The 144179-nt window shown below is 44.8% G+C and overlaps 5 protein-coding genes and 2 long non-coding RNA genes across 31 annotated transcripts; 4 read left to right on the forward strand and 3 right to left on the reverse strand.

Moving 5' to 3' along the window:
- Window positions 1-22724: 22724 nt before the first annotated feature.
- LOC120651171 lies at window positions 22725-51992 on the reverse strand. 24 transcript variants are annotated; one of them, XM_039928569.1, is made up of 26 exons: window positions 51341-51992; window positions 47760-47818; window positions 46797-47429; window positions 46531-46677; window positions 45343-46090; window positions 44798-44916; window positions 44643-44727; window positions 43994-44534; window positions 43670-43850; window positions 43488-43580; window positions 43002-43378; window positions 42791-42863; window positions 39736-39816; window positions 38933-38971; window positions 38664-38800; window positions 38132-38214; window positions 37740-37982; window positions 36726-36825; window positions 35462-35854; window positions 33292-33438; window positions 31779-33140; window positions 31277-31475; window positions 31083-31163; window positions 30705-30966; window positions 23522-23594; window positions 22725-22774 (listed from the first exon to the last, which is right to left on the reverse strand). In XM_039928569.1, the coding sequence occupies exons 2-13, from the start codon at window positions 47769-47771 to the stop codon at window positions 39742-39744; spliced, it is 3084 nt and encodes a 1027-aa protein (XP_039784503.1). In that variant the 5' UTR covers window positions 47772-47818; window positions 51341-51992; the 3' UTR covers window positions 22725-22774; window positions 23522-23594; window positions 30705-30966; window positions 31083-31163; window positions 31277-31475; window positions 31779-33140; window positions 33292-33438; window positions 35462-35854; window positions 36726-36825; window positions 37740-37982; window positions 38132-38214; window positions 38664-38800; window positions 38933-38971; window positions 39736-39741. The 24 variants fall into 24 exon arrangements, with proteins under 24 accessions (XP_039784503.1, XP_039784506.1, XP_039784509.1 ...); XM_039928572.1 differs by lacking the exon at window positions 38933-38971 and having other exon boundaries at window positions 39736-42487; window positions 45343-45883; window positions 45968-46090; window positions 51341-51991; XM_039928575.1 differs by lacking the exon at window positions 38933-38971 and having other exon boundaries at window positions 39736-42487; window positions 43002-43108; window positions 43253-43378; window positions 51341-51991.
- LOC120651174 lies at window positions 38137-42214 on the forward strand. 2 transcript variants are annotated; one of them, XM_039928588.1, is made up of 5 exons: window positions 38137-38279; window positions 38895-39020; window positions 39143-39301; window positions 39433-39612; window positions 39739-42214. In XM_039928588.1, the coding sequence occupies exons 2-5, from the start codon at window positions 38934-38936 to the stop codon at window positions 39772-39774; spliced, it is 462 nt and encodes a 153-aa protein (XP_039784522.1). In that variant the 5' UTR covers window positions 38137-38279; window positions 38895-38933; the 3' UTR covers window positions 39775-42214. The 2 variants fall into 2 exon arrangements, with proteins under 2 accessions (XP_039784522.1, XP_039784521.1); XM_039928587.1 differs by lacking the exon at window positions 38137-38279 and having other exon boundaries at window positions 38800-39020.
- Window positions 51993-57418: 5426 nt separating the features above from the next.
- LOC120651175 lies at window positions 57419-59736 on the reverse strand. The gene is made up of 4 exons (XR_005665975.1): window positions 59616-59736; window positions 58404-59513; window positions 57948-58294; window positions 57419-57862 (listed from the first exon to the last, which is right to left on the reverse strand). It is a non-coding gene; the product is annotated as an uncharacterized LOC120651175 (long non-coding RNA).
- Window positions 59737-59848: 112 nt separating this feature from the next.
- LOC120651176 lies at window positions 59849-60239 on the reverse strand. Its single transcript, XR_005665976.1, has 2 exons — window positions 60079-60239; window positions 59849-59922 (listed from the first exon to the last, which is right to left on the reverse strand). It is a non-coding gene; the product is annotated as an uncharacterized LOC120651176 (long non-coding RNA).
- A 25597-nt stretch (window positions 60240-85836) lies between these two features.
- LOC120651178 (pumilio homolog 23-like) lies at window positions 85837-92019 on the forward strand. Its single transcript, XM_039928589.1, has 10 exons — window positions 85837-86615; window positions 86734-87097; window positions 87163-87468; window positions 87543-87707; window positions 87899-88042; window positions 88554-88673; window positions 88761-88940; window positions 89363-89511; window positions 90777-90959; window positions 91083-92019. Exons 1-10 carry the CDS (start codon window positions 86281-86283, stop codon window positions 91651-91653), a joined length of 2517 nt encoding a protein of 838 aa, XP_039784523.1. The 5' UTR covers window positions 85837-86280; the 3' UTR covers window positions 91654-92019.
- A 540-nt stretch (window positions 92020-92559) lies between these two features.
- On the forward strand, window positions 92560-93772 carry LOC120651179. Its single transcript, XM_039928590.1, has 2 exons — window positions 92560-92936; window positions 93119-93772. The coding sequence occupies exons 1-2, from the start codon at window positions 92583-92585 to the stop codon at window positions 93503-93505; spliced, it is 741 nt and encodes a 246-aa protein (XP_039784524.1). The 5' UTR covers window positions 92560-92582; the 3' UTR covers window positions 93506-93772.
- Window positions 93773-103112: 9340 nt separating this feature from the next.
- LOC120651180 (nodulin-related protein 1-like) lies at window positions 103113-104498 on the forward strand. The gene is made up of 2 exons (XM_039928591.1): window positions 103113-103499; window positions 103760-104498. Exon 2 carries the CDS (start codon window positions 103783-103785, stop codon window positions 104269-104271), a length of 489 nt encoding a protein of 162 aa, XP_039784525.1. The 5' UTR covers window positions 103113-103499; window positions 103760-103782; the 3' UTR covers window positions 104272-104498.
- The last annotated feature ends 39681 nt before the right edge of the window (window positions 104499-144179 follow it).

Genomic DNA, 144179 nt, shown 5'->3' on the forward strand with positions numbered 1-144179 from the left:
CGCTGGGGAGAGATTAATCTGGTTTTAAAACCGATCTAATCTACTCCCTGAAAAAGATGGGCTCTTCAGAAATCAACAAGGAGAACATCATCACGGCTACCATGGAGGAGCTCACCGAGGAGGAACGCGAGGCCTACCTTCTTGTGGAGGAACACGTCAAGGCACAATTCTTGAAGGGCTTCAAGAAGGATCGTGGTGGCCTCGTCAAAAGGGTGGAGGAGTTCGTGCTGCCATCTCTCAAGCTTAACCAGGATAAGATTGAAGAGATCCCCAATGCAAGCCTTTCTCCATCTGATATGTTTAATAGGATGTCATCTTTAATGGATCAGAAGATTATTGCTGCACAAGCTGCTACAGGTGACATTTTAGTTAAATTGAGTAGTGATGTTGATGCGCTTAAAGGTAAACAACCTATGTCAGATCCTAACTCATCAGATCCGAGTTCGGCTACCCCTGAGTTCACATCTGAACCAATTTATGGTATGCCGCCGAACTCGTTTCTAGGCCAAACCCCACCACCGTCGACCGTGCACACAGCACCGGTCAGACCGGTCCCACAGATCGGTCAGACTGGTTACTCAGTGCCGGCGCCAACGCCTCTCGAGACAATTCCAGGTTCGGCTGCCCCTAGACGAACTAATGAATTGTCACTTTATACACCGCCCCGCACTACTGCTGTAGCGGGAGGATCACAGGGATCTGGACCTAATCAAGAACCGATCCCAACTTCGTTACAGACGATGGCGCATGGAAATCCTAATGCACATCGGTTTTCTGAGTTCTATACCAACCAGCACTATCAAGCCGATCTTATTAAGTTCAAGGAGGATCTGGCGAATGCGATTAAGAGTAAGCTTGGGGTGGATATGGGTACTACACATTTATATCAAAAACCTTATCCCGCTGAGTTTGATTTCACTCCTTTTCCTGCTGGTTGGCGTATTCCCGAGTTTACTAAATTTAATGGTGATGATTCTCGTACAACTTGGGAACACGTTAGTCAATATGTATTGCAGTTAGGGGAAGCTGGCTTTAATAATGCTTTACGTGTGCGTTTATTTTCTTTATTTTTGACTAGAACGGCTTTCTCTTGGTTCTCTTCACTTGCTCCTAACTCTATTCACAATTGGGCTCAATTGGAGCGTAAATTTCATGATCACTTCTTTAGTGGGGAAACCGAAGCGAAATTGTTGGATTTAACATCGATTAGGTAAGGACGTGATGAATCTTCTTCGGATTATTTCAAAAGATTTAAAGAAATTAAAAATCGGTGTTTTAGTTTGACGTTTTCCGAAAAAGATTTGGCGGATTTGGCATTTAATGGTTTACGTTTTTATTTGAAAGAGAAACTTGGGGGCTTTGAATATCATACCGTGAATTTTTTGCAAGTCAAAGTCATGGGTTTAGAATTTAAACTTAAAAATGCCAAAGAAACTTTCAAGCCTCATCGGTCCAACACACACATGCTTGATCATGATTCAGATGGTTCGGACGATGATAGTTAGGAAGTATATGCCGCTGAATTTGTTTGGCCATCAAAGGCCAAACCCGGTTCGGTTCCGTCTCTCAAGCCGATTCAAATGAATCGGCAGGAGGAGCCGAAGTTTACTTTTGATGTTTCTAAATGTGATCGGATTTTTGATGAATTGCTTAAGAATGGTAACATCCGATTATCGCATGCTATTCCATCTCCCGACGAGCTTAGACGACATGCATATTGTAAGTGGCATAACTCTACATCTCATGCTACTAATGATTGTAATGTTTTTCGTCGACAGGTACAATCGGCCATTAATGAAGGACGATTAGTACTTTCTGAGATGCAGATTGACAAAGCTCCTTTCCCTGTTCATATGCTAGAATTGAACAATCCAAAGGTGCTCATTCGGCCGGAACAAGCCGAAGGAGCCAAGGGGAAGCATGTTGTCATCGGTGATCCAAGACCGATGAACACAAGTGACAAGATCCTTGCCCGAGAAGTTATCAAAGAGAAAACTAATGATGGCAAGAGTACTCTGAAGATCATTGTCAAGAATCCCAGACTCGGGGGCAAGGAAGCTCTCCACCAGAAAATCGGTCTGCTAATCAGGCACGACCAATCAGACCGGTGTTTCCGACCGGTCAGACCGGTCCGAACGGTCAGACCGGTTCTTCAAATCGGTCAGACCGCCCAGGTGACCGTCCCCGGACTTTCAAGCCAAAATGTCCGGAAGTGGGTACTTGGAAGACCAATGAGGTGAAGGTGCAAGGAAGAGCTACTAATCAGAAGCCCACATTCAACCAGTTGTTGAACAAGTACACAAAGGCCGTTCAAAACGATCTGCCACTTAAAAAGAGACCGTGATCACCATTGCGCCAAGATCGTTCAGCATCCCCGAGGAGGGAGTTCAGCAGGCGCAGAGGTGATGTTGTCACATTATATCCTCCTCAGAAGATGTATGCTACCATGCCATGGATGCCACCGGCGTCAAATGCAACAAATCCGGTGTGGGAGCATGAAGGGATTTGGATGCAGTGTTTTCCGATGCCTTATCCTCCACATTATCAGGGGGAAAGCTCCAGAGTACCAGTACATGACCGATTGGGACCACGCCAATCTGGTCCAGTGCACCAGTCAGACCGGTCACCTCCGATCGGTCAGACCGGTCTCATCAGAGGCCGGGCCAAGCTCCTGTTCCAAGGTTCGAGTATCGCGTCAAGGAGAAGAAAGGGGAGCAGAAGCCTATGGCTGACCCAGAGAAGCTTAAAGCCGATTTTGTGGTTCAAATCGGTGAGATCGAAGTGCCCATAAGAGATACGGGCAAGAGACCGATGGATGTAGATACATCGGTTGATGTTGCTTCACAAAAGCCGGTCATGGCCGATGATCATGAGGCCTGTAGCAGCAGGGGTGCAGCGGATAAGTACCATCAACCTAGATGGTGCCCTTCGGGATTAACTCATACACAAAAAAGGAAATTGCAGCGCCTCCGCAACAAAGAAAAGAAGGAACATGAGAAGGAGAAGATGAGGGATGACGAGTTCAACAGATACAGGCCTATGTTCCCTCAAGGCAAGGTGTGGAAGGCTAAGACAGCTGACCAGCCAGACAGACTGGTCGAACCGCCGCAACCGACTGGTCAGACAGACCGGTCAGACCGCTCTGACCAATCGGTCAGACAGGTCGAGCCTAGTACAGAGGGAACAGCCGAATCAGCGCCGCCTGTTTCGGTTTCTTCTGTTGATGAAGCCCCAGCAGTTCCTCCGACATCAGAAGACGAAGAGTTGGTAGACTACGAAGCGTCTCCAGAGCGCACCAATATGGAGATCAATGTGGTGCACTTATCTTCGGATTACTTCGTGGTTCCGGAGGAGGATTTGGCTCATCTTCAGTTCGGGCCCCGTGAAGCTGTGTTCCAGAAACCAAGCGAGAAAGACAATCATCTGAAGGCTCTTTATGTGAGGGGACACATCAACGGAAAGCCGGTAACTCGCATGCTTATAGATGGTGGGGCCATTGTAAATCTTATGCCCTACTCGCTGTACAAGAAGCTCGGTGGCCAAGATGAAGATTTGATCAAGACGAACATGACCATCAGTGGTGTTGGAGGGAGCGAGCCCCTTAGCGCCAAAGGAGTTGCTTCCATGGAGCTCACCATTGGAAGTAAGACACTTGCTACAGCTTTCTTCGTCGCGGAAGTGCAAGGTAACTACAATTTGATTCTTGGGAGGGATTGGATTCATGCAAATCAGTGTGTTCTTTCTACCTTGCATCAGTTTCTTGTTCAGTGGATCAGCGATGAGGTTGAGATTGTCCATGGGGACACTTCATCCTTTGTTGCTTTAGCCGATTCGGATTCCATTAGTGCACACGACAACGTCAAGTGTTTGTCGGGCGTGGACCTATCCGATTTTGATTTGATTAGTTGCACTGAGGATGGTTTTGTTTCTGCTGTACTAAAGCCGATGGATAATCGGCTAAATCATTTAATGTAAATCAGATGAGTATAACAGACACTCCAGAGGAGACCGGTCAGACCGCCAGTGCCGACTGGTCAGACCGGTCCTGTCCCGTTCGGCGCACAGGGCCTACCGGTCAAACCGGACACCCCGACCGGTCAGACCGGTTCAACGCAGAATGGCTGCAGCAGAGGCTAGATCAATATCGGGCGCGTACAAACGATATGTGTGAAGCCATTGAAGATTCTGGTGATCTAGATAAGTTGGGCCAAGGGTTTACATCGGCTGATCCTTTAGAAAAGGTAGATATTGGTGATGGAACTATTCCTAGGCCGACTTTTGTAAACAAAAATTTATCGGCTGAATATAAAGCTGATTTGGTTAATTTATTGAAGGAATATGTTGATTGTTTTGCTTGGGAATATCATGAAATGCCTGGATTGAGTCGTGATCTTATTGAGCATCGTTTACCAATTAAAGCTGGTTTTAGACCTTATAAACAACCGGTTAGGCGTTTCAATCCCATTATTTATGACCGAATTAAAACTGAAATTAATCATTTACTTGATGCTGTATTTATTCGGTCTTGTCGTTACGCTGATTGGATCTCTAATATTGTGCCTGTTGAGAAAAAGGATTCGGGGAAAATTAGAGTGTGCGTTGATTTTAGAGATCTTAATAAAGCTACTCCCAAAGATGAATATCCTATGCCTATAGCCGATATGTTGATTAATGGGGCTTCCGTACATCGTGTCATTAGTTTTCTTGATGGTAACGCCGGTTACAATCAAATATTCATGGCCGAAGAAGATATATCTAAAACGGCCTTTAGAAGTCCGGGATTTGTCGGCTTATTTGAGTGGGTGGTTATGACTTTTGGTTTGAAAAATGTGGGTGCTACTTATCAAAGAGCTATGAATTTAATCTTTCATGATTTGATTGGTGCCATCTTGGAAGTGTACATTGATGATATTGTCATTAAATCGGCCGGTTTAGATCATCATTTAACCGATTTGAGACTTGCTCTTGAGAGGATGCGCCGGTATGGTTTAAAGATGAATCCGCTCAAATGTGCTTTTGGTGTATCGGCTGGAAAGTTTCTTGGCTTCATTATTCATGAGAAAGGAATAGAGATTGATCCTAAGAGAGTTGAAGCCATGAAGAAGGTTGAAGCCCCTACATGCAAGAAGGATTTACAGAAGTTCTTGGGCAAGGTAAATTTCTTGAGAAGATTTATATCTAACTTATCCGGGAAGATCGATGCTTTTACTCCTATTCTTCGGTTAAAAGATGGAACCAAATTTACTTGGGGGGCAAAACAGCAAGAAGCATTTGAGAAGATCAAGATTTATTTGTCTTCACCACCCGTACTCAAAGCACCTAGGAGAGGAGTACCTTTCAGACTTTATGTGGCTGCTGAAGACAAGGTTATTGGGGCTGTTTTGACTCAAGAGACCGAAGGGAAGGAATATATTATTACATATTTAAGCCGGCGACTTATTGATGCGGAGACGAGGTATACATTTATTGAGAAGTTATGTTTGTCTCTTTATTATGGTTGTACCAAGTTGAGACATTATCTACTATCTAGTACTTGCATAGTAGTATGTCAAACCGATGTGATCAAACATATGTTACAGAAACCGATTTTGAGTGGTAGAATCGGTAAGTGGGCTTATGCTTTGGTTGAGTATGATTTGGCTTGTGAACCTTTAAAATCTATGAGAGGCCAAATTGTAGTGGATTTTATTGTTGAGCATCGGATTAATGACAAGCATGATTTAGTAGTCGGCTATATTACTTGCACACCATGGAAGTTGTACTTTGATGGATCGGTTTGTGATGATGGTCAAGGGATTGGTGTTGTTCTTATTTCTCCGAATGGTGCTGTTTTTGAATTTTCAAACCGATTGGAAGAAGAGTGCACAAATAACCAAGTTGAATATGAGGCTCTTCTATTTGGCTTGGAATTCTTGCAATCCATGGGCGTGAAACATGTTGAAGCCTTTGGAGATTCTCTTCTGTTGGTGCAGCAAGTATCTAAGGTATGCCAGTGTTATAATGGTTCTCTAAATGCATATCTTGATAAATGCCTCGATATTATTTTCTCTTTCGATGAATTTATTATCAAGCATATTCTGAGGGAGGAGAATGGAAAGGCAAATACTCTGGCGCAACAAGCATCTGGCTATAATGTTACGAAAAAATATTTCAACATTCGCAAGCCGATGAAAACGAAAGCTGAGTGCCTGGTTCTGGACGTACCGGTCCGACCGGTCAGCGCAACCGGTCTGACCGCCCAGACCGGTCAAACCGGTCCAGAGACCGGTCTGACCGGTGATGCAGCTGTTAGTTTTGATTCGGCCAAAAAAGATGATTCAATCGTCTCGGCCGAAGCCCAGGATTGGAGGGATCCTCTTATGTTGTATTTGAGAGATCCTGGTCGTGGCGCAGAGAGAAATATTCGGCGTTTGGCTTTCAAGTATGTTTTAATTGACGATGAACTTTATCGTCGAACTGCCGAAGATTTGCTCCTCAAATGTTTAGGCTCGGATCAGGCCTGGGTTGCTATGGGTGAGGTTCATGAAGGTATTTGTGGTACTCATCAATCGGCTCCTAAGATGAAGTGGTTACTTAGAAGAGCTGGTTTTTATTGGCCCACCATGCTATCCGATTGTTTCAAGTATTATAAAGGATGTGAAGAATGTCAGTGGTTTGGTGATTTGCAATTGGTGCCTGCTGCGTTGATGCATCCTATTATTAAACCATGGCCGTTCCGAGGTTGGGGTTGGATTTCATTGGACAAATTAATCCTCCATCTTCAAAGGGGCATCGCTTCGTGTTGGTTGCTACGGATTATTTCACTAAATGGACCGAAGCGGTTCCTTTGAAGAATATGACGCATAAAGAGGTAATTGAGTTTATTACTGATCATATTATTCATAGATTCGGCATTCCACAAACTTTGACAACAGATCAAGGTACTTCATTTATATCAAAAGAGGTGCGTGCCTTTGCCGAATCTTACAAGATTAAATTGCTCAATTCATCTCCATACTATGCTCAGGCCAATGGGCAGGCCGAGTCTAGTAATAAGATTTTGATCAAACTTGTCAAGAAGAAGATAGAAAAAAAATCCTAGGAGGTGGCATGAAGTGTTATCCGAAGCATTATGGGCTCATCGTATATCTAGACATGGTGCTACTAAGGTTACTCCTTTTGAGCTTGTGTATGGTCAAGAGGCCGTTTTACCCGTTGAGGTGAATCTGGACGCATATAGATTAGCAAAACAAAATGACCTCTCCGTTGTTGATTATCATGATATGATGATGGATAATATTGATGAGGTGACCGACAAGCGTTTGAAGGCTTTGAAGGAAATTGAGAAGGACAAGCTTCGGGTGGCTAGAGCCTACAACAAGAAGGTAAAACTTAAGTCTTTTCAGGTTGGAGATCTAGTTTGGAAGACAATTTTGCCTCTTGGGATGAAAACCAACAAGTTTGGCAAATGGTCGCCAAGTTGGGAGGGTCCATACAAGATCATCAAGGTTATCTCCAGTAATTCATATATGATGGAGACGGTGCAAGGTGAGTGTCTACCTAGAGCTATCAACGGGAGATACTTGAAGAAATTTTATCCTAGCATATGGCAAAGTGCATGAAGACAAAGATGACCGGTATTATATATCGCCCTTAGTTTTGTTTTTAAACTTGTATGCTCTGTGTAAAACATGTACATCAGGATAGTTCTTGCTTTTTGGCTTGTGAAACTCACCAAAAAGCAGGGGGGGCATATGTTGACAGCCAAATTTGGCATCTGCTGAGGCCGATCGGTCTGACCGGTCGGGCAAGACGGTTAGACCGGTCGGGTCTGTACAGTCCGAGTAGAATTAGGTTTCTTGTAAGAGTCCTCATGTAATCCTACTCGTGAAGGGGTACGTCTTCCCCGGCCTATAAATATAAAGGCTAAGGCCGATTGAGGTTATTTCCAATCGAATCAATACAAAAATCGCATTACTTTTATCTCTCAAACCCTAACCTTTTCCAACCATATATTGCTTTCTTCCTTCGTCCCGGCGGCGTTTGAAGACGTTCTGAGTGGCCTGCCAACCTCAGAGCAACCGTACGATCACGAGCTCCGACGGGGTCCCTCCCGAGCTCGCTGTTCTAGGTCTTCGCGAGTTCCCTGCCTGCACCGGTTAGACCGATCGGTGAAACCGGTCAGACCGGTCCGCCCAGGGTTTTCGCTGTGTTGATCATTTTGACGATCGTCGCGCATTCTAGCGCATTCGAGTGTGTTGGCGCGATTCTGTGTCAACAGTAAGGACACATGCTCTCAGCATATCTTCCATAATCTGATTCACTCTTTCCATTTGGTCATCCGTTTGTGGGTGATAAGCGGAGCTAAAATCCAATTTGGTGCCCATGGCTTTATGCAAACTTTTCCAAAACCTAGAGGTGAATTGGGTCTCTCTATCTGAAACAATTTTGCTAGGCACACCATGTAACTTTACTATATTTTCCACATAAAGCTTGGCTAGCTTTTCTTCACCGTAATTTGTCCGTACGGGTATGAAATGAGCCGCTTTAGTGAGTCGGTCCACTATTACCCATATGGAGTCATGTCCTTTCTGTGTTCTTCGCAATCCTACCACAAAGTCCATTCCTATCTCATCCCATTTCCAAACCGGGATGGGTAGGAGTTGCAACAATCCTGATGGCTTCTGGTGTTCGGCCTTGATCCTCTGACACGTATCACAGTGGGCGACAAATCGTGCAATATCCGCCTTTATTCCTTTCCACCAATATTTTTGTTTTAAGTCCATATACATCTTGGTAGATCCTGGATGGATGGAGTAGGCCGAGTTATGGGCTTCATCCATGATTATTTGTCGGATGTCTCCTTTCCGGGGCACACAAATTCTATCTTTATACCATAAGGTTCCCTCATTATCCACTCTAAAATCTGGCGCCTTATTTTCTCCAATTTGTGTTCGGATTCCCATCAAGTCCTTGTCCGAACTTTGAGCCTTTCTGATTCTATCTTATAGTGTGGATTGGACATTCAGCACGTGGCTGGAGCCTCGAGGGACAATGTGCACATTCAATCGTGCCATTTCCTCTCGCAGATGATCATCCTTGGGTCCATAGGATTTCTGGCTTAAGGCATCGGCCACTACGTTCGCCTTGCCGGGGTGGTAATGGATTTCCAAATTATAATCCTTAACCAATTCCAACCATCTTCATTGCCTTAAGTTCAAATCCGGCTGGGTGAAGATATACTTCAAACTCTTATGGTCGGTGTAAATCTCACACTTATTTCCAATCAAATAATGTCTCCAAATCTTAAGGGCATGCACTACGGCTGCAAATTCCAAATCATGGGTTGGATAATTCTGCTCATGAGGCTTGAGTTGGCAGGACGCATATGCAACAACTTTTCCGTCTTGCATGAGGACACATCCTAACCCTTGTCGGGATGCATCACAATAAATAACAAAATCCCGATGAATATCTGGTAGGGTCGGTACAGGGGCCGTTGTCAATTTTCTCTTCAATTCTTGAAAACTTCTTTCACATGACTCTGTCCAGTTGAATTTCTTATCCTTCTTGAGCAGCTCTGTCATGGGCCGGGCTATCTTGGAAAATCCTTCAATGAATCTCCGATAATACCCAGCTAATCCAAGAAAGCTTCTGATTTCACTAACATTGGTCGGTTGCTGCCAGTTGGAAACTTCTTCGACCTTCTCGGGGTCCATTGCTACTCCTTCTGCGGTTAGAATATGTCCAAGAAAAGCCACTTTCTCAAGCCAGAATTCGCACTTGCTGAATTTGGCGTATAGCCTGTGTACTCTCAGCTTTTCCAATACTACCCGCAGATGTTGCTCGTGTTCCTGAACACTCTTGGAGTAAATAAGTATGTCGTCGATAAAGACTACGACAAACTTATCTAACTCGTCCATAAACACTTTGTTCATGAGATTCATGAAATATGCAGGTGCATTGGTGAGTCCAAAAGACATTACGGTAAACTCAAACTACCCGTAACGGGTGACAAAAGCTGTCTTAGGAATGTCGCTTTCTCTAATATTGAGCTGAAAATATCCCGACCTCAGATCAATCTTAGAGAAGTACTTGGCTCCTTTTAGCTGATCAAAAAGGTCATCAATCCTGGGGAGGGGGTACTTATTCTTGATGGTAACTTCGTTCAGCGCCCGATAATCCACACACAACCTCATACTCCCATCCTTCTTCTTGACAAATAGAACTGGGGCTCCCCAAGGCGACGAGCTTGGCCTGATGAAGCCAATTCATTGTAATTCCTCCAGTTGCTTCTTTAATTCGGCCAATTCAGAAGCTGCCATCCTATAGGGTCTCTTGGCTATAGTGGAGGTTCCAGGGACAAGGTCGATGACAAATTCTATATCCCTATCTGGTGGCATTCCAGGAAGTTCTTCAGGGAAAACATCCGGGTATTCGTTTACTACCGGAACTTCTTCCAAGGACTTGGCTTCCATGCTAAACACCATTGGGTTAGATCTACTTTCCTGGGTATGGCAGGTTACTCGTACTCCTTCTGAGTTCGTTAGGTGTACCACTTTGTCAGTACAACCTATGAGACCATTGTGTCGGCTTAACCAGTCTATTCCAAGGATCACGTCTATTCCCTTAGACTTAAGTACTACTAGGTCTGCTAGAAATTCTACCCCACTTAAATTGATCCTTACCCGTAGACAACCTAGTTGACACTTGATGTCGCCTCCAGGTGTCCGGGTTAATAGGGGCGTTTTTAGTAGTATTGTAGGTATATTGTGTTTTTCCACAAAACTCGAGGATATGAACGAGTGTGATGCTCCAGAATCAAATAGTACTGTTGCAAGAGCTGAGCTGACTAGGTACTCACCGAGCACTACGCCCTGAGCTCCTTGAGCCTCCTGCGCATTGATGTGGTTGACGCGGGCTCGTCCAAATGACTACTGGGGCTGCCTCATCTGCTGACTGTTGTTGTTGGTGTTGCTGTTGTTGCGGATGGGCACTCGGTTGGCACCTGACAGAACTGGTCTTGGTCCATTCACCGTGTTGGAGAAGGCTGATGTAGCAGGCTTGTTCTTGGCATATGGGCAGTTAGCAATGAAATGCCCTGTCTCTCGGCAGTTGAAACAGACCCCAGCATTGATGTTGTTGGTGGTGACCTGGCTTGCATTACTCTGCGGGGCCTTCATGGTGTTCTGGCTCCTAAACTGTGTATTAGGGGCCTGTGGGCCTGTCACCTGGGACTGAGTCCTATACTGCATTGGGGACTGAGATCTTGGTGCAGTGTAGCTGAAGCTTCTTGGTTTCTGAAAGCGATCCTGCTGGCGGGCCTTGCTTTCCGGAAACTTACGCTTGTTATCCTTCCTTTCTTCAGTTTTGGCCCTTTCTGTAAGAATGGCCTTTTTCATCAGGGTGTTGAAGTCTGGGTAGATCAGAGGGGTAAGCAGGGTCCAGAGTTCTGGGTTCAATCCCTTCTTGAACATGTCCTGCTTCTTTTCATCATCGTTCACTTCTTCTGGTGCATATCGAGCCAGCTCCATGAACTGATGGGTGTACTTTTCCACTGACATGCTCCCTTGCTGCAGTGCTCGGAACTCATCCGCCTTGCGCTTCATGGTGGCCGAGGGGATATGATAGCGGCGGAACTCCTTCACGAATTCCTTCCAAGTGATGGTGGAAGCATCTTCGGTAGCGGCGCAGTAATTCTCCCACCAGGCCAAGGCAGTCCCGGTGAGTTGGTGGGCTGCCAGGAGAACCTTGTCTCGATCCTGGCATTCGAATGGCTAGAGCTTCCTTTGGATCACACACAGCCAGTCATCTGCATCCAAGGGGTTGCTGGATCCAGCAAAGGTGGGCGGCTTGGTCCTCAGAAAAGCTGTCAGCTTGTTGTTCATGGTCTGCTCCCGTGGCCGCTTGTTTATTAGAGCATTGGCCAGAGCTTCTAGTATGAGGGTTTGGTTGTGTATTATCTGGGCCAGGTCTCCGAGGGGTAGTGGTGGTGGCAGTGGCACTTCTGTATTTTCCCCTCTGTTCTGGCTCACTTCCTGTTCTTCCTGAGGAGGGTTCTGCCCATTAGGTTGTACTCCCGCATCAGTAGCTGCAGGGGTCCGGTTGCGGGAGGCCCTTGTACCGCTTCGGGAAGCCATCTTTAGATTGGGTAGAGTCTTTGGGAGATTGGGGTTAGGATTAAGTGATGTTTAAGTTGTTTAATTCGTATTTCTGAAAAGGCAGAATCTACCTTCCGCCGAAAGCACACAACTAACAACAAGCACACAAACAAGCAAACAGTAAGCACAAATGACTTTATTACTGCAAGGGAGGGTACAACACGAGGACAAGACTAAAACACGTACTACACGTCTGGGTACATGGTCACACTTAAGGGTACAACTTAAGCCAAAGGGGCTGGGAGGGTACAACACTAGGATGGCATCGGACAATCTACTCGCGGGGCGAGCCTTCTTTTGGGGCGGAGTGTGCGAGTGGTCCTTGCTCGCCGTCCTCTAGGTTTCCATTTGCCAAGGGTTGCGTAGCAGCTTCTCCTTCATCATCAGCAGCAGACCTTTCAGGGTTCTCGAGTGGGGCTTGTGGGGTTATCACGAGTGGTCCCCATCCTATGACGGGCGTCCCGAGTAGAATATGGTCTTCCCCAATTGCCGGAACTGGTGTTCCACTTCTGGTCCATTCTTGCATACGCCGGTCTCGGGCTTGCCTGAGGCTCTCCTGAGCAACTGCTTCGCTGTGACTGCGGCTGCGGCTCTTGCCTCGGCTTGGGCTGCTCGTATCTGTTGAAGTCTCACCGCGAGCTCTGCTTGTTCAGCTCGATGGGTCTGCTCCCTCAGAATATTGGCTTGCTCGTCAAAGAGCTGATCCAAGGAGGCTAGGTAAGTAGCCACTTGGTACAGGGGGTCTTCTTCATGGCGGCGCCGTTCCAGACTTCTCATGCGTGCTTCCCAATCTGGGGTTCTGATGGCCGGCGGAAAGAACCTCATTGGTGTGGGGGCAAGGTGTCTTTCAAAAATCCGGCATAGATAACGGAATGCCTTCCTGACGGCTAAGGGATAGGTCTCTTCGTGCCTAAACCCTATAGCGGTCACTCGCCACGGCTGAATGTCGGGGTAGCGGTCAATTCTGGCGATGACCAGGATCACCCTGCAGCGGAGGGTACCATAGTGCTCGTACTCTCTGCTGTAGTACCTTGGGCGTTCCGTAACGCCAAGGCTTTCTAGGGCATTGATCAAGAGGCTGGGGAAACCAGGTGCAGCTTGGCAATTGCCCTGGGTCCATCCTTCCTCAGCCATCTGAAAAACAAAGATAGGGTGAACAAGCTTGCACAAATATTTGGGTATGAAAGGGGGTAGATGGTATTTATTATTACAACGTGGTGGGATACAGATTTCAGGGATACACGATTATTAGGATAGGGTTCTAGCTTGGAGTGCTACTCTTATCATGGGGACTCTTCCTCGATCCGGATCGGGCGCTTCTTTGGTGGAAGACACTGATCCATCACATCATCTTCGGTCTGAGTACTTTTATCCCATTGGGTTTCTTCGGGTTCTTCTTCTTCCTCTATCCACCCACCTATTCATCTGCGAGCCTCGTATTCTTGCATTTGGGCTTGGAGAGCGGCTAGGGAATACTCGGCGTGTGCGGCTCTTGTCCGTTGTTCCTCTAGTTCTTGGGTTGTCTTTTCCGCCCTGTGGATTTGTTGCTTCAATTGTGCCACTTGTTCGTGGTAGAGTTCATCCAGGCCGGTGAGGTAGATGGACAGGTGGGAGACCGTATCTTCTAAGTCCTCTTCCTCTCTCCCAAGTCCTCTCATCCGGGCAATCCATGTGCGTCCTCTTCCTTCAGTAGGCGGGAAAAAATCCCATAGGGGTCTGCTGAAGATGATGCTTGTAGATCACACGCAGACGTCGCAGGGTTTTACGGGCGGCTTTTCGGTAGGTGTCAGGGAAGCGAAAGCCTGTGGTGGAGATGAACCAGGGGTCTACGTCAGGGTAGCGGGTGCTTCTCCCCACGAAAATCATCACGTCGCATCAAAGAGTGCCCCTGGAGTCGTATTCCCGGTAGACATACTCCGGTGGGTCCACCACTCCGATGCGTTCTAGGCTGAGTATCAATAACTTAGGAAGGCCGGGCTCTGCGTGGCAGATTCCGCCACTCCATCCATTGTCAGCCATCTGGAACAGGGCAAGAACCAATGGTGAGTGTTTGTGTGGAAAAAGGATTGAGTAATGAAAAATCCTAATGTGAAAAGGGCCTGAAGATGGGTTTCGCTCCTAGGGTCACGTCCTACGGCCAACCTACGGCTTTGATACCACCTGAAGCGTCCCCTCATAAGAGAAGACTTAAAAGTGATACAATATCAGTCCCAGGAGGCTAATAACACTTTTATTACATCAGATGGTACATCACCGTACAACTCTACACGGAAGTGGGCAGTGAAGCGCCACTATCGCAAGGATAACAACTAACACCCACACCACGATATTAACTACGAAAAGGGGGTCATCATAGTCTTGCGCCATGCGGAACATCCTGCGGGTGACCCTAATCCACATGCAAGGTTGGGTGCAGGACGGAACCTCTACTCGACGTCTTCGGGAACGAAGTCTGGATCTTTCTCTGTAAAAATTAAGAATGGGGTGAGTACAAACGTACTCAGCAAGTCCAACCACACCCACGGAGGGGGTATAAACAGAATATAATGCACAGGATAAATCAAGGATAAGGCTAGGGTTTAATTTGCGGAAAGCAATCTTTTATGCATGGGTTCATTTGAAAGAAAGGATTTTCAAAGCAAGTTTTCCTTTGTACCGAATAACACATAATGTTGGCCCACACATGACCCAAATTTTAAGCTGCTACCAGACTCCTCATCCGCCGTAGCACACGGCACAACTGCCGGACACATTCCCAAAACAACTCATGCCAACCCATCCCAAAATAAACACTAGTTATGTGACCACACCGTAACTCGCCTAGTACCGTGGGCACGGCTATTCGAATAGGTTTTAACTCTGCAGAGGTGTGCAACTTTACCCACCAGTGGGGTACCACAGCTCGATCACCGTAGTGTCGGTGCAGATCCCAACAAAGCCATTACCCACCTTAGCTAGACCTGACTAGCCATCACGAGATCCACCAAGGGGTCATTGACCTATCACAGAGGTTTTAACCGGGGCATAAGTCACACAGAGCTAATCCCTTCTCCTTGATCACCTGTTGCTCTCAGCTCTCCTGATGGCTATCAGACTAACTAGTGGGGTTTATGCTAAGCCGTTGCCCATTCAACGGTCGAGTGGTTTGCACGATAGTGGAGTTAGGTGAGATGACACACCAACTCGGTCCTTAGTTGTGACAAGATGTATATCTCCCTTCCTTGCTTTGCCACACAGGCACGAGCACACCAATCGGCAAATCACACAGAAATGACATCCATCCCGTCTAAACTCATCTTTCAAAAATGCCAACCATGTTTTCATCAGGCAAAGCATATGCAATTTTATAAAATAGGCCAATAGGTTGTGTTTATAAAAACTAGGACAAAACATGCATCAAAGGGCGGGATTGAACTTGCCGTCTTCAAAGCCTTCCGGGAGGTCCTGGTCGAAGTACTGTCCTTCGGGCTCGGGGTCGCGGAACTGGTCCTCATTCACTTGCTCGCAGTATTTCTCTTCGACGGGCTCTCCCTCGTTCACACCGTGATCTACGACGCGTACAAACAAACACATAATCAATAAAAGTTTTATCGTTGAGCTCGAATCGGAAACAGTTACGATATGAAGATAGGAGTAATATCTCTGGACAGTTTCCTAATGGCATGGCTAAAACCATAATAGGAATGGTGTGGTAAAGTTTCAGGTCGATCGGATATTGTTTGGCACATAAAATGATAGGTCGGAGAGGGGTTTAGGGGTTGAACGGGGTTCAAGGGCCTTTTTGAAAATATTTTTGAGGGGCAAGGGCTTTGTTGTAATTTTAGAAAACATCGGGGTCACTCTGGAAAAGTGTAGGGGCATTTTTGGAACTAAATTTGCGAATAGGGAAAATAGAAAAGGGCTCTTTTGTAAATGAACTAGAGGGTGGGAGGGCCTTTAATGAAATAATAGAAAAGGCAGGGGGTATAGGCATAAACGTCCCCCCATTCTTCCTCCTTTCCCTGCTGGGAAACAGGGGAGGGGGAGTGGCGTGCCGGCGGCGGCCTGATTCAGGCGCCCAGGGCGAAGGCGGCGGCCGGGAGGAGAGGGGAAAGAGAGAGGAGGTGGGGGTTCGATTCCCCTACCTAGCACGAGTTGGGGTGGAGCAGGGAGGTGGGGCGACGAGAGCGGGCGGCGGCGGCCACGGCGGCTCTAGGTGGCGGCTCAGCAAGGCCGGAGAGGAGGGGCACGGTGGCGGTGCGGCTTGTGGTGGTGGATGGCCGCGAGGAGTGCCTATTTATAGGCGTGGCGAGGCGGTGGGGGGAGAGGCGCCGGTGGTGGTGGCCGGCGAGCATCGCGGGGCGCCATTAATGGCACTCCGGCCGTTTACGCCCATCGTGGAATGGCGAGCGCACCGAGGGCGGCATCCAGGGGCGGAGCGAGCACGTGGTCGGTCGCTGTGGCCGACGTCGAGCTTGGCTCGCTCTCTCGCGTCGAGGCGACACAGGGCGGGCGGCGCTGTTCAGATCGACGGGAGGCGCGGCGTCGGCCCGGGCCGCGCACAGGGCCGCGCGTGCGACGCGTGGGCAGGGGCACAGGCGGGAGCAGGGCGTGCGCGCGTGGGCTGGGGTGCCGATCGCGGCGACGATCTCGACTGCACGCGCACGCGCGCTGGTCGGCGTGACGCGCGGAACGAAGCGGAAACCAGGAGACGGGATAGCGATTGGATGCCGGGATTGGTTTTTCGGGCGACCGGGAGATCGGTCGGGAAACAATTTCGAAAAGTCTGAGCTCAATGATTTGAAAAGAGATTTTGAAAATTATTTTTAGCGTGTGATTTAATTTGGTGAATTTTTGGGATGTCACAGCCACGCGCCGTGCCCCTGGCCAAACCCGCCCTGCACGTCCCTGGTTTCGTCCGAAACCACCCCTTTCTGGCACCTCACGCGGCTGTGCTCCTACCGTCCTCCGCTCGCGCCGTCGCCGTCTCGATGTCGATGCCGAGCCACGCGTCGCCGCTGAAACCGTCCGTCGAAGCCAATTTCATTTTCGCCTCTCCACTCTCGCCCTCACCTCGAGCCCGAGCTCCCCAGGCCACTGCTCGCACGCGCGAACACCGTCGCCGCGCGCTCACCGCACGCCTGCATGCCGCTGCCGCCATGGCTGCCGCCCCGGCTCACCGTGGAGCACCCCCTCCCCGACCCTCCTCGGCTCCAATCGACCCCGGGAACGGGATTCACTCACCGCAGCGAAGCTCACCGACCCCCTCCCTACCGCCAGACCCGCCGGAGCACCGCCGCCGTGACCTCCCTGGCCGGCCGCCCGCCCTGCTCCGTGGAGCCTCCTCCTCCGGCCCTCTTCCTCCCAAACCAAGCCCGCATCGAGCTTCCTCACGCCCCACCGGTGCTCCTTGGCCCGATCTTTTTTAGCTTTCTTATTTAATATGTGCAGTTCTAGAAGTCGAAAAATTATGAAATTTCTGCAGTAGCTTACTCTTTGCATGTTTAGTTCACTGTAAAAAATTCAGAACCAGAAGATATGTGCATGTTTATAAATCTATTTTTGTTCAGTTTGTCCTATTAAGGCCAAAATAAATACTTTTATTATCAATAAATGCTGGTAAAATATTGTTGCATGCTTTATCAATAGCTCATCGTGCTGGTAAATTTTGGTTACTAGATCATGTCCTCAAGCTAAGTTTTTTTTTCATATATCTAGTTCCTAGCTATAGTGTTATCTTTATTGTTGTTGCTAAGAAATGTTTTTCTGCTTGTGTAAATTCAGCAACTCATTTTGTTCACGTGTAAACCTTGTTAAATCATTTAGGACCAGAATGTTGGTGGTTTTTATAGAACTTGCTTTTGTTGGCTTGTTTGGTCTTAGTGTGTTCTCGTGCTTATATTTGCTTGCTAGTTAAATAAAGTTCTAATCTAACCCTTCCTGCTCTGCAGTGTGGCTTAGCTTTTCTAAAATAAGTTTAGTATTGCTTTTTGAAGGAAACACTTCAGGCTAAATAAATTAAACCTTAATTCTCTTATTGCAGCACCAACCCTTTTTATCTTGTGAGCTTGTTTGTTGTGTTCACTCAATAAATGATTGCCCAGTCATGTTTTTCTTTTAGTCGCATTGCATTCCATTTCATCATGCTCGTGCCCATGCAATCGTGACATTGTGCCTACCTTGCTTATTCTTTTTGTTGTATCGTCTACTGCACTTTCACGCTTCCAGACATCTGCATTGGTGTATTTCATTTAGGTACGCTAGAAGTACAACGCATGGACGTGAAGCACATGATTCTGGAGCCGAGCTAGATGACGGTGAATGGTGGATACATCTAGAAGATGGATGGATGGACCCCGATGTGCATGACCAAAGGAAGATGCTCGCCAAGCGAGTACCATCTAACCAACACTAACTTAGTGTTACTCTCAGGCAAGCCCCGGAGCATAACCCTAATTTCAGTATTCAATGTTTATTTAAGTATTTGTGCATTTACGTTTTTAGGAGTTGTATGGAACCCTAGTATGCATGTTTCTTCCTATGTACCTATGAGTCTATACTAGTATACAGGTGTCGTTTTTAATGTTTTGCTAAATAGGATCTCGGTAGAAGTTGAGTGATTCCTGTCACTCGCGAGATTTAAGATCTTGTTTCTTATGGCAAGTGGCTTGGAAATGAATTAATGAGTAAAGAGAAATGGAGACCGGGCGGAGATGAGTTGGTTCTGGATATGAAAAGGGATGGAAAGTAAGCCTCCGCCTGTGTCGATTGAGGACCGTACCATTGTTGGCAGTGTTGACAGAGTTTGAACAGTACTAACCACATGCCGGAAGTAGGAGGTAGTCGAAACCAGTAAGCTAATTATCTGATTTGCAACGATACTTTGAACTACGACTTGCTACTCTGGGAGTGGGATGATGGCGGGTGATGGAATGTATGCCGCCTTCGGGTTCTCTGGGAGTTCGCCGTGAGGGGCCCATTCACCCAGGTTTTGGCAGGCGTGGTTCAGACGTCGGGGTAATGATGGGAACAGTTGACATATGTGGTCCGGCGTGGCTGGACATGTTGTGTGAGTTAGGTCCACCTTGTAAGGTTAAATCGGATCGATTCGCCGTCTCTCTCAGTTAAGAGAACCTTGGTCACTTTGTCATATCGTAGTAAAGGTTTGAGATAAGAATGGAAAGGTGAGAATATGCGATGTCTGTGGTTTTCTGAAAAGATTATGTGATCAACCATGCGTGCTCTAGATGTTCAAACAAATCTAGTTGGAACTTGATAAACTTAAATTGAGCTAAAATATTGAAAGTAAGGATCCAATTTTTAGTAGCTTTTCAGCAAATAAACTCCAGAGCCAGAGGCCTTGCATGTCTAGGAGTCGGCTAAGTATATACCATAGTCGGGTAAGACTTGCTGAGTATTAGTATACTCAGGGTTTGTTGTCACCCTGTTTTCAGGTAACTGCTGCTAGTTGGAGCTAACCAGGATTCACATCGGTGGGCTCGATGTGACATCCTCATGTCATCGTAGCTATCGATATTTTTTCTAAACTAAACTTCTATTTAATTTCCGCTGCATTTTGAACTCTGATATTTTACGTAAACTTGTTTGTAAAACTCCGCATTGTAAATTAGCTTTGAGAACTTTTGTCTGCTTGTAATCATCTGTGCTCGTCTTCGTGCGAGACTTCCAGTGTTTTTGATCCTTAACCCGACAGACGACCGGATTACACTGTTTTAAGTGTGTGGTAACTTGATTAACCATTAAGATGATAGTAAGTGCACTTGAGCCGGTTTAATTTGGGCGGTTCTGTTAGACGTGGCAATTAGGAAGGGGAAGTATCCCCGATGCACTAGGTAATGTACCAGCAAGTAATCCCAGCATTTCACATTCCCTAAGGCATGTTAGATCTAGTTCGAACACGAGGTTATCGTGTTCCATGTACATGCCATGGCAATTTATTGTTTAAGACTACCGATTCGATTATAGGCCTACGTGATGTACCATAGTAGTAGCAACACGATGGCCCTCTATGAGATTTTCATGACCTAACCAGCATTTGTAATTTTGTAATCCAAGCCGGGAATTTATTGAACGAGTCAACTTTATCATATACTTCTAGGCTAGTTGTAGCCTCTTCAGGAAGACGTTACAACTCGATGACTCGCCCTTCCACAACATAGCCTTTTCAGACTGATGTGACAGCTGGATGACTCGCTTTTCCATTGCATAGCCTTTCCAGGATGACATCACACTGTTCCCAACGTAGCTTTCCAGGCGGACATGATTTCTCCATACTACATCGAGTTTTTTCCCTGATATGAAGTACGCCAGCATTGGATGCTACATACGAACAATGAAAGATGGGGCCGACCAACGTACACATCACGTATAGGCCCTTCACATAATGGAGTGCAGATCACTTATTACAAGTTAGACAATGCTAGGAAAAGACATTGCACTGGGACTTGCATTATTGCTCTCGTACCCGAATCCTTTGCAGAGTATAGTCTTTTCATACGGATGTTACATGTCCATGTCGAAGCTTAGAGCTTTGCAAGCGTATTGGACAATTTAGACAAATGCATTCAAGATGAACTGGCACAATGATTAACAAAGTATAGTACATTACAAATTTAACACACATAACACATGATTTGGCATGTGAGAACCTCTACCAAACAAAGGTAAAAAGATCCTGGACTAAACCTAAGATGCCTTAGGTAACTAAATACAGCAACAAACACATGGATGTAGCAGGATAGGCCACTCCTAGTAGTGGCCCCACATAGCAAATTGAATTGTACCTTCTCCAAAGTATCCGCCCATTGTAGGTGGTGGTGGTGGTGGTGGCGGCTGGGAACCAGAGGCCCCTTGTTCTTGTGACAGGGGTAGTTGCAATATAGAATATTGTATAGTTCCTCCTGTGAACTACCACCATTGCTGTTGTCATCCTCTTCATCGTTCTTATTATTGTGGCTCACTTCTCTTTCAAGATCAAAGATACAAGTCTGCAGATATTCGATGTACTCCTGATGCGGATAATTGGAGGTGGATCAACCCACCTAACGAACCTGTAGTTTTTGGGAGCAGCGGAAAACTGGAAAAGAAATATCATGTAAGTTGTAGCAGAAAGCAAGACAAACGTATTGAATAGACCAGTATTGATACTAATTGCCCATGACAAACGTATTGAATAGACCAGTACTGATACTAATTACCCATGCTTGTGGGCATTTGAAGAAACGATGAATTCTATCTGTCGCACTGTCGCACGTCTTCACTAATAAGCAGTCCTCACCATGCATGCATTTTGGTCACTCCTCTTTGCGGTTATCATATCCTATGAGAGATGTATCCTAGGTGAAATCTCTCTTCCTATGATCTGCAGACTCAAACATTGCTTCTGGAAAGAAATCAGGACCAACGAACCCCTCCTACACTATCAGAAGTCCATTCCTTCCCCCTTTTCTCTCCCAATACCAAAACCCTTTCCAGTAATGATCCTACACTAGACATTACTACTCCATCTAAATTCTTGTGGTGTAGTTAGTAGAAATGCACCGGCAACACGTATATATAGGCATAGTAGTGGGGAGGATCCTGTCAGCTCTTAGGTTGCTAGCTGATAGGAACCTATCGGCTTTTGGTTAGCTGATAGGTACAGGCCTCTTTGGGCTGACACAGGCAGCGGCTGCCACGGACACGCGATTGGGTCCTGTCGGCCATTCAACAGACGTTAGGCCCTCTCAGTGCCTACTGTGACCGTGGTCAGCAAGGCCTCAAGAGGATCACGTAGGCATCCACGTGGATGTCGGCTCTTCAATTTGACCATTGGGTGGCCGAAAGGCACTTAAATCTGCAATTATTTTTTTACTATTTCTATTTTTATCTATTAAAATAATATTATAAATTTTGGAACAGGACCGAAATCGATTAGGATGATTGCCCGACTGGATTCACAGTTCGGGAATCCAATTCCGCGGGGGCCGCTAGTTGGCGATCGCGCGCTGCGGCAAGGAAGCGGCGAACGAGCGCTATGGGTAGCAAGCAGCGCATGTGCAGCGCCAGTAAGTAGCAGCGAATAGCATTTGACGTTGGTTCCTTGCTTACTCTGCCTTCTACCTTTTTATTTTTTGGGACAGCGGGTGTGTGGGTGAGTAAAATGGGCGGGGGGTTTCACATACATATGAATGTAGAACATTGAGAAAATAGAAACAAAAAGGTCCCAAATATTTAATTAAAATGTGGAACAATTCTCCAGAATCTCATGCTCAGGCATACAGGGGGTGAATTTTTTTAAAAAAATAAAGGAAAAACTGATTGGCTGTTGTTCTCGAACGTGGAATAAACAATGCGTCCATAATATTTATCCAATAAGGTCATCTTTTTTTTAACCATAAAACTGCACACCACCATCTTCACTTATAGAACTCGATGGTCACGCTTTGAAAAAAATTTGGAAATGAAAATGTAACTCTTGTGCTCAACTGTTATATATAATAAGTTTGCAAACTGAACAGAAAAAAGATATTCATAGATGAACTTACATACATGTTTAATATATTTTTTATCTCGACAAGAGTTTCGTACTTTTCGTTGCATGGGTGTGTCAGCAAGTAGTAGGATATGCATTCACGCAGTGGTTTTGCATCTTCCTATGCGAGAGAAAAAACACAAAATTCTATTTAAGATATTTTCTACATTAGAAAAGAGAACCTATGAACTCTGGTTTATAGTTCTCAAAAACTTTGAACTCTGAAGCTATAAACTTTATATTACAGTAAGGGGAGTTTCGTATTAGTTTGAAAAACTTTTGAACCTAAGGCTATGAAATTTTTACTATGACATTAATAAATTTTTTTAGCTTCCCACAAAACTTTGAAATACGAACCTATGAACTTTTGCAGCTCCAAAAAAAACTTTGGAAAACAAAACCATGAACTTTGTAGTACCACAGTAATCAAGTTTTGCAGCCATAGAAACTTTGAAAAATGAAAAACTATGAACATTGTAGTAGCACAATAATAGACTCCCCTGGTCCCCCCCCCCCCCAAAACCTTGGAAAACTGAAAACATTAAACTTTGTACTAGCACACTAGTAAAACTGCTATAGCCACCCCCCCACCTCACCCCCCCACACACCCACAAACAAACAACAAGAAAAAAGAAAACTTTGAAATCTAAAACTATGAGCTTTGTACTAGCACATAATTACATTTTGCTGATCCGGAAAACTTTGATATCTGAAACTGTAAACTTTGTACTAGCACACTAACAAACTTTGTAGTCCCAAAACTTTAAAATATGAAACTCACATATTTGAATAAGTAAGTAAATGTATTTTTGAGTACTCATGAACCTTGAAAAAAAATGGAGATGGGGGTGAGGATAAGTGTACTCACTGGTTTGAACAGGTGTTGCTTGTCGCCATCATGGCTTTGCATGAGTTTCATAACAAATATACCGCTATCGCAGCTGTGTGCAACAAATAGAAGAAGGCAGAAAAAAACTGCAGATTACTAACAAAATTCTCATTTGTACTACTACCTATTGTAGCGAAAATGGCCTCTCATGCCATATTTCAATATAATGTTTTGGCGATTGATGACACACACAACACTTGGACTAGTATGATTGTTAAGATAACCATTCTCAGGATTTTAGGTTCAAGTGATGACAAAGAGAAGATTGGCGTAGCTAGGACCGAAGGGCCGCCCCTACGGTGGTCCAAAGAACAAGAATTGAAGAGACCGTGAAGAAATCCAAGTCAAAGAAATCAAGACAGAGATACTTTAGTATCACCGGTTAAACCGACGCTGAGAAAATTACATACGTCGGTGCATTGACTTGGAGCACACCAGGAAGTTTAGTATCACCGGTTGAACCGACGTTAGGAAAGTTGAATACGTCGGTGCAATGGACCCAGAAGCAGAGGCTAGGGTTTAACACCGGTTAAACCGACGATGCTCAAAATTGAGCATCGGTGCAGTTGTCCAGAGACTCCATTTTTCGAGGGTTTCTGTGCTTGCACTCACCGGTTTAACCGACGGTGATTTCAAGAGCGTCGGTTGATTGATCAAGTAGCTGTTGGAAGACTGTAACGGCTAGAAGAAGGGAAAGTAAACTCACCGGTTAAACCAGTGGTGACTAAACTGGACCGTCGGTTTAACCGGCGTTAAGGAATTTTGTCAACCTTTCCCAATGGCTCTTTTGGGGTGTGTGGGCTATATATACCCCCAAGGCCAGTACATTTGAGGTTGCTGGAGTTGCTGAAGCATACTACACTTGAAGAACACCTCCAACCACCTTAGAGCTTCATTGTACATCATATAGGCTTGAGCACACTTGTGAGAGTGCTTAGTGCTTGTAATAGGGATTAGTTCTTGCGAGAGCTCCCTTGAGAGAAGTCTTGCTGTGGCAAGCAATCATTGTGCTCGTCGTGTGACCCTCCGACTTGGTGTGGGGAGTCAACGACACTTTGTGCGGGGGTGGAGACCCCTCTTGGTGAGAAGCTCCAATAGTGAAGACGGTGCCGTTAGTGACACTTCGAGAGAGACGGTGGCGGTGGCCTTGTCTTGGTGACTTGGGGTCACTTAGCCTTTGCTTGCCGGGAGCCTTGGTGGCGAACGCAAGACGGTGATCAAGCGAAGAGACTCGGCATCACACTTGTTCGTGTTGGACAAGTGGCCGTGGACGTAGGGAGGGACTTGGTGTCCTAACCGAACCACGTTAAATCGTGTGTCTTGGTGTCTTCACGGGAGTTTGCATATTTTCTCCCTTACCTCTTTACTAACCGTATTACGTTTCCGCATTTACTCTATCTTGCGTGCCTTTACTTTCCTAGTTAGTTTGATTAGGATTGGTTATAGGTTGCAAGTCTTTTAGGGGTAAGTAGAGAGTAGCATAGATAAACTTTAGTCATAACTAGCATGTGTAGGACGTGTTAGGTTTATCTTATGCAAATAGATTGAGCCCTAGGATAGAAAGCAATTAGCGACCCTATTCACCCCCTCCCCCTCTAGGGTCGGACACCCCGGTGATCCTTACAATTGGTATCAGAGCCTGGTCTCACACCTCTTACGAGGATTAGCCAATTCCATTGGTAAATTTGTAAGAAAGCTCGTAGGAGGCCCGTCGACTTCACCGTCGAGTGAGTATCATGTCCGGGGAAGGGATGAGTACCGATAGGGCTCCGTTTTTCGATGGCACGGGTTTTCCACGATGGAATGTGCTTATGCAAGCACATCTCCAAGCCGTGGGCTTGATGTTTGGCGTGTCACCGAATTAGGCATGAAAAACAAGAATAAGGCCGAGAGACAATATGATGTCATTGCTAAATCAATTCTATTGTCCTCGTTATGTGATAGTGTGTTTAATCGTGTTTTTGCTAATGAAAATGCTCATAAGCTATGAAAGCAAATTGTCGAGAATCATGAGGGCACAAATGATGTTGCCAATCAAAAATATCATTTTCTCGGCGAGGAGCTTAGTAGCTTTAAGCAACTTCCAAATGAAAATGCTCATGACATGTACTCACGATTAAACACTCTTGTCAATGAAATCAATGCCTTAGGTCTCAATCAAGTTAAAGATGAAGAAATCAACCGCAAGATTCTCCGAAACCTTCGCAAGCCCGACTACGACATCATCAATACACTCTTGCAAAAGGAAGACTTGGTCAAGCTTACACCCAACCAAGTCATCAATCAAATCATTGCCCATGAATATAGTATGGGGATGACAAAGAAGAAAGAGCAAGAGTCCACCTCTTCTTCAAGCAAAAAGAGTCTCGCCGCCAAGCACTCATGCAAGCACCAACCAAGGCAACAAGACTCATCAAGCTCAAGTGAACAAGAAGAAGAGGATGAGGAAGATAGTGATGATGAATCTAGTTCAAGTGATGAAGAATATCCAAGGGCCGTGCTATACTACCACCGCAAGATTGCCGAGCATGTACATGAGCTCTATGAGCTTGGGTACAAAACACTCATTTGAGGGAGTGCGGTTGGGATGGAGAAGATGGCGAAGAAAAAGAACAAATCAAGATCTCAAGCTCTCTCCGCCATCTACAAGCACAAGAAAAGTGGTGAAAGCTCAAGTCACAAGAAAAATTCCAAGAGCTCCACCGCCCATCGCCCTCGGAGATTATCACCACCACCCATGTGTCTTATGGCACTAGGTAATAATGATGTAAGTGATGACTCCTCCTCCAATGATGAATCCGATGTTGAAACTGATGAAATTAGTGAGATGATGACACTTCTCCATAATCAACAAGAATATCTCACTAAACAAAATGAAGAAATCAAAGCTCTCAAGAGTAAAGAAAAACTTCATGCTTCATTTGTCTCAATATATGAGAACTTGCTAAACAAATTCAATTTGTTAGACAATGAGCATAAAAAACTTAAAATAAAATATGAGAGCTTTGAATCTAAAAGTGAATTATCATTGGATAAATCTTTTCCTTGCAATATTCCTTGTGCTATTCCCATTGTCAAGGTAGATGCGTCTACCTCTTGTGATCTAACCCCTTGCAATGAGGATGTGATTGTAGAAACTTGTGATGATGTCATTGCTAAGGAAAATGATGAGCTTAAACAAGAGGTAGGAAGGCTAATGGCGGACTTGAGGTGGCTCAAAGGAAAGTACACTCAAGAGCAAGTCCAACCTTCTCAAGATAAGACCTCCGCGGGCGTGAAGAAGCTTGAGAAGGGAGAAACCGTGACTTGCTTCAAGTGTTGCAAAGAAGGCCACAAGTTCTACCAATGCAAGGAGAAAGAGGGCAAAGCAAAGGGCAAAGAAAATGACAAGCCCAAGAACTTGAACAAGAGCAAGAAGGGACACAAGAAGGCTAAGGAGATCAAGAAAAACACATCTCCATACTTGAAGGTGTCATACATGTACACCAAGCTCACCCACAAGAACAAGCAAAAGAGCAACCACTACATACTTGAAAAGAAGAAAAATGGCAAGGTGGTAGCTCATGTCATGGGGTGGAGAATATATGGATGGAACCGGCCTATTTGGGTGCCCAAGGATATTATTCATACCATGGATGGCTCTCAAAAGGTTTGGGTCCGTAAGACTTAGGCACCAAACAAGTGCAACGGGGAATTTGGAGTATTGACAAGGTTTGGGATGCATGAGTAGGGATGCATCATGCAAAGTTGAAATAAAGCCAAGTTGTGGATTAAATATTAGTGACCCAAATTCCCCTCCTCTGCATATGAGGTAATGAGCAAGGTAAAAGGATAATCTCAATTCATTTGATATCCTTCATGCATCATTGTAGCTCAATGCCTCTCTAGGATTGCTTGATCTTATCTTTACTATTGGTATCTTTCATTTTATATGCAATCCTAGACTATCATATGTTTATTCTTGAAGCATTCTACATGAGCTTAATCTTGGTGTGAAATGCACCACTCCTGCATGGCACATGCACTTCAAAATGGTACCACCTTCCACAAATAAAATCTTACAAGTGGTATCTCAAATTCAACAAAGGTATGTTGTTTCAATTGGTGCCATGTTTTTCAAGTTGTAGAGTTTGATCCCCACTATGTGAAATACAAGTGCATACATTTGGTTAGGTGATTCAAACACTATTGCACACATTTAGGGGGAGCTAACTCAATAGCTTGTGTTTTTGTGACTAACATGCTTTCAAAGTGATATTTGTTGTAGTCACACTCCCTTAGTCCATATGGTAATACACTCAATCCTTCGATATTTAGATGATGCACATTGCAATTAACCTTACAATTGGTATCAATTGATCAAGAAAGATTGGACAAGGGAAGAAGACCAAGCCACAACTCCCAAGGGTTAAAGAGATAAATGATATAGGGAGGCATGGCTAGGTTTAACACTCTATCACTAGTGAATTTCTTTTGCTACTAATGCTCCTTGTTGCTAGTGGTTATGAAGCTTTTAGGTGTTTCATGACAAAGGGGGGAGAAATATACCCTAAAAGCAAGCAAATAGTTTGGAGTAAATGATGCCATTAGCAAGGGGGAGGAATGGAAAATGCAATGCAAAAGGATGCATGGTGATAGGGGGAGGTACTTAGTCAATGTGGGGGAGAAGTGAAAATTGATGATCCCATGGACTAAGGTACAAAATTTTTTCATTGCTCATATGGTTCAAACCACACACAAGCCATTGTTCTACAATTGGTATCAATTTCAAATACCGGTGGCTTTTAAAATGAGCATTGAAATGTCATCCGAGCAAGCTAAGTAGTTTCTAACTTTTCACATTGGTATCAATTTCATATCCTTGCAATTCATCTTGCTTGCTTTGGTTGTGTTGTCATCAATCACCAAAAAGGGGAGATTGTAGCAAAAATGGTCTCTCATGCCATATTTCAATATAATGTTTTGGCGATTGATGACACACACAACACTTGGACTAGTATGATTGTTAAGATAACCATTCTCAGGCTTTTAGGTTCAAGTGATGACAAAGAGAAGATTGGCGTAGCTAGGACCGAAGGGCCGCCCCTACGGTGGTCCAAAGGACAAGAATTGAAGAGACCGTGAAGAAATCCAAGTCAAAGAAATCAAGACAGAGATACTTTAGTATCACCGGTTAAACCGACGCTGAGAAAATTACATACGTCGGTGCATTGACTTGGAGCACACCAGGAAGTTTAGTATCACCGGTTGAACCGACGTTAGGAAAGTTGAATACGTCGGTGCAATGGACCCAGAAGCTGAGGCTAGGGTTTAACACCGGTTAAACCGACGATGCTCAAAATTGAGCGTCGGTGCAGTTGTCCAGAGACTCCATTTTTCGGGGGTTTCTGTGCTTGCACTCACCGGTTAAACCGACGGTGATTTCAAGAGCGTCGGTTGATTGATCAAGTAGCCGTTGGAAGACTGTAACGGCTAGAAGAAGGGAAAGTACACTCACCGGTTAAACCGGTGGTGACAAAACTGGAGCGTCGGTTTAACCGGCGTTAAGGAATTTTGTCAGCCTTTCCCAACGGCACTTTTGGGGTGTGTGGGCTATATATACCCCCAAGGCCGGGACATTTGAGGTTGCTGGAGTTGCTGAAGCATACTACACTTGAAGAACACCTCCAACCACCTTAGAGCTTCATTGTACATCATATAGGCTTGAGCACACTTGTGAGAGTGCTTAGTGCTTGTAATAGGGATTAGTTCTTATGATAGCTCCCTTGAGAGAAGTCTTGCTGCGGCAAGCAATCATTGTACTCGTCGTGTGTCCCTCTGGCTTGGTGTGGAGAGGCAATGACACTTTGTGCGGGGAAGGAGACCCCTCTTGGTGAGAAGCTCCAATAGTGAAGACGGTGCCGTTGGTGACACTTCGAGAGAGACGGTGGCGGTGACCTTGTCTTGGTGACTTGGGGTCACTTAGCCTTTGCTTGCCGGGAGCCTTGGTAGCGAACGCAAGACGGTGATCAAGCGAAGAGACTCGGCATCACACTTGTTCGTGTTGGACAAGTGGCCGTGGACGTAGGGAGGGACTTGGTGTCCTAACCGAATCACGTTAAATCGTGTGTCTTGGTCTCTTCACGGGAGTTTGCATATTCTCTCCCTTACCTCTTTACTTACCGTATTACGTTTCCGTATTTACTCTATCTTGCGTGCCTTTATTTTCCTAGTTAGTTTGATTAGGATTGGTTATAGGTTGCAAGTCTTTTAGGGGTAAGTAGAGAGTAGCATAGATAAACCTTAGTCATAACTAGCATGTGTAGGACGTGTTAGGTTTATCTTATACAAATAGATTGAGCCCTAGGATAGAAAGCGATTAGCGACCCTATTCACCCCCTCCCCCTCTAGGGTCGGACACCCCAGTGATCCTTACACCTATAACTTTTGAATAATAATAATCGAAAGGTGTATAATGATTGTGGAAACATTGTTGCTATCATATATTCAAAAAAACTCTGATATTGTATATCAAAAAACTTTAGAAAAAAAATTGCATATTGAAAACTTAGGAACTATATGTATTTGTAGATATGAACATGTTGAAATCAAACTTTAATTCAGAGCATGCGCTGCATGGAGAAAAATGAAAAAAAAAACTTTGTACTAGCATGTTTTCAAACTTTGTACGCCAGAGTCTGCGACTTCGTAATGAAAGCACTGAATCAAGAACTCTGTGAGTAAGTTAAATTTAAGGATCTATGCTAGTAAATACAAAACTTTATACATGGATATTTCAAAAAAATTATAAGCAGGTGTTACAAACTTTTAAGTAAATTTTAACTTTATAAAGCTAAAAACTATTAACTTTATAAGCAGGTGTTACAAACTTTATAAAGAATATATTAAACACTTTTAACTATTTTTCCCTTCTAATGAGTGGAAAATTTTGTATAAAATAACTTTGTGCATTTCCAACTTTTAAGTAAAACGTCTAAAAATCTTTGAGATTGAATATGAGAAACTCTCAAATGACAAATTCAAAGCTTTGAAAAAAAACACACATTTCAAAACCTTTTGCTCCGTTGGTACAAAAACTTTACAAAGCACATGTTAGAGACTCTTAAGTAAAAAAAATTATCTAAAGGTAAATCTGATGCTAGGGGGAGGAAAAGAACTCAACTAGTTTTTTGACCATGTGACGCTGCGAAAGGTAGTTGTCATCTCAAAAATGCTGAGTGCTGTGGACCGGGGGTATGCATACTTAAAAGTCATCTTAAAACTGAAGATAACATTTTCAGCAGTGCTTCGGACTGAATAACTTTTTCAGCAGTGCTTCGGACTGAATCTAGTTCCAAATTAGGGCACTAAACCTCAAATCTTCTGTGTCTAAAGTTGGCAACAATCAAATACCAGAACTGATCGTGATGTAGTGGCAGGAAAACCTATGTTTTTGAGAAAAAAGAAAGTCAATGCATCATATATCATGTAATAAAAAATGATTCTAGCTAAAAAAACAAAAAAAATAAATGTAGAGAAATAGGTAGCGAAATGAGCATACCAAATCCATCTTATCTACATTGTACTCAGTAAGAAGCTTTGTTGCTTTTGACGCATCAAAATTAGAGGTTTGGAATATTTTCTTCATAAAAAACAATGAACATTTACAAAAAAAACATCGGAGCGCATATATAGGATAAAAAAAGAATATAGGAATGCGTGTATGTTAATGTGGTAGGGATGGATAAAACTTACAGATGTTTCATATGGCACGATGTGTCTGTACCAAAAACCCTGTGGGAGAAGCCCAAGACGATCTTTCTCAAACTGTTCTGCCATAACTGCTTGTCCCATGACATCTAGAGTATATTTGGAAATAGTGCCAAACACTCGCATCGACAAACCAAATGTCTTATGATCCACCCAAACTTTCTTGATTTCATCAACTCGTGGGCTAAAAAATTAAATTATGCAAAAGAAGAAAAGGTATTAAGGTGAGGTGGGCTTAAAAAAACAAAATGAAAAAAGGGAATAACTGAAAAAGGTTAAAATGCACATAAAATGGGAATATTGTGCTGCTGTAAAAGAAACTGTTGTATGTATCATCATTTTAAGAGAAAAAAATGATGGTACCTAATTGGCTATATCGATTGCATGACTTAGAAAACAAAGAAAATTTTGTGTACACCAAATATATAAGATACCAAGATCTGCAAAATAAAAGAAAAGACTGTTGATGAAAAAATAGTATATATACCTTGGTCCAGAAAAGGGAATGCAGTCAATTATATCCTTGAAGACTTCCTTCTCTACGAGTTGGGAACTAAAGTTGTAGCAGAACTTGCTCTGTGTGCTAGGTGTGGATAGTATAATGTTGTCCATGTCCATGTGATGTTGCATTTCTTCGTCACAGTTTGGTGGCGCTGATTTTTGGTTAGACGAATCATGCAGTTCTGTAATTTCATTGATGTTAACAGCATGTATTCCTTCGTCATGGGCTGTTGTGATCTGCGTGCTTGTGGCCTCCACCAATGTTGGATTTCCTTTGTCATTGGAACTTTGTTGCTACCGTTTCTTTCTTATACAGATAATAGCATCGTAGATGGATTCATTCAATGATCTTGAACGTTTGTTCTGTTTTCTATTTATTGATGAACCCAAAATATTTCTCATCATAGGAGCTTGCCTTGGGGGGTTTCACTTCAAAATTTGAATCAATACCACTTCCCCAAAAGTTGAAATCATTGTTTTGAGCAGACTGTTTGTCATTTGTATCATCTGATGCTTGGTCGATGTTTGAATCTATTGTAACAGTGATGTATCCCAAAACCTTGGCTTCCTTTTGATGTGATGTATCTGAAGATGAAGAATGGAGGCTGAGAAACACATTGCTGCAGCTATTCCTAGGTTGTCTTATCCTTGGTTGCAAATGGTTTTGGCCGTCCTGGATAACAGAGCTTCCGGATATTTCAGCACTGTACTTCTCTATGACCATAGGGTTTTGAGAGTGTGCAGCATGATTTACTGTGTTTGATGAACTGTCTTGGCTGAAAGAAGGTAGTTGTATGAATGAAGACATTTCCTGATTAGCGGCTTCCTGATTTGTTCTAATGTGTTGCTCAGTTTCAAGTGGTGCTCCTTGGGTGGTCACCTTGGGCGCCAACAAATCTGTTTTGTGGAGAATGCTTTGTTTTGCATGTGTAAGGTGACAATCAGAAAGTGTTGCTGCTGCATGTCCTTGATTCCTTCCCACTGGAACAGATGTGTGACCATGCATACGAGCTGTCCCTGCAGCAACTGAATTAGCAACATTCACTTCATCTGATGCATTGCTGCTATTCCTAAAATCAGGATTGGGATGCTTGTTGAAGACTTTGGATTCTTGTTGTAGAGAGTCCCACAAGCTGTGTATTCTATCAGTGTAGGCTGATACAAGCTGTTGAATTGCATTCATGATATCCCTCTGCAAATCTTGTACTGTTACAGCAACTTGAGCCCTATAACTAGCTTCCATGTGTGCAGACTCAGAGTGTGGTGCTGCGCATGTACTGGTTGATTTTGATAGCATAGAATCATCTACAGTGCTTTCCCAAAAAATGGTTTTGCTCAAATCTTTCAACTGCATTTATATTAAAAAAGAGAACAAAGAAAAGACTAAGTTAAAGAGATAGGAATTGGTGCAAATACTGAAAATAAAACATATGTTTGATATGCATTATGAAAAAAAGTGAATGTATGACTTGTGAAAAAAAAGAGAATAAGAAAAATACCGGCAGTCGGCCAAAAACAGAGTGCTCGTCATCTTCAGCATCAAGGGTTTCGAATGCTTTAATCATATCAGTTGACCAGAACTTGAGTAGTGATATGTGTTGATAGTCCCTGGTAATTGGTACGTCTAGAAGCTCAAAGTATATTAGCTGCCAAAAAAAATTATGGAAAAAACATACACACACAAATCAAATATTTTTGTGGTGTATTACTGAAAAGTAATTTACGATTTAGCATTTATATAGCTGAACTAACTAATAGTTTAGAATATATTATCCAACGTCTAGGGTATATTGTGCACAATAAAAAATAACTAGGATCGACATTTTAGTTGTGCGTACAAAAAAGCTATCTGATATACAGATGTGGGGGAAAAAACAGTAGCCAACAATGTAGAGCATGTGTGTGTAAAATTTAAAAAAAATGTTGAGGTATACATACCACCAGTACAAGAATACACCCCCCCCCCCAATGTTGCTGAGGAGCTTGATGCTTGAGTCTTCTGATAAAACTCAATAGACTGTGTGATCTTATCAAGCACAGCAGAGCACCAATCATATCCATTGATCTCATCCGGCAATGCTATAGCTGAGTAGTAATCTGGACTAGCACACCCATAGCTTGTCGGGCATAAGAAAGAGTGTAAGGATCACCGGGGTGTCCGACCCTAGAGGGGGAGGGGGTGAATAGGGTCGCTAATCGCTTTCTATCCTAGGGCTCAATCTAATTGCATAAGATAAACCTAACACGTCCTACACATGCTAGTTATGACTAAGGTTTATCTATGCTACTCTCTACTTACCCCTAAAAGACTTGCAACCTATAGCCAATCCTAGTCAAACTAACTAGAAAAGTACAGGCACGTAAGATAGAGTAAATGCGGAAACGTAATACGGTAAGTAAAGAGGTAAGGGAGAGAATATGCAAACTCCCGTGAAGACACCAAGACACACAATTTAACGTGGTTCGGTTAGGACACCAAGTCCCTCCCTATGTCCACGGCCACTTGTCCAACACGAACAAGTGTGATGCCAAGTCTCTTCGCTTGATCACCGTCTTGCGTTCGCCAACAAGGCTCCCGGTAAGCAAAGGCTAAGTGACCCCAAGTCACCAAGACAAGGCCACCGCCACCGTCTCTCTCGAAGCTTCACCAACGGCACCGTCTTCACTATTGGAGCTTCTCACCAAGAGGGGTCTCCTTCCCTGCACAAAGTGTCGTTGCCTCTCCACACCAAGTCGGAGGGTCACACGACGAATGCACAAGTTGCTTGCCGCAGCAAGACTTCTCTCAAGGGAGCTCTCGCAAGAACTAATCCCTATTACAAGCACTAAGCACTCTCACAAGTGTGCTCAAGCCTATATGATGTACAATGAAGCTTTATGGTGGATGGAGGTGTTCTTCAAGTGTAGTATGCTTCAGCAACTCCAGCAACCTCAAATGTCCCGGCCTTGGGGGTATATATAGGCAGCCCAAGCAAATATAGCCGTTGGAGAAAAGCTGCCTGAAAAACACTTAACGCCGGTTAATCCGACGCACCTCCAAAAGCCATCGTCGGTTCAACCGGTGATACTAAACTGCCCGCCTCAAAAACTAGCCGTTACGTGTACGGGCAATCAACCGATGCTGCGTCAGTTTAACCGGTGAGTGTAGTTGTCCTGTGAACTCTGAAAAACAAACTCTCTGGACAACTGCACCGACGTTCACCAAAACCCAAATGTCGGTTAATCCGGTGTATAGACTTTGCCTCAGCTTCTGGGTCCAATGCACCGACGTACTCAACTTTCCTAACGTCAGTTCAACCGGTGATACTAAACTTCCTGGTGTGCTCCAAGTCAATGCACCGACGTATGTAATTTTCTCAGCGTCGGTTTAACCGGTGATACTAAAGTATCTCTGTCTTGATTTCTTTGACTTGGATTTCTTCACGGTCTCTTCAATTCTTGTCCCTTGGACCGAAGCGGAACCACCGTAGGGGCGGCCCTTCGGGCCTAGCTATGTCTATCTTCTCTTTGTCATCACTTGAACCTAAAAGACTGAGAATGGTCATCTTAACAAACATATTAGTCCAAGTGTTGTGTTGTCTATATCAATCACCAAAACAATATATTGAAATATGGCATGAGAGGCCATTTTCGCTACAAAGAGCTTAGTGCAAAAAGTGTGAAGACCACCTTGAATTTCCCACCACTGAGCTGGGGTGTGAAAAGAGCCTTGAGCTCATTAATAGTTGGGTTGCTGCCTTTGCATTTTGTTTCTTGGCAGATCCAACTCTTTACAGAGTCCTCGCACCTCTTTGATACAGCTTTGCCACCAATAGGAATTCCCAGGACACGATGAACAAAAAGTGGAGTTATGACTATTCTGGAACCATTTGGTAAGATAAGAGTCCTAGACTTTACATCAAAATGTTTTGCAAGCCATATGCTGATTCCTCTGGGGACTGACTCACAACAAAGGTCGAGCAGGTAGGAAAACCCCATGCTATCCACTAGCCTTTTCTGGTCGGGTGTAAGCAGTTTTGATATAGCTATGAACTTGGGTAAACTCAATTTTGTTGAGAAAATCTGAAAAATTAAAACCAAATTACCATTACATAATGTGATAGTTGTTATTTTTTATCATGGTAGATTGTGTGACAAACAAAAAATATCATGGTAGATTGTCTAACAGACAAAAAGTGAAAAACTTTGATATGACATATCCAGGACTTTGATATCACATATTCAGCACTTGTACTACTACCTATAACTTCAGTATAGTAATAATCGAAAAGTGTATAATGATTGTGAAAACATTGTTGCTATCATGTATTTGTAGATATGAACATGTTTAAATCAAACTTTAATTCAGAGCTTGCGCTGTATGGAGAAAATAAAAAAAACTTTGTACTAGCATGTTTTCAAACTTTGTACACCAGAGTCTCGCGACTTTGTAATGAAGCACTGAATCAAGAACTCTGTATGTAAGTTAAATTTAAGGATCTATGATACTAAAATACAAAACTTTATACATGGATATTTGAAAAAAGTTTGTAAGCAGGTGTTACAAAACTTTTAAGTAAATTTTATCTGAGGTGAAAACAGAAACTTCACATAAATATATGTGTACAATCGAAACTTTTAAGTAAACACCTAAAAACTTTGAGATTGGATATGAAAAAAGTTTCACATGATATATTTAAAAACTTTTGGCAAAAAAGTCAAGCTTTCAACATCATTCTGGAAAAACTATGCATTCGAAGTTTGGTAACTTTGCACTTTGAATTCAGGAACTTTGAATACACTAGTTAAGAAATATTTTTGAAGACTAACTAAAAAAATTTGCAGTTTAATAAAATCAAGAGTTTCTGTTGACATGTTCCAAAAATTTGAAGACACCATGTATATATATGCAAAAGCTGATAGAGGTGTGCTACTCGATGAAAAATCATTTTACCTTCTTTGCATTCCCTGCATTCTTCACATCATTAACCGCATCTGCAGAATCACAACTTTGTTTTGCCTTTGATGATGGGGATGGACCTTCCATTTTTGCTCTGCTCACATGTTATTTGGAAATGGGAAAAACAATTTACTATGTAAAACATCAAATAGAACTAAAACACACATGCACTGCAGAGGAAGAAAAAATGTGCTGCATAGGAAAAAAACAGTGACTCAAAAAATAGAAAGGGTGCACTACACAAAAAAAGGGCTATATATTCTAATTGAAAGTGAAAAGAATAAACTATATATTCAGATCTCCTACATCTGCACCTTTCAAACATCACTTGTCAAAAAAACTTTGTATACGAAACTTAGTAACTTTGCATTATGAATTAAGAAACTTTGAAGTCGCTAATAATAAACTCTTTACAGGAATTGACTCCGAAAAAAATGTATATCCCAGAACCTTAAGTCCAAATAATAAGGAACATTCTAGTAGCATAATATAAACTTTGTACACCTAGCATAAAAAAATTGCAAATCCCAACTTTGATTCGCAGGTCCAGAAAATTTCTATTAGCACATTACAAACTTTCTACTAGCATATTATAAACTTTGTACACATATAGCCAAAACTTTGCGGTTACAACTCTAGAAACTTTGTGTTGGTGCATTTCAATTTTTGTGCTTCCTAGGCCCAGAACTTTATAAACAAATGTTAAAAAGAAAGAAAGAGGAGAAACGTCCCTGAACACTAGATCCAACAAACTGTAGAAACATTACCCCCCCCCCCCACCCAGGCTATCCCGCTAGCCGTCCCAGATTCGCACCTTGCCTCATCAAATATACCGACACCCTCTGCTCGATATCCATCGATTTGCCGCTGAGTGTCGCATCCTGTTTCCTCTAACAGGTTTGGTTCAGGGACAAAGACGCATGCGAAGTAAAAAAAACATGCCTATGGTATGGGGGGAGTAGGGAGATGAAGAAACAGGAGCTGGGTGTGTGTGAAAACAAATCTTACAATGGAATCTGGCTTGTAGAGACAGCGTTGAGCTCCATTTCAATAGAGTTGCCGGCACGAGGAGCTTCGCCGCCGCCTCTGCTACCACTGCCGGGGGGGGCTTCGCCGCCGCCTCTGCCGCCACCAGCGTCGGCCCCTGCGGCACTGCCGGATCTGACGCCGAGGAGCCCTCCCCCGGCATCACACCTTTTCCTTCAGATGAACGGGGGCGCACTTCGCTAGCCAGCCTCATGTCTCGAATGCCTGAAAAAAGGGTAGCGAAATGAAGTTTGGTGTAGTCCAGCATGGTAATGACAAGTGGGCCATAGGTAAAAAATGAAAAAAAATATCTGGCTAGCATGTGGGGCCAGACATTAAAAAAATTTATTGGCCATGGTTTTCTAGTCCCTCACGTTTTGTTGAGGAGGCTTTCCACGAGCGCCGGCGGCGGCGGGTGGCGGCGCCAAAAGGCGGCGCCGCTGGCTCCTTGCCGGATCTGGGGAAGAAATCGCAATCACACTCTCCTCTTCCATAAAAAAGGCTCCAGACTACTATTACAAAGTGAGATTCACCACCGCCCACCCCCCTAACCCCCATGTTTTTTCTTGCCGCACGCTATGGAATTACAGGAAAATTCCCTATTGGGATTGTAGATAGAAAAAACTAGGTTGGAGTTATAGGTTTGTATTATGAATACAGATATCCTAGCATTACAGTGTTGTGTGCATCTCAGACAACATAAAAAAAGAGGAACAACAACAGAGGCTTTCATGTACATATATCGTTGCATGGCATCTGTTCTTGCTCCCAACCCCCCTACATCGTAGATTGCACAAAAATAAGAGCATCTCACACATGTTTTCTTGGTCAGCATAAGTTGTGTGCATCACAACTACAAGTTTAATAGGTACACGTTTAAAAAAGGAAAAAAGCAACTAAGGTTACCCATGGTAACAATATTTTCCAAAGTCTCTCCCCTCTCAAAAGGAGTTGCATCTTGCAACATTTTGATGTGACTAGGGGTGCCTTCCACAAAGGTGCATGAAAAGCAAGATGATTACTTTGATTCTCCTTCAATTGAACTGAAAAAATTACAAACAATAAATGTTAGGTCAAAAAGGCATATCTGTTTTTACATTAAAGTTAATAACTATTGAAAAGAAAATGCATGTGCAGGGCACAGCAATATCCAGATTAAAGAAAAGAGGTGGCACCATGTCTGGCGGCGTATTTGCACAAGAAGTTTCGACAGACTACATGAACATGTACAAGATGCGATCAATCACTGATAGGGTTTTGCATGTATGTGCTTGAATAAAACAAAAAATATATACATGAAAAAAAGAAAAAATACAAAAACTTATGATAAAAAAAGGTGTGGTTTGCATTCTATTGATTTGAAAAGTTTGAAAATATGTATGCAGAGTTTTGTGAATAGAGATCTTGATCGAAGAGAGCGTGAATCTTCTGCAGCCCTTGCGCAAATTGAAGCAAACTTACTGAGCAGTGGAGACACTAGTGTCACACAATCTGCTGGTGAGGCTACTCAAAAAAAGAGAAAAAGGACAATTGATTTGAACCAGGTACATCCCTTGATTTTTTGTCTATTTTTTTACTGTATAGGAAACTAAAAAAAGTAGATGTTATTACTTTGCTTTTGCAAAAAAAGTTTTGTCGACCACAACTCATTCAATGATGGTAAAAAAAACTGCAGGTGCTCAGCGATGATGACAATGAACCTATCCTACCTACAGACACCAACTCTCTCTTTGGCTACAACAGCAACAGCTCCATAGATGCCATGGAGCAGGAATGTATGAGAGGTTCTAATTGCAGAGCTGATCATGGAAGGACACTTTGCACACCTGTTGCAAAGCATTTTGGAATGAACACGGTGGGTTGAAGAATAACACACACAAAAAACCTTGGCACAAGAAAAAATCATAGGGAGCAGTTTATAAAACATTTTGTGAAAATGAGGGGGTGAAATCTGATATATGTTTTGTTATTGTATTACCAGGACTCATTGGCGTCTGCAGAGGATGTAAATGGTTGAGGAGAGCAGGCTGCTGAAGTAGATGGTGCATCCATTGATGAGCTGCTGGACAGATTCCCACCCACTCAGGAAGAAAAAGAGATGGATAACATGTTTAGTGACACAAACTATCCCACACTCAGTGAGATCGTATCTGCTATTGCTCCTCAAGAAGGGATGCATTTTGAAATGGATGATGTAGCATTTTACTTGTTTGCTGTGTATGCAAGACGCATGGGATTTGCAATTAAAAAGAACACAAGCTACAGGTCAAGGAAAACAGGTGAAGTGAACAAGAGATTGTTTGTGTGCAACAAGCAGAGACACAACGCTGCTGACGACAATCCTACAAAGCAGAGGAAAACTAATTTCATTCAAAGGACAAACTGTCAAGTAAGAATGCTAGTTAAAAGGGAGAGTGGTCAGTGGTATGCCTCACTTGTACACCTCGACCACAATCATGACCTTATGCCATCTGAGTGGTTGGTTAGGTTCATGCGATGCCACAAAAATATTTCAGAAAGTGACAAAAAGTTCATAGAGATACTGCAGAAAAGTAGAGTTCCCCCACGAAAGGTTATGACAATATTTCGATCTCTAATGGGCAGTTTCAGAAACATTGGCTTTGATGAAACAGATATAGGTAATATGAGATCTGCTGAGAGAGAAAAGCATAAGAACAGAGACATCAGAGATTTGCTGGAGATGTTCACTAAAGAGCAAGTGAAGACCCCGGGCTTCTACTATAGCATGCAGGTGGATGAGAATGACACGGTGAGGTCAGTGTTTTGGACAGATCTGATGGGACGCAATAACTACCACTTGTTTGGTGATTACATCTCTTTTGATACGACGTTCAGTACGAACCGATACAACATGCCATTTGCCCCTATTGTTGGGGTCAACAACCATGGAAACACGGTCCTTTTTGGCTGTGCACTTCTCCAAAATCAAAAGACCAGCACATTCAAGTGGCTATTGGGGGCATTTCTTGATGCAATGGGTGGAAAGATGCCAATAAACATAATAACTGATCAAGACAAAGAAATGTGGAAAGCGATTGCAGCTGTTTTTCCTGATGCTACGCATAGATTTTGCTACTAGCACATATTAGAGAACATAAAGAAGAACTTGACCAGCTACTTGTCTGCACGTGGTACTATGGGGGCTGAGCTGAGATACGTTATAAGGAACACATTCACTCCAACTGAATTTGAGGATGGGTGGAAGGCTGTATTAGTGAGACATGGAGTTGAGAGCAACGAATACCTACAGCACCTATTTGAGATCAGAGCCTACTGGGCGCTAGCTTACTTCAAGGACAAATTCTATCCATTTTCATCCACGACTGGGAGGAGTGAAAGTACAAACTCACTATTCAAGAACTATGTGCTCCCAAGAGACACAATTCTAAACTTCTTTGAACAGTATCAAATCATTCAAGAAAAACAAATCAGCAAGTTGGACCGCAAGAGTTATGTGTCGCAGGGGACAACTTCGTCTACTTGGTCTATGACTCTTTATGAAGAGGAAGCAATGGCCATTTTAACAAGAACAATTCTTGGGAAAATGCAAAGGGAGATGCGCAACAGCACAGCTTATGTGGTGGAGGAGGAGCAAGGGCTGTCATTCTTGTTGAGAAGGGTGAGAAAATATGATAGGGCTGAATATGAGAAGGATTTGTACAGAGTGACAGTTTCTGAGGATGGTCAGTTCTATACATGCTCTTGCAACAAATTTGAGAGAGATGGAATACATTGTTGTCATGTGTTTAACATTGCTACCAGGAGAGGGATGACTAAACTACCAGAGTCATTCATCCTTCCCCGGTGGACAATTGCAATGGATGCACAGATTGATGAGATGCTGAGGGGCCATGTGGGCAAGAACAACATGGAGGCTGATAGTTCAGTGTGCTATGCCATAATGATGAGCAAGATGTCCAAAGTTTGTGCAGATATGTCTTGTGATGAGTCTACAAGTTCAATGTTTTTGCAAGGTGTGGATGAGCTTGTTAAGGCAATTCACAGCATAAAAGCTGGCGTGGTAGTTGCTGAACCCCATGTTATTACTGTGGGTGGAACAAAACAAGCATCTGAATCTGAAAATATGATAGAAGCACCGCACACCTACAAGGACCCTCCACAATCTCAAGCTTCAAGTGTAGCTGTGGGTGATAGGTTGAAGCCAATTCATGAGAAGATCTTGATACAGGCTAAAAAGAAAAAAGAACCTCGAAAATGTACTATTTGCAGGTCAACTACGCATTTTAGAAACAAATGCCCTGATGTGATGAATGGTGCCACAGAGAAAATAGCAGAAATAGGACCATAGGAGTGTACGGGCGCAAGAAAAAAAGAGGAAAAAAAGTGGCATGATATTAATTTATTACTGTTTAAACATTAAAGTGTATTGACTATATATGTGTGTTGGATTGCTGTGCTGGAATGAGACGGCTATACATCTAACGCATGGTTGGTTGCAAAAAATTCATGACTGCAGTTATACTTTGCTATATTATTCAAAGAATCTGGTTTAACATTATTCTCAGCCTGATCTGGTTTAGCGTAAAAAAAATTGTGCACGAAAAATTAAAAAAGAATAAGAAGATTGAACACACGTGTTAATCCCTATTAGCCTCAATGAACTTGCTTACACTGTTGATGGTCTGGCAGTTGAATTTATGTGTTAGGATATATGCTACTATCTTCTGCCGGTGCATGGGGATGTCATTCTGACATGAACCACATAAGAATAATAAAAAACCAGGAGATTAGGGTGTGTGACATAACCAACAACAACAACAACATATCCTTTTTTCCCAAGCAAGTTGGGGTAGGCTAGAGAATTGTAAAAAAGGAATTGTAAGTTAGAATTGAATCAGTGTTCTATCTGTATCTGTAGTCTTAAAAACATATATTGATAAAAAAATGATGCATATCAGAGCTGTTGCAGCCAAAAAAAACATTTGTAATCCTTTTTTGAAATGTAAGCTAACTGGAAATATATACAAATTTGTTGAGACTCGAAAACAAACCTGTGAGATGTTTTGTAACTTCCTGTCATCCCATGTTTGAAGGAACTTCATCACAAAGATGCCGCAGTCATGCCTAGCCCCACATCAATATATTTTGCAAAGGACAGTATAAAAAATAGGAAAACACAAAAAAACCATTGTATTAGATTGAAGTAAAACGAATGAAAATAAGATTATAATCCTTGTTCATAATATGACACGGATAACGTACGTTGTTGTTTGCTGAGGTGCTTGTTGTACACGTACAGGGAATGTATTTTTATTGATAATGTCAGAATTCTTGAACATTGTATCATATGCTTTCCTAAACTTATCACACTTCATGGTGTTGAAACAGCAAAAAAGAAAGTGAAAAAAAAAACCCCGCGTGAGTGCTCCTAGTGAATCTATTGGCATGAATAGGAAAAATGCACAAAAAATGTTAAAAGAAAAAAGACAAAAAAGGAAAAAAAAGATGCTTACTATTAGTGATGTGATTATGCAAGAAGTTGAATTCATTTCACATGAGTTTAGTATGTCAAAGCGGTGGTCTCTAAGATTTGCAACAATCAGCCACCAATGTCCGCTGTGACATACAGGGATCATCACCTAGGGGGGTTAGATTTTAATAAAAAAGATAAGTAAAAAATTAAGAAAAAGGGATATTTCCAATCAATATACAGGAAAACTAAAAGCATGTGTGTATATTATTACTGACCATGTTGAAGTCGCGCATAGAAAACCTGGTGATTTCAGGCGATAGTATTTCAACTGCTTCACACACAGTAGACTTCTTTGATTTCAGGATGTCCTAAAGGGGGGGAGAATTTTCAAAAAAAGGATCGGAATGTACAGTACAAAAAAGGATCGGAATGTATAGTACAAAAAAAAGACACTCACAATGGCATCTGACGTTAGGAAACACTTGGAGGGCTTCATGTTTGGGTTGTCTCTATAATCTGAATTGCATGCTTCATAGAACACATTCATTGTGAATGTGCCCACTCGACACCTCGATCGCATTGAATCCCAAAATGTACGATGATCAACATGAAAACGACTAATACAGGCAATGGTTTTGCTGCCATCAAAAAGTAAAAACGAAAAAAAAAGAAAAAAAAGGATGTGATACAAATATTGGGATGATATTTGAAAAAGAAAGCACGTAGTAGAAAGGAAAAACATTAGTATTTATGGCTGAGAAAAAAAGGAGATGGGGGATACCTTTTGACTTTTTTTCCAATGCGTTTAGTTGACATGTAGTAAAGGTCACTCTCAAATTTGGACACTGTGATCTTCTGCCGTGGAATATCCAAACAAACACTAGGTGATGCTAGTGATCTTGGCAACTTGATGGCACGTCTCCTTGTGAACTTGTCAGATAGAATTATTTGTACACTATCTTCTTCATCTTCTTCTGAGTTGCTACTAAGGTTTCTGTCAGATACCACTGGACTGGATACAGGCACGCATTTCTTGCCAGTTGAGACCTTTGTTGGACTATTATCTTCTGAGGATATCTCAATATCAGAGATGGTTGACGCTAGCACAAGCTTTGGTGCCGTGTCATTGTGGAATTGCATGCCTAATCTGCGATTCTTCTTAGGGCCATTATTGGCTGATGTCTTGTCTCCCCTGTCATTTGCAATAGACAGCAGTTGTGTTGCGGTCTTCCTAACCACATTGCAAGAACGCTCAAATGAATCAGGTACAACCCGGTCTGTGTATAGCCTACTATCAGGTTCAACATCACAAACAGGTGTGCCTGTGTATGGATAGAGAAAAAAACTTGTCATTTTATTATTCATAAACATATACATCGCATTATGAAATGTATGCAAAAATTTTTTTAGAAAAAATGTATTGTTTCTACCTTTTGAGTTGTTATTCAGATCACCTTCCATTTGACAATTGAGTGAGGGTGAGAATTGAACCTCACAGCTGCCAGGGTGATCAACCTGCTCCAAAAAACTAATTAAGTATGCTAATAACAAATTAAGGAAATCAAATTTGAGCCTATTATTATACCTGAGGATTAGAGGCAATGTTAGGTGTCATCCCAACCAGATCATTTGGAGTATCACTTTTATTGCCAGGAGCTGTGAGGTCCTTTTCTGGAGTAGAATCCCCCTTGGAAATGAAGTCATCTACCAGGTACAAAAACAACACAAATTATAAAATAATTTAAGAGTGTGCACATGAATATAAAAAGAGAAGATGGTATGGAACATAAACAGAACTGGATTCATTTGGGTGTGACCTTATATTATTTTACTAATTGTTGTCCCTGGTCGGCATAGTTTAGTAAAAAAAGGTGTTGGGCAGCAGGGGGCGAAAATAGTTGCAGTAGTATTTTTTTTTTTGGCAAATTTGTCTGGATAGCAGCAACATGTTGAGTCTTTAAGTATATGTTTGAACCTGTATGCCTATAAAAAGGGGGAGGATTGTGTTTTCAGAAAGAGTGTAGTTTCTATGTGTGCATGGGCGTGTGCTCACCTAGATTATTCCTACACATCTAACAAAGGTAAGAAAACCATAGAAGAGAAAAGAAGCAGAAGGTAATGATACTTAACCTCTGTCATCTCTGCTGAAAATGGGATTAGAATCTGGATTTACGTTTTGCGAGCCTTGATGTAGGATGTTTCCCTCGTTGTGAATAGTCTGCTCATGATCGCAAGTCTCATTAGCAGCACCATGAACATTCAGCCTACTGCTGGACTGAGGATCATTGTATCTGAAGTGTTGAGCACATTGGATTGTTGATGGGGATCTGGTATTCACATTACTAGCATTAAGTACACTCCTGCCATTTGGAGACTTCTCTACATCAGCATGTTGAGCTCTGTTTGTATCCAAAGTTGTATGAGGAGACCTTGCTTTTACTCCACTTTGATTCTGAATTCTCGCACATTTCATTGAAACTGTTGTTTGCCCTTGTGTAGATGTGTTGGTATCAGCCGATATCCCTCTTGCACTGTTCATCGTCAGCTCGTCGAACATAACTTGTGCCATCTTGCACATTTGCTTTATGATAACAGGTTGGATTGCAGCAAGGGCTGACCCCATCAGATCCTTGTAGAAACTTCTGCACATGTCGGATAAGTCTTTTCTAACCTGTTGAGAAGGTTTGTACACCAAAATATTAGAGGTGGGCGTACAAAAATAGAGAAAAAAAGATTGTAGTGCTAAAAAAAATACTTTGTGATGGGCATCATCTGGGGAGAGACGCAGTATGAAGTCTTCAACTTGGGCTGGGAGCCTTGAGAAACTAGCAGAAGAAATTGATGCAGCAAGGAATGGGGACTCCCTGGTGTCCTTCAGCTGTTTCACGACAAAGGGGGAAACTGAAATAAAAAAAAACGAAGTCATTGAAACCACTGTCTCATACTCTCATACTACGAAAATTTCAGGGGATATAGTTAACAAAATGTGAGTTGATCTCACGTGTATGCTTGGATAAGTGCAGTGATAAAAAAGTCTTGATTTCAGCTTAGTGGTCTATTGTGCCAACAATTTAAAAATCACTATGTTGTAGACTTGTAGTCACTAAAAAGATGAGAAAAAAAAAGATGCGTATAACGGTCTAAAGTATGCAGTTCAAAAAATTGACCCGTATTAAAAACTGTTAATTGCAGTAAACAAAAACTTTGGCTATGCATGTCCATAACTTTGAACAGAAAAGAAGATATGCAAAACTGTACAACTTATATATGACATGTAAAAGAACTTATATAGAGGGAAAAAAGGAGTTGAATTATGACCTCAAGCAAGCCAAAAGCTCGTCCATCACCACTGTTACCATCCAGTGCAAGGAATTCTTGAATCATGTAGTCATCCCATATTTTGAGCCGAGGGATATCATCACGTAACAAAATCTCTGATGTCCTAATGTACTCAAAATACGTGACCTGCATATACATTTGCAACAAAAATGAATCTAAATATGAAATGTATATTTTAAGAAACATAGCTCAAAGTGAGGGGAGGGTGTGTGGTGGGGGGGGGGGGGATTAGTATAACACTATACCGCAAGAACAAAGAGGCAGCCACCAAGTGATGAGGTCCTGTCCTTGCCAATTGCATTCCCCTTGGCTGCTGATTCTTGGAATTTTTGAATGCTTGTGGCCAACCAATCAAGCACAAATGAAGACCAGTCATATTTTGGTATGTCCTCCACAGATGCAATCCCTGAATAATAATGGGAACTTGCACTTCCATAGCTAGTGGGGCATAGGAAGATGGCAAGTGCAATCAGCATAAAGATACGAACAAATTTGTCTCCCACTAGCTCCCTGTTTAGCAAACTGAACAACTGATCAACTGTCGGTGCAACCATGGCGGTCCCAGTGTCGCTCCCTATGATGTCCTTAACTGCCTTGCTGGCTCTGGTAGGGACCCTTCGACCACCAAGGGGGGTGCCGAGGATTTGATGTACTGTGAAAGGATTCAAAATGAAGCTTGAACCATTTTGCAAGTTAACTGTCCTCGTTGGCACATCAAAATTCTTTGCTAGCCAAAACGATACAGATCTTGGAGCTTCAGAGCAATCAAAATCAAGGATGCTTCCAAACCCACAGAACTTGACAAGATCTTTTTGGTCCTTGGTTAAATTCTTCAGCAAAGTTCTGAACTTACCAAGCTTCAGATTACTGCTAAAACTCTGCATGAATTCAGGGGGGAAGGGCGGGCATTAAAAACTGAGTGTCGAAAAAAATAGGGAAAACATTAAATCGTCACGCCAAATGGATGAAAAAAGGGGCTTAAAAAATTGAAAAAGGTATTAGCTACTGAATTCAACATTCTTAGTGCAGTTTGCCTTAAAAAGTTAACTTTATATGGATAGATCAAATACAGTATATTGAGCTGATGGAATATATATTATGACAGAAACTAATTTGTCTTAGGGCCCTTATTACAGAATTGAGTAATCATACACTCATCTCAAACTGGACCATAAGACAAAAAATAGCAAATGAATATATATACATACCTTCTTCTCCATTGGTCCTGTCACTCAAAATCTAGAGGCTGTGCCTTAAAAAGAATGTCCTGCAAAGAGAAATAAAAAAATGGTAAGATAATTAGGGCTGTTTTTTGTTGGAAGATAATTAGAACTTCCAAAATATAAAGTTGGAAAAGTTTCCATTGAGCATTTTGAACTACAAAAAGTTTGAAAATGTCCATTTACAAAAAGATCCAAAAGACTTTGTAAATCTTAACTTTGAGTCCGAATTTATGAACTTTCCACTAAGACATTGTAAATTTATGCTATCACATTATAAAGTTTGTACACCCTGATCAAAACTTTGCAGTTCTTAAAACTTTGCAGTAACGGCTGCAGGATTTTTGTACTAGCACATTTGAAAAATGGTTATTGTAAAAACACATGTTCAGAGCATCTTGACTTTATACACAATGAGCAGAAAAGGCATTGACAGGACAAACCAGTAAACCTTCAACTAAAATATTTTCAATGACATGCTTTATACAGTAAATTCAAAAACTTTATACTATTGGATTGAAAAATTTATACTAAAATATTTTCAACTTTATGCAAGCATATTATAGACTTTGTACACCTGGATTGAAAACTTTGCAAATACAAAAACTTTGAAAGCACATGTTAGGGGCTTTTTAGTAAAAATTTATCTGAGGGCAAATCTGAAACTTCATATATAAATAAATGTGCACAATCCAAAACTTTTAAGTAAATGCCTATAAATCTTTGAGACTGGATATGAAAAACTTTCAAATTATTAAAGTCCATCTTTCAACATCATTTGAAAAAACTTTGCGATCACAACTGACCAACTTGAATCCAGAGCATTGAATCAAAAATTCTACATAGTTCAGTAAAAACATTGAATCAAAAAATTGTATTATAATCAAATTTTGGATTATCGGAACATTGAATCTAGAAAAATGGTAGAAAGCCATAAATTTGAATCCAGAAAACTTAGCAACTTGAAGATGGAAACAAACCTTTTAAATAGACACAGAAAAACTTTCTAAAAAAACTTAGCAAAATTTGGAGACGTATCAGAAAACTTTATATAGAGCAACTTTGAATATATACATTTATAAACTTTGTACACCACTAACTTTAAAACCACAATCAGAAAACTTTGTACATGGTTTAGTAAAACTTTGTAATGGTATACTTAAAACTTTTAAATACATATAATTTTTTACTAGCAAGTTATCTATTGGAGAATGATGAGATTATTACATATATAATTCCTTGGGAGTTTGTTGTGGCATGAAAAAAATCTGGGTACTTAATTACATGGCAAAAAATAGCTACCTGACTAATGCTTGCATGAAGTGGCTAGTAGGGCATAAAACTTCCAAAATGAAGTTGTATAAAAACTGATGGCTGAAGTACCGGGAAGAAGGCATTCAAAGAAAAGAAAAAGACCCCTACATAGCAAAAAGTGGGTGCCTGACCAATGCTTGCAACAAGTGACCAGTAACACATAAGTCGTATAGGCTCACTAGGGGTTACCGGTTTCCTAGAATAGCTCACTAGGGCTTAAAAGTTTTTCTGATGAAAGTTAAGCATAAGTTCCTTGCCAAAAAAGAATATTCGAAAACAGACAAGATTAAAGTCGTGACGCTGAAAAAAAATCGGTTGTACATTTTGCTAGTGATAGGGAGGGCCCTTGCCTATGCTGTAGAACTTAAACTCCTAACAATTGACTGAACATAACAGATGAGATATCTTTTACTATTTTTGTGCATTCTGAATGAGAAAGATCTCTCATCTATACGACACTAGGAGATAGAGAGCACACACCAGTCTCACACACAACACAGACCAGGCAGTGGCCTAATTCATCAGAGTTGGTGGAGAGCAAATAAGATGAAAGGGACAGGAAAACCCTCCCTCTAAGGTAGTTAGAAAACCCCTCTCAGTGTCATGTCCCTCTCCAACAAAACTATTTGCATTTGCATGTCAATCAGTCCTTACATATATATAGTGCAAGGGGGGCAAAAAATCCTCTGCAGTAAACTGCAGAGGCACTGTGCCACTGCCATGTGGACCCAAATTGCAATCAGGGTCTTCAACTAATGGCAAATACCCAACTACCAACTGGTGCAGCTAGCAACAGAATAAATACTTGAAACACCCATAACCATTGGATAGCTCAAACAGCTTATTCAGCAAAGTGTATAGAAAAATGATATGTTTAGATGGCCACATGATATACATCATATATAAATATTGAAATGAATTCCCTTTGTTCTCTATAAACTAGTGATGCATCATTAATATATTGTGTATGTTCCAAATTCATGATACGGCAGCTAGAAAACAGTAGAACATTTTAACTGCTGATCACACCAGAATCTAAGCTTAGGCGCATCAGTTGGAAAACAATTTGTATTTGAATTGATTCCTTAACTACCTGAACTAGTGTAAGAATGCTATCTGCAAGAATAAGATAGATATGGCATCAGAATCTTTGCAGTAACCATATTGCGTGGAACACAGGTAATAGCAAGTAGGGCCCCACAGAGAAGTACAGAAACTTGATATGAATAAAAAATGATCCCCAGGGCCTCCTAAAAAGAGCATATCCATTGTAGAAAACGCAGAAATCTCAAATGTAGAAAATGATGCTCAGCCTTGTCTCAATCTTTTCTCATTGTCTCGGCCCAAGACTCGGTATCTGATTAATAAAACTTTGTAGTTCCAAAAACTTTCAAACCTAGCACTATAAACTCTGTACTACCACATCAGCAAACTTTTAGTTCCAAAAACCTTTTTAGATATAAGACTATGAACTTTCTAACATATTTAACTAGAACATTTGAACGCTTTATCCTCCGTAGGTCCAAAACTTTATAGGCAGTTACTTTTAAGTAAATAAGAACATCAAACCTACCAAGAAAATAAAATCTTCCCTGGAGAAAGCACTATCTGATTGAAAGATTAGCAATACATTTAATAGCTCAACTTATGAGAACCGCTCACAAAACCTGATAATACCATAATTTAATCAAGCTCATCCCAGTTAGTGAGTTTAGGCAAAATCTTAGGCAGATGCAAAAAAAGGGCTCGTAGATTAAAAAAAATAGTGGGCTCAGGGTCCTTGACTCCTTAACATTCTTGTTCAGTTTAAGTTGAGCGATGGTGTTATGTAGGTGCGGGGCAACTGAACCACACAAACACCCTCCTCTATTTTATTTTCTGTTTTTAGTACATTTATCTGGACACAGATAGCAAGTCATATTACTAGTTTGTATTGCTATTCAAAAAGAGTCAGGAGAAATAGGCGGTCCCCATTAAAACTATTTCTGCTAACATGAAATTTCGAAATGTTCTGCTTCCCCTACTGCTCATTCCTTGCACATGTCACATGTGCAGACTATAAGTCTTCTCTGTATTTTTTCCTCTCTCAACCATGTAGTCGAATCAAAATAAAGTAGATGTACAAAAACTGACCAAACCTCGAATGGCAAGCTCTGCGTGTAGCATGAAAAATTTCACACCTAAAATCCTACGAAACTACCTGACATGAATTCCAATCAAAAAAGTAAGAACCCCGCGAGGAAGGGGGGACAAACCTGCGAATGGAGTGCAGGTCCCTGCGCACGGAGTCGTCCCTCCCTTCGCAGCGTGATCCCTCGACGAAAGATGAATCACCCCCAGGCCGCCGGAGAAAATCACGCACGGGAGTGCGCCACCCTCGCTCCCGGCGTGCCTCCCCTTGGTGAGGATGAATCGCCGGGCGACGAGATCGACGCGTGAACCCACCCTCACTCCCGGTGTGTCTCCCCCTTCGGTGAGAACGACCACAAATCGCCGGCGAAGAGAACGACGAGCCCCCCTCACTCCCGCGCGCCTCCCTCTCGGCAATAACGAATCGCCGGCGCGACCTCGCTATCGTCGTGACTTCCGCTCGATGAGGACGAGTCGGCGGCCGACGAGGACGAATCGGCGGCCGATGAGGATGATGCTGCATGCGCTGAGATTGAAGTCGGCAGTTGGCGCTTGACGAGGGCGAACGCGGCGAGCCGCTCTCCCAGGACGAACGCGCGAGGGTCCCCTCCTCTCTCGGCGCGGCTCTGATCCCGCACGGCGAGGAAGGAAATCGCCGGCCGGCGAGAACCTCGACGCGGCAGCGAGATTGAGCGCGGCGCGTCTGATTTTGGGGGGCGATGAAAAATATCGGGACACTGAAGGGGCAGCGGGGGGATGGGGGGATTGGAATCGGAATTGGTAACGGGCGGCAGGCAGGGGGAGTAAAAACGTCACGGAATTCAAAAAATAGAAGTGGGAACGGACAGCAACGCGACACGGATACCGAAAAAGGAAAGTGGAGTAGAGGGCGTGGACTGATATGGGGCGTTCGCTGCGATGGGTGCCGGCGAACGAGCGCCAAATAAGAAATTCGCAATTCCGCCGTTGCATGTTGCCACGCTTCCTGGTGCGCGATTCCAAAGCAGTGATGAGTGATGGAGCTATCTGCGCCACCCACCTGACAGCCATGTATTAATTTATGTTTCTCCTTTTATTTTCTGTTTTTCTCTTTTATATTCCATAATAGCAAGTATTAGCATTTATTTTCTTTTCCAGGTTTTTCCTTTTACCTTCCAATACATTTGAAGCTTTCCTGATAACTTTTATATAGAAATTATACTAAAATGGTTATACTGAGGATTTGTACTTAGAAGTTGTATCATGAATTTATGAATTTGTGCATAAAAGGTTTGTATGAGAAATCTTGCTGATAACAACTTCACACAATTTATGCTATAATTTTATCCTCTATAAGTTATTTCAAAAATTGTACATTAAATTTGTATGTATCGTGAAAGTTGTACTAAGAAATTATTCCTCAAATTATTAGTAAAAAGTTATACATAAAAATTATGTATATCATAAAAAGTTATGATGATAATTTATTCTCGAATGAAGGTGCGCAAAAAAGTTTTACTAAAAGTTATACTATTTACAAACTATAAATTTCCAAAAGTAGAAAATTGCGGGACAAAAAACTTTCCACAAAAGGAAAGAAAGCTACCTGTGGGAGGGCGAGCGCTCTTGGCGCGCGCCGGGATTAGCAGGCCCTTCACGGTTCCCACTGTTAAAAGGAATATGATAATTATCCAACCGGATTTAGGTTCCCAGGGTTAAAAAGAAATTTTGTCGTATGACTTCCGTATTTTAATTTTAAATAAATGCAATCAGCGCCATTGGGCCACGCGCCGCCCCACGCCCTCCCATGCCGCCACCCGCGCCGCGGCCAAGCTCGTCGGAGAAGAAGCTGCCCAGTTCACTGATCAGCATTTCAACATTTAGTGTTTTCAATTTCAACATTTAGTGTTTTCAATTTCAACATTTTGTCTTTATAATTTCAACATTTTGAACATCAAACATTGAACATATCTATCTCTTCTGTTCAGCTAATTGGACTTTAATGGGCTTTAAAGTTAGGTGCTTCCAGTAGCTAGATAGGAGGCCCCCACGGGAACGGCCATACATGATAGCTGTATGCAGTTTTTCTTTTGAGTAAATTTCTTCCTTTTCTCCTTTTGGTATGCCTATATTATATATTAAGCCATATATACTCCAGGAATCGATGGATTTTATCACATATAGGCATCTGCTTTTTCCTTCAACTTATTCCTACTAGGTTAGCTGAGGTTTACTTATTCGTGATGTTATATACTCATTCATGGTACCATTTGTCTTATTGTCTATATACCATGTATGGTTATAATTCTCATGCTGAATTGAATGATTGGAACTGAGCGTTTGAATTCCTGAATAGAATTATCGATTTCCGACCATTATCGATATGTTTCCGCTAGGATTGTATGTTTCCGGCATCCTGTAATTCCAATTTTGCTTTCCCGAATGTCTTCTTCATTCCCATTCTCATTCATATGAAAAAATACAGTAACCTGATTAGAGAGCTTTCCCAACTGTTCTGACCGCTTTCATCTTACTGTAGGCTCCACCGGATCTCTCAAGGTCGGATCAACCTCGGCTCTGGTCTTTGGATGCTATCGAACTCTGTTTTTTTTTTCAGGGCTCCAACACCAGCTTGAGGTGTCAGGCTTGCTTGAGCTCGGCTCATTGACAGCCTTCTCGAGTCTTCCAGATAGGGATGGCTATTTTACCCGTGGGTACTATCTGACCCGACTGGTGAGGGTATGGGTATAAAATTTTACCCTTGGATACTAGTATGCGTACAAAATTTTACCCTGAGTAGAGCCCGAATAACAATTCTTACCCGAAATATACAATAAATAATCCAGGGAACTTATATCATTCTCAAATATTATGTCTCATTTTATTGTGATTGTATGAACTATATAGACTGATAATGAGATTGTGCAAGCTATAGATGTGAAAATGATATCGACATTTTGTTTATTATTTGTAGTGAAGTGTATGCATCATTGTTGTATTTTTTGATGAAATACATAGCTAGAATTGAATGCATTTACTTACTTACAACTACAAAATAATGCTGAAGATTTTACTAATACTTTGCATTCTTATGTATGGGTGATCAGTGGCGGAGGCAGGATGGGGGACCGGGGGGCTGAATTAATGGAGTTGTTATTTTGCATGAAGATTTAATGGTGACTAGTAGGGGTAGGGTGCACGTGCGACATCGCACGTGTCTCAAGAACAATGTTGTGAAAAAATAACCATATTAAATTTTAGTTGTAACAATTATTTTTGAGAAACTATATATGGTGAAAACAAACAACGAGATCTCAATTGTGGTAAAAATAGATAAAATATTCGAAACATGAAAAAATATAGAATTATAAAAAATAGATAAATGGTATGTATAAGATAGGATAAAGTCTATTTTGGCACATGGCGGTGTGCCCCACATTTTTTTTGAAGCGAGGACATCCCCATTTTCATTATGAAGAGCGGAAATACCAGCAGTTCATACAACAGAGATGGAGGGGGGGGGAGAGAGAGGGTATCGGTACAAGTTCAAAGCAGGGTGGATACGGCTTGACTTTCAAGTTTCATATCACCAAACTACCGATCGCCCGGGTCCTAGGCTTCCTAGGAAATGCCCTCAAGTAGAGTTTTTAACAGACCAGTTTAACATGGGAGTGCTAGATAAAAGAAAAAAGAGGAGTGAGTGTTCGCAGCGATTTCACGCTTCATCAGTAGAGGTGTCATCATCCTCCAAGTGAGAACGCGGCGGCCCAATCAGCAGCGGCGGATGTTGTTGTTGAACCAGCACTCTGTTGGCACAAGAGAGAAGGAGCTTCACGCCATCCATGATCTTGTTCTGCATATCCGAGCCATAGAGACCTGCCCAATAAGACATGAGAGCACCGGCATAAATCAAAATATCAGTTGGGTTTCTCAGCAGCTCATTTTCAAAACATGCTTCATTTCTTTTTTTCCAGATAGCCTAACAAATCGCAGCGATGCAAAACGTGTGCACCACACGCCCTCCTGGCAATCCTCCTGGCACCACATGCTTCATTTATATTGGCAACTAGTGCTGAATCCAGAGTTTATATTGTGTGAGGTTTTCCGGGATATTGGTAGCTCCCAGACAAAGGCCTATCAGCCCCCAAAGGACTTTCGCCGCGGGGCATTGGAAGAAGAGATGATCTATATTTTCAGGGGAGGGGCAGAAGTAGCAGGTGGGAGATTCCGACCAGTTTCTCTTAATCAAGTTGTCTTTGGTGATGACAGCATTATTTTCCAAGAGCCACATGAAGATTTTAATTCTATGAGGAATCTTAGCTTTCCAAATATGTGAGAAGGACAAGCCAGAATCATTGGAAGTAAGGAAGTCATAAGCTGACCTGGTAGAGAAAATGCCCTTTGTATTCCTTTTCCAGGAAACCACATCATTAGTATTATCAGAAGGGAAGGCATAAATCTCATTTAATAATCTAATCCAGGAGTCAAATAAGAAGGGAGGTAGCCATATGGAAAATTGTAGCTGAGCACGCCGTGAGAGAAACTGATGGACAGACACAAATTTGTCTAAGCAAAGGTCATACAGGACAGGGAAAAGAATGCAGAGGGGTTTGACTTTTATCCAGGGATAGAATAAAGTTGACAGGCCATTCTTCACTTCCACCTTCCTGTTTAGCATATATATATGCTTGACTTATTTTTTTATCTCTCTCCTATTTGTCTCTTTCTTCCCCTAACTCTCCTATTTCTCTCTCTGCCGCGCCGCATGCAGGGCAGGTCACCACGCCTAGACCGCCGCAGCCGTCGCCGCACGCAAGCTGCCGTTGTGGTCTCCGCAAGTGAGCTATTGCTCCGCTGCGGGCCAGTGCCGGCGGCCGGGCATGCTGTAGGTCCGCCGAGGATCTGCGCAGCCGGTCGGGTGAGCTCGAGCTCCGCCGCAGGCCCGCGCTGCCGAGCCAACGCGGTCGGCCGGGCGAGCTGGAGAGATGCGGAGGGAGGGCGGCGGGCAGCACAAGGTGAGGGGAAAGGGAGAGGAAGGCTGACATGTGTTAATCACGTCAGCAAAATCACTTTTCAAAAAAGCAAAACCACCCTTCAAAATAGCCAGATGGTCAAATGGGAACAGTTTTGATAGTTCGATGGTCAAGGACACCCGGTTTTGGAGTTGCGTGGCCAAAATCAAACTCAGGCAAGTTAGATGGCCAAAAATAGACTTTATCCTATAAAATAGTGTCCAATAGTATGTATGAGTATATGATAGTGTATAATATGTTCGAAATATGATACCGCTATGAACTTGCTGTTTTGGACTTCTATTCGCTACAAACAAACTGAATAACGCTACAAATAGCTCTTGCAGAGTAGGAGGCGAAGTTGGGTTCTTCCCTAAGGCCTCGACAGACGATGTCTGACTTGCCGCATGCTTTCCCACCACTCGCTGGCCATGCCTCCCTCGTCCACACCGCTACTCAAATACGCGCCGCCCTGTAACCATCAATGCATGCTGCTCAATTGCCGTTGTCAATGTTCATAAGCCACCGGCACCAGGCCATCATGTGCAATGATGCAAGAGTAATCAAACCATGCCCATGTGCATGTTTATATGCAAACGACCAAACAAGATCATCGTCATTTTTTCTGCAAATCTGCCAGTGCGTACAAACTTAATACCCGATGATGTCATGCCTATGCAGTAGACATGACTTTTTCATTTAGCAAAACAAAATGTTCTGATGGCAAAACTTCCCATTATTGCATTTCATTCCCTAGTCATTTAGTTCTTTGAAGAAATCCTCTTCTTCATCCTTTTCTGACCCATGCAGATGGACTACTCTAAGAATGATTGTATCCTCTAGTCCTGTTCTGACTTCATTCAAAAATTGTTTACCTGATAGCAGAAGCATTCAGCACCGCAGGCATAGGCGCAGGCGCAGGCACGTGTTTAAAGTTAGATTGTTTAAAAATTATTTGAATGCATAGAACTACTATAAAAAAATCTCATTAATAAATAACAAAGGTTCTTTGCACCAAGATTTGAATGACCAACATATGTGGAACCCTCCAAAAGCAAAATACTCTGATTGTATTATAATGCTGTAAAGGGGAATATTGTTGAAATTTAAGTATTCCAATCCACAGTTCCACACCAAATTATCATTGCAGACGGCAAGGCAATCCAGTGAACCGGCATAGGTCCTCATCCTCCTGGTTATAACCATGGTTGATTAGCACGGTACATGTCAGCAACCTCCAAAATTTGGACAGTCAGTATGTAACATTATAATAAAACACCAACCCATTGAAAATAGCATGCAGCAGAAAACTTACTTGCTCAGAAGTGGTCGCCTGTTCTGGGCTTTTATCATCCCATAATCACACCAGACGAGGAAATGTCAGAGGATATTATACTTTCATTAAGATTTTTGAGGAAACAATTTCCAATTAGATTAATTTTTGCAATGACTGTCAATAACACACCTAGACAACTGTATGTTGCTTTGTCAAGAGTTGTAGCACGCAATACAACATGGGTCTTATCAAAACCGATTATAATTTTTATATTATAAATATTTTTTATACACGTGCGTGTCGCATGAAGCACAGCTCGGGAAGCACGAAACAAATCTTCCTCAGTCAACTGGAAGTTTCTTCCCCTCTCCACTTGTGGCCTGTTACCCAATTGCAAACTAATATAAATCTATGTCCACTCATCCATATGGACAAAAGAAAAATCAAATCACTGATCAATCATACCTCTGAGGAACAAAATCTTTGAAGAACGCTAAGCCCAAGATCATAACACCGAGGTGATAGAGAGCTGAGATTGGGCTTGTATTTAGAATGGAATAGAAGGACACTATGAATTTTATTCTCATACAATCAACCTTACTTTCATTTAATCAATGCAATCACCATGGGGACATAAAACTTAGGAATATCATTAAGGTTCTTTGTCATCTTACTATAACGGTACATTAGTTTTGAACAGCAAGATTGAACAATCAGAAAGAAAGAACTGCACTGCATCGAAATCATTGAGAATTCCATAAGACAAAATGCTAATTTGACCAAACTGGAGGGCGCACAATGTCCTTGCTGCCCTGTATGTGAAAGGGGAAGAAACAATTTGGATAAAATATGGAGGCCTTCCCATTTAACCTAGTAGTATGCAGTAAGGAAAAATCAGATGAAACTATGTCAAATACATACTTGGCACCATGGCTGAGGATAGAATCACACTTGTCCTTTGTCCTATTCTACACCGTAATGTCAAAGCTGCAGAATGCATATGAGGTTGGAGAAAACAGAGTTGTTAAAGATACCCACTAGCTTTGGCCGCAACCAATCATAGGGGAGCAATTTGAGAAGGCAAAATGGGAAACAAAATATTTTGAAATTCAGTTTCTGAAGGAAAAATACCAAATTGTTGTTTCAAATTATTGAACAAGAAAGGATGTAAGTGAATCGGAGGTGGGATTTATGGGTGCAAAATACGGTCCAAAACTGTTCCCAGAAAGAAAAGAAACAGGAAGCCCAAAAGAAATGATTCGAAATTACGATGTGATGAGCAGCTCTCAATATTACTTGAAATATTGAGATACTGAAGAGGTATCAAATAGAAACTCACCAATGCCTGTTAGTAAACAAGCACATAAATAGTAAAGTAATTTTTCCCATGAAGAGGTATCATATATAGATACTGAAGTAAATTTTTTGACTTAAGAGATATCTGGATGTCTCCAAATTTTTACAAATTATATGGAGGTAAAGTATTGTAGTAATGAAGAACACAAAAATTATGTGGTAAATTGATGTCATATGCAGGACCAACAATTCCATATTATTTAACGGTAACAAAAATGCATTTACAAAGTTTAGGAGAGTGCATGCCTCTTATACAACAGATTCAGTTTCCATCAGCGCATAATCATTTGTAGAGTGCATACCTGCTTCACCAGTGGCCATGGCATAATTGCAAAAGGGACAACGCATCCATTTGTACTCATGCCAAAATGAAATGATTACAAGCACATAACAGCAATTACGAAATTCATCAAAATTTCATGGGACAATTAGATGACGTGAGATGTGAGCATGTATTACATCCAACATATCCAATCAATCGGCACAAGGTAGATAAACTGAACTATCAGAACCTGCAACCATAGAAGGTGACTTGCCAAGGTGTTGTCTGAAGTAGTTAATTCACATTCATGTACTCCACTACACCTTATTATCCCGCGGCATCCAAATTACAGTATGATGCTCCTAGATCAATGGTTTGCATCATCCCCTGAAATTAATCCTCTCCAAAGGTCTCTGATACGCACACAACAGGAAAATAGTGATTAAATTTACTCACAAACAAGAAGGGTAGTAGTAATCTGCAGAACAATGCAGGAAGGAGTAAGACTGAATTACCTGAAGAGTGAGTGGGCTGGTTCACACAACACCTTCTGAAGATCATCTTATTATCAGTCAATGTTCCCATTATTTGTCAAAATATATTCAACCTGCCCCAAGTCTTCACTAATTGCTGCGCTAAAACTTATTGTGAGAAGGTAGATTTAGCGAAGGAAAAAGGGCAATTATCCATCTGCTTAGCAATAGAAATATGCATGGTTACTTAATTTGATGCATGGGCAGGTGTGTCATTTTCCAGGTCATACATATCTTCATCCCAATATATGAACTTTGCATACAGACTTTTAACAAAGTCCAAAGAAACCTACAAGACATAAAAAACTTACATGTGAGCAGTGAGAGCTTCATATGGTATGAGTAGAAATTAGTGTATCTACCACCGAATGTTTCCCTCTAGCATTGCGGCATTGCCTACTGAAGAAAAGAGAAATAGGAAACCGACTCCGTGGATTAGCAGTACCTAGCTGTAGCAGATGAGGGACGTGTTGAATCCGGCCAGGGCATTCTCGATCATGTGCAACACAACCAGATCGAACAAATCGGCCTGCAAACAACCACCAATTCACAAAGTCCGTTCAGGATCGCGCACAATTGGGCCAAGCTCCACAGTGTAATGGGGTCAGGTTCCTCATATACCTCCCAGGCCCTATCTTCGAGGATGCTATCAACCGTGAATCACCGATCGCCGACAGTGACGGCGTCTAGAGCGGTCTTGCGGACAAACCAAGATCCCTGTCGTCCGTGGATTAGCAGTACCGGGCCCTCCATTTACAGTTTGTCCATAATCCATAATGTGAACCAGAAAACATCTTCAAAAGCAAATGGCAAACTGATTTTGCTTCGTTATGCTACTCACAGAGGCAAAAGATCAAGCACCGGCGTTGCAATGGTGCGTAGCAGCATCCACGTGGACCGCCCGACCTCCTCCTTGTCACTGGTCCCGCCTTGGCAACCTTCTCCTGCGCATTCACTCGAAAAGCTTACGAGTTAACAACTCACTTCCGGATCTAGCCAAACAGAAAAGCATAAATGGGCAAGCACGGAGGGAAACAACTAGCCTGCTGCGGTTCGGCCTCCGCGGAGGCGGGGGGACGCGGGGAGCTCCCATGCCGGCCACAGCCTCCCCGCGCGCGGATTTGGTAGAGGAGCCACAGCTGTGCCGGCCGGTACGCCCGCCCGCCGTATATAATTGCTTCAGCTCGAGGGGAGCAGGCGGATGGGGCGGCCATCGGCGGGCTGGATCAAGGAAACCAAGGAAATCACGATGATCTATAGAAGGAAATCAAAAGGCCGCCGACTACAGCCACGGAAGGCCAACCTCTTCCTCGTGGCCGCCGGCTGCAATAATGCAAGGGAAGACGCTCGGCGTCGGCGCTGACACTGGCTCGGCGCCCGGACGCGGCGACGCTCGGTGTCACGCCGCGAGGGATCCAAGGCGGAAGCAGAGGACGGGCTGGGCGGCGATCCATGGCGCAGAGGGACGACGAGGGTGGTGGTTCGGCGGCCGGGCGCGGAGAGCAGGCTCGGCGGCCGTGCGCAGAGGGACGACGAGGGTGCTGGTTTGGCGGCCGGGCGCTCGGCGTCGGCGCGGAGAGAAGGCTCGGTGGCCGATCCGCCGGGCAGAGGGATGAAAAGCGAGGGTGGTGGCCCAGCTCGACGGCGCCACCACGGCTACCATCGGCTGCCCGGGAGCCGTCCTGCTGCTGGTCTCCCTCCTCGAGGCCGGTGGCGTGCGCAGGAAGAAGGGCGCCGCCACCGCGCTCTACAGTGGGGCGCGTGAGAACCGGCAGCACGCCATCGAGGCTGGGGTCACGGCGGGGTCACGGACTCGCGGGGAGGCGGTGTCGCAAGGTGGGGGCGGGCCGCGAGGAGGGAGGCGGCGTCTGGGGGATGCGCGATGGCGTGGGGCGGCGGGGGGGGGGGGGCGATAAGATGCGGCAGGCGGCGTGATTGACAAGCGGGACTGGAGGTGGGTACACGTGCGGGTAGGAAAAATTCCGGTGAAAAAAGTAGCGTCCCTCGCGATTGCACTGGCGAAGGCACCGTTTTCAGTCTGCCGGATTCCTGTCAAGACTTTCTCAGCTTATATGTCGACTTTAAAGTGGGGTATGCGAGGTGGGTATAGGAGCTAATTTTGGTGAAAAGTGTATCAAATTCGATGGATCCTTATAATATAAATAGATAGATAGATATAGATTTAAGGCTTTTGCTACAGTATTTTAAGTGTGACCCCTAGATCCGCCACTGTGGGTGATAAATTCAAAATGAGCTAGCCTATATGATCAAATGATATGTTATTTATGCTATTGTTAATATACTCAATGGAAACCCGAAATCCGACCCGTATCCAGTAGTAAGGATACGGGTATAAAATTCTACCTGCTAGACTTCGCGGGTAGGGCTGGAGGCTGAGCTGGAAACTCGCGAACCGGCTTGACTTGATTGTTGCACGGCTCGGCTCGATGCATTTTTAACGAGCTGAGCAGCTATTTTTGCTCGTTTTGTTAACGAGCTGGCTCGAGCCAACTCGCGACCTGCTCATAGCTAACCGAGTATTAAGACTTAAGGGAGCCGAGATTGTCATCCGAGAGTGTCTGGTCTGCTCAGCCTCCAAGCACAAACTACCGTACGGTCAGCTTCGTCCCCTTAGCTTTCTATAATTAATGTCTGTTCATTTTCTCAACTCTTTTCAATTCATAATCCTGTTCAATTCCTTGCGAGTTGCTCAGATGGACAAGAATGCATCTTTATTCTTTTTACGGTACTTATGGGCTATGGCCCAGCTAATGTAATCGGTAAACTATTGATCCATTACAGTTTATGAATAAATTTGAATTTTAAAAGTTTGGAACTTTATGATTGTTGGGGGCGCCACCTTCGGCCATTGACCGAAGGCCCGCGCGCAATTTGAATGCAACGATAAGATCTCCTCCCGGCTCGGCTTGCCGAGCAGTCAAAGGGCTTCAAGCTTTGGGCGAAGACCAAGGCGCCTACGGCGAAAACCGATTCGCCACAGGCGAAGACGAAGAGAAGCGAAGAGTGACGAAGACCGAGGCGCCTACGGCGAAGACCGGTTCGCCACAGGCGTAGACGAAGAGAAGCGAAGAGTGACGAAGACCGAGGCGCCTACGGCGAAGACCGGTTCACCAAAGGCGAAGACGAAGAGAAGCGAAGAGAGGCGAAGACCATGGCGCCTAGAGCGAAGACCAGAAGGGAAGGTGTCGGAGAGTAAGCGCTTCGAAAGCTGCGAAGGGAATTTTGTAATGGGCCCAATGGGCTGTAATGGGCCCAATGGGCAGAAGAGGCTCGGATGTAATTTACCAAATGATGTAAAAATACGGTTGTACCCCGGGAATATAGTTATTAGGGGGCATTACGGTGTAATAACGGAGGGTGGTAGGTGAACCGTCACCTATAAATACCCGACCCCTGTGCATTGATGGGACACATTTGAATTCAGAGAGAGAATCCAGTTTACTGTGCGAAGTCTCATTTCTGGCTTGGAGTTGCTCACTTCGACTGGTGCGTTCTTTCTTCACTGTTGTAGTCTTCGTCCGTTCCGGAAGCACTCTCCACCAACAGTTTAGCGCCCACCCGTCGGTTCGACACACCACGCCACACCACAAGGCGGCGAAGAAGAAGGGAGACGCTACTACCACTTCGATAGACACGACAACAACGACGACAACTCCGCAAGATGAAGCCGCCCCCGGACAAGAGCCCGCAACCGGCAACGAAGACATCACCATCGAAGACATCGCAGAAGGTCAACACGAAGTCGATCTGCTGGACCTTGGCATCTCTGCCGAAGACATCGCTGCAATGCGAAGGGTTGATGCTCGCCTCGAAGAGGCGCGAAGAGCCAAGATACAAGCTCTTCAGGAAGAATCTACGGAGCCTCAAATCATCACGAGAGCGAAGGGGAAGGAAATAATGTTGACTGAAGCAGAAAGGCAAGAGCAATACAACAAGCTGCAAGAAGAAGATCTTCGTTGCAAGGCGTTACAAGAGAAGATCAGAGCACAACGACTGATGCTCGAAAAAATGCAGGCACCGCAGCCGCCGTAGCCACTGCCGAAGGGCACGGTCGCAACAAACACACCAAGAAACGCAAGGGTCCGAACAAGGACTATACCAGTCGAAGAGATCTCTGACCAGTCTGAGCCAGAGGATGAAGCGTATTATCGAAGGGGCCACCCGCGAAGAACGCCATTGTCCGAAGAGTTGGAAGAGATACAATGGCCTCATCGCCTCAACCCAGTAGTACTGCCTCAGTTTGATGGTGAGTCCGACACCAAAGAGTTTCTCCTGAAATATGAAGCTACCATAGAGGCAACCGGAGGAGGCACAGCGTGCATGGCGAAGGCACTTGTCCTCGCGCTGCGAGGACTGGCTCAGCGATGGTATGCAAACATACCCCCAGGAAGTATTTTATCATGGAACCAGCTTCGTTCCCAGTTGCGCTCAAGTTTTCGAGCCGTCAGGCCCGACGAAGTCACATCCTGTGACTTCCATAACTTGAAGCAAGGAAGCATGACTTTATAGGAGTACCTTCAGAGCTTGATAAAGCTTCGCGCAAGAGGGCCAGACGTCACTGATCAGAGCATTATCGACTCAGTAGTCAATGGGATCAGCCTCGGCCCATGCGGGGAGTACTTAACCCGACGAAGGCCGAAGATAGTTACCAAATTGTTCGAGATAATGCAAGAATATTGCATATCAGACCGTGCGAAGAGGCAGAAGCTCGAAGAATTGAATGAGAAGAGGAAGTCAAGGAATAGCGAGAGGTCGCACCAGAAGCCATGGCATTCCGACCAGTCGAAGCAAAAAACTGTCAATAGCGTCTCCGAGGAGGAGTCACGTGAAACCAGGCACCACAAGAACAAGGGCGGCAGAGACCACCGCGAAGACAGATCTAGCCGCGAAGACAGATCTAGCCGCGAAGACAGGCCCAGCCATGATGACAGGTCCAACCGCGAAGACAGATACAATTGCGAAGACCGCTACCAAAAAAGCCGAAGAGAAAAGGGGTGCCGAAGGGAAAAAACACCATTTTGCTATTTCCATGGGACGGACCAAGGTCATTGGACCAATGAATGCCCAATCACAATTGAAACGAAGGCAGAGCTCGAACACAAAAATGCATAATCAGCAAAACCAGTAAACTACACTTCGCAACCACCGCATCCAGTTCCTCTTCCACAAACCACCTGGACCCCAACACCAAATTGGCCAGTATCATACCCAGTTTACAACTACAACCCATCATACACACCTCTAATGTCATTGCCTTTGCAACAATCCATGGCACCACCTTCGCACCAGTCGATGCTGATGCTACCCGCTCTGCAGTACGCCAACACATGGTCAAGGAGCTCCACGCCTTTACCACCGAAGCTCGAGCCAGGACAGATACTGGAAAGAGCAGGCGACGAACCCTCCGGCAGCATGGTTAACATCATCAACGCCATCTCCGGAGGATCCAATGAACCGGTTCATGAGACGAAGAGGCAACGCAAAGAATACTTTAGAACTGTCTCTCATGTGAGCGAAGGCAAATGTTTCCGAACTCCGTGGTCGCATGTCTCAATAACCTTCACACAGGCGGATCTTCGGCTACAACACTACCCTCACAATGATCCCCTTGTCATCAGAGCCAACATTGGCAATAATTTAGTACACTTCGCTTGGAATGACGTCATAAGGATATTGGTCGACAATGGCAGCTCCGCAGACATTCTGGTATGGCAGTGCTTCGTCAAGATGGGGTTCACAGAGCAAGCTCTGAAAAAATCGCAATACCCTCTCATTGGCTTCGGAGGCAAGAGAATGGAGGCCCTCGGCAAGATAGAGCTCAACGTCACATTCGGCGAAGGGGTCACACAAAGAACCGAAGCAATAACCTTTGATGTAGTGGACATCAACTATCCATACAATGCCATCTTCGGCCGCAACACCCTGGTGAAGTTTGCAGCTGTAATCCATCAGCAGTATCTATGCATGAAGATACCTTTGGCAGGGGGAGTCGTGACCGTCTACGGCAATCAAGAAGAAGCACGCAGGTGCGAAGATAACGCGTATAGCACCAACAAAACTGTGCATACCATTGAGGCTACCGAAGAGGACACAAGAACATTTGTTGCCGAAGACATGCGAAGAGACCATAAAAACGAAGGGGTCTCACTAGCAGAACATACAAAGAAGGTACCATTATGCGAAGATGTGCCTGATCATCTGGTGATCATCGGTAAGGAGCTCGAGGAGCACGAAGAGGTAAGACTCATACAGTTTCTGAGGAACAATCAAGACGTCTTCGCATGGTCTTCGTCCGACCTGCGAGGAGTCAGTCGAGAAGTCATTGAGCATACGCTTACAGTCAACCCGAAGGCAAAACTGATAAAGCAAGGGCAGGTCAATGTCCGAAGAGAGGAAGAAAGCAGCACAGGGTGAGGTGCAGAAATTGCTAGACGCAGGTGTCATTCGCTAGGTGCAATATCCAGAGTGGTTGGCAAATGTGGTCATGGTACCGAAGAAGAATGGGAAATGGAGAATGTGCATCAACTTCACAAACCTCAATAAGGCCTGTCCGAAGGATGAATACCCTTTGCCTCGCATCGACACATTGGTCGATGCGGCGGCCGACTCAGAAATGCTGAGCATGCTGGATTGTTTCTCCGGCTATCACCAGATTTTCATGAATAAGGGGGACAAAGAGAAAACTAGTTTCACCACTCCCTTCGGGACATACTGTTACATCAGGATGCGAGAAGGCCTCCGCAACGCAGGCTGTACATTTAACAGAATGATCAAGAAGGCGCTCGGGGATCAGCTAGACAGAAACATCTCTGCATATGTGGATGACGTGGTCGTTCGAAGCAAAAAAAAAGAAGATCACAAACAAGATCTTCGTGAAATATTTGCAAACCTTCGCCAGCACAGGCTAAAGCTAAACCCTGAAAAATGTGTCTTCGGTGTTCGAAGAGGCAAGCTGTTGGGTTGTATGATCACAGAAAGGGGTATAGAGGCGAACCCTGAGAAGATCGAGGCAATCAGGCGGATGAAGCCGCCAACCACAAAGAAAGGAGTTCAAAAATTGACAGGTCGATTGGCTTCGCTGAACAGATCATCTCCAGGTCGGCAGAAAAGTCTCTCCCATTCTTCAAAGCACTGAAAGGAGCTGGCAACATACAATGGGGCAAAGAGCAAGCGAAGGCATTTGAAGCCTTGAAAACATTTATAGAAAACCTGGCAGTCATGTCCAGCCCTTCTGAGAAGGCAGAGCTCTTGCTATACATCGCCACTTCGGGTGCCGCGGTTAGTGCAGCTCTCGTCGAAGAGAGATTAATCGAAGGCGAACTTAAGCAAGTCCCCATCTATTTCGTCTCCGAAGCCCTGAGTGGCTCGAAACTACTATACTCCGAAATGGAAAAAATGGCTTACACAGTAGTCATGGCTTCGCGCAAGCTTCGCTACTATTTCCAGAGTCACAAGATAAAAGTTCCAACTTTGTTCCCTCTTCGGGATATGTTTCAAAACAAGGAGGCCTCCGGCAGAATAGGCAAATGGGCTACAAAACTAGTGGAGCATACAATTGACTTCATCCCCAGAACAGCAATCAAGTCCCAGGTCTTGGCAGAGTTCATTGCAGACTGGACTCCAGCGGTGCCTTCGCAAGAAACACCGAAGTTAGAATCAATATGGCAGCTTGAATGTGATGGGGCATACCAGAGAGATGGGGCAAGGGGCTTCGGCAATCCTCACTGCCCCATCGGGCACACAATTGAAATATGCAACGAGGCTAGACTTCAAAGGGTGCACAAACAATGTTGCAGAATACGAAGGCCTGCTCCTAGGTCTTCGCAAGGCAAGAGCACTGGGAGCGCGAAGGCTGTTCATCAGATCCGACTCGGAGCTAATCACCGGACACATCAATAAAACCAATAGAGCACTGAAGCCGGAGCTGTCAAAGTATCTGGCAGCTGTTCGAAGCATGGAGAGGTTTTTCCTCGGATTTAGCATACGGAGCTTCCCAAGATCGCAAAACAAGCAAGCCGATATACTGGCGAAGGCCGCAGCTCAATATGATCCGCTGCCACCAGATGTGTTCTTTGAAACATTGAAGCAGAGCTCTGTCAACTGCGCCGAAGAGCCTGTAAAATTCATCAACGCCATAACCAGCGAAGACTGGAGGGCAACCATAATGGCCTATCTGCGAGGGCATTTCATCCCTGAAGATGACAAGGAAGAAAAGAGAATGGTTCTTCGTGCTCACAACTACAAAATCATCAACGGAAACCTATATCGAGAGGGTGTCTGCGCGCCCCTCCTGAAGTGCATCTCTTATGAAGAAGGCCGACAGCTGCTCGAAGAGATTCACGCAGGCATGTGCTCTTCACACATTGCAACAAGGGCATTGGTAGGCAAAGCCTTTTGCGAAGGCTTCTATTGGCCTTCGGCGGTTGCGGACGCGCACGAAGTGGTCCGAAAATGCTCAAATTGCCAAGGGCATGCACCATACAGCAAATTTCCACCAGACGAAGTGCAGTTATTGCCTCCGGTGTGGCCCCTCGCTCGATGGGGCTTCGACATTGTAGGGCCTTTGCCCATGGCGCCAGGAAACTACAAGTATGCTGCAGTCGCAGTAGAATATTTCTCGAAGTGGGTCGAAGCCAAGTCTCTCAGAGATATCACAGCCGGAGCCTTGCAGAAATTCTTCTAGCAAAACATTGTGTGCCGCTTCGGCGTACCAAAAGATGTCACCGTAGACAACGGCAAGCAATTTGATTGCACCACAGTCAGAGATTTCACCACGCAGCTTGGGACGAAGCTATGTTTCGCTTCGGTCTATCACCCGCAATCGAACGGCGCGATGGAAAGGGCCAACGACATCATCTTCACAGGCATAAAGAAGAATATCACCGAGTTGCCGAAGGGGAAGTGGATAGATGAGTTATCAAGGGTAATTTGGTCACACAATACAATAGAGTCAAGGACAACGAAGTTTACTCCGTTCAAGCTCTTGTACGGCGAAGAAGCTGTCACGCCCGAAGAAATCAAGCTCAAATCTTGGAGGACGTCCAAAGGGACGGACAATATAGAGGAAGACATAAAAGCCTTCAATCGACACAATCGAGGCAGCAAAGATGCAAGCAGCAATCAACCTCGGCAAATACCAAGAAGAAACTCGAAGATGGAAGAACAAGAAGGTGAAGCCCAGGGAGATTCAAGAAGGGGATCTTGTGCTTCGCAGAATCCCGAAGGCCAAACAGAAAGGGATGATGCATAGCAAGTGGGATGGACCATTCATTGTCGCCTCCATGGTGAGACCAGAAGCCTGCAGACTTCGCACACTTGAAGGTGTCGAAGACCCATACTCATGGGACAAAGATATGCTGCAAAAGTACTATGTGTAGGAACAATGTAAGAGCCCGCGGAGAAAAATAACCGAAGGGGCTCAACAGTTTAGTATTTATTTCCACAATTTTTTATTTTATTTTTTGTTTGCGAGAAATTCGCACAATGTATCGAAGGGACCGTACTCTTTTCCTCACGGGGGAAGCATTCACACGTTCACTCTGGACGTCGGAGGTGTGAGGTTTTTAACGAGGCAGAACCCTGTGTAACCCCTTGTGAAATATAAGCAAGGTCCCCCGAAAAGAAAAACCTCTTAGGAACAGGAATATGGTGAAGGCACCGAAGCATTTATCCCTCTTCGCCAAGCGAAGAGGGGAGTCATCGGCGCATAATACAAGCAATGAAGCTTGAAAGAAGTAAGCACAGGACACAATCCCGGATAGGGGCTTCGCTCCCCTTAGCTTTACTTCCAACTAAATAACAAAGTCCTTATGAGCGAAAAGCCTAAGGCAGAAAAGTCCTTGCGAGCGAAGAGCCCAAGGCAGAAATTCGAAGACATAAAAGTCCTTATGAGAGAAAAACCTAAGGCAGAAAAGTCCTTGCGAGCGAAGAGCCTAAGACAGAAATTCGAAGACATAAAAGTCCTTATGAGCGAAAAGCCTAAGGCAGAAAAGCCCTTGCGAGCGAAGAGCCCAAGGCAAAAATTCAAAGACATAAAAGTCCTTATGAGTGAAAAGCCTAAGGCAGAAAAGTCCTTGTGAGCGAAGAGCCCAAGGCAGAAGTTTGAAGACAAAAAATCTTCATGAGCGAAGAGCCCGAGGCAGAAATTCGAAGACATAAAAGTCCTTACGAGCGAAAAGCCTAAGGCAGAAAAGTCCTTGCGAGGGAAGAGCCCAAGGTAGAAATTCGAAGACATAAAAGTCCTTATGAGCGAAAAGCCTAAGGCAGAAAAGTCCTTGCGAGTGAAGAGCCCAAGGCAGAAGTTCGAAGACAAAAAATCTTCATGAGCGAAGATCCCAGGACAGGAAAGTCGATGAGCAAAGAACCAAAGTCAAAATCTCATGCGTGAAAATTCATCGCCCCCGCAAGTCGAGCAAAGGGGGGTGGCGCTTCGTAAAACGTACATACGCTCGACTGCAGCGTCGATGACTTTCATCCTCTCGCCCGTGCAAAAGGGGGGGTGCCGCTTTGCAAAATACAAATTTGCACAGTCGAAGGATAAAACTAGGAAGCATAAATATATTCATTTGTATATAAAAAGAACAGTTCGCGTTACAAGAAAAATTACACTTCGCAATAATAGCGAAAAAACGCACGTGTACACTTCGCACAAAAGCAAAGAAAGGTACAAATTTCTTCCCTTCACACTAAGTCGAAGACTCCACGAAAACTAAATCATGAAGTTACATCTGAAATTTCTTCGTCGAAGATAAGGCGGTCCATGTCAGATATGACTTCACGGACCGCAACATCTATTATTTCTTCGGATGTCCAGTGAAGAAATGCTTCAAATTCAACCCCTGCAAGCGAGGGCACCCCATCGTTAAGAAGAGCCTTCGTCAAAAATCCCTTGGCGATGATACATGAATTCATGCGGAGCAACCATGTCTTCAACAGGCTCCGGCTTCGGCTCTAGAAGGCCCATGGGCGCTTTATAAGGCCTATCGGTGTCCAAAAGACGTTTTACTTCACGGTGAAGCCGACGCTCAGATAGAACTTTTGCGTGTTCTTCGGAATTGCGCTGGAATTCCGCGAAGAAACGTTTTGTATCGGCATTCCGATAGTCATATACGCGTTCTCGGTCAGACCAAAACTCATCAAATGAAAGCCAAGGGTGACGGGCACGGAACTTCTCCCAAGTTAAACCAGAAACATAAAAATTCCCGCGGTTCAAGCGCCAAGGAATAATACCTTCGATGATTCGCGCAGGGGCCAACGCAGGGTCCTGCGCAGACATCGAAGGCGTTAGGTACAGTGATACTTCTGTTTTCAATACTACACTACTACAAAAATCACTAGGCCTTCAGTCATCACACCTCGCCGATCTTCGGCGCATCATCCGCTTGCCCCCCGCCATCTTCGACCTCGCCATGGCCAGGGGCTCCATCTTCGCCGCCACCGGGAGCACCGCTGTGCAAGTTGCCAGCTTCAGCCTCGCCAAGGAAGCCTCGAGCGAAGATTTCTGCCTTCTCTTGAATCTAAGAGAAATCAAGCTTGTCGATAAGCGAAGATGGTAACAAAAAGTGAACCTTAAGAAATGCGAAGTGGTACCTGATCTTTCATGCGCTCCAGCTCAACATCGACAAGTAGCCGCCCCTTTTCATGGAAGTACTTCGCGAAGTTCTTGGTGATATTCTTCGGCAGGGCAGAAAGGGCTTCGGGGCGCAAGGAGTCCAGCAAAGGCCATTAAAAACACGAGTCCCGAAGAAGTCGCAGCTGAGCCTTCACGATGCTCCTCGAAGAGGCACTGCTCTCCGCTGGAAGCAAACGGCAGACGGCAGCACTAAGAGTATGTGCCGCAACCATAGCGGACAGCTCGCATTTGAAGTCCTGCCAGATCTGGCCATCGCCAAGGAGGCACGGATCCAGCGGAAGAGCTCCGCCACTTCGACATTCTCCTCTTGCGATATCTCCGGAGGGTCAATAGCGAAGTTCGCGAGCAGGCCGTGAATGTCAGTTTGCACCAAATCTGCGAACGTGCTGATAGCAGTGTGCCATCGCTGAACAACATCTTTCCCACGGGCACGTTGAGCTTCGGCAACCCTCTGGGCCTCTTCAGTTTCAGCTTTAGCTTTTTCAGCATTTTCCTTGGCCTTCTTCGCAGCAAGTGCGTCCCGGCGAGCATCCTCGGCTGCCTCGGCATGGTTCTTCGCCTCAGCGCGTGCAGCAACGAGTGCCTCCTCGAGAGCAGTTTTTTTTCATTTCCAGGGCTACCACACGCTCCTCCATTCTCGCCAACTGCGAAGTTCGTTCGTTGTCAATCCTGAGTTGACGGGAGGCGCAACGCGAAGCGACGAAGGCCTTTAAGGAGAGGTCTTCGATGTCTTGAAGAATTTGGCTCACTCTGGTGGACATCACGCGCTTCTCCATAAGGGGAAAGCCAAAGGAGGAGCTGGCTTCGGCGAGGAATCTCCTCTCCCGATCGCTGCTCGAAAACCGAAGACTGCCAACGATGTTGTCCCCAATCAGCTTTGCCTCCGGCATCCCGAGAGCGGCAGCCACCTCAACAGGGTCAAAGGTGCTTACGTGGTAGCCGCTGCTCTCTGCCGAGGTGAACGTCGCGGGCCTTCGGCTGGAAGACCCGGCGGCAGGAACCAGGCCGCCCTTATCGACAGCGACGGTCGGGGGCGTCTCGGGGGTAGTGGCATGTCCCTGAGGACCAGGACCGGACCCCTCCACGTCCTCGCCGCTTGACGACGATGACGAATCCGAAGACGTCATTGACGAATCCGGAGACGTAGGGGCTGCGGCCGAGTTTTTAACATGGGGCTCCGTGGTCGCCAGGACAGATTGGATCTCCTGGATGAGTTCGTCATCACTGTCTGGCTCCATGGCGCTATACTCTAAAGCTAGTGAGGGCTTCGGTGGTGGAGCGACAGTCGCGATAGGATGAGCGGCAATGGGAGGCGAAGAAGCAGTAACGGGATTTCCGTTTCCCCCGTTGTCTTCGGACTCCCCAGCGCTGCGAAGGGGCGAGGAAGTCAGGAACTCTAGAAGCTTCGAGCGTTTCGCTCCGCTAGGGCCAGAGCCCCCCTTTTTTCGATTTTTCTTCTCAAGTGTGGCACTGACGCAACCGGTGCCTCCAGCTTTTCCCCCTGCTTTCTGAACAGCGAGAAGAGTTTCGGCAGCATGCTGAGGGGCTTCGATGCCGAAGAATGAAAACACCCGATTGCCTCGCACGCCAGCAAGTTTGGACAGAAGCAAGTCATATTCATTGCCGGACACTAGTCCAAGCATCTCGTCAGCGCAGGTCTCCACCTCCGCTACATCTATTTCTGAAAACGAAGACAAAAGTTCTTATTGTCCTCGCAAAAAAAACTTACGTTCTTTTCGAAGTCCGAAGACTTCGCTAAAGTTGGGCATTGGAAGCCCATAAACTTCCCTCTCCGAAGGAGCCCAGGAGGAAATGGTCCAGCCCTCTCTGAGGGGGAAGCACCCGCATGCGACGAACTCTTCTGTTATGTCACGCATGCTGAGCACTTTCGAGACCTCACGAAGGGCGGTCATGAAGGCTTCGTTCGCAGGGATGCGAGCCACGTCCACCTTCGGGGTGTCGCCCAAATTTCCAAGCTTCTGAACAACCAAAGGGTGGCGCTTTCTCTCCAGGTCGAGGGGAACCTTGTGGTAAAACCAGAACGAAGACCAGTCCCCCGGCCACTTATTCTTCGACACCCCGACGGGGCTGGGAGCAGTATGTTGAAAGGCGAAGGTGTAGCACCCGTACTGGGGCTCCATCTCTGTTGAGACACCGTCAGAGCCACGAACGAAGACGCTCTTCGGCTGGTAGTGCACCCGCATCACCCGAGCGAAGTTCTCTGGGGTCGGGGCGAGGTGACAGGTCTTCGACAACCACATGAAAAGGTTGACACGGGCGAAAGAGTTCGGGGTCATGTGGTGTAGGAAGACGTCGTACCAGGCGAAGATGTCGATGACAGCGGGATCGAGGGGGAAGCGAAGCCCAGTGGGAAAAAAGTCCTTGAAGACGACCACTTCGCCTTCTCTTGGCTTCGCGTAGGTGTCCGTCTCCGGTGGAACACGTCCAAGGCCAGGAGTCAGTACCCCTTGGTTCTCCATTTCTCCAAGCATCGCCAGAGTCATCTTCGTCAGACCGAAGAAGGTGGTAGGCGGGAACTTGCTCTTCTTCGGAGCCATCGCAGGACCAAGCGAGTTCGCCGTGGCGCAAACGATGGGAGAGGAGCTAAAACTGAGATGAAGAGGAACAAAACCAAAGTGAAGCAAGAGAGTTCGGCGCCGGAAAGAAAAGAAACCGTACCATCCGCCGCCCGAGTACCCCCACTTATATAGGAGGGGGGGCGCGAAAAATCTGTTTTACCCCTCCAGAATTTTCGCGGAGGGATCGCGCGGGGAAAGGCAATGTCGGAATTTCGCACCGGAAGCCTCGTGCGATGCGTCAAACAAAAAAGTCATATTAATTTTGATTAACTCTTTAATGCATTTACTAATATGCCTCGATGTCTGGTCCGTTGCTTAGCAGGTGAACTGAAAAGACTCAGGCCTCGACGGACCGCGAAGCGATCAGTCGAGGCCCGAAGGGTGGCGCTTCGGGAGAAGAAGTCGAAGTCATCACCCCTCCATGGATGGGCAATGACTCCGAGGGGCTACTGTTGGGGGGCGCCACCTTCGGCCATCGACCGAAGGCCCGCGCGCAATTTGAATGCAACGACAAGGTCTCCTCCCGGCTCGGCTTGCTGAGCAGTGAAAGGGCTTCAAGCTTCGGGCGAAGACCGAGGCGCCTGCGGCAAAAACCGATTCGCCACAGGCGAAGACGAAGAGAACCGAAGAGTGACGAAGACCGAGGCGCCAACGGCGAAGACCGGTTCGCCACAGGCGTAGATGAAGAGAAGCGAAGAGTGACAAAGACCGAGGCGCCTACGGCGAAGACCGGTTCGCCACAGGCGAAAACGAAGAGAAGTGAAGAGAGGCGAAGACCAGGGCGCCTAGGGCGAAGACCAGGGCGCCGACTGCAAAGTCGAAGACCAGAAGGGAAGGCGTCGGAGAGTAAGTGCTTCGAAAGCCGCGAAGGGAATCTTGTAATGGGCCCAATGGGCTATAATGGGCCCAATAGGCAGAAGAGGCTCGGATGTAATTTTCCAAATGATGTAAAAATATGATTGTACTCCGGGAATATTCCGGGAATATAGTTGTTAGGGGGCATTACGGTGTAATAACGGAGGGTGGTAGGTGAACCGTCACCTATAAATACCCGACCCCTATGCATTGATGGGACACATTTGAATACAGAGAGGGAATCCAGTTTACTGTGCGAAGCCTCGTTTCTGGCTTGGAGTTGTTCACTTCGACTGGTGCGCTCTTTCTTCACTATTGTAGTGTTCGTCCATTCCGGAAGCACTCTCCACCAACAATGATTGATATACTTTTTATATTTCACATATATTGTGTTTATAATTGTTGGCACCAATCTAGGGCCAACACATGAATGTGCTAGGCCACGCGATGCGAGGAGAAGCTCGATGCATTGATTTGTGTTTTGATCAATTGGATACCCTCAATCGGTCGTGACCCTTTATATTTATAGGGTGGGGTGGACTTATCCCGAAAGAAATCCTATTATAAGATCTAAATCTATGAAAAATACAAGTTGTACTCGGACTCTCCTTGGACCGGTCAGACCGGTCGGTCGTGCCAGACCAGCTACAGCACCTAGACCGGTCAGACCGGTTGGTCTAGTCTGCTGCCAATTTTGGTTGTCAACATATGCTCCTTGTTCTTTGGCAAAGCTAGCGTGCCAAAGAACACTCCTCTGAATCAAAATTGTCTAAGGGTGATTATCACTAATACATCAGCCATTTTTGTGCTAAGGGCGATAAAAATTATCGGCCATGTCTTGCTTCACTTTAAGTTGATGATGAAACAATTTGCTTCGGTCTCCAAACTTTCTTCATGGCTACTGGTTTTATTTGCTTGACCTCCACTTGTTGCTCCATCGTTTCTTGCTTACTTAAATGTTGCAACCTTCTCTTTTGAGTGTGAGATAAGCCTGAGGGACACCACCTCGGTTGTAAGTACTTTGAATCTTTCTTCACATCCTTCTCACCCTCCTTGCTACAATTAAGATATTTTTCGACTAGATTATTGTTAATCGATCTTTGTTAAATATAACTTGGATATATAGAAGGATATTGAATATAATATGGTTGCATATACATCCTACTATAATCCAAAGATGTATAATAACAAAGATATGACCAGAACCATAGAGCAATCGGCCTAAAATTTGGCATAACAACACAATTACCTTCATGTAGGCGAGAATCTAATTGCTAACTGGATGTTGACGTTGAATTGGTACCTTTGGCTTTATCGGGCCGTTCCTTCTGCTTCTGGATAGCTCCCTCCTTTTCATACTTGGCCAAGAGCTCTTTGAAGCTCGGCCTTGTTCTAAATTCGGCCGTGGAGGAATTTCCAAACTTACTAGACATACCGGTCAAACCGCTCTGGGGACCGGTCAGACCGCTAGACGAACCGGTCTGACCGATCAGTTTGTTGCCTGCTGTTTTTTCTTTGCTTTGCCCCCTGAGTGTTGATATCTTTGTTGCTGCTCGAGGAGTCTTGCTCTGCAGTATCTTTCTCTCGGGTCTCTCTTCTCCAATGATTACATTCTTCCCTTTAGTCGTTCAGCTTTACTTGGCCGAATTAAAACCTTGAGATTCTTCAATTAAGCACATGTGCATGCATTGTAAAAGGATTCTGATCAACTTGTATTGCAGATATAACTAATCATCCTTCATTTATGGTCGATTGTATTTGTCTACGAAGAACATTGCAATCATTAGTAGCATGAGAAAACATATTGTATAATTTACAATAAGCACGCCATTTCAACTCATCTACTGTCAGAATTGTGTGAGAGAACTTAATTTTCCCAAGTCTTGCTAACTCATCAAAAATTCTGTAACACTTTGACACATCAAAAGTATATTTAACTTCATCATGCCGATTTCTAAGAATCGGCTTTAAAGAGGCACAAGTGCTTGGCTTGTCATTTGGTGACCACACAAATTCAGCAGCATAAACATCCTTTGACTCATCGTCCGAAGAATCTGAATGATACTCAAGAGCATGAGTATTGGGATGATAATGCCTATGACTTTCTTGCAACTCTTTGCTTTGACTTTCTACAGCCAAAGCTCTTTGATGTACTTGATTCACTGCAAAAAAGCCATTGCCCTCTAGTTTCTCTTTTTATGTGAGAACACAACCCATTAAAAGATAAATCTACTAAATCCTTTTCAGCAAGATTCACATTAAAGCATCAGTTTTTTGTATCGCGAAATCTTCTAATGAAATCATTAACAGACTCATCGCGCATTTTCTTAACCGATGTTAAATGGGATAATTTAAGCTCATAACTTCTAGAAAAGAAGTGATCACAAAACTTTAGCTCTAATTGTTCCCATGAAGTAATGGAGTTAGGAGCCAAAGAACTAAACCAAGAGAAAGCGGTTCCAGTTAAAGATAAAGAAAATAAATAAACTTTCAATTTATTTATAGAACCAGCTTCTCCTAATTGAGCAAGATATTGGCTAATATGCTCGAAAGTGCTTGTACTATCATCTCCATTAAACTTCACAAATTAAGGCAATCTAAAACTAGCAGGATAAGTAATCGTATCAAAAGACATAGGATACGGCTTTTGGTAAGATTGAATTTTGCCTCTAACATCTACTCCAAGATTTTCTTTGATCATCTTAGCCAAATCATTCTTACATTCAACAAGAAATTTTGCAATATCAATTGATGAATTTGACTGTGTGGAGGTAGACACGATCTGCTGGTTTGATGTCGCATGACCGGGGGAACAGGTCTGACCGGTCGATATGACCGGTCTTACCAGTTGAGGTGAACTGATCTGACCGGTTGAAGGAGTCGGTCTGACTGGTTGCTGTCTGTTTTGCCATCGCTGCACATATCGGTCGAACATCTCGTCCGTCATAGGACCGATATGTGGCATGGTACTTCTGAGGGGTATTGATGGCATGTTATAAGCATGAGTGGAATATGGTGGTGTAGAATTTTCCAACTCATGTGTTCGGTGAAAGTTAGCCAAACTATGGATGCTTGTAAGTGGATCTCAGTATGTTTGCTGAACTACCAACGCGTTTGTTGTCATTACCGTTTAACCACCGAAATAATGCATCGGCATTCCATATGGCGGTTGACTCGCCGGTAAAGTTACCGATGGTTGAGGGATAGGAATCTCAGTAGATGTAACAGTAGAATTAGGCGATGTATCATCAATTACTGGTTGCTTACCGGCTAATATCAGCATCTTTTCAGTAATTAAATCAACTAATCACACATCTCTCTCAGCGAACAAATTTTTAACTTGCTCCATGGTAACACTAGAAGACGTTGCACTTACAGGGGCTGTTACCTTGACAGATGCATCCGTGGTAGGAGTAGAAGATGACAGAGTCGGCAGGACAAATTTTTCCATCTGGATGACACCTCGCCGAGTCTTCCCATAGCATGAGATCAGCTTCTTCTTGGGTTCAACTTCTATTTCCTTGAGCTTTCATCTCCAAAGCTTAGCGCTGGTCCTCTAGAATCTCATCATACTCAGGATTAATAGCGTTTCTGGGATCGATCTTAGATTGGTCGTCAGCCATACTTGCCTATGATGACTTCTTCTTTCTCGGCGGAGTTGCCAAAATATGTTGGCGTCAATCTAGGACCAACACACGAACGCACTAGATCGCGCGGTGTGAGGAGGAGCTCGATGCAGCGCCTCCTACGTGGGGCGGTCAGACCAGTCGCTGGGGTGAGACGGCGAGATCCGACGAACGCTCGCCCGGGGGGGACCCCGTCAGGGCAGGCGCACGTAGGTTTGTTCTAGGGTCAGCAGGACACCTAGAACACCTTCAGATGTCGCGGACGAAGGAAAAACAACAGATAGGAGGTTGGAAAAGCTAGGGTTTGGAGATAAAAGTAAAGACGATAAAAGTAATAGATTGATTTTTATTTTGATCGATTGGATACCCTCAATCGATCATGACTCTTTATATTTATAGGGTGGGTGGACTTATCCCGCAAGAAATTCTATTATAAGATCTAAATCTATGAAAAACACAAGTTGTACTCGAACTCTGTTTGGACTGGTCAGACCCACCGGTCAGACCGGTCGGTCATGCCAGACCAGCGACAACACCTAGATCGGTCAGGCCGCTCGGTCGGCCTAGTCTGCTGCCAATTTTGGTTGTTAACAATAATATCAAATTTACATGTAGCTCACGAGCCTAATGCGTCCAGCCCTATCCACGGATACATGTGCCTTAGAGTTTCGAATATTGTTATGAGCAGGTACTCAATCCGCAGCTCCCCCACCTAGGGATGGCACCCAGGTGTGGGTGCGACAAAAACCCGCCCGCAGCAAAACCCGCAAGGCTAGGAAAAAAACCCGCCCACGACAAACCCACGGGTGGATTTTTGCACCCGCACCCACACCCGTCAGGTTTCGGGTGCTCGTGGATTTGGCAAGATATAGTATGAAAATAGATAGATTTATAATTTGAACAGACAAACAGCTGATTTCAGCTAGCAACAAAGCAATAATCCTTAAGTTCGAAAGTCTTCACTGCGACAAATCACAATTCAACAGCACAACAATTAAGTTTAACCCACTAAACATATAAAAAATTGTTACAGCCATAATTTAAATGATGAAAAGTGTTGAATTGGGCTGGGCCAAAACTACATGAGCTGGGGTTTATAGATATGGTGCGGCCTCTGGGTGAAATTCTAGACCCGCAACTGCAACACCCGCATGTTGCGGATCCAGGTGTGGGTGCATCCGTGGGTCAAAATTTGAACTCGGATCTGCACCCGTTGGATCTAAAAGCCGCGGATATCCGCATCTGCGGGTGCAATTTCCATCCCTGTCCCTACCCGTTGCCATCCCTATGCTCCTAGACTCTCCCGTCAAGGCTCAGGGGGTTCATCTCTGTTTCTTAAACCCTTTCCCTTCTCTCCTCCCTTGCTCTTTAATTCCCTGGCGGCACCAACTGGGCTAGCGGCAGAGCCATTCCTCACGTCTTCGCCCAGCCCTTTGCCGGCGACGAGCTTCCACCAGGTCATGTATGCCCGCCCCTTCTCTTTCCTTCTGCTGTGCGAGACGGAGCACCCCAAACCCTAACAAAACTATTTGTATTCAGATCTGATTCCCTTATTACAGTATGTTACCTACTAACTTTGATTTCATATGCATAAATTATCGGGTGTACATGAGTACACCTATGTCCTATACTGGGTCCGCCCCTGCCCAGTTCACACCGTAGGATTCGTGCTCCCAATTTCATAGTAGGAATCACCTTTGCGTCATGCTGCTTAGGGTAGCTACCCGCTGTTGCTATGTGTATTGCAGTATCCGCCCCTTTCTATAGGATTATGGGTTTATTGCTACTTTTAGAATGCTTATTCTGCTTCGTCCCATATGTCTCGTTTCAGAATAGTTAGTTGCTACGAAGTGTTCATGAGCAATGGTTTGTGTTGGTTCGAAGGCAATTAGCCCCAAGGGCAGCAGACAAAAGGGCTTCATAGCAGTGGCGGAGTTAAAATTTCAAAGTTGGGTATTCCCTGACCCTTAATTTTGGTTGAATCTAATATATCTATAAAACAAATAAGTATTAGCAATCTATTACAAAATATACGTAATACAAGGACTTTACACTCTTTATATGGCTACTCTTACACTATTCACACCATGTTACAATACCATATCACTTCTTTATGTATCTATGTCATCTTCCAAATAGCCTATTGGCATTTCACTTGATACAGCAAGAGAGATGAGAGCACCTCTATTTATAAGTGCCCATGATCATTGATGCCAACTTCCACGCTCTTCTGTTACAAATATCTAACTCTAGATTTTTCTTTTATCCTTATCCACTAACCAGATATATTTTTTATGATATTAAATATATAGTTTCTACATTGTTCCTTCCATGGTCATGGAGCACCGCAAGTATACATGAATTCTCACCATTCTTCTAGAACCTTCCTCCAAGTATGCATTACATATTTGAAGAAGTATACATATGTTTAAAGTTTTCGAAAATGGACACTTTACAAATATTTACGGAGAGATGAATGTATATATTAGACTTAAATATGTGAAACTATGAATGCAAATATGCAATTGTGCTAGCAAACAAAATAGCAGGGACACTGAGGCAATCTAAACCATAATGATTTTCTATCAAGTAATATCACCAAAGGTTGTGACCTCGAAAAAGACCTTTTATATAGAAGACATGTATGAAAACTACTTAATCATTGCTCACAAAACAATATATCATTCCCAGATCATTCAGTTCTCACTCTCTTTGTCGGCAGCGGTGCTCAACTACTAGACTCTAACACATTGTGTTGCTCCCACCTTAACATGTACTAGCAAAAATGTTTGCTATGACTTTTTTTCCATTTTTTTCTTGCAATATTGTTCCTATGGTTGGTCAACGTAGGCGTGAGGAAGGGGATCAGAGACAGACTGTGATCCTATTTTTTACATTAACTCATCAAGTGATTGTTGACAAAAATATTGTATGGTGCGTAGTGTTTACCCATCTACTATAAAGCCGAAATTTGACGATAGTAGAAACCAGCTGTGGGGGCTATTTGGATCAAATGGGCTAAAGTTTAGCTTAGTCATACCAAATGTTTTCATGCCAATTAGAAGGACAAAATATAAGCTAATTGTAAAACTAATTGCATAAGTCTAGGGCCAATTCACAAGACATATTTTGTTAAGCCAAATTAATCTATAAATAACATATATTTACTATAGTATCATGAGACATATCCCTTGCCTGCGTAATGGCACGTCATCACATCGCTAGATCATAATTTTTAGTCAGCACGTTGGATGTTAATTAGGCTACATCTTTAATATGAATTTTTTCTGCTCTTCCTCCGTCCGTTTGATATATGAGGGAGTGAGTATGCCCGCATGCAATGTTTTCGCATAGCGCCGTGCGACCGCTCGTCTTGCCCCTTTTCTATCATTCGTACGTCCGTCTGAGGCCTGTCCGAGGGAGTGAGTCCATTCGTACACTAATTATAAATTAATTGCATAAATGAATACTAATTTATAAGATGAATCTATTAAACTTAATTAGTCTTTGATTTGTCATGTAGTACTATATAACATAATTTAACAGAACACGATGCTGATGTCCCTGTTCAAGAATCAGATCCAATCATCAATGAAGGTAATATGCAAAATTTGCTATCCATGCCATGCCACAATCTTATACCTTGCTGACCTAAATATTGTTGCAAAATTTGCTGCATGCAGATGAAGGTGAATAGGCAACAGCAGACCTTTGACCTAAATATAGCTATAGGTATTGATTGCAAACCTAAAGATTTTTGCAAAATTGCTTAAATACATATGTATTCCTACCCAATGACAAATTTGTAGATGAAGACATTGATGTCTACGCTGAGGAAGCGCACATTGTCTTGGAAGAAAATGAGCAGGAACCTTTAAGTGATAATTCAGGTATGCTGAAAATTTTATCATTGTTTTATGGTAAGTGAATGTAGATGTCAATTGGGCTGTTGTAACAGGATCAGACCACAACCGCCCAGGGTAATACAAGTGGTAGTACCAGAAGGAGGAAGTATTTGACAAACAAGCAGAGACAGAAAATATATGAAGATTTGCTTGAGAGATGTGTCATTTCAAAGAAAACTAGCAAGATTACACAAAAGAAGCATAGTACAGCCGAAGTTGCCTCCAAATTCAATGTTACCATGAAAGTTGTCCAATCCATTTGGAGAATAGCAAAGAGAAGCCGTGAAGCAGATGAACCAGTGGATGTCAGTTCAAAAAGGGCAAAGAATTGTGGTCGGAAAAGAGTGGATGTAGATTTGTCTCAAATGCTCTTGATTCCTTACAACAACTGGACAACAATTAGGTCATGTGCAGAAGCTTTCCATGTATCAAAGTCTAAGCGGCACAAGTTATTCAAAGAAGGACTGATCCGTCGCCACACTAACTAAGCCATATTTGAAGGAATTCTCGCAACAGACCTCGAGGAACATTGGTCACTGAATCTATCAATGTAAATAAAGATATAAGTAGGTCTTTCTTGATAACTAAGGTTATCCCAGCTATTCGCAGAGTTTGGCCGAGAGAGGATGCAGGGAAGACCATATGGATTCAATAGGACAATGCCAGAACACATGTTGCCCCAAATGATCTAGTATTTCAGGAAGCAGTTGCTCAGACCGGTCTAAATATACGCATAATGAATCAGCCCCCAAACTCTCCTGACATGAATGTCCTTGACCTAGGCTTCTTTGCATCTCTACAGGAAAAGTCATACTTAAAGAATGCTAGAACCATTGATGACATTGTCCAAAACACACTAAAGGAGTATGAGGACTATGATACAGAATTGGTGGACAAGGTATTCCTTACCCTACAGGGCTGTTTCATAGAAGTTATGAAAGATGGAGGAGGTAATGGATACAAGATACTCCATTTGAGCAAGGATCATTTAGAAAGGTTTAGCATGCTCCCAAAAAGTCTGAATTGTGATATGGACCTATATCTAAGTGCTTTGCAGTTGCTGAATTCAGAGTAGTTCTACATTTGGTAGAGGAAGTAGTACTTGTATCTATATAAAAATATGACATTCTACAGTGATGCATTATAAAGGCTGAATGTTACTCTTATTGTTGCGTAAATCATTTCGTATTTGCATAGCATCGGTCATCATAAGTGCTCACATCTCAATTTTCATAGCATCAATAATAACAAAAAAACTAAATTTGCAGGACTAGTCTTACTGATCATGCTTCATTTTTCTCAATATCTCGGCATTGTTAGCCATAATGGTGGCCAGTAGCTCAAGAACAAAATCTCTATCTTTCTTTTGCTGTTCGGGTAGGACTCCCTTCTAGTCAGCTGTTGAGGTCACTGCAGAATAAAATTTTATTATCAGTACTGCACAATTGAAAGAGCGCAATTAGCTGCAACAAATTGTGGATGCATGTAAACGAGAGTACCTAGCATGTTGGGTTCGTTTCCGGCATCGGCGGCCACAATTTGTGAATCATCGAATTGGGTTTCTGGCACAAAGTCTTCACCTTGCGAATCTTGCAGCACAGCGTTGCTAAGACCAACCTCATCGGTCTGTCTGATGAAAATGTAGTCCTCGCCGGGCCCTTCTTCAGTGTCTTGGATGAAATCCACTCCCTCTTCGACGATGCGCTTCTGTGGCCGCGACCACCAGATACTGCCCCGGTTCTCCCTGTCGCGGCGGCAGATCGGCCCTACTCTGCCATGGACACCTTCACGACGCCACTTGACCCTCCCGCCGCTCCGGGCTTGCCTCAGGATGGACGGATAGAGGGGATGGACTCCCCTTGGTGGGGATTGTTGTCCGCGCATGCTTCCATGGACGGGATCTCGGCGGCAGAGGAGCAGACCAGCTAGGGCTACAGGGCGCTGGGTCGTGATGCAGTGATGGGGGTGCGGCGGGGAAGAAGTTGGGGCAGAGGCCGGCGAGGTTGGTGCGGCGGAGGCCGGGGAGGGGAAGGGTGCGGCGGAGGATGGTGCAGCGAGGTTGGTGCGGCGGAGGATGGTGTGGCGGGGGACCAACAGCGGCGAGGTTGGTGCGGCAGAGGCCGGGGAGGGGAAGGGTGCGGCGAAGGATGGGGAGCATGCGGCGTCGGGGAAGATGAGCTGGGCGGCGGAGGATAAGGGTAAGTACAACAGTGTAGACAGCTGCCGTCTTTTTAGCACAAACAGACAGCTTAAATAGACAGATTGTACAATAAGTTGTCTGTTTAGTTGTCTGCAAGGTGTTTAATTCATTCTTTGACATAGAAATCATGGTGATCTAGTGCATACTTGATCCTTGTTGCCATTTTGTTGCATACATTGAAATAATTTGCATGGAAGCCTAAAATCATATTTATTTGGACTTAATGCACTTATGGAAGCCTAAAATCATATGAACAAGTTAAGTGGAAATAAATAGTTCTACACTTTTTTCATGGCATCTCTGGGATCATATAACCCTACTGTAAAAATTTTACCACTAGCCTAAACATAAAACATCATGAACAAATAGACCTATGAAACTAAAGCCTAGAACAAGATTTAGCAAAAACTATAGCTAGGGGTGTGATCTGACCCTGCAATTTTTACACGGAGCTCAACATTCATAGTCAAAATTAAGTCTTGCGGGGGAGCACTATGGGGTCGTTGCGCACCTAGGGAGCGTCTTGGTGAAGTCTGGGGCGAGCCGGAGGCGGGGACGCGACGCGAGCAGGGTTCGGCGGCGGGGGCGGGCTGGATTCCGGCGAGGGGAGGGGTTGGCCAGCGGTGAGCTCTGGCCAGGGAGGACCAGTGGGCTGAGGGGAAGCGGTTCTGGGGATTAGCTTTGGTCGGGACGAGCTCAGGTGGCGGCTCGGCGGCGACGTGGTAGCCGGCTGCAATGGTGGCCGCCGTGAGCGCTGCTTGAACTTCTCCGCTAGTCGCTGCCGCATGCCGCAGGGGAGGGGAGGACAGAGGACCGGGGGGCTTTGCGCACGGGATCCTCACCGCCGATGCCTACCCGCAGCGGCTCGTACAGCGAGCGCTAGAGCCGCTGCTTTGCGTCGGAGCACGGGCTTTTGCCGTCGACAGAAGAAGCGACATCTTCGCTCTCTCCCCATGATTAATGAGGTTTGCGTCGTCGTATTTCATCACACACGAGGTAAGTCGACGAGGTCGCCTCTGTGTTGTACATGCCCTAACGACGCTAGGAACGGCGTTTCGCTAGAATAGCGACAGGGGGAGGAAAATAGGAGAGTGAGACCCACCTGAAACCCAGAAGTCTTTAGATATGAGTACACACTTTGAACCCCAGAAGTCTTTAGATTTGAGGACGGAGGGAGTATGTTAATTATAGATTAATTAGATTTAATAGATTTTTCTTATGAGTTAGTCCCAATTTATACAATTAATTTTACAGTTATTATACTTATTCTAATGTATTTAAATATCTAATGTGATTCTGATGTAAAATTAACTCTTATCGCACAAGCATAGAGATTTTAGCGATATGATATATTTATACGAGCCACACATAGACAATATTTGTTGGGCTCTTAGGGTTAAGGTTAGGGAGACTTGGTTACCTAGCTAAGACCCAACCGGTCCCTCCTCTCCCCCTCCCCGGTTCCTCCGCGGCTCCGCCTACCGCTCGCCAGTCCCTAGCATCTGCTGTGCCGGCGACGCGCGCCACTCCGACCCCGCCGCCTCGCTCCCTCTCTGAGCTCGCTCGCCGCCGCGCTCCCCGCCGACCCCGCAACGTCCCCTCCGACCCCGCCGCCGCGCTCCCTCTCCGACCCCGCCGCCGCGCTAGCCGCCGACTGACCGCGGCCACCGCTGCCTGCGCGGCTCGTCGGCAGCAACGTCAAGGAGGTCATCTTCAACAACCTCCTGTTCGAGGTCAGCCCCACCAGTTCCCTTGTATCCTTCCTCCTCTTCTCCCATCCCAACCGTGAAAAGCACGTTTTTTTTGGGAGGGGGAGCGGGTGGGGGCTGATGTTGGGTATTCCTGGGAATACCCAGGAATCACTGCAGCTCCGCCCCTGCTTCATAGATGGAGGTCCGGATGACAGCTCACTTAAGAAGAGGGGAAGGAAGGATAAGGGTGAGAAGCCCAGGAAAGGGGGGCATGGTTCGAGGAAAGGACCTTCTCCAGGGAAACCTCAGCATGGGAAGGTTAAGAAGCAGAAGAGGAGCGATGATGGGAAGAAAGGGAAAGGGCGAGGAAAGGACCGTTCAGGAAGCTCCGTGGTGATGAATCCTGGGGATCTCAAGAATCAGGATGCACTGCCGTCCTCCAACACATCAAAGCCGGTGCAAAACGTTCTTAGGTATGATGGAGCTTTCTCAATTTACCTGTTCCTTTTAGTTGTAAAGATGGTGGCACTTTATGTATGAAGATGCTATAAGTGCTAAGAGGCTTCTTTTCCCATGTTCAACAATCTGTAGGAAAAGAGTTGATCCTGAAACTGCAAAGTACTTTATGGAGATCTCAAATCTCTTTGATAACAAGGAGATTGATCTGGATGAGCGCTCGACAATATGTGCTAACGCCTTGGAAGAAACAAGAGGAAAAGAGCTTGAACTTGCTACTGATGCTGTTATAAGCCACACCTTGCAGGTTCTTGTAGAAGGCTGTGAGTTGGATCAGTTATGCACCTTCCTCCGCAATTGCATCGGGTCCTTTCCAGTAATTGCCATGGATAAAAATGGGTCACATGTTGCAGAAGCAGCTCTCAAGTCACTTGCAACACATCTCGAAGATGAGACCTCCAGGATCATGATAGAAGAGATACTGAACAAGATATGCAAGGTACTCCTTTTTTATGGGCAATATATTTTCTTGCGATAGAGCTTGTGTTTGAGTCGTTGTTTCAGGTTATTGCTGCAGATGCTGCCAATGTGATGTCCAGCTGCTATGGGTCACATGTTCTTCGCACTTTGCTTTGTCTTTGTAAGGGTGTCCCGTTAGAGTCACTGCAGGACTTCCACACGACTAAGAGATCTGCTGTTCTAGCTGAGCGGTTGAGTTGTGGTACAAATCAATCTGGTGGACATGGTCCAAAGAATTTTGAAAATGGTTTCTCAGACATGTTTAAGTCTTTTGTCAGAGAGATGTTGCATAATGCAAAGGCTGACATTGCAAACTTACGAGTTGACAAGAACAGTAGCCTTGTTTTACAGGTTAGTGTTTACATTACACAGAATATAGTTCTGAATTTTCCTTACTGGGTAGATCTTAACATATCATTCTGCAGACTGCACTGAAACTATCCTCCGGTGATGATAATGAGTTGCATCATATAATATCAATACTTCTTGGTTATGATGACGATGATACTGTAGAGAAGAGAGATTACAGTGAAAGAAAGGAGGAAATTGTGGCATTACTTGAAGAAAGTGCTTATAGCCATCTCCTAGAGGTATTCTTTTGAGATTTCTCATATAATGCTTGCTTGAACAATTGTTGTCTGCATCATTATTTTCTTTCTAGCCTTCTGTTTTATGTTCTTTGTGTAGTGTAACTTGAATAACTAGGGAGTGGTGGCCAAATCCTGATCATGGTGCGATTTGGCATGTAGAATAATACTCATTAGATGATAATGCCTTGCAGGTCATTGTGGAGGTTGCCCCAGAGGAATTGCGCAATGGTATGCTTGTAGGTGCTCTTAGGGGTGCATTATTTGCAATCTCATCTCACCACTGTGGCAATTATGTTGTGCAAGCTTTGATATCATCAGCGAAAACCTCAGATCAGGTATACAGACTTGTGCAACTAGAAACCTAACCGAATGTTTTTTCAGCAAACTAATCTTCTATGCTGATGTAAATGATATATTCACTATTCACATTGCACTGAGACATTGAGTTTTTTCATTAATTTGTAAATCATTGTTCATGTTGAAAAATTGTAAGACATTAAAACATATCTGCTTGCTTGGATATTATGACTGGTTAATATTAGTTCTTGACTGTTGATACTGAAAATGCAACATGCACCCTTCGAACATGTAGCTGAGTGTAACATGCATTTGCTGACTGGGTACAATCTCTTGTCCGCAATTACCCCTTTTTGCAACTATCTGTTCTACAATTTCTTGATGTACTACTTATGGAGGGGATAGATGAAATTATGTACTGAATGTGATTTTTGGTTTGAATAATTTCCTCTACTTGTTTACATTTCTTATTCCTATTTGCCTATTGGATAATATTTACCAATCTGAGATTTTCTTTATTTCATCTTGATAATACCTTTTTCCCCTCAGATGAATCAAATATGGGAGGAACTTGGTCCAAAAATTAAGGAATTGCTCGAGCTAGGAAAAACAGGGGTTGTAGCTTCCATCTTAGCAGCATGCCAGCGGCTTGAAACTTATCGCCTTGAGGTCTTCATTTATGAAATTTTGGATTTTACATAATTATTCAAGAACTGGTTCTCACTATGTCTAATTTCTCTTGGTTATGAACTGCAGAGTTCTCAAGCTCTTTCTGCGGCATTAAGTTCAGATTCTGAGTCTCCTGATAGCATTGTTGCACATGTACTGTTTCTTGAGAACTACCTACGGGAGAGATCTTATTGGCAATGGCCTCGTGGTACAAAGATGAGTGTCCTGGGTTGCTTGATGCTGCAATCGATTTTCCAATATCCACATGTATGTCAAAGTTGTGCCATTCTTTTTAAACCCCATTCCTCATCACTTCAGTGCCACATGGCAGCAATAAATCTCCAGTTTATAGTGGCTGGTGCTGACTGCTCATTGTTCACCTATTTTTTAATTGTTTCTCTTTTGGCTCATTTTCTACTTCACTTTCCTCCCTAGCTTTTGGCCTATATGTTGCTGTAACAATGTCATCTTTCAATCATCAGTTTGACTGTTTTTCTAACCTTGTTATTCTTAAGAGTGTAGTTGCTACTTTATTTCTTGAACAATTATATAGCAATATGTGACCTAGTAATCTATTGTTTTTGGCTTTTATCTCTCTGACATCTTAACCAAATTGTTACCATCCTTAACCTAACATTATTGCATGGCCTAGGTGTCTAAAACCTTACTCCTGCATTCCTTTGCTACAGCAATATATACGACCATATGTTGCAAGCTTGCTGGCTATGGAAGATGATCAGGTCCTCCAAATTTCCAAGGATTCAGGAGGTAGCCGTGTTCTTGAGGCTTTTCTAGGTTCAAGTGCCACAGTAAAGCGAAAATTTAAAGTATTTGGAAAGTAAGCCTAAACACCCCCATCAATTCAGAAACTGTTTCATAATTTTCCTAAAGTGTGTTAAGATAATAGTGATCAACTTCATATGATTTATTATGCATTGCATAACATGTGCATATTTCACTAGTTAAGTAATTGTGTTGACGTGCACGAATAGTGCTGTTATATTTATTTTCACTTTTCTGCAGCAATCATGTAGGGACAGTAAAACTATAAAAGGTTTGGTTGAATTCTCTGTTCAAGTAGGCTAGGATAAAAAAGGAAGTTGTTTTCATGAAGCTCAAATGTGCTCTGTGCAAATCACGTAGCCTATGCGAAATATCATTTTAAGCCAAATATTTTTTTTTCATCGAATGCTATCATACTATGCCTAAATATCAGTTTAAGCCAAATATTATTTTCAGCAGATGCTACCATAACCTGATCAAAACTTCAAGGCTGTACTTCTGGAAGGCATACCAAAACATATTTGAAAAAATTCGACTAACAAAATCTTTTATACACACGGCCAGTAGATGAATTGTCTTTTTTGTTATGTGTTTTCTGTATGAGCTGCTATGAATGGAAGTCTGCAACAGTATGGTACCCTGGGAAGCCTACTTTTTTGTTATGTGTTTTCTGTATGAGCTGCTATGAATGGAAGTCTGCAACAGTATGGTACCCTGGGAAGGGAATAAGCAGACAAGTAGGCTGCATTTAGGGTGTGACAATCAAGGCCATCATGACTTAGGTCATTAGGTTAATGTGGAACTTAAAAGTGGCTAGAAAAAAAGTTGGTGTGCTGAACTACAATCTTCCCAACAGTGTGCCATTTTGTACAAGCAGTGTGGCTAATTTATTTGTGCTGTGTTAGATATTTAGTACATTCCTGGCTCCGGCTCTGTAACTGTAGAGCTACTGGCAGAGCCAGAGGAGCCAATAAAATACAGTTTTGGGTGCTTCTCCTGTCCCCCTGGCCAATATGCAAGTAGCCGGAGCTTTTTCTCCCTGGCACTACAGTATTGCACCGTTCCACACACTGATCGTAGCTGAAGCCAAGCGTGCGGAGCCCCACCAAACGGGGCCTAATTTTTACCTGAAGTCCTTGTTTGCTATTTGTTAAGCTAAAATACCTTGGCATCTGAGTCTGACAGAGTGAATAATTTCATTGCTTTAATCCGTTTCACTGCTGATGAACAGCTGTTTTTGACAGTGTATTGAAGGAAAAGCCAGACTTATTTTGTTTTCTAGACTAGTCTTCTTTTTTACCAGTATGTACTATCTGGCAGGTTGCAAGGTCATTATGGAGAGATTGCTATGAATCCTTCTGGCTCATTCTTAGTAGAGAAGTGCTTTACTGCCAGTAATTTTTCACATAAGGAGGCTATAGTAGCAGAGCTGCTGGCTGTGCAATCCGAACTATCCAAAACAAGACACGGGTTCCACTTGCTAAAGAAGCTGGACGTTGATAGGTAAGTCTAATATTCAATGTCCTCTGATGCATATTGTCAAATAGTCTATGCTTTCAGTACAATATATAAAAGAGTTATTTGGTCCTTATCATGCTTACCAATGTTGTGTCCTTTTCATCACAGATATGCTAGGCGACCTGAGCAGTGGAGGGCTAGTCAGACTTCAAAAGAAACAACTCACAGACAGTTTGAGGTTGAATTTGGTTCTAACAGTAAACCTGTTGCACAAAATTTCAAAGAAAAGGTCCCTTCTCAAAGTTCCATGAAGAAACGGAAGCAGAAGTCTGACAAAAGTACTGAGGATGCCGGCAACAACAAACCAGATTTCACTCAGAATGGAAACAGTAAGAGGCCAAAATCTGCCAAGGCAACTTCTGAGAAAGAATCTAGCAGCAAGAAACTTGCAAGCCATGGCACCAGCATGGCATTCTTGAAGGACTCTGGCAAGAGGAAATCACCTGGTTTCCTCTCAGATAAACCAAGCCTCAAGAAACAAAAACATCAGAGACCCACTTCTCGTAAACCAGACGGCAAGAGGTTTGTTCAAGGTAGTAGTGCTAGCATGCTGTTTGTCAAGAACACTGGCAAACCAAAACAGTCCATTGCTGAGCTTGCTGGTCTGGCTGGTAAGGAGAAGCTGTCTGCGTCTGAAATCCGCAAATTGCTGAAGCCCGAAATGCCAGGCAAGAGCTAATCCTTCCCAGGCCGTGTAAGCAGGTGTAGGAAATTAGAAATGAGACTCTGATCTTTTGCCCCTGTTGTCGCAAATGTGATGTAGCAATTTTGTTTGCCATTTCCGCAACGTACGGTTTAAGATGGGCTTGTCTCAGAATGTGTTTCTTGTGCATGTCTCGAGACCGATTTCTTCTTTTGTTACATAGGTGCGCTAGTGTTACATAGGTGAGTTTCTTGTGCGTGTCTCAGAATGAGTCCAGGTCAAGATTCTTCTGCATATTTGGCCTCATTTCTCTCGTGCGCTAGTGTTGCATACCTGAATTGTAATAGTACCAACTCTGTTTTTAAGTATATGATGTTTAAATCAAGCTAATTACTTCCTTTTTGAGCTGATTAGCTTGTCTTAAACTTTGTATATCTTTTAAAATGGAGAAAGTATGTTATTGCAAAAATGCTAGTAGACGACCAAAGATATAGGAGAAGGCCATGTTACGAGTACAGTTTAGATGCTAGATACCAAGACACTAAGTAAACAATAATCACAGTGGCTGCAACAAGCCATGCTCATCGATTCGTCCAATGCGGTAGGCCTTGAAATCTGCTGGATCCGACTTGCCTGCTTCCTTCACATGTGCTTGTCCCAACTTAGATTCGCTGCACCCAGACAAAATGTTCAGCTGTCTCAAAAGATTCAGTCTACTACGAGACTTGCATGACCTAGGGCTTGGTCCTCATGCCGTCCTGCTGGAGCTGTCCAAAATATGTTCTGTTAGCTTGTTCTAATCTTGTCGATGGACTGACATATTATTAGTTTTTAGGTTAAGTTCCAGGTCAGGCCAGACACACAGGCAGTGTGCGGTGAACACTGAATCTCTGCCTGTGCGCCATAACAATAATGCCACAAATCTTTTGGATGAGGGAAAAGAACCTCCCAAATGTTGCTATCAAATGTACAAAAAAATTATCCAAGCGCATGGGCAATTTTGTCTTTGCGATAAGTTTGTAGCATCTTATTTAATGCCTGGCCTTTGTATTTACTGGGACCATGCATTTCCAGTTCAGCCTGCCCTACAGCTGCAGCTAGTCAGAAAGTCTGCTCATCTGCCAGCAGCCACTGACTACCTGAGCCATTGCTGCCAATGCACTACTGCAGCTACTAAATACTTGGCGATCCATTACCAATGCCATGGCCTGCTCTTAGCTCCAACTAGCCTCGGTGATTTTTGTTTTCTGCTGGCCAAGATGACGAAGAAGAGTGGTTATGGGAGGGCTACGTGTGATGCTCACCATGACCAATCCAAGGTGACCATTCAGTGAACTCATTCAGATTTCAGAAGTTGTAGATTCATATATATGGCATTTTTAACCCCTGCTCTTGTTCATCATCTTCTTCAAACCTGAACCATGCCGTCTCTTTTAAAAATTCATACGCTCCATCTCCATCTCACGTCTGAACTCCGATGCATTTCTCGTGCGTGTCTCAGATCACGGGAGAAGCAAATCAGCAAAAGAAGCATGGGCAGAGCAACAGTTCATCAGGGTACCAAACTCCTGCGACTGCGAAGAGGAAGACGTGGAGGAAGTACCTGACGTTCCTGTCGATGTTCCACAACAAGATGAAGCACAAAAAGTCGGATACCAAGGCACCAACCGGCCTCAAGCAGAGGAGGAAGAACCCGAAGCGCTCGCCCAGTCCAGTGCTCCAAGAATGCAGCAACCTTGTCCGCGTTATCCAGCGGACGGCGGCAGATTGCTTCGCGGCGGCGGCCGGCGGTGGTGATGAAGACGAGCTGCCATGTTACATGCAGCTTGACCAGGTGAGCTACGGCGTGAAGAGGGAGGCCTTCGGACCGATCTACCTCGTCACATGATATTTGGTGGTCTCAGTGCTAACTGCTTCACTGCTTCGTCGTTCAGATGCCATGGTAATCTTCTAGCTTGCCAAGCAAAACAAAGGTACCGTCGAGCAATTGAGTGATCTCCTGATTGAACCGGGAGTCATTCCTTTGTCAATTCTTGCTCGACATTGTTTTTCATTCTGGCTACTCGTGTTGATCTTCCATTCTGCTGGGAAACTAGGCTGGCCTTGCTCACTTTGCCTACTTTCATGTGACAAATGCTCCGTCTATTCACATGCACATCATCTGCGCACTTTTTATTGGAGGCATATCTGGTGCAATCACCGAACTGGTGAAAGCACCGTGCAATCAAACTAAAAAGATTTTCAAAAAAATTTGAAAAAAATCATGAATGTACATCTCGGTCTATCTCATCTACATATAAATTTCCACGATCAAATTCATCTTACACTTGCAGTTACAAAAAAGACAAATTTTCTGACAATCATTAACGTTCAAATGCAGCCCAAATTTATCTTTTTTGTAACTTGTTAGAGTAAGATGAATTTGATCATGAAATTTTATATGTAGATGGGGTAGACCGAGATGTACATTCATGATTTTTTTCAGATTTTTTTGAAGACCTTTTTAGTTTGATTGCACGGTGCTTTCACCAGTTCGGTGATTGCACCAGATATGCCTCCCTTTTTATTGCTCTGCTTCCCGAACAGAGCAGGGCAAAGGAAATCGAGATATAGGCAAAAAGTTTAGATTAAAGGCTCTCGTTAACGCGCGACATGTCGTGCAGATGTGGATAACGCGACCTCTTCCACTCTGCTCCTCTCCACAAGTAACCGTAACTCTATCCATCACTGGTTGCTCTCCCTCCAACGCCCACATAGCATTGCCTATGTGGCTTTTTTAATATGCAGTTTGTTCAAAAAAAATATTTTATTTTTTTCGTACGATCTCTATTTTGAATACCGATTGCACCGTTGTTCTACGTGATGAGACGAATAAAACTATATCCCATTTGCATATATTTTATAGACGTTTTGCACTAGTAGCAACTTATATATGATTTAAGTTTGATATTATTGAATGAGTTGCTACAATATACATATATAAGTTGCCACACATATAACTAAAGATAAAGGTTGCCAATTTTTTTTATAGGTATCATAAAAATAAAGATGCCACAAAAGGATAATCTGTTATAAGCATAAATTGACAAAAAAATTGTCATATACATAAGTTTTTACAAGCACAAGATGTCATACACATAAGTAGTTAAAAAGAATAAGTTGTCGTACACATAATTTTATATACAAATTTCATATAAAAATAAAAATTTTCACACATTTTTGAAAAAAGTTGACAAAAAACATGATATACACATGACTTGCCACACATTTTAGATATAAGTTACTACAAACAAAAATCTATCATACATTCGTACATATAAGTTGACACAAAACAGAAATTGTTATACACACAAGTTGTTACTACATTAAGCCGATAAACACATAAGTTGCGACAAAACGAGAGCAAATTGTTATATATGTTACTATCTGTTTATAAACATCGTCAAAATATATGCAAGTGGGGGTCTAATTTTATTCGTCTCATCACATAGAACACAAATGGTGAAACAGTTCTCGAAATGAAGATAATATAAAGAAGATAAAATATTTTTTATAAAGAAGCATCGTTCAATAAAAAAGCATACATGCAAGGGTAGGATGGGATGGGAGGACATGAGGGAGGTGGGGCGCACGCGGTAGCGTTTTACCGCGACTAATCTTTGTAATTTTTCTCATATTATATTGTAAATTTTCACCACAGATTCCCTACCTTAGGCCTAGGGGTGGGCATTCAAGTAGACCAAATCAATCAGTTTCCTCAATTTTTTACAAAATTCGTCTAAAAATAAGAACCAATTGGTTCCTTAAATTTCTTGAGACCTTAAATTTCTTGAGACCGATGACTTCAGTTTTGGTCAGTTCAGTTCGATATTCGATTCTGACCAGACCAGCCGATCCCCAAATCCACAGACAAAAACTGATCTTCAAATTCAAACAGAATGAATCCTAGATCAGCAAACAAAACTACAACAGGCGGGGGAAGGAAGTAGGAGCGTCGCGTGCCTTGCAGCCGGGGCGTCGAGCAGGAGCGGGGCTGGCGGCGTGGCGCGTGGCTTGGAGGTCGAGGTGGGCGAGTGGGTCTGGCAACCGAGTGGGGACTAGGAAGGGCCGAAGCAGGGATGGAGACTAGAAAATCTGCTTATAAACTTAGGGTTAGAAGGAGTTACTGGGCTAGGCTGTATATTCTTACTGGGCCTATAACATATTTCAGTTACCCGCGGTCTGGAACCGAATTAATTGCATTTATTTTGGTTATTTAAAACTCAATACCGAATTAACCGCATTTAACTCAAGACCGAATTAACCGTATTTATTTTGGTTATTTAAAACTCAAAACCGAATTAACCGTATTTATTTTGGTTATTTAAAACTCAAGACCGAATTAACCGTATTTATTTCGGTTTTTAAAAACGGAAGACCGAATTTCTCTGTGGTTAATTCGGTTTCGGTCTCGGGTAATTCGGTTTGGTCTTCGATCATGGTTAATTGTTCCTAGCCCTACTTCGGCCTAATCACAAGGCCCTTACTTAGTGCTAAACTTAAATTGGCTTAGATTGTCCCGCGGTCTCCCTTTCCCTAATAAATTGTCAATATCAAGAAAAGATATGCTCCAACAATTTTTTATTACATCTACTTTTCCGCCAATAATTATTAGATTGTCCCGATATTTCACCCCATCTCCTCTCAAATAAAGGGAGAATTTGGGCTCTCCCAGTATGTTAATTATATTGAGATGAGATTATTGGGGCACCGTAGAAGCGTCTTCCCCGATATATAATTCATAAAAATGGTATTGGAATGTTCCAATAATATATTATTGGAAGATGTTTATTGGCAACTGCCGGAGATGCTTACTTCTGATTCGTGCTATACGATTAAAATGGTGAGGCTATATATGATTTAAATAATGCATGCGTACGAACTATATTTTATATTCAGCACATTGCCCAGGCATTATTCTTTAGAGATTCCGAGCTTATCTCTCATGAGTGAAGATAAATCAAGAAGCTGCGTCCCTCCTCTCGTCTATATAAGCAGAGGCAGACGTCCAGGCAAAGGACATCCCGAGCAAGCAAGGAAGACATCAGACAACCTTCGAGGTCCGGAGTGCACTCTTGTGTGATGTCTACCTTCTCACTGTTTTAAAAACTACTGCTACACAAGAGTGCACTCCCAGTCTACCTTCTCACTGTTTTAAAAACTTACAAGGAGACACTCCAGGAAATTGATAAACTACGGAAACGCTTCCTATGGGCGGGAGACAGAGAAATCACCGGCGGCAAATGCGAAGTTAATTGGATCCGATGTTGCCTACCGAAGCAAAACGGGGGGTTGGGAGTGCTTGACTTAGAGAAATTTGCACGAGCCCTTCGCGTTCGCTAGCTCTGGCATGAATGGATCGCCACAGACAAAGCATGGGTAGGCACAGAAACACCTTGTGACGAGGCCGACCAACAACTCTTCACGGCTTGCACTAACATAACGTTAGGCGACGGGAACATGACGAGCTTCTGGCACTCCGGGTGGCTCTCCGGTCGACGGCCAAAAGATATCGCACCGAACTTGTTCCTTCTGTCAAAATCGAAGCGCCGAAAAGTAGCGGACGCTCTAGACAACGATAACTGGATCAGAGACATAAACATCTCCAACGGAATAACGACAACACACCTCCAAGAATATACACTGCTCTGGAACTTGACCTGTCAAATACAACTACGCCCAGGACACGTTGACCATATCCGATGGAAGTCACGGAGTCCGGCATCTACACGGCGGCCTCAGCATACGAAGCACAGTTCTTAGGATCCGCCAGAGAAGTGCACCTAAACTCAATTTGGTGCACTTGGGTGCCGCCAAAATGCAAGCTTTTTGTGTGGCTTATTCTGCAAGAACGCGTGTGGACCTCAGACCGTTTAGCGAGGCGTGGTTGGGAGCACAGCCCAGACTGCCTGTTATGTCACCAGACGTTAGAGACAGCAAAGTATCTTTTGGCAGACTGCAGATACACTAGAAGAATCTAGGAGTACATATCCACTTGGGCTGAGCAACCACATTGGCAACCGAGAGTGTGGAGACCATACTCATCAGTGCAGAATTGGTGGGACATGATCACCACATCGACGACAGTCTCCCGGAAAGCCGGTAGGAGCCTCACTCTTCTAGTGATCTGGGAGCTATGGAAAGAGAGAAATGCAAGAGTTTTCCGGCGATGAGAAGCATCTACATTAACCTTAATGACAAACATCAAAGCAGAAGCTGCTGCATGGATGTTGGCATGCGCAAAAGACTTAGCGCTATTGTTATCGCGAGAATAATCTCTTTCCTTGTTCCGGCTAGCCGGCTGTTTTTAACTCTTCTCTATCAATGAAATAGGCACCGTCTCGTGCCCGTTCGTTCAAAAAAAAAGCAGTAGTGTTTAGCCATCAACTATGTAGTATCCAAGAAGACTATTGTACCGCATTCGTTGTAAAGTAATCCCGTTCTTAGTAGTTGTTTGTGGGCTTTCCTGAAAGAGAAAGCCATATGTAAGCATGTTTGTTTTAATAGAGTAGTTTACTGTTGGAAATCCCTTTATCTTCTGGTCCATTTATGCGAGACGAGTTTCTATGCTAAGGACCCTATAGGAGAAACCTGACCGATATTGTTCTCGTTTAAGCCCCATGTTTGTTGTATGAGAGAACCTCATGGCTGATGAAAAGTGTTCCCTTTGGGTGGAACTGTCTGCGGAGATCATATGGCTCATTCTGTATAGGCATGACTTGAAACATCAGAAAAGGTTATTACCTGCTTCTTAGGGCAACTTGCGATAAATATGGTGAGTATTGAGTAGGACTATCACAACCGCTGAGACACCCCGGCAGTGCTGTTAGTTTCACCAACCCGCAAAAATCATGGAATATATATTGCTCGCCTAATATATTCATCTCGCTCCAATACCGTGTTCAAAAGAGATGCAATATTTTACATGACGGAATATTTTATACCCAATTAAGTTAATCACAGATGCAATATTTTACATGATGGAATATTTTATACCCAATTAAGTTAATCACAATTAGCTTAATTAATCACCATCTTAATACCCCTCTCAAGAGAAGCCATGCCATCTTAATGTGTTGGCCGCAATATTCTAATACTCCGCTATCATTAGCATATAATATTTATCTACTAATCACACTTAGCGTGTAATATTTAATTCCGTTGAGGGGGCTCCCTTTTCCGGTCAGAGGGTCTTGCCCTGTCTCACTCCCCGGTATAATGGAGTGGTGGCAGCGCGGTCATGATGACGGCGTGCGGGATGGCGCCAGTTGACGCCCTCTCCTGTTTCCCATCCGTAAGGACGAGTAGGTGGCACAGTCTATACTGTGACCCTGTAAGCGGGTCCTGTTGTGCAAGCGGGCGTGGCGTGCGGCAGAAGTGGGCGAGGCGTACGGCGGACCTGGGCGAGGCATGCGGCGGAAGGGGGCTAGTTTGACTGATGCGTCTGCCCCTTCGAGCGGGGCTCCATAGGCGCCCGAGTCAGGCCGCAGGGTGAAGACCGAGCCTGCCCAGTCCTCAGTCGAGAGACCACCACGTGGTACCCCGTGCAGGGTCGAGGTCCATGCGGGCCGACTATCGGGTCGGCGACTTTGTCGTGGTTTCGTGGGCTTATTTGGAGAGGCTCAATAATTAAGTTGGCATTGTTTGTTGTATGCCCCTTGAGGCCCCCGGGTCCATAGCCCCATCACCAGAAGTTTTGGTTTCAAATCCAGAAGTTCTGGTTCTTCTCCGGTATTTGCAACTTTGGTTGACTCTCAACTTATCTTTGTTGGAAATTCTTCCGCTGTGCTTCCTAACATCATTCCTAGGGTCCGCTGTGACTATGTAATCTTGGTGATTGGTAGAAGAGAAGCTAGTCTGGGTCGTGTTTTGGCACATAGGCGGAAATTTTCGTTCAAGAAGTTTTTATCGGCTCCCATTCAATCCTGTAGCGAAAATGACCTCTCATGCCATATTTCAATATAATGTTTTGGTGATTGATATAGACAACACAACACTTGGACTAATATGATTGTTAAGAAAACCATTCTCAGGCTTTTAGGTTCAAGTGATGACAAAGAGAAGATAGGCGTAGTTAGGCCCGAAGGGCCACCCCTACGGGGGTTCCGCTTCGGTCCAAGGGACAAGAATTGAGGCATTTTGCTATCATCGGTTAAACCGACGTAGGGCAAAATGAACTCACCGGTGCAATCACAGAGAAGGTCTGAGGGCTAGGGTTTTACACCGGATTAACCGAGGCTAAAGAAATTGCATATGTCGGTGCATTGACAGATGAAGACAAAGGAAATTCTATACACCGGTTAAACTGACGATTAGATATTGGTGAACGTCGGTGCAGTTGTCCAGCGAGTTAGTTTTTCAGCAACTACACTCACCGGTTAAACCGACGCTGCATCGGTTGATTACGTCGGTCGATTGAAGTAGCCGTTGAAGTATAACGGATAGTTGGAAAATGCACTCACCGGTTAAACCGACGCTGCATCGGTTGATTATGTCGGTCGATTGAAGTAGCCGTTGAAGTATAACGGATAGTTGGAAAATGCACTCACCGGTTAAACCGGTGATGACAAAAATGGGAGCATCGGTTTAACCGATGATAGCAGTTTTTGTCAGCCTTTTTCCAACGGCTAGTTTGGGGTGTGTGGGCTATATATATGCCACCCCACGGCTCATTTGAGAGTGCAGGAGATCATACAAGCATACAAGAGTAAAAGATCATCTCCAACCATCCTAGAGTTTCATTGTACATCATATAGGCTTGTAATAGTGATTAGTTCTTGTGAGAGCTCTCTTGAGAGAAGTCTTGCTGCGGCAAGCAACTTGTGATCTGTCGTGTGACCCTCCGTTTTGGTGTGGAGTAGCAACGACACTTTGTGCGGGGGAAGAGGAGGCCCCCTCCTTGGTGGAGAAGCTCCGTAGTGGATTTCGGCCGGGTGACCAAGAGAGACGGTGGCAGTGCACGAGACTTAGTGTCTTGTGGGCACTTGCCTTTGCTTGCCGGCATCGCCTTGGTGGCATAGTGCAAGACGTGATCGGAAGAGCCTCGGTGTCCCGTGGACATAGGCGTTTGTGCCGAACCACGTTACATGACCGTGTCTACTCGGGAGTTTGCATCCCTCTTGCACTTCTCTTTACTTATCGTATTACGCTTCCGCATTTACTCTATCTTGCATGCCTTTACTTTCCTAGTTAGTTTGATTAGGATTGGCTATAGGTTGCAAATTTTTAGGGGTAAGTAGAGAGTAGCATAGATAAACCTTAGTCATAACTAGCATGTGTAGGACGTGTTAGGTTTATCTTATGCAAGTAGTTTGAACCCTAGGACAAAAAGCGATTAGTGACCCTATTCACCCTCTCCCCCTCTAGGGTCGGACACCCCGGTGATCCTTACAAATCCCCCATCTGGTCGCCTTTTCGGTCCCACCATTTGAGCTTAGACTCTGCTGATACTCACTACTACAAAAATGATTTGTAGAGGCGGGTAAAAATATATTTTTAGGGACGGATGTGCTACCCACTCCTATTTCTGCAGCTACAAATGCTATTTGTAGAAGTGGATAACACATCCTCCCCTTGAAATGGATTGTAGGGGTGGGTGAGGAGCGGTCCCTATACACCCATTTAAAAAACAAAAAAGGTGGGCCCAACTGCCACCAACGAGCAGTCCTGAGCCGCCGCGGCACGCGCCGCTCCGGCATGCCGCCGTGGGTTGACCGCCGCGCACCGCTCGTTCTCTCGTACTCGCCGCTACCGCCGTGCGCGCGCGCCGTCGTTGCTTGGCCCTATTGCCGCACACGCCGCTCCCACCAGCGCTTGTCCGACGCAAACCCCCCCCCCCCCCCCCCCCCCCCCCCCCCCCCCGTTTCAAGGTCCCGAATGCCGCGCCGAATCAGGAGCTCACAATGCCGCATGCCGCCAGCTCGCATTCACAGTGTCGCACGCCAGCAGAAGTGGGCATTGGAGGGGATCCCGAGGAGGGTGATGTTGGCGACGTCATCTGAGAGGTTGTCGCAAACACAGCCGTGTGCGCCGTCGAGGCCGGTGGCCTTGTCGGAAAAGGAGGGGAGCGAGGAGTTGGAGATGGAGTTGGCGATGGAGGGCGCATTGGCGGCGAGGGCATCGAGGAAGGCTGGGTTGGCGTCGAAGAGCTTGAATCCCGGAGTAGCGCTGCCAGATTCCGCCACCACCGCCACTTGCTTGAATCCCGGAGTAGCATTACGATATCCCACCACCACCGCCGCTTGCTTCAATCCCGCCGCCCGCCTGGGATTTCACAGCCGCATCACCGCTTGTGCGACCGGCCGCCGGAGATTTGAGCCATGTCGCGATGCTCGTGCTAGTCCCTGGCCTCCAACTGTGCGCTGCCTGCTGAGAGAAGAGATTGGTTGAAGAGGTAGGAGAGAGAGTACTGTGAGAGCAAGACCGCGTTTGGATGGCCCCGGTGCTTTGACCACTAATTATGGGTATTAAATAATTTAATTATGAAACCATCTCCACAACTATGATACTGTAGCTAACGAGGTCTTTGACCGTACAAATAAGAGATGATTATGTGGGGTTACTGTAGCATCACTGTAGCCAATCATGATGGAACTTGTCTTATTAGATTTGTCTCGAAAAGTTACATCCATTCGTGAAAAAATTTCACAAATAAATTTCGTTTAGTGCTCCATGCATGCATTCGTTTTTTTGTGAAAAAATTTTCACAGTGTCATCCAAACACGGCCCAAGACAAGGAGATAAAGAGGGAGAGAGACAGAGCACGTGGGAGAAAGATAAAAAGATAGAGAGAGTCACTTTGAGCCCGCCCCTAGTATCAAAATGCGCAGCTGTTTTCCAGCCTGCCACGAGTTTTCAACTCGGCCTTGCTTTTTAGGGGCGGGTCACCTCCTCGTCCGCTCCTAAAAATGGGCGCCATTTTTAGAAACGGGTGAGGGGTTGATCTGCCCCTAAAAATAGATTTTAGGGGTGGATTATTGCTACGGTAGCTTCGCTCTATTTATAGCAACGGATTACAATTTGATCCGTCCCTAGGAAAAATTGAAGCATTGCTATAAATCATTTTTTGGTATAGTGACTCGTCAAGCCAGCATTTCCTGCTCGCCAAGTAACTCGCACTTGGCGTCCCCCGATCCATAAGGACAAGTATCGGCCCTGTTGGCCACTTGCTTCTTGTCCTAATTAATATGCCAGGCCATTATTTCAAAAATATCTCCATCTCTCCACTGTCTTTGCTCAAAAAGCATAGAAAATGCTGACCCAAAATGAATGCTTATTAAACAAGAGCCACACACTAAGGGCAGATATTATCTTTGTCGTCATCCAAATCGCACCATACACGAGTATAGCCCCGCTCTATTTATAGCAACAGGTTACAATTTGATCCGTCCTTAAAATTTTTTTAATTAGAATATTACTACAAATAGTTTATGTAGTAGTAACAGGACAAGCCAGCATTCCCTGCTCGCCAAGTAACTCGCACTTGGTGTCCCCGGATCCATAAGGACAAGTCTCGGCTCTGTTGGCCCCTTGCTTCTTGTCCTAATTAATATACCAGGCCATTATTTCAAAAATATCTCCATCTCATCCTATCACACATCCACCGTCTTCGCTCAAAAAGCACAGAAAATGCTGAACCAAAATGAATAATGCGCATTAAACAAGAGCCATATGAAATTCAGTGCCGACACTAAGGGCAGATATTATCTTTGTCATCATCCTAATCGCACCACACACGTAGCTCTCACTACACAGCCCAGCACCTCCTTGCCTATAAAGATATGTAGCTTCTTCCATCCCTGTGCCACGGACTCACTACGGTTCTGAAGCCAAAAAGATCTGAAGCTGTGTTTTTAGTTCCAAAATTTCTCACTCCAAACTTCACTATTTATCTATCACATTAAATCTTTTGTCTCATGTATGGAGCATTAAATATAAATAAATAAAAAATTAATTGCATAGTTTTGATGTACACGACGAGACGAATTTTTTGAGCCTAGTTAGGTCATGTTAGGACAACAATTACCACAAACAAACAAAAAATGCTACAGTATCCGATGTGACTCTTTTTACCAACTTTTTACGGATTTAAACACAGCCTGAGAAACAAAGCAAAGAATCTGTCCAATGGCAGAGGGCAAAGACTCCGGCGACCTTTTCTCCAGCAGCAAGCTAGTCGCGGACGCTGCCGCGTCGGTGTTCCAGCATAAGAACGCATACAACATTGACAAAAAGGAGATCGCCGGAGCAGCTGCAGATATCCTGCACGCGGCGTCCTCTTACGGCAAGTTGGAGGACAGGCCGGCCGGGCAGTACATCAAAAAAGCCGAGGACTACCTGCAGAATTTCAGCTCTGGTCCGACCGCTGGCGTTGAGAAGCCTGCAGGCGACTCCCCAGCCCCTGCCCCCTCAGACGACGCGCCGAAGCATGCTGAGCCGGCGGAGGCGCCCAAGGAACCGGAGCCTGTACCTGCCGCGAAGGAAGGCGAGTCCGAGGGGTTCAGACTGGACGACGTCGTGAAGGGCGCTGAGCAGCTGGTGGAGAAGCAGGGCGGCGAAGGCGGGAGCGCCGGCGCCGGTGGGCTGTTTGAGATGGCCGAGGGGTTCCTGAAGTAGAGCTCACATGCATGCACCCACTGCTTTCAGCTGTCGTAATCTGCATGCTTATCTTTGGTGTGTTTGCTATGTAATTAACTGCTAATAAAACCACGTTTGTTTCCATCCAGTCGGTGTGGTCAATGGAGAAAGCGTTATTGTCCTGTACATGTTCGCAATGTTTGTAGCGACTTGTCATTAAAACATGAAAAAGATACTGGTGCTTTTGTTGGTGGTTGGCGAATTTAGTGCAATCTTTAACAGTTTTGGTTAATGTCCCTTTCCCCAATCCTTTGTTGGTTAATCTCCCTTTCTTCAACCCTTCGTTTAATGGGTTCTAGTGCAGATTATGGCCTTGTCTTTGAAGAGCCGCAGTTGCGATCGGTATTGATGTAAGCATCACTATTCGCTGCAAAGGCAGCAGCCATGTCCCTAGAAAGGGGTATTAAGTACTGGGTTGTGGTGCAACCCGGTTCTAATGCACACTCATTAAGATACTAATAATAATCCTTCACGGAAACTTGATCCGGTACTAATGTTGACGGCTCATAAATACAAAATCGATACCATCAACTTCTGCATAAAACATATAAAGAACTAGGTGATTTCCCCGCGCGCGTTGCTGCGAGATTTAAGAGAGATTTTTGATAAATTATGACTAAATGATGCAAAAGTTTTTTAGGTAAAAAATTATAGAGTATGCAGCATTACAATGTATAGTACTTAGATTGAGTTTGCTAAAAATATGAAACAATGAATTTTTAAATAAATGTAACTTGTCGTAAAGCTAATGAACATGTGGATGAAATTAATAAAATATAACTGATATATACATAGAAAATAAATAAATGTTATTTAACCCATAGCGATAGTCTTAGTTAGCTATGACAGGATGGTAACCTGTGGTCGTCATGCCTCACCCCCTGCATCTTGCACGAAAACGACCTCCGTGGCCATGGGCTGATTGCACTGCGGGCACTCGGTCTTTAGACTCCACGGTCACCATGGCTTAGTACCTGGCACACGTGTACAGGCGGAACCGTGCCAGCGGCGAGCGGCTCACCATTGCTGTCCTGATGCCATGCAGCAGCTCCCGGGCGTCCGGTTGCAAGACCTTGGGCTGCAGCAGGTCGGACTTGTTGGTGGAGATCTTGATGAAAGCCATGGTGGGTTGATTTGGCCTTCAGGGCCAGCTTCCTTTGGTCGGGGGTTTTGTTTTGATTGCGTGATGTGGGAGATGCTCGCATGCGTATGGTTTTATAGTGGATCGTGGGAAGACGAAGAGTCTTTCAGTCTTGGGGAGCTGAATCGCAAGAAGAAATCAATGCACCAGTGTTGGAATTGTGCCCGCCAAACGCCAATAGTGCTAGTAGCACCAGCTAAGGGTGCTCTTTTTTTTTAATCAGCTAAGGGTGCTCTTAATCAATCTAGTAAAGTCTAAACTATTTGTAAAATGATCTAAGTTTAAGATAAAATATATACTTTGATTCTTTTCAGAAGAAACAAACTCTACTATCGACATTAATCTTTTTGGTACAACGTCTAGTAAGAAAGAAAAAATGGGACCAAAACTTACCTTTCCCCTACAGATGCATGAACGAATGCCATTATCACTCATTAGTGAACCGCTTGACTGTCTAGCAATTACTCATGTATCAATTGCAAGGAGTGGGAATGATAGTTTTCTAATGCATCAGTTCAATTGCAAGGAGTGGGAATGAGAACAGACTGGGTAGTGGGGAGAGAGAGCATTGCATGATTAATTAAATATGAGTGATGTGGCGACATAATGTACGGTCAGGATCTAGATATCTACCGAAGATCTAAAGGTTGAAACAAAAGTGATGATGTGTCTTCATGTGGTTGCAGGAAAATGAAAGTTAATGATGTTTAGTGGGGACCAACTATATAGATTTTATAGATTAACATCAATAGTAGTGGTAGGAGTTTTTACTAATGAATTTCATAAGTGTTGGTGAATCATTGATTTGAGAAAGATGTTTGGAATAAGACGGAAACACAGAGAGAACGTAGAAAAAAAAGCTTCAAAGATGACGTCCTGCATCACAAAAATAAAGAATGGCCCACTTGACAGAGCAAACTGACATATCTTGGAGGGAATCACCGACGATCAGGGCAAGGACCAACTAGTTAGTCAGTCAGAGGAAGGCGGTGCCTAGGCGCACCAGGGGTCAGCTGAACCCCAGGTTCGGCCGAATCTGGATGGGATCCCGGCATCCACAGCTTTGGCAGGAAGATCTCCTACAGTCTCTTCGAATCGGTTTCCAGTGTTCTATGTTTAACTCTGTTGACACATAATCACGCCAAACACACTCGAACGCGCTAGAACGCGCAAAAGAATCATCAAAACGATCAACACCCACAAAACCCTGGGCAAGCTGATCTGACCGGTGCCGCCGACCGATCTGACTGGTGCAGGCAAGGCTTCACGAAAATCTAGAACGGCGAGCTCAGGAGGGACCCCGTCGGAGACGTCACACTAGGGTTGCTCTAAGATCCGCAGGCCACTCAGAACGTTTTCAAACGCCGTCGAGACGAGAGAAGAAAGCAATTAGGGTTTGAAAGAGGACTAGGGTTTGAGAGACAAAAATAATGCGATATTTTGATTGATTCGATTTGGAATAACCTCAATCGGCCTTAGCCTTTATATTTATAGGCCGGAGAAGATGTACTCCTTCACGAGTAGGATTATAAAAAGACTTTTTACAAAAACCCTAATTCTACTCGGATTGCACAGACTAGACCGGTCTGATCGGTCGGGTACCGGTCTGGCCGGTCGACCCGACCGATCAGACCGGTCGGCCTCGGTACATGCCAAATTTGGCTATCAACTTATGCCCCCTACTTTTTAGTGAGTTTACAAGCTAAAACGCAAAGAACAAAATCATGCTATACAATATTAGGGCCTAAAAAATACTACTAAGGGCGATCTTCACAAATCGGCCATCTTCACCTTCATGCACCCTGCCACACGCTGGGGTAATTTTTCTTCAAGTATCTCCCATTGATAGCTCTAGGTAGACGATGTCCTTGCAATGTCTTCATCATATAAAAATTTCCGAAGATAACTTTAATAATCTTATGCGGACCCTCCCAACTTGGCGATCACTTACCAAACTTATTGCTTGTCATCCCAAGAGGTAATATTGTCTTCCAAACTAGATCTCCAACTTGAAAAGATTTATCTTTTACCTTCTTGTTGAAAAGCTCTAGCAACTCGAAGCTTGTCTTTTTCAATCTCCTTTAAAGCCTTCATTCGCTTGTCGGTCACCTCATCAATATTATCTATCATTGAATTATTGTATTCAACAGCAGAAAGGTCATTTTATTAGCCAATCTATAGGCGTCCAGATTAACTTCAACCGGTAAAACGGCCTCTTGACCATACTCAAGCTCAAAAGGAGTAACTTTAGTAGCACCATGACGAGATATACGATGAGTCCACAATGCTTCGGATAATACCTCATGCCACCTCTTAGGATTTTCTTCTATTTTCTTCTTGATAGGCTTGATCAAAATTTTATTACTTGACTCGGCCTGTCCATTGGGCTGAGCATAATATGGGGATGAATTGAGCAACTTAATCTTGTAAGATTCGATAAGTGTACGCACCTCTGTTGACGGCTGCTAAGTGCCAAATCTAGGCCGTCAACTCCTAGTGGTTGGGGTTTATTACTGACCATTTCCATGAGTATTGGTAAATATTTGTATGCAGGTAAATATTTCCACCAGTTGTAAGCCGGTGTCCGAAGCGAGTATTGTGCCCGAGAGATCGACCTTTAACTCAGCAGTAGCGCTATCTTAGGAATCCTCTCTTCCCTTCTACCTGTCTTCGTGTGTCCTTGGAATGACTAGAATAGGAGTTAGTGCACACACGTTCCCTGTGGATTCGATAACCCTTGGAATACTCTGAGGTGAAAGATACAACGGTATCCGTGCACTTGTGGATTTATTCGTGACGCTAAAATACGAAACAAGCTTTCTGGCACCATTGCCGGGGAACGGTTGCTGTATCTTTCTTTGAACCAAGTCGTCCTCGTATCCTTTGTTTTTCTTTTCTTCTACCTTGACCCCCGCTATCCATAGAGAAGTTATCCTTTAAAAGCTTTTCTACCCTACGGGATTTATCATGTATCATCTTTAGTTTTCTTCCTGCTATCTTTACCGCAGCTACCCATGGAGAAGCCATCCTTTCACAGCCTCTCTGCCCCTAGGGAGGAGTTCCTAGAGCCACCATCATCTTCACGAATAATTCTCACATCCGGCTATGAACTCTTTCTCGATCTTATCACTCTGGTTCGGAAGCCTTCCTTCTCTGGGTTAGAAAGTGAAAACACATACCACCATTTGTCGGATTTCGAGCATGTGTGTTCATTGTTTGCCATTGTAGGCATGACACAAAATAGCCTTAAGTGGAAATTGTTCTCTTTCTCTCTTATAGGGAAGGCCGAACAATGGTACACGTATACAGTAGGCAGTGTACACGACAACTGGGATGAGCTTAGAGACAAGTTCTGTCTTGAGTTCTTCCTGATGTCCCATATCATTGCTCTACATAGGGATATCCGCTCTTTCCAACAGAATGAGAAGGAATGCATTAGAGTGGCCTGGTACAGATTCTTGAGTTTGATAGAATCAACACCTGTACTATCGATACCGGAATCTTTGTTGCTTCGCAACTTTTATGAGGGCCTCGACAAGTACTCCGCCTTTCATCTCGACGTTGTCTCTAGAGGATCATTTTCCCGTATGACTCTAGCTGAAGGTAGGAAATTCTTGTATGATATCATAGATTATATCACCTTCACGATCATGCTCGAAGTCCTCCGGAAAATATGCAAGTCGAACCTAGAGGATCTTCTAGCAGTTAAATCCAATCTTTCATCTTCCACATCCCTTTTTTTTGGGAACACATCTTCCACATCCTTAGATTCAGCTCTAGAAACCTCGCCCGAACCAGTAACATCGGAGGGAGAAGAGATTCACCCCTTGAAGTTCTCTTCTAGATTTGAGGATGAATCAATGGGAAACCATAGAAACACCTCGAATCTCATAGGTGCCCATTCAGGTAAGGAACCTTCCTTTGTCCACACCGATCAATCTAGAGATCTCTTGACAGAACCTTCCCTTAGGCCTACGGTACCTCCTTCTCCTCCTGATTCCCGTAATGAAGCACCTCTCGAGGAAGCCATGAAGGAGGATTGGTCAGATGGAGAGAAACGCTTTTCTGAAGCAATTTCAATTAGCTCACCCTCCACGATCACTCCTTGCTCAATAAGGGGAACCACCGTAGAAGCCCACATTAACCCCATCATGGAGGTTAATGTTTTGCCATGGCACTTAGCGTACACACTTTTGGGCAATGTTACGCTAAGATCATCCGACACGCTCTTAAAGAGTTGTCCCTCGGGACACATCCTTAAATGTCGGGGGGTCGCAAGTGCCGTGCCGCTCATAATAGACAAATTTGAGGTCAACTTAGATTTTCATATCCTCGATATCCTCGATTTTGATCTTCTTCTAGGCTCCCCGTTTGAAAAACTTCTCACATCTCAAGGGAGTCCAGATAAAAAGCTTAGGAAAACCGCTTCTGCCACTGTCTCTTGCTTAGAAAATTCTATCGCGAAGCATTTTCCCAAGCCAAACCCACTCAAGAAAATGATGCATGAATCTCTGTTCATACCATCTGAGTCCATTCTCTTCGAGGTTGCAAAATTTGCTACTTCTGAAGAGTACGACTCGGAAGAAATCCTTCGCTTTTGTGAAGATGAACGATCATTATCTCTCTTGAGCGAGTTTGAGCCTCTTTTCTCTGGCCCCAAGGAAGTTGTTCTCGACCACGATCGAGATTCAACTATGATTTTGAAGCGCCCCGACCCAAAGATCAAGGCTAAACCATGTATTAATTACCGAATAAAGTCTCCAGCATAATACATGTTACATCAAGTGGAGTCCAGAGTCATACAGAGCTTTATTCAACATGTACATGAGGGATAAAGCGACAACACAGAGCTACACAGATCAACCATAGGATAATGACTAGCATGACGGCATGGAGGACTAGCTCTTCATCCATCACGGCTCCACTCAATCAACTTGGGTGCGGACACGATCTACTCGTAGTCTTCCGGCACAAAGTCAGGATCCTATGGAGAAAAATCAACAAGGGTTGAGTACAAAAGTACTCAAAAAGTTCCACCTCACCCTACGGGAAGGGACTGACATGCACGACACATAATAAGCACATTCTACTAATAATGCAACTAATGGTATGCAACTCTTCCTGACACAACCCACAGTAGGTAGCTCACTAGTTGTTAGGACCACACCGTAGCCTGTCCATACCATGGACACGGACCATTCGAATGGATTATACACTCTGCAGAGGTCGTACACTGTACCCACACGCTCGACTGCCCGAATGGACAACCGACATAGCCGACACCCAGCCGTGGTCATGCCCCAGCCCGGCCGCACAAACCCTCGGGCCCTGACCCCAATGGTCTATATCCGTAAACCATCCCTCCGATCGTCAGGCTAACCAGTGGGATTAGGCTAAGTCCGGCCCATACCGGAACCTGTGGTCGTACTAAAGTAAGCTAGGTGAGATGTCAAAACAACTCGGTCCTTATAGTTCACCAGGGCAGCAACCATCCCTCAGCATGTCAACTCGAGCCTACCACCACGGTAGCACTCACCTGCCAGTCTACCACCACGGTAGCGCCGGCTCCAGCATTCCCAGCTACCCTAGCGTCAGCCAAATCCCTTCATATCCTAGTCTCAACTCTGGATATGCATAACTACTCATTTGTATGTATGAGCACACTCAATCACTCAAGTACCGGTATATGTAATCGATCCTAGACCAAGGCTACAACTAGACATCCTCACATGGATGCAACCGCTCACGTAGGGGTCGATGAAACTTGCCTTCGCTTTCGTACGCGTCGGCGGCGGCGGCTTCCTGCTTGCGGTACGTATCTTCTGGCTCCGGCTCGCGGTACTGGCCTTCGTACTCCTTGGCAGGCTCCTCCTCGGTCACTCAGTGATCTACGGGCGAAAACAGTACAACCGGCAAACAAACACAAGCAAGCTATATAATAAGTTCAAATGGAGATGAAAATGGGAGGAATAGATAGTATATGATTTGAGGAGAGTTTAGGAAAAAGAGTTACGTGAAAAGGAGTTGATATGAAGGAGATATTGAGTTTACAGTATTGGTCAGTATTTAATTCCGATAATAGAATGATTTGGATTAAGTGCTCACGGCCTGGTGGATGTTTTGGGCCTTTATTAGTGTTGTGGAGTTAATGGTCGGGGTGCTGCCTGCCGTCTCACCTTGGCGCGGAATAGCTCGAGGAAGAGGGTCAACTGTTGGAGCTTCGTCTCGTGAGTGAGCTGGGCTCGTGAGGAGTGGTTCAGCTAGCGGAGCGAAGCGGCTCGGTGTGCTTGGGCTGGTGACGGGGCTCGTCACGGCCTTAATCCTTTTTTAGGCGAGGAGAGCAGCAGCGGTGTCGCTCAGGGACGGGCGACGGCGTGGGCTGCGGCAGTTCGTCGTCAACATGAACAGTGGCATTGTTGAAGGCGAGAGCGTCGAGGCAGCAAAGCCGGCGAGGACGCTGCAGCGGCGTGGGTGAGGTGGGGACGCGGAGGTGGGCGGCACGGCTTGGTGCCGACGGTAGTGCGCGGTCCCGTCATGGGTCCGGCGTGTCGCGCGTGCGTGAGCGAGAGCGAGCGCAGGTGGGGGACGGCAGTGAGGGGCGTCGGCTTCTTTTATAGACGAGGTGAGGCGGTTCGCGCGGCGGAGAAAAAAATCTCGGCCGGCACTGTGCACGACGACCCCGATTTATGGCGAGGTGGGTGCCGCCATATTTGCACGACGTGTTATTTAATATTGTGAGCACTCTTGCCGGCTTCTAGGAAGTGGAGTGAGTGCTGCCATGACAGGTCATTTCAAGGTCAATGGTGGGGGTACTCAGTGGCTTCCAGGGGATGATGAAGTTATGGCGAAGGAGATAGGCGCTGTCATGATTGTCTGGGAATTATGGCGTGGTAAGGTGACTCGAGAGGCTTCTATGGAAATAGACGGGATGATATTTGTTGCGAGTGCAAGCATGCGTATGCTGGTTATTGGAGGGGACGAATGTACTAACGCAAGGCAAGAGTATAAAATAGTTTGCCTAGTAATTATGTAATACCTCATATGATGTAAGTATTATTTTACGTTACTAGTTTAATTGCAACATAAGTTTTATTTTAGTGATTGTTGGAAATTGAGGTGGCCCTACTAAGTTGAGGATCTACACCAACTCACTTCAGAGTCGGTCAGCTTCTAGTTACTTAGTGTACCGGGTCCTTTTTGACGGCAGAGCCGCCTTTTGCTTCTGGGAGGCAGAGCCTACCAACAGATGAAGCTGGCTTCCGGGTGGCAGAGCCAACCTTCGATGAAGCCCAGACCCTTTTGTGATCCCGGGTGACAGAGCCAACCTTCGATGGATCACAACTTATACACTAAGTACTAAGCATAACCTGGAGACTAACACTTATAAAGACACTTACCTTATTGGAGCAACAAAGTTACAAAGGAACACACACCTTGTGGTGGCTAACCTAGCACACTCTACCTATGCTCACTTCTACCATGCCCTTGGATGTGTGTGGGATGAAGTGGAGTAGTATGGCATGGCAAGGGGTGGCACCCTCCTTATATAGGCACCCATACCCTCTTGGATGAGTGACACATGTCACACTCTAGGAGGTTCCCTACAAATATCTATTTCTAGAAAATTCTAAATGTTACCATGACAAGAAAATATCCAAGCTTCATGTCTTCTTATGATTCTTGTGGAGCATTCTAGAACCTTGTCATGGTGAACAAAATTATGCCATGGTTTATCCTTATTTTTATAGAACCTTCTAGAAGTTTGCATTGTATATTTCAACACTCCCCCTCAATAGTGATGAAAATTGGGATGTTACAAACCTACCCCACTTAGGTTGAATCTCGTCCCCGAGATTCAGCTTCACTAGTAAAGAGACTGGGGAAATCGGCTCGGAGCGCGTCTTCTCTCTCCCAAGTTGCTTCTGCTTCCGAATGCCTGCTCCACTGAACTCGGCAAATCCTGACTTCTGAGTTGCGGGTTCTTCGCATCACAGTGTCTAGAATTTTTACTGGTACCTCTTGATATCTGAGATCATCCTGCAGGTCGATTGTCTCTGGGGCCACTTGTTCTTCTGGTACTCGCAGACATTTTCTGAGTTGGGACACATGGAATACATCGTGTACATCTGACATTTCTGCTGGCAACTGAATCTTATAGGCTACCGCTCCCACTTTCTTGATAATTGGGAAAGGTCCAATGTAACGTGGAGCCAACTTTCCTCGTACCTGGAATCTGCGTGAGCCGTGAATTGGGGAAACTTTAAGGTACACATAGTCTCCAACTTCGAAGCTGAGAGTACGTCTTTTTTTATTGGCATAACTTTTCTGGCGGGATTGAGCTGCCTTTAGATTCTCTCTGATTTCTGCTATCTTATCTTCTGCTTTTTTAATAAAATCTGGGCCATCAATAATGCGGTCACCGACTTCGGTCCACATGAGAGGTGTGCGACACTTCCTCCCGTAGAGGGCTTCAAATGGCGACATCTTTAAGCTTGACTGGCAGCTGTTGTTGTAAGAGAACTATGCATATGGCAAACTGTCTTCCCAATTTTTACCATAAGTAAGAACACATGCTCTTAGCATGTCTTCAAGGATCTGATTAACTCTTTCGGTCTAGCCATCAGTATGAGGATGATAGGCCGAACTGAAGTCCAACTTTGTACCAAGTGCTTCATGTAACCTGCTCCAGAATCTCGAAGTGAACTGGGTGCCTCTATCTGACACAATCCTCTTAGGTACTCCATGCAATTTCACAATACGCTCAATATATAACTTGGCTAATTTACCACCTCCATAAGTGGTACGCACTGGGATGAAGTGTGCCACTTTAGTGAGTCGGTCAATAATCACCCAAACTGAGTCATGACCGCTCTGGGTTCTTGGTAGACCGGTGATAAAATCCATACTAACTTCATCCCACTTCCATACTGGGATCGGCAATGGCTGGAGTAATCCACTGGGCTTCTGATGCTCTGCCTTGACCCTTTTGCACACATCACAATGAGCGACGAATCGAGCGATATCCCCCTTCATACCATTCCACCAATACTTCTCCTTAAGGTCCAGGTACATTTTCGTAGTGCCGGGGTGAATGGAATAGGCTGAGTTATGGGCTTCATCCAAGATGGTCCTGCGGAAATGACCTTGCTTAGGCACACATAATCTCTTCTTGAACCACAAGACTCCATCTTTATCTACTCTGAAATCTGGGGCTTTGCCTTCACTGTTGCGACCTTTAATCCATACCAATCTTTTATCCTCCATCTGAGCTTCCTTTATCTGGTCATCCAGGATGGGATGGACACTAAGGTTATAGTTGTAGGAGCGGCGTACAACCCTTAGGTTCAACTTCCTCATTTCTTTACTCAGCTCCGGGGCTTGTGTGACTAAGTGATGGCAATATGCTTTACGACTGAGCGCATCAGCCACCACATTAGCCTTTCTAGGGTCGTAATGAATTTCCAAATCATAGTCTTTGATCAACTCCAACCATATTCTCTGTCTAAGGTTGAGGTCTGACTGGGTGAAAATGTACTTCATGCTCTTGTGATCGGTGTAGATTTCACACTTGTTCCCGATTAGATAATGTCTCCAAATCTTGAGGGAATGCACCACTGCGGCTAATTCCAAGTCATGGGTAGGGTAGTTCTGCTCATGTGTTCTCAACTGTCTTGAGGCATAAGCTACAACTCTTCCTTCTTGCATAAGCACACAACCCAATCCTTGTCGGGATGCGTCACAATAAACGACAAAGCTCTTCTGATTATCTGGCAAGACTAGCACTGGGGCAGAAGTTGGTCGCCTCTTCAACTCTTGAAAGCTTCGCTCGCAAGCTTCAGACCAGACAAACTTCGTGTCCTTCCGGAGCAACTCAGTCATAGGCCGGGCTATCTTAGAGAAACCTTCGATGAATCTCCGGTTAATCCCAAGAAACTCCTGAATTCCGAGGCTGAGGTTGGTTGCTTCCATTCTGATACTGCCTTGACCTTTTTCGGGTCCACTTCAACACCTTCAGCTGTTAAGACATGACCCAGAAAACTGACTCTCTGCAACCAGAATTCACACTTACTAAACTTGGCATACAACTGGTGTTTTTTGAGCTTTCCCAGCACAACTCTGAGATGTTGTCCATGCTCCTCAGCACTCTTAGAGTAGACCAGTATGTCATCTATGAATACCACGACAAATCGATCTAACTCCTCCATAAACACCTTATTCATGAGGGTCATGAAAAAGACAGGGCATTGGTCAGACCAAAAGGCATCACTGTGAACTCATACTGGCCATAACGGGTCCTGAAGGCTGTCTTAGAGATGTCCTCTTGTCGCACTCTGAGCTGATGATAACCTGACCTCAGATCTATCTTGGAGAAGAACTTAGCTCCCTTCAGTTGATCAAACAGGTCATCAATCCGAGGCAGAGGGTACTTGTTCTTGATGGTGTCTGCATTCAGATCACGGTAGTCCACACAAAGTCTCATGCTTCCATCTTTCTTCTTCACAAAGAGCACTGGGGCTCCCCACGGAGAAGCAGCAGGTCTAAGAAATCCCTTTTGTTGAAGCTCTTCAAGCTACTTCTTCAACTCGGCAAGCTCTGGGGCTGCTAACCGATAGGCATTCTTTGCTATAGGCTTGGTTCCAGGGACTAAGTCAATAGTGAACTCTACATGTCTTTCTGGAGGCATACCAGGTAATTCATCTGGAAACACATCTGCGAATTCCCGAACTACTGGCACATCTTCTAGGGATTCTGCTTGGATGTGGTTCACCATGGAGTCCGACAGGCTAGGCTGGATTAGGCATGTGATTGTAATCCCTTGGTGGTTGATGACTGTCACTGCTCTCTCAGCACAGGCTATGTTTCCGCGATGCTTGGTGAGCCAGTCCATACCGAGTATGATATCTATCCCTTTGGAAGTAAGGACTACTAGGTTGGCAAGGAATACTACCCCACTTAGGTTTATATGGATATCTAAGACACCTAAGTGGCAGGGTATATGACCTCCAGGGGAACGGGTCATTAGTGGCCTCTTAAGGGCTATAGTAGGTATATCATGCTTTTCCACAAAGTGGGAGGATATAAAGGAATGCGATGCTCCAGAATCAAAAAGCACCGAGGCTAGGGCGGATTGGACCAGAAACTCACCGAAAATCACTCCGGGTGCATCCTCTGCTTCTTCAGCATTCACATGGTTCACTTTTGCCTTGCTGAAGGACTGCTGCTGGCTCCTAGCTGGTGCTGTACAGTTGGCTCCAGTCGGCTGCTTTGGTGCTTGAACCGAGTTGGAGAAAACAGAAGGGGCGGGCTGATTGAGATATAGACAGTTGGCCTTGTAGTGTCCGGCTTCGCGGCAGTGGAAACATGTCTTCACATTGTTCACTTGACTTCCACCCGACGGTTGGGTGCGTAAGGTATTCTGGGTCTTCATAACAGGAGCTGATTGGGCTGGCTTCTGGAAAGAACCGGGGTACGCTTTGAATGAAAAGGCACCCTGGCTCCTCGGGCCTGAGTGAGCCGGATGCTGGGTCCTCTGAAACTTCTCCAACTGATGGGGTTTCTTGCTTTCAAACCGATGTTTGCGCTCACTGAGTTCCGCCTTCCTGTTTCTCTCAGTGGTGATAGCCCTATTGACCATAGCATTAAAATCACTGTGGGTGGTGACTTCAACCAAGGTCATGATTTCAGGGTTAAGCCCACTAAGAAAAGCTTCTTGCTTCTACTCGCCATCATTGATATCTTCTGGTGCATAACGACAACTCTGTGAACTTATGAAGATACTCTGTCACAGTCATATCACCTTGACGAAGCTTTCTGAACTCATCCCTCTTGAGCTTCATAACACTGCTGGGAATGTGATGTTCTCTGAAGATCTTGACAAAGTCAACCCATACCATCTCGTTGGCGTTTTCATTTATTTCCCGGTAACTCTGCCACCAAGCAAGGGCTGGTCCCCTTAACTGTTGTACTGCGAGCAAAACCTTGTCTCTGTCATCTGCATGGACCACTTCGAGCTTCATTTCAATCTCTCGCAGCCAATCATTTGCCTCAATAGGGTTATTAGATCTTCCAAACTTAGGTGGCTGCAAGTGGTTGAAATCTGCAATTTTGCTGCCATTGCCATTATGATGCATTGCAGGTCTATTGTTGCCAAGATTGCCTTGAGCTTGAGCTATGAGAGTGGTCACAAGGACTTGAAGGAGTTGGTTTTGCTGCTGTAGTGTGGCTGCCAGATCAATGGGTGCTGGGGCACGGGGAGGTGGCGGCGGCAGGTGTCCATTTTCTGGTGCTTCTGGGGCTACATTCAGAGGGGCTTGGTTTCTCGGGTTGACCTCGTCACCGTCTTCCTGAGCATGGAGTCCCTCGACTCGGCTCGAACAACGAGACATCTACGGTCAAGGAGGGCTAGATTAGGTGACTCCCCTAGTATATTGCTGGGGTAGATTTGTATGTATATAAAATATTTTGTACTGCACAATGCACACAAGCAAATCATTCAAGCCTCACACAAGCATTCATTCAAACAAGCAGGGATACATGACACGACAGATTACAATAATGCGGCTCGACTTTTAAGGGTCGGCAGGGACGACTCGACTACTGAACCCTACAACACGGTCTTCGGGGTCACTGTTTCCGGGATCTCGGGGAGACGCGGGAGGTGTGGGTGGCACAGATTCACCAATCCTCCTGCGTGGTTGGGACAAGGGATACAGCGGAATTCCCTCTAAGATTGGCCGCATCGCGGCAGTCTTGGGATGGCATTCCTTGCGGTTGGCACGGTCCACTAGGTAGACACCCCTAAGGAGCTGACTGTGGCGATCTGCCTGCTCCCTAAGGTTTTCTTCGGCCACGGCAAGGTGGCTTTCAGCTTCGGCTGCTCGGGCTTCTGCCTGGGCTACGGCCAGTTTAGCCCTATGCCAACAGGACTCCGCTCACTCAGCACGCTAGATTAAATCTCTTACACGCTGATGCAGTTGGTCGCACAAATCGTCGAGGCTAAGCAAATAGCCCGACATAGCGACAACTGCGGGGTTCTTCTCTGTCCCTACGGGGCTTTCCAGGTTGCGGATCCTCGCCGCCCAAGCAGGACGGTTACGATCCAGCAGGGGAAAGTACTTCATAGGGGTGGAACCCAAGTGCCATTCAAACATCTAGCACAGGTACCGCAGTGCCTTGCGTGCTGCAAGTTGAATGGTGTCAGGCATACGAGCTCCAGTGGTGGTGACGCTCCAGGGTTGCATCTCCAAGTACTTATCACTGGCGCCAATATGGATGGTGACCTCACAGCTTTCGGTGCCATGCTCCATGAACTCGCGACCCACGTACTTCGGTCGTTCCGGAATACCAAGTCGCATCATGGCAGCATAAAGCACCCTGGGGAATCCATCTTCGTTGATGCAGTAGGTGGTGGTCCAGTCATCTGCCATCTGACTTACAAAGGTAGGGTTAGCATAATAAGGATAAAGTTTTAAGGAGTAATAGGGTTTCAAGGATTGACCATCCTAGGGCTCCTACGGTCATCGTTACTACCGGTTCGTGTCCTACAGCCAAGCATGGCTCTGATACCACCTGAAGCGCTCCGACCCAAAGATCAAGGCTAAACCATGTATTAATTACCAAATAAAGTCTCCGGCATAATACATGTTACATCAAGTGGAGTCCAGAGTCATACAGAGCTTTATTCAACATGTACACGAGGGATAAAGTGACAACACAGAGCTACACAGATCAACCATAGGATAACGATTAGCATGACGGCATGGAGGACTAGCTCTTCATCCATCACGGCTCCACTCGATCAGCTTGGGTGCGGACACGATCTACTCGTAGTCTTCCGGCACAAAGTCAGGATCCTCATGAAAAAATCAACAAGGGTTGAGTACAAAAGTACTCAGCAAGTTCCACCTCACCCTACGGGAGGGGACTGACATGCACGACACATAATAAGCACATTCTACTAATAATGCAACTAATAGTATGCAACTCTTTCCGACACAACCCACAGTAGGTAACTCACTAGTTGTTATGACCACACCGTGGACACGGACCATTCGAATGGATTATACACTCTGCAGAGGTCGTACACTGTACCCACACGCTCGACTGCCCAAACGGACAACCGACATAGCCGACACCCAGCCGTGGTCATGCCCCAGCCCGGCCGAACAAACCCTCGGGCCCTGACCCCAATGGTATATACCCGTAAACCATCCCTGCGACCGTCAGGCTAACCAGTGGGATTAGGCTAAGTCCGGCCCATACCGGAATCTGTGGTCGTACTAAAGTAAGGTAGGTGAGATGTCAAAACAACTCGGTCCTTATGGTTCACCAGGGCAGCAACCATCCCTCAACATGTCAACTCGAGCCTACCACCACGATAGCACTCACCTGCCAGTCTACCACCACGGTAGCGCCGGCTCCAGCATACCCAGCTGCCCTAGCCTCAGCCAAATCCCTTCATATCCTAGTCTCAACTCTGGATATGCATAACTACTCATATGCATGTATGAGCACACTCAATCACTCAAGTACCGGTATATGTAATCGATCCTAGACCAGGGCTACAACTAGACATCCTCACATGGATGCAACCGCTCACGTAGGGGTCGATGAAACTTGCCTTCGCTTTCGTACGCGTCGGCGGCGGTGGCTTCCTGCTTGCGGTACGAGTCTTCTGGCTCCGGCTCGCGGTACTGGCCTTCGTACTCCTTGGCAGGCTCCTCCTCGGTCACTCCATGATCTACGGGCGAAAACGGCACAACCGGAAAACAAACACAAGCAAGCTATAAAATAAGCTCAAATGGAGATGAAAATGGGAGGAATAGATAGTATATGATTTGAGGAGAGTTTAGGAAAAAGAGTTACGTGAAAAGGAGTTGATATGAAGGAGATATTGAGTTTACAGTATTGGTCGGTATTTAATTCCGATAATAGAATGATTTGGATTAAGTGCTCACGGCCTGGTGGATATTTTGGGCCTTTATTAGTGTTGTGGAGTTAATGGTCGGGGAGCTGCCTGCCATCTCACCTTGGCGCGGAACCTCTCGAGGAAGAGGGTCAACTGTTGGAGCTTCGTCTCGTGAGTGAGCTGGGCTCGGGAGGAGTGGTTCGGCTAGCGGAGCGAAGCGGCTCGGTGTGCTTGGGCTGGTGACGGGGCTCATCACGGCCTTGCTCCTTTTATAGGCGAGGAGAGCAGCAGCGGCGTCGCACAGGGATGGGCGATGGCGTGGGCTACGGCAGCTCGTCGTCAACGTGAACAGTGGCAGCGATGAAGGCGCGAGCGTCGAGGCGGCAAAGCCGGTGAGGACGCTGCAGCGGCGTGGGCGAGGTGGGGACGCGGAGGTGGGCAGCACGGCGTGGTGCCGACGGCAGTGCGCGGTCCCGTCGTGGGGCCGGTGTGTCGCGCGTGCACGAGTGAGAGCGAGCGCTGGTGGGGACGGCAGGGAGGGGCGTCGGCTTCTTTTATAGACAAGGTGAGGCAGTTCGCGCGGCGGAGAAAAAAAATCTCGGCCGGCTCTGTGCGTGACAACCCCGATTTATGGCGAGTTGGGTGCCGCCATATTTGCATGATTGGTTATTTAATATTGTGAGCACTCTTGCCGGCTTCCAGGAAGTGGAGTGAGTGCTGCCATGACGGGTCATTTCAAGGTCAATGGTGGGGGTACTCTGTGGCTTCTAGGGGATGATGAAGTTATGGCGAAGGAGGTAGGCACTGTCATGATTGTCTGGGAATTATGGCGTGGTACGGTGACTCAAGAGGCTTCTATGGAAAGAGACGAGATGATATTTGTTGCGAGTGCAAGCATGCGTATGCTGGTTACTGGAGGGAACGAATGTACTAACGCAAGGCAAGAGTATAAAATAGTTTGCCTAGTAATTATTTAATACCTCATATGACATTAGTATTATTTTACGTTACTAGTTTAATTGCAACATAAGTTTTATTTTAGTGATTGTTGGAAATTGAGGTGGCCCTACTAAGTTGAGGATCTATACCAACTCACTTCAGAGTCGGTCAGGTTCTAGTTACTTAGTGTACCGGGTCCTTTTTGACGGCAGAGCTGCCTTTTGCTTCTGGGAGGCAGAGCCTACCAACAGATGAAGCTGGCTTCCGGGTGGCAGAGCCAACCTTCGATGAAGCCCAGACCCTTTTGTGATCCCGGGTGACAGAGCCAACCTTCGATGGATCACAACTTATACACTAAGTACTAAGCTTAACCGGTAGACTAACACTTATAAAGACACTTACCTTATTGGAGCAACAAAGTTACAAAGGAACACACACCTTGTGGTGGCTAACCTAGCACACTCTACCTATGCTCACTTCTACCATACCCTTGGATGTGTGTGGGATGGAGTGGAGTAGTAAGGCATGGCAAGGGGTGGCACCCTCCTTATATAGGCACCCATACCCTCTTGGATGAGTGACACATGTCACACTCTAGGAGGTTCCCTACAAATATCTATTTCTAGAAAATTCTAAATGTTACCATGACAAGAAAATATCCAAACTTCATGTCTTCTTATGATTCTTGTGGAGCATTCTAGAACCTTGTCATGGTGAACAAAATTATGCCATAGTTTATCCTTATTTTTATAGAACCTTCTAGAAGTTTGCATTGTATATTTCAACACTCCCCCTGAATAGTGATGAAAACTGGGATGTTACAGATTTCCCATGATGAATCTCTTGATATGAAGAACCGACGTGCCACAGAATGTTATGAGGCACCGACTCTGGAGTCCATAGAAAAGGATTCCATATATGAGCATGGGAGCTTCATCCTAGTGATACCTCAAAAACCATGCTCTTTCAATACCTCTCTAGAGTCAGGCACCCATTGTGCCCAGAGCACACACGAGGACTATAACTGCCTTAAGGTCCTCTCTTGCAAAACCTTTAGAAGGCTAGTTGTAGATGCATATGTTTATCGTAAACATTGCAAATTTCGTGGATGCTCTGTGGTGCTAACCTTGAAGCTAAACCTTCATGACACAACAACAATTGGTGATGAAAAGGGGAACACATCATCAACAATAGCTGCAAGAGGATGTTCCCATGGTCGAGCTTATGACAAAAAACAAAGCACTGCCGGGAGATAGCCCGGATTATCATCTATTTATTTCCGTTCCATAAAAGCAAGAGCATATTCTAGAATGTATTTTCCTTCGGGTATTTTTGGTCTCTAACCTTTCCAGGGGAAGATCAAGAAGAATGACGGACAAGCAACACCTACCAATATGAGAGCTACACCAACTACAACCCCTCGATATGCCTTAATGAAGGAACAACTAGAGAAGGAGACTTGAACTCCATACACTTGAAGTTTCGCAAACTCGAAGTGTGGGGGAGGTCTGTGAGTGCCCTGAAATAAGTTCTTTCTCAATCCATATCTTGTTGTGGAATTGGTGTTAGTTCTTGCATCTTGCTCTAATCAACAAAACATCATGGTAAGTACTCTCAATGTCCTGCTTTTGACATTAAACAAAGCCCTGCTGGAAGGTCGCCCGAGGATCGCCAGAGTAAGTCTCATGGTGAGAATAAAGTCTAGTTTCAATAAATTGTAGGTCTCCTTGGTTCTTAAAACCGGTAGAGCCATTATTTTATTTCCACTATCTCGTTGAATACAACACCAGGTACAAGAGTGGGGGAGATCTCTCAAGATCATCATTGTCATACACATTCGAGATCTCCCACAGATGCATCGCACAACATCATCTGCACCAACATGACAAGAGTCAAGGCAAGGACACCAAATTCAGCCAGCCACCTAGTGGTTTAGCTGAATCACCATTGCTTTGATCCCCACCCTCTTAAAGAGCGATAGTATGTGCATCCTCTACCTCTCAACTCCCTTTGATTCATGAGTTTGAATGATTTTTAAGTCTGACTCACTAAAATCAAACTCAAAGTGAATCAGTGCGTTGCACCTGCTCTACATGTTTCCTATGGTTGGCTTGCATATGTTTTATTCCATGCTTATCACCTTGATGCTTGTGAACAAAAATCCTTAGGAAACCATGCTTATCTAAGTAGTTGTTGTTTGAGATATGGTTTGGACAATATGATCTTCACTCCTTTTTGTTTAAGTTCTTGGGAACGTTATTTGAAAATTTAGAAAACCCTTTGCGAAGCTCCTCTTTGATGTGCCAAAGTCCTACTAAAGCCATATGATGATTGTTGTGACCCTTGAGAGAATTCTCTTCATGTACCCCATTGCTATGCTTCTTTGAGAAGTTAGCATTGTACCATACACTCATTTCACAAAACAAATGCTCCACTATATGTGTTGGTCTCTCTCTCTCTTCAGTTTTTGTTAAAAAAAAGAAAAAAAAAGAGAAGAGAGGCATGGGGTATCGAGAAAAAAAATATGGACACATGAAGGTCCAAGTATTGAAAAAAAAGAAAGAAAAAAAATGTGGGCACATGAAGGGCCATAAAAAAAGAAAAAAAAGATAGCCATGCTCTCAAAAGAATTTATATAGGGAGAGAGATCATACAAAAGGAGTTTCCATGCCATCCATCACAAGCCATGCACGTGCACATCTTGATCTGATTCTATGTTTTGTTTTTCTCTTTGGATCCGGTCTTTGACTTTGCAATACATGTGATACAAGTATGCGTTATCCTTCATACCCTACGTTGAGCTCCACACATAGCCATAACTAGAAGTAGGATGAAGAGAAGGCAAGTGAAATGCCTTGGTAAGGACACATACACATTGAGCGATCCGAGAGAATCAAATGAGAAGCTAAGCAAGGTTTATTTTGAAAACTTATTGAAAAATCCCAAGATACTTGACATGAGGAGGAGAAGTGATTTGATTCAAGATCATTCCATGCCTCAACTACCCAAGATGGCATGATAGAAACTTCAAAGTTCACAAGTGCAAGGTATGGTTTGGAATAACTCTTATGCTCGCTTCATACCTTTGGAAGTCATGTTCCACCTTAGTCCTTTCTGCTTTGCTCGAGGACGAGCAAAGGCTAAGTGTGGGGGTGTTGTTGACGTCTGCTAAGTGCCAAATCTATGCCGTCAACTCCTGCATAAACACATGAAATGTAAACATCAACATAGTGGTAGGGGTTTATTACTGACCATTTCCACGAGTGTTGGTAAATATTTGTATGCTGGTGAATTAAAGGAGAAAACACACTTCAAGAGCAAGGAAACACGCTCCTCAATCCAAGGCAAAAGACGTCGACCCATCAGAGCGCGCCATTCAGCCTCACATGGATTCATGGGCCCACATGCAGCAAGAAACCGACATACCCAAAGCTTAGACACGGGCAACAGGGATAAAAGGACACGTGGCGACCCACCGAGGAAGCTGGAGGCGGTGGGGCCTAGTGGGCCGTCGGCCGACCAGCATGGTTTGGCAAGGCATAGCTACAGCTCTCACCCGTGCACACCCTTGGCACCCTCCTATAAATATGAGAGGAGGGGGGTAAGAATCAAGACACCACCAAGTTGAGTTTCAATCCATCCAAGTGCTCTCTCAAGCCTTCTCTTGGTTTAGAAGTGTCTTAGAATAGGGAGAGGGTAGAGGTAGTCAGGAGGGGCGCCGGTCTTTGGCGCTCTTCTCCAAATTGTACCTCTACGGGAGTGAGGGAGTAGTTCGGGAGAAGTGCCGGGGTGTCGGCACTCTGCCCCAGCTTGTACCTCTACGGATGCTGCTACATTCTTCAGTGTTTAGTAAGTATTCGTGGTTCCTATCTCTAGTATTTTACTTGGTATAGTAGATGCTAGTAGTGCTTGTAGTTGAGTGAGATCAGTTCTCTTACTCGCGGGTTTGTCGCTCTGTATTCCTACAGAGTGCTGTAGTTTGCTACGGGTCGACATACATAGTTAGACTGCAGTAGTAATCAATAGCGTAGGCGTGGTGTCTAGGCTAGGGGTTATCCTTCGTTTGCCTTATATCCCACGGTTTGTTAGAGGTAGGCCGTAGGTGGTGACAGCCCTGTTGGTCCTTCGTAATCCTTCATGTTCGGATATAGCGTAGAGCTGTTGGCCGGAGTTGATTGGCACACCAGTTGTAAGCTGGTGCCCGAAGCGAGTATTGTGCCTGAGAGATCGACCTTTAACTCAGCAGTAGCGCTATCTTAGGAATCCTCTCTTCCCTTCTACCTGTCTTGGTGTGTCCTTGGACTGACTAGAATAGGAGCACACACGTTCCCTGTGGATTCGATAACCCTTGGAATACTCTGAGGTCAAAGCTACAACGGTATCCGTGCGCTTGCGGATTTATTCGTGACGCTAAAATACCCAACAACCTCCTTTGATATAAATGAAGAACCCTGATCCATAGTCAAAGTTTGAGGAATACTGAATCTATGAATAATATGCTCAGTTATAAACTCAATTACTTCTCTATGCGTCATATTCTTCAAAGGAACAGCTTCGGTCCACTTAGTAAAATAATCCATAGAAATCAGCACGAAGCGATGCCCTTTTGAAGATGGATGATTAATTTTTCCAATGAAATCCAAACCCCAACCTCGGAATGGCCACAGTTTAATAATAGGATGCATCAACGCTGCAGGCACCAATGTAAATTACCAAACCACTAACATTCTTCACATCCTTTATAATATCTAAAGCCATCCGAAATCATGGAAGGCCAATAAAAACTGGCTCTCCTAAGCAACCACTTCATTTTAGGAGCTGATTGATGAGTACCACATATGCCTTCATGAACTCCACCCATAGTAACTTTGGTCTGATCCGAATCTAAACATTTAAGAGTTAAATCTTCGGCGGTTCGACTATAAAGTTCATCGTCAATTGAAACATACTTGAACACTGCACGCCGAATATTAATCTCTGCACCACGACTAGGATCTCTAAGATAAGAGATTATATGAGCCCTCCAATCATGATCGTCGGCCTTCTTTGTAGCCGAATCAGTATTTCTAACTATCTGGGCAGTCAGACCGGTCTCTGGACCAGTCAGACCGGTCGGACCGGTTCGTCCAGAACTTGCAACTCGGCTTTGATTCACATCGATTTTCTAATGTTGAATTTTTTTTCTTTCCGACACTGTAACCAGATGCTTGTTGAACCAGAGCATTAGCCTGTCCATTCTCTTCTCTTGGCAAATGTCTTATAAAAAATTCATCAAAAGAAGAAATAATATCAAGGCATTTATCAAGATACGCATTTAATGTACCATTATAACATTGGCATACATTGATATTTGCTGCACAACGAAAAGCGAATCACCAAAAGCTTCAACATGCTTCACCCCCATGGATTGTAAAATCTCCAAGCCACATAAAAGCGCCTGATATTCTACTTGATTATTTGTACAATATTCCTCTAATCGGTTCGAGAACTCAAAGGCAGCACCACTTGGAGATACAAGAACAACACCAATTCATCTCCCATCATCACAAACCGATCCATCAAAGTATAGCTTCCATGGTGTGCAAACAATATAGCCGACTTCTAGATCATACTCATTATTAATCTGATGTTCAACAATAAAATCCGTTACAATTTAGCCTCTCATAGATCTTAAAGGTTCACAAGACAAATCATACTCCACCAAAACATATGCCCACTTGTCGATTCTACCACTTAAAATTGGCTTCTGTAACATATATTTTATCACATCAGTTTGACATACAACTATGCAAGTACTAGATAGTAGGTAATGTCTCAATTTGGTATAAGCATGATCTAAAGACAAACACAACTTTTCAATGAAAGTATACTTTTTTTCCGCATCAATAAGTCGTCGGCTTATATAAGTAACAATGTACTCCTTTCCTTCGGTTTCTTGAGTCAAAACAGCCCCAATAACCTTATCTTCTGCCGCCACATAAAGTTTAAAAAGGACACCCCTCCTAGGTTCTTTGAGAACTGGTGGTGAAGACAAGTATTGCTTAATCTTTTCAAATGCTTCTTGCTGCTTTGCCCCCCCCCCAAGTAAATTCGACTTCATTCTTTAACCGAAGAATAGGAGTAAAAGCATCAATCTTTCTAGACAAGTTAGAAATAAATCTCCTGAAATAATTTACCTTGTCTAGAAACTTTTGCAAGTCCTTCTTGCAAGTAGGAGCTTCAACTCTCTTCATGGCTTCAATTCTTTTGGGATCAATCTCTATGCCTCTCTCATGAATAATAAAACTAAGAAACTTCCCAGCTGATACTCCAAAAGCACATTTGAGTGGATTCATCATTAAATCATACCGACACATCCTTTGAAGAGCAAGTCTTAAATCGGCTAAATGACGATCTAAACTGGATGATTTAATAATAATATCATCAATGTATACTGTCAAGATGACACCAAGCAAATCGTGGAAGATCAAATTCATAGCTTTTTGATACGTTGCACCAACATTCTTCAAACCAAAAGTCATAACAACCCACTCAAATAAACCGAAAAATCCAGGACATACAAATGCCGTTTTAGACATATCTTCTTCGGCCATAAATATTTGATTGTAACCCGCGTTACCATCAAGAAAGCTAATAACACGATGTCTGGAAGCTTCATTAATCAACATATCGGCTATAGGCATAGGATATTCATCCTTGGGAGTAGCTTTATTAGGATCTCTAAAATCAATGCAAACTCGAATCTTGCCCGAATCTTTCTTTTCCACGGGCACAATATTAGAGATCCAATCCGCATAACGACAACACCGAATAAAACCAGCATCTAGGAATTGATTAATCTCTTCTTTAATTCGGTCATAAATACTAGGATTGAAACACCTAGCCGGTTGTTTATGAGGTTTAAAACCGGCCTTGATTGGTAAATGATGCTCAACAAGATCATGACTTAAACCAGGCATTTCAGAATACTCCCAAGCAAAACAATCAATGTATTCTTTTAATAACTTAACTAAATCTAAAAAGGATCAGCCGATGTAAAACCTTGACCCAGCTTGTCCATGTCTTCTGACTCTTCAATAATCTCACACATATCGTTCATATGCGCCTGATAGTGTTCAATACGCTGCTTGAGCCACTCTGCGTTGGACTGGTCTGACCGGTCAGCTCTGGTGTCCATTCCGACGAGGACCGGTCTGATCGGTCATGGAACCCGGTCTGACCGGTGTTGCCTGAGTCGCCTACTTGACTCATCTTGATCATATTAAATGATTTAGTCGATTCTCCATCAGCTTTAGAGTAGCAGGGACGAAGCTATCCTTGGTGCAGCTGATAAGTTCATAATCGGACAGATCCAAGCCCGATAAGCACTTAATGTTGTCACCGTGCACTATCTCAACCTCATCGCCGATCCATTGGATAATAAACTGATGCAAGGTAGATGTAACACATTGATTGGCGTGAATCCAATCACACCCATGTATTAAGCTAAAATTACCTTGCACTTCCTGTTGTCGGTCAAAACCCACCGGCGAGTAGCGACAGGCAACACGAAGAGCCGGGAGGTCGCCGGGGCGCTGGCAGGCACTGCTCCCTCGTCAACGGCCCGCAATCCTGGCACACGCCACGGCTTTCTAAGACGTAGGGCGTGCCACCTGACCTATACCTGATCAGGAAGGTGCGGACGTGCTTGCAACGATTTGCCTGCATACACAAACACGTGTAAACATTAGTCCGAGCCGTGGTCAGCTCCCCGGGACAACTCTTGCATCGGCTTTAAAGAGCCGATCGAGTCCCGGTGTCAGATTGGATCTGCATATCCAGATGATAATCGATAAAGCAAATAACTGTAAAGCTGCTTCAATTGAATCTAGCTAATCTAATCCACGACGGTAAAGGTTTCACTGCTAGATCGGAACATCCTACACGTAGTTAGGCCTAGCGAGCGTAATAAACAACCAAACCTTAACTAGAATAGAGGCCTAAGAATAAGCGAAAGCCGATTCCCGGATCAATTCCCTGTTAAGATTAAGGCAAAGCATCTAATACGTCGCCGGATCGTCCAACCCGTTTGCAAGGCCTAAACTAGCAGATATCACGCCAATTCTTAAGTATAAGAACAAACCATAATAGATTAGATCTACTAGATAGAAAAGAAGCAGGGTGTTGTCTCCGCGCAACTAATTCTATGCAACGAGAATTAGCATAAGATTAAAATGTGACTGCACAAAAACAACATGATATTCATAGATGATAAACAACCAAAGCATGATATATTTACTAAAAGCCATGCTACGAATATCAAGATAACTAGCACTACTCGCCATCAAAAATGCTTCAGTATGAGTAATACCAAGGTAAAAGCAAGTACAACGCTGCCCTGATCGCAAGAAGCGATCAGGGCAGCATGGCGCTTACTTGGATGAAACCCTAGAATTAGGGGTGGCGGTGCGCCGAGAGTTGTTGTTTGCGAAACGTGATGACGTTCTCCTTTACAAATATCATAGGGTACATATTTATTGTCTGGAGACTTGGAAAACAATCTAAACTAACGTGTCCATATCGGACTCAATCTCTAACTCAAACTGAACTAAATCTAAGGATACATGGCCCAAATGCTCACGCAGGAGCCGATTCGCAAGCCTCCTTCAATTTCTTCATTAAGCCCAACTCACTTGCGGCCCATTAATTAACTTGTTAATTTATGGTGATAACACATGCCCCTTGGTTTTGGCAATGATAATTTCAAAACCACTCCGTCGCTTCACCTTCCCGTTGATGCTTCATTAAAATGCACAACAACTGCCATGGAAGACACAACGTCTCTGCAACTGGCTTCTCGTAAAATGTGAAACTGCCGATCCGTCTTCCACTTTTTTTTACTATTTAATCTCACCCCGAATCAAATCCTTTCACCACAAACTCTTCTTCTTCCCGAAGCCAAACAGCGCAGAAAACCGCAAACCTTCAGTAGCCATGGCGATCTCTTCCTCATCCGGCTCCAACTTCATCGACTATCCTTCTTCCGCTTCTTCTTCAAGCTCCTCCGCCTCCTCCCTTGACTCTATTTCTGAGACCCAGGAACCGACGCCGGAGTATGACCCGACGGCAGCGTACGAGGCACTCGCTCCTCTGCACTAGGATGCAGAGGAGTTCGACTTCGGGATCGTCTCCGAAGACGACGAGCCCAAAACTGATGGCGAAGACCTCCGACTCCTGTTCTAGGAGGAAACGGAGAGCGGCAGTGACAAGGGCTTCTCCTGGGATGGAGCTGATTCCTCCTCGAAAGAGGAGATTGGCTCCTCCTCCAGCGGCGACGACCCGACGGATGGGAACAACTTCCTGTTCCTCTGGTCCTCCGAAGAGGACAGTGAAGAAGAATGCAGCGGCGGCGGCGGTCGGAGCAGCGACGCCGAGACCGGTGGCGGCAGCAGCGCCGCCGTCGAAGACGACATCGACGACGGAGATGGCGGAGACGCACCGGCGCAAAGCCCCAAGCGCCGTAGGTACTAGGTACCTACGAGCGGTAGGTGTAGGTAGTACTGTAGGAGTAGTACTGTAGCCGAAGGATTCATCCTTTGTGAGATCGGCTCTTCTGCTTGTAAAAATCCAACTTTTAAATGAAGTCTTTATCTTTCAACTCAGTTGCTCGGATTTCTCCCAAAAAAGCCGATGGCATCGCACCAGGCTTTACTAATACCCAAGAGCCGATGAAATTCAAAATTGGAAGCAACCCGCATAAAAACAGAACACCACTTCCACTCTTAATCCAACTCAAAATAGACATTCCAAATCCGAGCGTAATTCGAGAATCCCGCTCCATAAGTTCGACCAAAGACTCGCAAAGCATCCAGAATTCAAACCAGAGCACGCAAAACGACCAAACCCTAAGTCAGTAGATCTGAACCATGGCGGACTCTGCAGCTCAAACAGCGAATTCTTCAATCGACGATGCGGCAATCTATGACCTGAAGGTAATATTCAGCCTACCCTTTTAACTTTCTTCAGCTCATTAAGCCTCCAACAAATTAAACTCTGAAATATGACACCATATGTAAATTTCTGAATCTCTGAACTCCAGGTGTCAGACATCCTTCTGCTGCATCATTCCAATCCCAAATCCTTTTGTCTTGGCCCACGAACTTATGAAAATCCCACAGATTTAATCTCTTGTGAAACGAATAGAATCCCTTTCGTGAGTCAAGGCATTGATTTAAATTCCTGGGCCGACTGCTTAAGAGCCTGGCCTAATCCACCCGAAAGCTGGACTACATGGTATAGCAGAGTAGTAAAAGCCTATATGCCCTTGTGGCAAGAACTGAACATAGCTGATGCACTCAGTCTATCATTATCCCCTCTTGATAAAGATGAAAACCTTCTAAAGACCATCGGCTATTTCTGGTCCGACGCTCTGAACTGCTTCCTCTTTGGTCACGGACCCATGACCCCTACTCTGCTAGATGTTACCGTGATCACTGGCCTTGACATTAGATCCCCTGATCCTACAGCCCACAGAATGGTAGAAGTCCCCTTCAAACTTTCATCTAAAACAGTCTGCACAAACTGGAGCACCTACATGAACCAGCGCATGAAAATGAAAGGTCCAGTAGGTAAAAAGGAACACACAGCCTTTCTAAATCTTTGGTTAGAACATTTCATCTTCTGTGGTCCCTCCTTAGCCCCAACCAAGAATTATCTTCCTTTGGTTTACCATCTAGCCCATGGCAACCGCACCAGCCTGGGCAAGCTTTTCCTCGGAGAAACATACATATGTCTCCATTTGATGACAACAAGCTTGCTCAACCAAAGGAAACTCAGAACTGGAGGCCCTTGGTGGTTCATTCAGTTATGGGCACAACTCTACTTCCAACATCAGATTCCAAACTTCCAAAGCTTAGCCAAGAATTCCTTCCCTGACGAGAATGGTAAACCAATTAGATGCACCAGCTAAGGCCAAGCCCTATTCAGCCTCCCTGGCAGTAAACTGAACTCAACAGATGCAGCAAAATGGTTTAGAGTCTTCTACAAAGGCCTAGAGAATCCCCTCTTCTTTCCATTCACTTAATCTGAGGCCTTTGAAAATCCACCTACCTTCAGGCTGGATAGCTTTGCCGATGACAACAGCACTCAGCATCTATATTCTCTAATGATCCGACCCGGCTTCCTTCCTGTCGGCATAAGCACTTCCAACAGAATCATCAAACCAGGTTATGAAACCTATCAACCAGTCATAGCAGCTTGGCAATTCGGCCTAGGACAAGTCCCTCCCCACTTCCATATTCACCACTTGGTGGAGAGTAGAGCCGATCTACCTGACGGTCTTACCAGTTCAAGATGCTACAGCATGTTTGACAATCTCCACATTCCAATACCGGCCGATCTATCCTTTACTCCCACATCAATTGGTTTTAACACTTGGTGGGAAATGTGGAAAACTCATGTATTCAGAAGAGCTTTAGGCCCTCTACTGCAGCAAATTGATCCTGAATATGCAATCCCCGAGGACGAGGTACTGAACTCGTGCTCTTATTCTTTCTAAGCCCTCTCCCATTTCTCTTGGCTAACCTTGCTCACCTTGCTTGCAGCAACAAGATGATCCAGAACCCATGACAAATAACGGGGAGCCATTCCACTTTCTCTCAATCGCCTCTGATGTTCTCTTTTGCAAGGGATCACCACCAATGAAGAAAGTGATAATGACTGTTCAGCCAGACTCACCCCAGTCAGCCTATAAGCGGAGACAAACCTCTGGAAGTGCTGCCCCCCGAGTCCCAACTAAGAAAAGGAAGATCTTCACGAGACGGGTCATCAAGAAGACGACACATCCTTCCCCAAGTCCATCAGACTCCAACACCAACCAGGTAATTCATCTCTCTGAAATCTCCTGAATGTTTTTTTCCTTTTTTATATATATGCACATATACTCTGGTTGATTGTAATCCTTTCTCTAGGACGCAGCTGAAGACATCCTTAGCACTGGAAGCCCATCATAACAGGGAACCGCCGTTCATGAAGTCAATACTGGAACAACTGAAATCCTTGAACAGCAAGAACCAACCATCATCCAAGCATAAATTCGCAGTGCAAAAACTACAATGGCCGATGTCACTGTTGTTGCCCCAACTGAGCCGATCATACTCGGACCGACCATCGCTTCCTCCTCACAACAGGTAACATCGCATGAGCCGATTCTAAATCAGCCGATAACTCTGTTGATATACCTTGCTCCCAAAACTAACTATGATATCTCCACAAGGCTTCAATATTTCAGATTTGCTCTCCTTTGACCCAGCATCAATGGGCCTGATTGCCCCTGAAGCGAAGGTACCACCACCACAGCAGCCGATTGACCTCGCGGATCAGCTTCAACACATCAAAAATCTGCTATCTGCTCCAATCAGTACCTTGGTCGATGACTCCAGCGAAATATAGAAAGTCCTCGAGCAGATAGAATCCCAACTCCCAGAGTCACTTCGGGTCAAGCTCTGGCCAGCCGGCAATCTTCCCTTCTTTCGGGCAGAGGTGAAAGCAGCACAACAGAGGATAGAAGTAAGGCATTCTCAAATTCCTCTGAAAGCCGACATCACTGAAAAGTGCAAGATGCTAAACCAGAAGAAGGCAACTCTGGATGCTAAAGCCGATATCTCAGCGAGTACAAGGCGACTCAGCTTCCTGGAGAAAGAACTGGCAGAACTCAAAGAAAAAGTCCGCACTACACAAAGACTGATCCAAGAGGAGAAAGCATTGATTGCAAACTCCAAGCAAGAAGCCCAAGAAATAACCGAGCAAATACGGGCAGAGTTTGCAGAAATCAACACCTTGAGTCAACAGATAGTAACGGGCGATGACAAAGACGGCGAAGCAGTCATAGCAAGAGCCGACGCCATATGTGCAGAAGCCATCCATGCCATAGAAGGATTTCTGAACTAGTAGAATAATTCAGAAAACATTTAATGTCGCCTGTTACACTGAAACATGTATCTATTAAAAACATCTTAAGTCGATGGTTACACATCGGCTGCCTTGCTTCTCATATAATTTTTACTTGCTGGCCAACTCAACGTGTTGGCCTCTCTCACTCTCCTTTTTTTTCACTGGCCAACTCAATGTGTTGGCCTCTCTCACTCTCCTTTTTTTTTACTGGCCAACTCAACGTGTTGGCCTATCTCATTTTTGCTTTTTTTTACTAGCCAACTCAATGTGTTGGCCGATCTCATTTTATTCTCTGGCCAACTCAACGTGTTGGCCTTTTATAATGCAGCCAGATGGATCTCACCGGCTCTTGTTAGTCGCCTTCCCACATGCTCGGAAAATATTTCTTGAGGTATTGGCCATTGATGGCTACAGGAAACTTGACACCATCTAATTCTTCAAGCATTTATGCATTTCCAGGCAGGACCTGATTAACCTTGCACGGTCCATGCCAAGTAGGAGACCACTTACCATACTTCCTGTCTTTGGTTCCTAATGGTAGCACTGCCTCCCAAACTAGGTCTCCAACCTAGAATTCTTTCGGCTTGACCTTTTTGTTGTATGCACGAGTAACTTTAGCCTTGTTTTCCTTGATCTTCTCAAGTGACCAAAGTCTTAGCTCTGTAAGATCCTCCACATTATCACTCATTAAGGCTGCATACTCTTCAGCCGATAGATCATTCTGAAACTCAACACGCCTTGATCCGGTCGTGATCTCCCATGGCAACACAGCGTCTTGACCGTAGACCAGATGGTAGGGTGACGTCTTGATGGATCCGTGACACGAAATACGATATGCCCACAAAGCTTCTGACAACACCTCATGCCAGCACCTAGGATATTCATCGATCTTCCTTTTGATCAGCTTGATAAGGCTCTGGTTGGATGCTTCAGCCTGTCCATTAGCCTGGCATAACATGGGGATGATCTGATCAGCTTGAATCCCGTGTCATCGTCAAACTTTCTAAATTCCTCCGATATAAAGACCGATCCTCCATCGGTCGTAATGGTCTGAGGAATCACAAACCTATGAATGATGTGCTCTTTAACAAAACTGATCACATCTTTCGATGCCACCAACCTCATGGGTACCGTCTCCACCCATTTTGTGAAATAATCCGTGATAGCTAACACCCATTGGTGACCTTTGCTAGATGGCGGGTTAATCTGGCCTATCACATCCATGGCCCAACCCCTGAACGGCCATGGCTTAATGATAGGATTCATTACTGATGCCGGCACCATCTGAATCTTGCCGAATCTCTGACATGCCTGACATCCCTTGTAATATTTAAAGCAATCCTCAAGCATGGTAGGCCAGTAATATCCTGATCGTCTAATTAGCCATTTCATCTTATGAGCCGACTGATGAGTACCGCAGGCTCCTTCAGGAACCTCATGCAAGAGCCGATTCAACTCCGAAGGCCCCAAACATTTAAGCAGCAGTCCTTCCAAAGTCCTGTAGAACATGTCGTCCCCTATCAGAACATACTTCATAGCTTTGAGTCTTATCCTTCTGGGTGCCCCCCGAGCCGAATCCTTCAAATAATTGAAGATATCAGCTCTCCAGTCTCCAGGTTCTAGAAACTGAACCTCTATATCGACCCCATCGGCTGTTTCCTTGTATCCGGAAGCCATCTGTGCCAAGTCATTGGCTTCACTATTCAAAGTCCTTCGTATCCAGTGGAAATTAATGTACCTGAATTGTGACATCAACTCACGGCACTGCATCCATATCGGAAAAAGAGCCTCGCTCTCACATTTATATTCCTCCGTGAGCTAAGAAATCACCAGTTTCGAATCCCCAAATATTTCCACTGCTTCTGCACCAGCTTCCAGGAGTAATTCCATCCCCTTGCGAACGGCCTCATACTCTACTAAATTATTGGTGCATGGAGTATCCATCCTGATGGAAAAAGAATAAGTCGCCCCACAAGGCGATACCAAAAGAATTCCTACGCCGCACCCATCATCACAAGCCGATCTGTCGAAAAACATGGCCCAGGCATGTACAAAAAGTGCAGACACGTCCGTGTTGACCCTGTATACAATGAGATCTGCCAGTGCCTGTCCCTTGACTGCCTTTGCAGGTTGATATCGGATATCGAATTCTGACAACGCAAACATCCATTTTCCTAGTCGGCCTTTTAGAATAGGAGCCGACAGCATATGCTTGATGACATCCGATTTACATATGACGATCGTTTCCGCCGAGAGCAAAATATGTCGAAGCTTTGTACATGTAAAGAATAAACAAAGGCAAAGATTTTCAATCTCAGGATACCTGGTCTCGGTGTCCAACATGCGCCTGCTGAGGTAGAAGACAACCCTCTCCTGATCGTCATGCTTCTGAATCAAAACCGAGGCGATGGAAGTGTCACCCACGGACAGGTACACGTAGAAAGGCCTGTCCTTTTGAGGCGGAACCAATACTAGAGGCTTCGACAAATATTCCTTGATTTCATCAAGAGCCTGCTGCTGTTCTGCCCCCCAGTGAAACTCATCCTCGGACTTGACCTTCACCAGACCCATGAACGGCTCGATACGCCCAGACAGATTGGAGATAAATCGTCTAACAAAGTTGATTTTGCTGATGAGCTTCTGTAACTCCTTCTTCATAGTAGACGGCTTCATTGTCTTTACCACTTCTTGACTCTTCAAGCTGATCTCGATTCCTCGCTCATGTACCAGGAATCCTAAGAACTGACGGGTCGATACACCAAAGGCACATTTCTTCGGGTTCATTTTGAGCCCAAACTTCCGAGTCTGCTCCAAAACCTTACGTAAATCTTCCAGATGCCCCCCCAGCCGATGTGGACTTGACCACGACATCATCAATGTAGATTTCTACAAGCTTGCCGATGATATCATGAAAAATGTAATTCATGGCGCGTTGATACGTTGCACCGACGTTTTTCAATCCAAATGTCATAACCAAGTACTTGAACAAGCCGACCGCGCCTGGTACTCTGAATGTGGTCTTTCTTATATCCTCTAGGGCCATGAAGATCTGGTTGTAGCCGGCGTTACCATCCATAAAGCTCAGCATTTTGTGACAGGCAGCGACGTTGATCAATGTTTCTGCCACAGGCATCGGATATTCATCCTTTGGCGTTGCTCTGTTGAGGTCTCTGAAATCCACGCAGACTCTCCATCGGCCATCCTTCTTCTGTACAGGGACAACACTGGAGATCCATTCTGCATACCTACATGGCCTGATGAACCCTGCGTCCAACATCTTTTGCACCTCTTTCTTGACCTCCTCCAAGACTTCAGCCTTCATCTGCCTTGCTCGTTGTTGAAACGGCCGAAATCCTTTCTTGAGCGGGAGCCAATGTTCGACGATGCTTCTATCCAGACCAGGCATTTCAGTATAATCCCACGCGAAACAATCCCGGTTTTCCTTTAACAGTGCTATCATCGGCTCACGCAGGCTCGGGTCTAGCTTCTTGCTGATAAATGTTAGTCGCGGCTTATCCCCGGGACCGATATCAACTTCCTCCAAATCGTCAGCTGATGTAAACCGGTACCCCAACTTGTCGTCGCCTGTAAAATCAACTGTGGACACAGGCAACTCGTCATCATCTGCCACGTCGACAGCAAACACGGGGAGATGACAACATAAAATTTTCGGCCGACCGCACGGGCCGGCCGTCTCTATATTACCCCTCGAAACTAAATGCTCATTAATTAACCAACTGCTAGAGCAGGCTAAAGTCTGTCCGCAATACAACAGTTTCGACTCTAAACAAGGATTGACTATTTTTTGGGGTCGATCGCCCGGACTTGCCTCTGTAAACCTGCTAGGCTCCGTAGCGTGCCAAGATGTATTTATTCTGTGAGGCCAGTGGATAAGACTAGCCTCAATCTGTTTTTTGTCGCTTCGATCTGATCACAGTCTTCCAGCGCGATCTTGAGATCGGCTCTTGCCCTTCCGCGTCCCAGGCGTTCATGTCTGCGAACGAAACCTCGCTGGAGTCATCTGCACGGACCACCTCCACTTCGTCGCCATCCCATTGGACCAAACACTGGTGCATCGTGGAAGGAACACAACAATTGGTGTGAATCCAATCCGTCCCAAGCAGCACTGTGTACATACTCTTACTGTTGATGATGAAAAATGAGGTTGGGACGGTCTTGCGGCCAACCGTCAACTCCACATTGAGGACGCCCTGTGCCTCCGATGGCTGTCCGTTGAAATCATTGAGCATCACGTTGGTCTTGATAAGATCAGTAGCAGAACGACCCAATCGGCGCAGCACTGAGTACGGCATCAGATTGACCGCGGTGCCAGTGTCAACCAACATCCTATTCACAGGCTTGCCATTGATGAGGCCCTTGAGTTATAATCCCTTCAGGTGCTTGTAGCTTTTCTCCTTGGGCTTCTGGAAGATGATCGGATGTGGGCCAAGATCCAGCTGCGCGATGGCCAATTCCTCCGGTTGGAGCGCCCGAAACTCCGACGGGAGCACGAACACCATATTCACATCAGCCGATGGCTTTTCATCGGCTCTTAGCTGCTTGGGGCACCACTCCCTCCTTGGAGGGTGCCTTTCCACCCTTCGCGGGTGCCTGACTTGCTCCGCGAGATCCGGACGCGCTTTCCTCAGCACGTCGAGGTACCTTGATTCTGCCTCCTCGAGATTGCGTAAGCGCTGCACTCTTCGCTTCTGTGAGCGGCTGAGCCCGTCAGGACACCATCATGGATGATGATACTTATCTCCCCCTTCTAGCTCAAGATCATCCCTGGATGGTCGCTCAATATGGTTGTCGTGACGTGCTTTGGGCCCCAAGCGCTATAACACCAATGTCTCGCCTGGCTGGCGCCCCCGAGGCCTGCACTCCAAGCAATCATCGATAGTAGGCAATCGGCTCATGCCGAAATTCCAACAGTACCTGAAGAACGGGCAATGCTAGTGGTCGCGTATAGCCTGGCGCCTCCCCAGCGTCCTCCCTGTATGGTGCTCATACTCCTCCTCTTCCGATTCATATCGGTGGCGCAACTTGTACTGATACTGGTATTTTTCAAGAAGCCGATTGGAAGCTGGGAGTTGATTGCGGATGTGACGCACTTGTTCTTCAGTAACATGTTGCTGCTCCGGCTCGTCTTCATCCTGGGGCCGTTTGCCAGAAGCGGCCTCTTTCCTCTGCTCGTCATGGCGGCGCATGGGTCCCACCATGTTAATCTGGAACGCCAAGTTCTGGCCCTCAGGTCTAGAATCCGACAGCTCCACCACGTTAGCTTGTGGGAATGGTTAGCTGTCCACCTTCATCGTGTGTTGGGCCAGAATTAATCGGCCTTGCTCGATAGCCGATTGGATTTGCCGACGCAGCTCCTTGCAGTCATTCATGGCAAGGGTGAACGAGTGGTGCCACTAGCAGTACAGCCTCCCCTGCAGCTTTTGTGCCGTTGGCAGCTTGTGATTCTCTGGGAACTTCAACTGCTTTTCTTTGAGCAGTAGATCGAATATCTGCTCTGCCTTGGCCATTTCAAAGTTAAAGCCCTTCACAAGCCCCTTCTGTTTGACCCACTTGCACGGGACGGGGTTTGCCCCCCGGGTCCATTCTGCCACAGCCACTTCTTGTTCCCCGCTAGAATCATCAGAATCATCTGCTTGGGCCACATTCACATGGCACTTGAATCTTTCCTGGTACAGATCAGGGTGATAGTGTTCATACACCGTGAGCTTCTGCACCATGTGCGCTAGAGAAGTGAATTCCAACTGAAAAGCCAGATCCATGATCAGCTTAGCGAGCCCCAAAACTGCCAAATCAACTGCCTCCTTCTCTGTGATGCGTGATGAGTAGCATCGATTCTTAACTTCTCTAAAGCACTGCACGTACTCCGACACACTTTCCCCTCACTTTTGCTTGACCTGGGCGAGGTCGGCAATCCCGGCTTCAGCAGCCTCTGAGTGATACTGGGTGTGGAACTGATCTTCCAGTTGCCTCCAAGTCCGGATCGAATCTGGGGGTAGTGACGTATACCACCCAAAGGCTGAACCCATGAGAGACTGGGAGAAGAAGTGGACCCTTAGAGGATCCGACACTGAGATCATCCTGAGCTGTGTTAGGTATCGGCTCACATTCTTGATAGAGCTGGCCCCTTCTGACCCGTTGAACTTGGTGAACTCCGGGAGCCGATACTTGGGTGGCAACGGGATCAAGTCATAATCACTTGGATACAGAATAGAATAGCCGAACGCCTTTCTCTTGGGCAGGATGCCGAACTGGTCCCTTAATATTTCACCGACCTGCTCCACACTCAGAACTCCTGGGGCCGAGGGCTCAGCACTCGGCCCGGTAGCGTACTTCGCTAGCCATGCCTGCTTCTCCGCATCTATCCCTGAAGCTCCCGTATTCGTCAGCTATCCCGCGCGCGTTGGGTTGATGTTATCAGGTATGTACACGCACGTGTAGTCGTGCGGAATCTCCTTAGGAGGCTCGCTCAGGAAGTGGCCTTTTCCAGGGTCACCGCCGATCTTGTAGACGACGTTGGTCGGTGAACCTTGCAGTCCTGGGGCCGTGAGCGAGTACGATACTGGTGGCATAGAGTGGAGCAAGGCTTCTCCCCTGTGACTCCCCAGGATTGGTCCTGATGAGGAGTACTGGTTCTTGATCACCTCCTGGACGACACGATGTGCCACACGCTCGAGCTCATTCACCAGGCTTTCCGAGTGCCGATGAAGCGTGTGAGCCACCATGTAGTTCATCTCCTGGCGCAGGGCTCTGGTGCGCTCCTCTGATGGTACGGACAGGTCAACGTTGTCGAGAGCGCCTTCGGGTGAGAACCCCTTCCACCTGATGCCGTGGTTGCGGGTCCTCTTGAAAGAGCCGATGAGATCGGCTTCGAACTGAGCTTTGACCTCATCGTATTTTTGCTTGTGTTCTAGAGTCAGCTCTTCATACGTGACAAGTTTGGTGACCGGCAGAATCGGTGCTTGGTCCTGAGGTCCTGTCATCTCTGCGGCGGGCGTTGTTGCTGATGAGTGTCCCACGGGGTGTGCCAGAATGTGTTGTCTGTCAAAACCACCGGCGAGTAGCAACAGGCAACACGAAGAGCTGGGAGGTTGCCGGGGCGCTGGCAGGCACTGCTCCCTCGTCAACGGCCCGCAATCCTGGCACACGCCGCGGCTTTCTAAGACGCAGGGCATGCCACCTGACCTATACCTGATCAGGAAGGTGCGGACGTGCTTGCAACAATTTGCCTGCATACACAAACACGTGTAAACATTAGTCCGAGCCGTGGTCGGCTCCCCGGGATGACTCTTGCATCGGCTTTAAAGAGCCGATCTAGTCCCGGTGTCAGATTGGATCTACATATCCAGATGATAATGGATAAAGTAAATAACTGTAAAGCTGCTTCAATTGAATCTAGCTAATCTAATCCACGACGGTAAAATCTTCACTGCTAGATCGGAACATCCTACACGTAGTTAGGCCTAGCGAGCATAATAAAAAACCAAACCTTAACCAGAATAGAGGCCTAAGAATAAGCGAAAGCCGATTCCCGGATCAATTCCCTGTTAAGACTAAGGCAAAGCATCTAATATGTCGCCGGATCGTCCAACCCGTTTGCAAGGCCTAAACTAGCAGATATTACACCAATTCTTAAGTATAAGAACAAACCATAACAAATTAGATCTACTAGATAGAAAAGAAGCAGTGTGTTGTCTCCGTGCAACTAATTCTATGCAATGAGAATTAGCATAAGATTAAAACGTGACTGCACAGAAATAACATGATATTCGTAGATGATAAACAACCAAAGCATGATAGATTTACTAAAAGCCATGCTATGAATATCAGGATAACTAGCACTACTCGCATCCAAAAATGCTTCAGTACGAGTAATACCAAGGTAAAAGCAAGTACAACGCTGCCCTGATCGCAAGAAGCGATCAGGGCAGCATGGCGCTTACTTGGATGAAACCCTAGAATTAGGGGTGGCGGTGCGCCGAGAGTTGTTGTTTGCGAAACGTGATGACGTCCTCCTTTACAAATATCTTAGGGTACATATTTATAGTCCGGAGACTTGGAAAACAATCTAAACTAACGTGTCCATATCGGACTCTATCTCTAACTCAAACTGAACTAAATCTAAGGATACATGGCCCAAATGCTCTCGCAGGAGCCGATTCGCAAGCCTCCTTCAATTTCTTCATTAAGCCCAACTCACTCGCGGCCCATTAATTAACCTGTTAATTTATGGCGATAACACTTCCGAAATGAAGAAAGTTGTGGCGAGCGACTTGCTTCCAACGGTCAATTCCATGGAAGCAACCCCCTTGGCACCAATGGGATTACCTCCACCCACGCCGCTGACCGTCATGTTTGTCTTGAACAACTCCCCGTCCTAAGACACCTGCTTAACTCATCATGATTATATTAAATGATTTAGCCGATTCTCTATCGGCTTTAGAGTAGCAAGAATGAAGCCATCCTTCATGCAACTGATAAGCTCATAATCGGATAGATCCAAGCCCGATAAGCACTTGATGTTGTCATTGGCACCAATGGAATTGGAATCGGCGGTAGCAATGAAAGATGAAGTGTCACCATGCACTACTTCAACCTCATCATCGATCCACTAGATAAGAAACTGATGCAAAGTAGATGGAACACATTGATTGGCATGAATCCAATCACGCCCAAGTATTAAACTGAAATTACCTTGCACCTTGGAAACGAAGAAAGATGTGGAGAGCGTCATGCTTCCAATGGTCAACTCTATAGAAGCAACCCCTTTAGCACCAATGGATCACCTCCACCCATGCCTTTGACCATCATGTTCGTCTTGATCAACTCCTCGTCCTTCCCGCCAAGCCTCTTGTACAATGAGTAGGTCATAAGATTTACAATAGTCCCACCATCCACAAGCATGTGAGAAATCGGTTTCCCATTAACATGCCCCCTCATGTAAAGAGCCCTCAAATGGTTATCCGATTCCTTGGGCTTCTGAAACACAGCATCACGAGGCCCAAACTGAAGATGAGCCACCTCTTCTTCGGGAACTATGAAGTAATCCGAAGACATATGCACCACATCAATTTCCAAATTGCTGCCCTCCGGAGATGCTTCATAATCCACCAATTCCTCATCCTCCTTTGCTGGAGGAGCTGGTGGCACTTCATCAACGCGAGAAGCCGAAACAGGCATTGCTGATCCGGCTGGGCAGTCTGCACTGGACTCGACCGGTTTGACCGGTTGCTCAGACCGGTCTGACTAGTCGGGTGTTCTGGTCACCGGGGTCGATCCGACCAGTCCTGCTGTTGGCTGATCTTGACTTGCCACGCCTTGCCTTTAGGGATCATGGGTCTGTACTTGTTGAAGTATTCATCTCTCGTCTTCTCTGCCTCCTGCTCACTCTTCTCTTTATTGCGAAGCCGTTGCAGCTTCCTTTTCTACGTATGTGTCAACCCCTCTGGACACCAACAAGGTTGATGGCACTTGTCTACTATCTTGCTGCTACCGACCTCATGGTTATTGGCCGTGAATGGTTCTTGAGCGAGAGGAGTAGCCGATTTGCCAAACACCATCGGCTCTTTATCTTTATCTTGTACAACCACCATTATCTCGCCGATTTGAACAACAGCATAGGCTTTAGGCTTCTTTGAGTCAGCATTTGATTGTACTTCTAGCTTCCTCTCCTTCACACGGTATTCCAACCACGGAGAAACAATTGCACCGATCTCTGGGACTGGCCTGACCGGTCGAGCCTGCGGTGCTGGACCAGATTTGCGTGGCCCTAATCGGTCATGTACTGGCATTCTGAACCCTTCTTCCCTTTGATACGGTGGTGGATATGGTATTGGAAAGCACTGAAGCCAAATTACCTCATGCTCCCACACCGGATTAACAACATTTGATGCCGGTTGAGCCCATGGCATAGTATATATTTGTTGCGGAGGAAACTGTGGAAAATCACCG

The sequence above is a fragment of the Panicum virgatum genome, chromosome 9K (genome assembly GCF_016808335.1).
Source record: "Panicum virgatum strain AP13 chromosome 9K, P.virgatum_v5, whole genome shotgun sequence".
Lineage (NCBI taxonomy): Eukaryota > Viridiplantae > Streptophyta > Magnoliopsida > Poales > Poaceae > Panicum > Panicum virgatum.

Coding starts and splice junctions, on each gene's coding strand:
- LOC120651174 (XM_039928587.1), top strand. CDS start 38,823: ATGTTAGGTCAAAAAGGCATATCTGTTTTTACATTAAAGTTAATAACT. Junction 39,021..39,142: donor TCACTGATAGGGTTTTGCAT/GTATGTGCTTGA, acceptor ATATGTATGCAG/AGTTTTGTGAATAGAGATCT. Junction 39,302..39,432: donor GGACAATTGATTTGAACCAG/GTACATCCCTTG, acceptor AAAAAACTGCAG/GTGCTCAGCGATGATGACAA.
- LOC120651171 (XM_039928563.1), bottom strand. Junction 44,535..44,642: donor TCTGAATAACAACTCAAAAG/GTAGAAACAATA, acceptor ATCCATACACAG/GCACACCTGTTTGTGATGTT. Junction 42,488..42,790: donor AGTTACAAAACATCTCACAG/GTTTGTTTTCGA, acceptor GGTTCATGTCAG/AATGACATCCCCATGCACCG.
- LOC120651178 (XM_039928589.1), top strand. CDS start 86,281: ATGTTGGGTATTCCTGGGAATACCCAGGAATCACTGCAGCTCCGCCCC. Junction 87,098..87,162: donor TACTGAACAAGATATGCAAG/GTACTCCTTTTT, acceptor TCGTTGTTTCAG/GTTATTGCTGCAGATGCTGC. Junction 88,043..88,553: donor CAGCGAAAACCTCAGATCAG/GTATACAGACTT, acceptor TTTTCCCCTCAG/ATGAATCAAATATGGGAGGA.
- LOC120651179 (XM_039928590.1), top strand. CDS start 92,583: ATGTACAAAAAAATTATCCAAGCGCATGGGCAATTTTGTCTTTGCGAT. Junction 92,937..93,118: donor CTCACCATGACCAATCCAAG/GTGACCATTCAG, acceptor TGCGTGTCTCAG/ATCACGGGAGAAGCAAATCA.
- LOC120651180 (XM_039928591.1), top strand. CDS start 103,783: ATGGCAGAGGGCAAAGACTCCGGCGACCTTTTCTCCAGCAGCAAGCTA.